Source organism: Ctenopharyngodon idella, chromosome 15 (assembly GCF_019924925.1).
Source record: "Ctenopharyngodon idella isolate HZGC_01 chromosome 15, HZGC01, whole genome shotgun sequence".
NCBI lineage: Eukaryota > Metazoa > Chordata > Actinopteri > Cypriniformes > Xenocyprididae > Ctenopharyngodon > Ctenopharyngodon idella.
The window spans coordinates 21,791,984-21,936,162 of record NC_067234.1 but is presented as its reverse complement, the minus strand read 5'-3'; the positions used below and the strand labels follow the sequence as shown (position 1 = coordinate 21,936,162).

General features: G+C 36.4%; 4 protein-coding genes and 1 long non-coding RNA gene across 6 annotated transcripts; 4 read left to right on the top strand and 1 right to left on the bottom strand.

Moving 5' to 3' along the window:
* The first annotated feature begins 759 nt into the window (after nt 1-759).
* si:ch211-116o3.5 (uncharacterized protein LOC325902 homolog) lies at nt 760-6,597 on the top strand. The gene is made up of 4 exons (XM_051861249.1): nt 760-986; nt 2,679-3,129; nt 4,895-5,161; nt 5,244-6,597. Exons 2-4 carry the CDS (start codon nt 2,718-2,720, stop codon nt 5,708-5,710), a joined length of 1,146 nt encoding a protein of 381 aa, XP_051717209.1. The 5' UTR covers nt 760-986; nt 2,679-2,717; the 3' UTR covers nt 5,711-6,597.
* Nucleotides 6,598-7,865: 1,268 nt separating this feature from the next.
* Nucleotides 7,866-12,747, top strand: trappc6bl (trafficking protein particle complex subunit 6B, like). The gene is made up of 7 exons (XM_051861251.1): nt 7,866-8,031; nt 8,973-9,064; nt 9,438-9,505; nt 9,627-9,744; nt 11,268-11,351; nt 11,469-11,562; nt 11,677-12,747. Exons 1-7 carry the CDS (start codon nt 8,028-8,030, stop codon nt 11,706-11,708), a joined length of 492 nt encoding a protein of 163 aa, XP_051717211.1. The 5' UTR covers nt 7,866-8,027; the 3' UTR covers nt 11,709-12,747.
* A 17,292-nt stretch (nt 12,748-30,039) lies between these two features.
* zgc:114130 (uncharacterized protein LOC570332 homolog) lies at nt 30,040-33,249 on the top strand. The gene is made up of 2 exons (XM_051861248.1): nt 30,040-30,205; nt 31,126-33,249. The coding sequence occupies exons 1-2, from the start codon at nt 30,152-30,154 to the stop codon at nt 32,263-32,265; spliced, it is 1,194 nt and encodes a 397-aa protein (XP_051717208.1). The 5' UTR covers nt 30,040-30,151; the 3' UTR covers nt 32,266-33,249.
* Nucleotides 33,250-45,466: 12,217 nt separating this feature from the next.
* Nucleotides 45,467-136,076, top strand: LOC127494972 (uncharacterized). 2 transcript variants are annotated; one of them, XR_007925022.1, is made up of 4 exons: nt 45,467-45,714; nt 90,320-90,380; nt 100,927-101,045; nt 132,668-136,076. It is a non-coding gene; the product is annotated as an uncharacterized LOC127494972 (long non-coding RNA). The 2 variants fall into 2 exon arrangements; XR_007925023.1 differs by lacking the exon at nt 45,467-45,714 and adding an exon at nt 57,363-57,465 and having other exon boundaries at nt 132,668-135,916.
* Nucleotides 55,127-57,313, bottom strand: zgc:162730 (uncharacterized protein LOC564559 homolog). The gene is made up of 2 exons (XM_051861250.1): nt 57,112-57,313; nt 55,127-57,007 (listed from the first exon to the last, which is right to left on the bottom strand). The coding sequence occupies exons 1-2, from the start codon at nt 57,142-57,144 to the stop codon at nt 56,075-56,077; spliced, it is 966 nt and encodes a 321-aa protein (XP_051717210.1). The 5' UTR covers nt 57,145-57,313; the 3' UTR covers nt 55,127-56,074.
* Nucleotides 136,077-144,179: the final 8,103 nt, after the last annotated feature.

Genomic DNA, 144,179 nt, shown 5'->3' with positions numbered 1-144,179 from the left:
TTCTCCCACTGACTGTCACTGGAGAATGAATGTTTTGCAAATTGTGCCTCTTTTGATTTCTTTTAACATTCAACCTCTATTAAAATGTGAAGACTTTATTTACAATTCTTAAAACACTGTGAGAATATCAACACTACTCCGATACACAAGGTGGCAGTAACGATGTCACAGTGTAACGTTATTCAACCACAAGCGGGAGCAGCAGAAATCGCACTGCAAAGCAAAGCAAAAGCTTACTGTTTCTATTAAAGTACTTGTCGTCCACCAGGGGGCGCTTGACGGCCCAGAAAGCAGAATCGATCATTAAGCCACATCCAAATCTCAGGGTTTGTTTTGTCTTACGGTGGACATTTGTACAACTAAATAAATAATCATGAAATTATATTCAGTCCACAGATTCCTATATGACAGACAAAACAAAAATCCGCCATAATAATATGTGCACGAGTATTTACAAAATTCTCTATTAAATAATCACAAACGACTGTCATTGGTTCATCATAATCAGCGCTGTAAAATGTTACACTTATCACGTGATAATGCCGGTTATATGACCAACGTAAGTAACGTTCTGCACAATAATTAATATTAGAAAAATGTCACATTCACAATTTTTAAATGCCGTTAAATTGAAAATACACAGTGAAGAGCCATAATAATTGTACACATATCGTATCTGATTAATTGGAAAACATCATTCGGACCGCTCATCTCTGCCTATGTCAGATTTCATGTTTCAGGCTAATGGCCGTTCTACCCGCTCGTTCTATTTCTATGAGAAACCAAGCAGGGAAAGGCACAGTATGAAGTAAACAGATGTTCTCAGTGTCTTGATATCATTCAAAATATTTCACAATCAACAACCATCTAAATGTTTTTACGCAGCCTGTCCTTTCGCCAATTTACCGCGTTTTGGCCGATGCGGAGGCGTTTTCGATGAATTCCTGCTGCATTACAGTATGTGCAGGAGGCCTACAACTTAACAGGTCTGTGTAGACTGGGAATGCTTTATGGTGTTGAGGTTTATTATTAATTTCATCTGTTTTAATAATGACTAGACCTAATAATGTATAACGTACAATAATGACTTGCATTGGGGTCCAAATACCTGAGACCACTAGTCAGAATGATTTTTTTGATTAGTGTTATGTTATGATTTTTTTTTTGAGTTGTTAATGTTATGATTGACACAACAATTTTAATTATAAATTTTCAATATTTAAACGAATTTAAAAATGTCTTAAAATCACCATGAAATAAATACTTGTTTGTTTATGGAATATTGCAGAGTTTATTAGAATTGATTTATTTGTGCACATCATATTTTTTCTTTTTTTCATAAAATTCATGTGCCCCCATAATTTTTAATCAAAAACATTAAAGGCATAGTTCACCCCAAAATGAAAATTCTGTCATTTACTCACCCTCATGTCGTTTCAAACCCGTAAGTCTTTCATTCATTTTCGGAACACAAATGAAGATCTTTTTGATCTGTCCCTCCATTGACAGCATACGCAACTACCACTTTCAGGCCCCAGAAAGGTAGTAAAGACATCATTAAGGTAATCCATGTGACAAAAATGACAGAATTGACATTTTTGGGTGAACTATCCCTTTAACTCACAATTCTGATGACGTGTACACCAGCATGAGGGCGGGGCAATAATAATCCCTCCCCTCCAGCAACCTGATTGTAGCAATTTTCAAATGACAACAATCCAATCAATTTTCAATGGATAAAATTAACTCCACTCTACTTTTTTTTTTTTTCTTTTTTGAGAAGTCGTTTCACTCAGATGTATATCACAATAGACAAAAAAGGGGATTGCAAAGCTTTACATGGTCAGTGTCAAAAATTTGACCTAGTAAGGGGCTATTCTTACAGTAAAACACAGTTAAATTAAGAAAAAACGCAAGATTTCTAGACAAGGTTTTTTTTTTTTGAATTGAGCTTAGTGCCACGTTTTCAGAACACCACATCACATGTGAGACGTCGCAAAAGACACAACACGTCGCAAACACAATTTTACACAGAAAAAAGCGCAGTGGAATGCAAAAGCACATTCTGTGTGATCTGCCGCTTATAGTGCAGAATCTAAAATTTTTCTTATTAATTTTACATCACAGTGCTTCTTTGTTTTATATTTAGAAAATTCTTAAAGTTATTTTCAGGCTCAAATTAGATTTTGTATCCTAGATTTTAATTGTGGTCTCAGACCTGACAATATGAAAAAGTACATTAAAGTCAGCATGAAATGGAAGTTGTGATAATCTTTTCTTCCCTGTTGTGATGTATATCCAAGTGAAACGTCTTCTCGAACCAAAAAAAAAAAAAAATGTCGGGCTGGACTTGATTTTGTCCATAGGGAATTGATTGTGGTTTGCTATTGGTGGATCTCATGTGAGTGACAGGTTGTCCCGCCCTTGCGCCAGTATACATGTCATCAGAGAAGAGAAGAGATGTAAGAGGGAGGGGAAGCTATTTTGATTAAAGATTATGAGGGCACATACATTTTTTTTTTAAATAATGATGTGCAAGGATAAATCATTTATAAGAAATACTGCAATATTCCATAAATAACAAGAATTGTCCATTCTTAATTCATGGAGGTGCTTTTTAAATGCATTTTAAATTTAGATCATCTGAACGAGTTTTGTAATCTACCCTCTTTCCGAAGTGGGTTGCATGTTTAGGGGCCTCAAACAGGGAGGAGACCATGAACCTGAACGAGAAGAAGCCCAACAAGTGGTGGACAGAACCGGACACGTTTGCCATGCTGGCCCTCATAGAGCAGATGGGACTGGTCCACGAGCTGGACAAGAAGCGTCAGCGCAACGAATCCCTCTTCCGACGTCTCCGTCTGAGTCTGGCAAAGCGGGGCATCCACTTCACCGTCACCCAGATCCGTAACCGCTGGAAGAGCCTCAAACACAAGTACCGTAAGATCAAACTGGCCAGTTACCGAAGTCCAGCTGCGCGTCTCTCCGCCATCGAGTCTTTCCGCTATTTCCATATGCTGGATCACATGTTGGTGCGCAGACCAAAGACGGGAAGCAGGGAGGACGACCTCACAGATGGTCACTCCCTTCTTGGACGGTCACTCGCAGACCTGGATGACCACACAGACAGTACTGATGCCCATTGCCTTTTTGCATGACTTGCAGTTTATCTGTCTATGTGCAAAGGAAGAATAGTTCATCCAAAAATGAAAATTTGGTCATTTACTCACCCTCATGTCATTCCAGACCTGTGTGTTTTGTGGAACGCTGTATTTAATGTTGCTGCACTTCTCCTTAAAATGGATATGAGGATCTTCTAAAGTCAAACGATTTTGTGTGAGGTGCAAGTTGTTATTCACTGATAATCTTCACCTCCACCACAGCTCTCAAATCCCATTCACATTCACATATATTTAAATATGGTGCGTCAAGACTTGTTGCAGCAGGTTTGACATTAATGGTATCAAATTAGCATATTTCCCAGTTTACTTTCATTGCAAGTAAAAGAGCCTGTATGTGGAACACAAAAAGAGTTTCACAGAACATGGGTCACACAAGTCACATGGGTTTTTGTGTATAAATGACAGAATTTTCATTTTTGGGTAAACTATTACATTAGAAATTGTGAAGACCCTGTTGTATTTTCTTATAAAGACGGTCGTATTTTCATACTTTGTTCATAGTTTTCATGGATGGCAGGTTGGCAACTGTATAATTTGGCCAGCCTTAACATGCATCCCTTGACGCCAAAAAAAGAAAAGAGATATGAGAACAATTTTCTGCTCCCAATTATAAGTTGATGGGCTTAATCAATTTTGGTAATTTTGAACAATTATATGATTAGTTATATTTTGTCGTTTGTACTTCGCTTTTTTCCCCTAATGTCCATGACCTACCAATTGAGAATCACGGTCTTATACAATATATTAAAGGGATAGTTCACCCCAAAAAAAAAAAAAAAAAAAAAATCTGTTATCATTTATTCATCCTTGTGTCATTACAAATCCATATGATTTTCTTTCTTATGTGGAACAAAAGAAGAAATTTTGAGAAATTTCTTTGTGTCCATACATGCTTCAGAATATCTTTTGTGTTCTGAAGATGAAAAAAAGTCATACAGGTTTGGAACAACATGAGGGTGAGTAAATTATGACAGAATTTTAATTTTTGGGTGAACTAACCTTTTAATTTGATCACATTCTTGGTATTATTGCCTTGTTTCAGGGCATTAGTTAGACCGGTGTTTTCCAACCCTGTTTCTGGAGGCACAACAAGGGTACGTTTACATGTCAACGATGTACTAAAAACTGAAAGTTTTTTCGCATACAGATGACAATGTTGTCAAAATGATCCCTGTTCACACGGATCTGCGAAAATGACTAAAAACGCTGTATTATTCATGCCAGGCCAGTAGTTGGTGATGTCACTTTGTAAAGAAACATAACGTGCCTTTTTTCAAAAAAAATTTCAAAATTTTTGAACTAACGTGTTCCTAATCAAACACACCTGATTCAACTCAGCTCATTAGTAGAGACTCGAAAAAAACAGAAATAGATGTGTCAGATAGGGTTAGGGTTAAGAAATCCAAAATATGCACTGTTGGTGTGCCACCAGGAACAGGGTTGGGAAACTTTGAGTTAGATTTTTCTTTTCTACACAGACTTTGATACAGGTTTGATACTCCAACCAAAAATGATCATTTTGGTATTATTTACTTACCTTCATGTTGTTCCAAACCTGTATTCATTTTTGGGTGGAGTATCGCTTTAAATGTCTTCAGGGTCTCTCTAGAGTTGCTTCTTATAATTGTATAATACAAGTCTGCTTATGCAAGACCTTTTTATTGTGATCACTGTACAAGATAAGGATTTTTCCTGTTGATCTCCTCTTCCAGGTCCTTGGCCTGAAGGCGTAATCCCGAAATGTGAGCCTGAGAGCATGTCTTCTACACTTGAACCTGATGTTGACGAGAGTCTGAATCCAGATGACGTGGGCGGTTCTGAGCCTCCAAGCTGGGCTGTAGGACCAGATGAAGTTATGACCCTGGGCTTGTCAGGAGAATACCTCTATGCAGTGAAGACTGAACCACCATCCCTGTGCACTCCCAACAGTACAGAAAGTACAAGAGACGCCGCCGACTGCAGCCACGACGATTTCCCAGGTGACCTGCTGGCTCAATTCTGTGTGGTACAACAAACTAAATGACCTCACGAGTCACAGTTCTTCTTGTTTTATCCTTGCAGGAACTTCAGAGGAGACCAGCAGCCTCATCCTCCAGCAGCTGACCATCCTGAACCACCGGCTTGGAGAACAGCTGGCCGAGCAGAGAGCCTTCCACTGCAGCATGCTGGGAATGATGGATCGCCAGATCCAGGTCCTGGAGCAGCTCTCCAATTTCACCAGGAACCACCAACAGTTTGAATCTCCGAAGACGGACTCTTCAGTTAGTCTGAACGTGCATGAAGCTCAAACACAGACTCTTGAGCCATGTCCCATGTTCCTCATGCCCAAAATGGAACCAACAGCTACTCCTTGGAAGGTCTCTCTCGTGGAAGTACACAAAAGGTCACCTTCTGAATCGGGCAGTGACACTGAGACTTCTCAAACCACGGAGGGATGCAAAGAAAGCACTTCTAGTCCACCTTCTTTAGAGATTTCATCCTCAACCAAGAACGTTGTTATGCAGAATGGATTGTGGAAGCACGATTGAATGAGGTTCATTTATTGGGATGTTATGCATTCAGTAGGAACAACACCACCATAAGTCTTTTGTCCTGTACATGTTTCAGGAGGTTGCTTATCTGATGCAATATCTGAAACATCAACACATGCATTTTTTTTTTTTCAGTTTCATAGGAAAGTATTCAGTGCTCTGATGTTTTAATCAGTAACACTTTGGAGAAATAGAACAATAGCCTTATTGCTATTATTTATTTACTTTGGTTTGTTTGCGAACTAACAGTCGATGTGAATCTTAGATGGTAAGTAACTCAACAGTGATCGTTTCGAAATCGCAGTTCGGACCAAGGTAGCTTTATGTCTGTAATCATCTAACATTATCTGAGGAAAAAAAGGTAAGCTTAAAGATGTGTAAAAGTTTGAATTTCTTCCAATAATGTTTGGGACACACTTTAAGACTGATTTTAACAAAAGAGTGTGCGTTGTCATGAATTTCATCATCTAATGTCAACTCATATGTGGTTTAGTATGAACTTATAAGTCTGTTAATTTCAATAACTGCTTGCCTCTTATTATAAAGTAATATTTCACTGAAATGTGTCATATTTTTCACATGCAAAATAGATCATGTTTGGGTTAGTTGTGACGGCACTGATTCCAGCAATCAGATCTTTCTCATAAGTGTATGTACAGGATACTGAGAAATCATATTTATGTCTAGTGTGTCTAGCTAAAAACATACTACAGTGGAAATAGTAAAAAAAACAAACAAAAAAAAAAAAACATTTAATTGTAATGAAGTAAAGCAACTTAACTTATTTTACGTAGCTTTTCAAATTGACTTAAAAATAAAGACAACAGATATTTTGTCATTAAATTGTAAAGCAACCTAATAATAAATTTGTCATATAAAATGTATTAGTTATATAATTATTTTTCACCATTTTATCTATAAGATCATTGTAAAGTAACCTTTTTAATCAGAATCTGCACAATTTTCTGAGAATTTCACATTCTCTCTCTCTCTCTGTATATATACACAGATCAGGCATAACATTATGACCACTTTCCTAATATTGTGTTGGTCCCCCTTTTGCTGTCAAAACAGCCCTGACCCGTCGAGGCATGGACTCCACTAGACCCCTGAAGGTGTGCTGTGGCCACCAGGGAATACCGTTTCCATGAAAGGGTGTACATGGTCAGCAACAATGCTTAGGTTGTTGGTACGTGTCAAAGTTACATCCACATGGATGGCAGGACCCAAAGTTTCCCAGCAGAACATTGCCCAAAGCATCACACTGCCTCCGCCGGCTTACCTTTTTCCCATAGTGCATCCTGGTGCCATGTGTTCCCCAGGTAAGCGACGCACACACACCAGGCCATCCACGTGATGTAATAGAAAACGTGATTCATCAGACCAGGCCACCTTCTTCCATTGCTCCGTGGTCCAGTTCTGATGCTCACATGCCCACTGTTGGTGCTTTCGGCGGTGGACAGGGGTCAGCATGGGCACCCTGACTGGTCTGCGGCTATGCAGCCCCATATGCAACAAACTGCAATGCACTGTGTATTCTGACACCTTTCTATCAGAACAGCATTAACTTCTTGAGCAATTTGAGCTACAGTAGCTCGTTTGTTGGATCGGACCACACAGGCCAGCCTTCGCTCCCCGCGTGCATCAATGAGCCTTTGTCGCCGGTTCACCACTGTTCCTTCCTTGGCCCACTTTTGATAGATACTGAGCGCTGCAGACCGGGAACACCCCACAAGAGCTGGAGTTTTGGAGATGCTCTGACCCAGTCGTCTAGCCATCACAATTTGGCTCTTGTCAAACTCGCTCAAATCCTTACGCTTGCCCATTTTTCCTGCTTCTAACACATCAACTTTGAGGACAAAATGTTCACTTGCTGCCTAATATAACCCACCCACTAATGACCGTGATGAAGAGATAATCAGTGTTATTCACTTCATCTGTCAGTGCTCATAATGTTATGCCTGATCGGTGTATATATATATATACATGCTATAGTGTACAAAAGTTACTGTTCAGTACGTTTTGTTTTTGAAAGAAGTCTCTTGTGCTCACCAAGGCTGCATATATTTAACGAAAAATACATTGAAACAGTGATATATTATTACAATGAATTGTAATATGAGGGAAGAGAAATTAACTTGTTTGAATGAGCGCAGATAGCAGATCCAGTTGTGGGTATTTTCTCCATAGCAGCAGGTGGCAGTATTGGTTGTGTACGTACCAGCGATGCTACACTGAAGAACTGAAGGCGGAATTTGTGCATCTGGGTGTTTTTCATAAATGTATTTTTATTTCATGACTGAAGATACGTGCAATGAGTAAGTAATTTAAAACGTGTGTTTATGTTAACGTCACATCATATTTACCGTCAACAGACAGAGCACGTTAACAGCTCTATCGCTGGAGGTGCAGTAACATTAGCTGAGCTGTCTGAGCAGCTGCCTTCGCTTATGTACACTTATATGTATGCTTAGGATTTTTAGGTTCACGTATCAAATAAATATATTTAAAAAATCCCAATTGTAAGAAGACTCTTAACAGCAAGCTTGCAGTCATCGGTATTGACACTAATTCACATAAACAACACATACACTGAAGACACAATATACTGCCTCTGTAAAGGTTTAATGTAACATTAAAGGTCTAAAACGTTATTTACAGAAGAAAACTAACATGCAAGGATGCATGGCAGAGTGATTCATTGAGTATATTGTATATTACGGCAGGGTTTTCAATCTTTTAGATTTCGCTCATACTTGTGCGACAGACCCCCATCCTAAAATTAAAATGCAGCTGAATATATATAAAGGTTCAGTTTATATGGTTAAAAATTAATATAATAAAAAATTAAGTATACATGTTACAAATATTTTTCTAGTAGGTTTTTTTTCTACTCACTATAGTACTGTCCTGTTACTGTGTAGATGTATTATTGGTTTATTTAATCTTATTATTATTTATTTAATTTAAAAAAAAATTTACACAGTTTTTTCTCTAAACTTGTCCACAGAATTAAACATCAAAACGTGACGCATTATCCAGCAAGTTGTCAAAAACTCTTTCTCAGATTGTATGCTTCTATGCCAGCTGTTTTTAAAACCCCTCAAGTCCTGTGAAAAATATTCACAGGTGGAAAAAAGTGTGGTAGAGCCACTTCAGTTTGCCTGTGGGCCTTAATGTGTTAAACCTAGAAATGGCCATTTATCCGTAGGAGTGTTTCCAGATGTTTGAGGAACTTTCCATGGATGTTCTCTTTCAGATATGGCAGATGACGCTCTGTTTGAATTCCTCCACATGGAGATTGTTGCTCACGTGTACAAGGAGCAGGCGACCCGGGAGGACATTGATAAGGTACCATCTTACAGTGCAGTCTACAAAATGTCCATACTGCACATTTTTTCCTTTGCTTTAAGTACGATTTGTTATAGACCTTATGTAGGCCCGCCCCTTTTCAGCGCGGCGCTCGTTGTGTTCTGTCTTCCGGTTTGTATTTCCACAGCATGAAGGTAAGATCTTACGAATTTATGAATAAACATTTGTTATGACATCAATGCTTATTATAACTTTCGTTAATTACTCTTCGACAGAGATGCCATAGAAATATACAGATCTACCGCAAAAACAGATGGCCGCGCGCTTGTTTCTCTGGCACATAAGGTCTATAGCATTTTGTATTATTTATATTCTTTTGTATTTGTATCATGCTCTGATTTGCTTTCTTAAGGAGAGAGTGACGTGTGTATCTACTCTAGAGGCAATGGGCTTCAGGGTTGGACAAGGACTGATTGAAAGGTATTCTGATGTACAGAGTCACAACGTTATACACGTTGTTTTTATATGCACTACATTGTATTATTATTATTAGGTTATAAACCTAACGATGGCATGATTTTGCATATGTTTTTTTGAGAAGGTTAACAAAAGACTGCCCCACTTTCAAGGATGACTTGGACATAATGAAGTTCCTCTGTAAAGACTTCTGGAGCACTATCTTCAAAAAACAAATCGACAACTTGAGGACTAACCATCAGGTCTGAAAGTTGTGTTTTTTTTGTTATATTACCTTTCACGTAGTGTGTAATATAGCTGTTTGTGAATGTAAAAGGTCTGCAAAGTTTCAAAGTTCACGCCAAATAAAGTCATTGTCTCCTAAAAGAACTGATGCTGAACTGGTTTGTAACAGATTTGCATAATCCCAGCCTATGGTCTTCATTGGCTGCACATGAACAACGTCTACTTTGATTCGCCCTCAAACAATGTAGTTGTAGCTGAGGCTTGGAAGAGTTTGGTTCATGTTGTCGACACGCCGAGAAGATGCCATTTTCTGCACTGCGAAAGCAAATCTACTTTGCATGCACTTCTAAAGGATGAGGACTCGGGCTCAAAATGATACAGTAAAACCAACAGCATCATTACTGTTCACATCACTATGTATACAAGTGCTGAGGAAGAGCTAAAATGGCAATGAGCGTTTCATTTCTGACACGCACTGTAAGCGGTAGACCAATCAGAACAGACTGGCCAATCTGACCAATCAGAGCAGAGAAAGCTCTCAGAAAGGAGGGGTTTATAGAGACTCAACCCCTTTATCGAACCGTTTCTGACACTGTGAAAATAGAAGTGATGCTGCAATGTATGTTATGAGAAAATTAAAGTGTTTTTTGACCTTGAATGGATGTAAACCTATTTTAGGTTAAAAATTAGAAACCTTTAAATAGCGTAATAGGGGCCCTTTAATATGTGGTAACACATTTAAAGGGATAGTTCAATCAAAAATGAAAATGTGATTTATCTACTTACCCCCAGGGCATCCAAGATGTAGGTGACTTTGTTTCTTCAGTAGAACACAAATGATGTTTTTTGTTGCAGTCTGTCACTCATATAATGCATGTCAATGGGAACTCCATCTATAACAGTCAAAAAAACATGCACAGACAAATCCAAATTAGGCTTGTGACGACACATTGATGTCCTAAGACACGAAACGATCAGTTTGTGCGAGAAACCGAACAGTATTTGTATCATTTTTTACCTCTAATACACCACTATGTCCAGCTGCCTTGAGCATCCGGTGTGTGAGGTCTGAACGTGCTCTGTCAACGGAAGTGATCTCTCGCACTTATTGCAATATAAGCGGGAGAGATCACTTCCATCATCAGAGCGCGTTTTCAGACCTCACACGCCGGCAGTTGGACATAGTGGTGTATTAGAGGTAAAAAATTGTATAAATACTGTTCGGTTTCTCGCACAAACTGATCGTTTCGTGTCTTAGGACATCAATGTGTCGTCACGATACGCAGGGTTTAATTTGGATTTGTCTGTGCATGTTTTTTTGACTTTTACAGATGGAGTTCCCATTGACAAACATTATACGACTGACAGACCGCAACGGTTGGAGTTAAAAATCATCATTTGTGTTCTACTGAAGAAACAAAGTCACTTGAGTTACATCTTGGATGCCCTGGGGGTAAGCAGATAAACATCAAATTTTCATTTTTGGGTGAACTATCCCTTTAAGCATTATTGTAATTCCTTTTCTCTGGCTTTGTTCTAGGGCACATATGTCTTACAGGATAATAAATTTGCACTACTTACTCAACTCTCCAGTGGAAAGCAATACCTTGAGGAGGCCCCAAAAGTGAGAATGATATTTAGGCCCATTCATATGACATCATATTCTGACATTTATTTTATTTTGTCTCTATGAAAAAATACATGAAATGTTAATAGATCTATATATGTGTCCTCTCTGCAGTACTTGGCCTTTTCCTGTGGGCTGATTCGGGGCGCTCTCTCAAACCTGGGCTTGGAGAGTGTAGTGACTGCAGAGGTTTCTTTAATGCCATCATGTAAGTTTATGCTAACCTTATAATCAACCTGATATATTTCTCACTCTGATTTTGACTGATTTGACTGTTATTGAGACTGTAAATGTCTTCACTGCCCTTTTCTGTTCTTTACAGGTAAATTTCAAGTTGTAATTCAGAAACTCTAGGATGGACTAAATGAGCAATGAACAGCAATGTTTCTTCAGTTAACTTTGTCAATGTGAATTAGATGGACCTAGATTCTAAATGTTTACATTTACAACATTATTTTTGATATAATGCTGTTTGCGTTTTCAAGTTATATTTCAGCGAGAGAGTTACCACGCATTTCTATACATATATTTCTCACTTAAATACAAAGGGTTGACCTGTTTGGAAATATTCTGAATGTCATATTTTACCTCAACACTTCTTCTTATTATAAACTAAATTACTGAAACGGATAATCATGGAAACATATTTTCATAAATGTGACATTTTGTAACTTCTGAATTGTTTATTATACATTTTCAAATTTGGGTCACTTAACATATTTTGGCCATTTTACTTTGTTTGGATAAAACATTAAAAAAAAAAAACTTAAAATAATGTTAAAATGTTGAATGTATATTTGTTTTTCTACCATTTTATTGTAAATGTAAGTTATTTCTTCATATTTGGGACATATTTGTTAATGTCTACAATTTTCTCAAACAAATTATCTAAAGCTATTATTTAGTAATGACACATCTGATTAATTGTTTGAAGAAAAACAGCTCTTTTTTGTTTAGAAATATGTTTATAGTTTGGGAATGTTACTGTTACATCTCACTGGTGAAGTTTTTAAGAAAAAAACTAGATTCTTGATTTCACCAGAAGAGGGCAATCTTTGTCAGTTAGATGAATGGCATCTACTGTAGAGTGAAAACTCAAAAATATTTTATCACAAAAGTTTCATTTGAATGATCTAGGTACAAGCTTCTTGCACTTAAGTTAGTCTGAGAACTCTTTACAGCTGGTACTTCAGTTAACTGAAGCTTTGTTTTACTAGTTGGTACAGTTTTTCTGTGTACCATGCTTGTTTATTTACTGCATAATTATGAATTTATAACCATTCAAATAAATTAAGGATTAAAAAAAGTGCTTTTAAGGGTTTGAATGAATGACGGATTTTAATAAACGCTCAAAATGCAATATAACAATAAACATAAGTACATTTCTCTATAATATCTGATATGTATTTTGTTTCTTAGTACTAGCCAGAAGTATAGACATTTATGTTTTTTGTTTGTTTTCAAAAGAGATTGATGCTTCTATCCACCAATGTGGCATTTAAATAAACATAAATGTTTTTTTTTTTTTTTTTTTTTGTCAGCCATTTGTTTACTTTGAAAATACTATCACAGAAACTGTAAGAAATGTACTAGAACATATTAGAAAACATTTCATATGATCTTAGCACAGATTAAATTGATTTTTAAACTGTTTAAATATCCTGAACAATTGTTTTGATATATATTTGAGAGAAAAAGTTTCTACGGATGTAGGAAATCAAATACTAATGATGAATTTGGCATAAAAACAAAGAATCTAGATGACACACTGTTGCAGAATCATCGAAGAAAAACATGCCAGTCACAAGACTTTACGTTAATTATTATGTTGCATAATTATTGCATATGTCAATATCTCAGCAACACAAAACACAACTAATGCTCTTTTTCGGTTTATGAATGCCAGACTGTTATTTTGTAGCTTGTTTGCATTTTTCCCTCTTTCCCTATCAGACCTAGTGTGTAAGGTCATGCGCTCTTCTCTTCTCGATTATATGTCCCAAAAGCCTTCTTCTGCTGTTATAAGAAACAAACAAAAAGTGCCGTGCTTAAATGGAAGGCCCACATAAAGAAGTTTAGGAAGGCTTCCCCAGTGAGAGCCCATTCATGAGCCCTCTTTTGTGGAGCGGTTTTCCTTTGCTGCTGGTGGAGGTAAATAAACGCCCTCAGCCTGAGCGCCAGCTGTCTCACTTCTCCTGCCATGTCATGAAAGGGTTAGTGGAAGGGCTGAGACAAGGGAGTCTGCAGCGGAGTCCAACTAAGGCCAACTTCAAACACAACTTCTGTCCCACAGCACATTCAAGCAAACATCCAAACACATACACATCTTCTCTTTACTTTTACCCCTTACTTTTGGCCCAACAGGCAGTCTGTTGGTCTTTTAGGATGGAGTTACTCTCTGCATCTCTAATTTGTCAGCACGTTTTACTAATTCATTTCCTCCTTTTAATTAAATAGCACGCATAATATGATAATTTGTTCCCTCGTTTTACTAATTTGTGACCACGTTGTAATTCCGTTGTTTACATGACAATGATATACTACAAACAGAAAAGTTTTTCATTTGCTTTTTTTCATGTACAGAAGACAACGTTGTCAAAATGATCCTCGTTCACATAAATCCGCGAAATTGTCTAAAACGCTGTATTATGCTGTCAGGCCAGTAGTTGGCGATGTCACTTTGTAAAGAAACGCTACACGCCTAAAGACTTAACACGTAATACGCATGCGCATGACGTCACTGGCACTTTGAAACCAGTTTTCAAAAGTTTGTATTTTCAGGCCCCCAGAATGCTGTTCTGGGGGCCAAAATGCATAAAGTTTTCGTTTTGTACATGAAAACGGTGTCATGTAAACGGCCCCTAAGTCAAAGCGAAGGAAGGGGGCGTTTATAGGCACGTAGTCTTTCTTTTCAAAGTGACATCGCCAACTACTGGCCTGGCATGCATAATACAGCGTTTTTAGTCGTTTTCGCGGATCTGTGTGAACGGGGATCATTTTGATAATGTTGTCATCTGTAAAAAGAATTTTTTTTTCTCCATTTTTAGTACATCGTTGTTGTGTAAATGTACACTTAGTTTAACGTGGCCATGAATTACTAAAACGAGGGAACGAATTAACAAGCTGTGGGATCACTTTCTTAATATGTGGCCGGTGTTTAACTAAAACAGAGTTAACACATTCTTAATTCATGGTCACAATATGTATTATTTGTCTGTATGTCACATTCGGAACTTCATAAAATATTACCGAATTTGGCTGTGCAAATAATTTAATCTACATTCTTCATTCTTTTTCAGTTGTGGGTGATGGTAAATCTTGATTGTAAGATAAAAAGTAAAAAACTGTCAAAAAATATATGGGTCATATTTCACCCAGGGTTATTATCATTAACATAAACTAAACTATTAAAGGATTAGTTCACTTTAAAATGAAAATTACCCCAAGCTTTATTCACCCTCAAGCCAGGTGTATACACAGCAAAACATCCAGTGTTAAATTAAAATTAAGGTTTTACTGTGTATGACTTTCTTCTTTCTGATGAACACAATCGGAGTTATATTAATAAATATCCTGATGAATCCGAGCTTTATAAGTTGAATACGGAAGGCGTTCTGGCAGAAGCTAGATATTTTACTTCATAACTTGGTAAATATGGATATTTTTTTTAGACAAACGCATCACTTCACTTCAGAAGGCCTTTATTAACCCCCCGGAGCCGTGTGGAGTGCGTTTATGATGGACTTTCTTCAGCTCATACTCATTGGTATCGCTCACTGCCATTATAAAGCTTGGATGCGTCAGGATATTTATTAATATACCTCAGATTGTGTTAATCAGAAAGAAGAAAGTCATATACACCTAGGATGGCTTGAGGGTGAGTAAAGCTTGGGGTGATTTTCATTTGAAAGTGAACTAATCCTTTAAAACCATTCTTGCTGAAATAAAATAAAATATAAATATTAGTAATAAAACCTAAATTTAACAAAAATTAGAAATGTTACCTTTGCAATAAACTGAAATAAGTTTTAGTTGAAGCACTACAATTATTAACTGGAAATAAATAAAAACTACAAGCCAAATCAAGCCAAATAGCAATCTTAAAAAAAATAAAAAAATAAAATAAAATAACAAATGCACTAAAAAATTAAACTAAAATTATCATGAAAACTAAAAATAATAAATAATAAAACTAAAAAAACACTTAATTCACTCCAAAATTAAAGGACAAATGATAAAAATAATAAATGACAAAAATATAAATTAAACTATACAGGAAATTATATTTTGCATAAAGAAAATGTTTGCTTTAAGACCAATAACAAGCTTTTGCATTGTTTTACATTATTATTTTTTTTAATATAATTGCATTTAATTTTAATAAAGAAAATACATTTTAATTTATTTATAAAAAATAATAAAGCACATCCCCCCAAAATTCGTATTACTGTAATGCAGGCCAAAACATTTTTTTTATTTTTATTTTTTTATATATATCTGACTTTGGTCATATAGGGGTGTTTGTATTGTCATTCCCTCATGGAAGGCAGATCCCCCTGTTAGCAATAAACCCATCTGTCAGATGCATGTGATACTGCTTTGAAATGCCTTCTGAAAAAGCTGTTCTGCATTTCTTTGGCTAACTTGCATTAATATCTCACAGAGGAGCATATAAATGATAAACTAGACTGGGACAATACAACCCACCCACTCCTCTCTGCCTCCTGTGTGTGTGTGTGTGTGTGTGTGTGTGTGTGTGTGTGTGTGTGTGTGTGTGTGTGTCCCTCCCTCTGCTCCTCAAGTGCTGCTGGGGGATTAATGGAACTATGGGAACTCGAGCCACTGAGACGAGCTGCAGCTGGTCCGTGAATGCAGCGAGAGGAACACAAAATCCCACCATAACACTCCACTGGTTTAAGTGTACAACTTACTGTGATGCCTTAACAAGCCTGCTCATTAAACCTTATTACCTGTACTGGTGGAATTGTGAAACATAGTAAGATCAGCGGTAGTGTCAATCAGAAAACAGTGGGATCTTTAAGTTGTTGTTTTTTTCAGTGAGGTGATATAGTTTCAGATTTATTCAGTTCAAAAGCCACTAGAGCATCTTTATATAAAGTCATGAAGTCAGGCCATCAGTGCTCTGTTTAACATCTTGATTGACAGGATAACAACCTTTCGCCTTTTGTCTTCTACATAAATTGTCGAGATGTTCAGCAGGACAAATCCCAGACGTGGACCAGGGGTTGAGGGGTGGGTTGGGGGAAAAATGCTTTTAAAAGTGGCAAACAATAACTTTTAATTTGCCACTCTTATTTCAAAAGAGAACTGCTGCCTGCAGTCTCTTTGTAAAAGAGAGAGAAAGTGGGACACAATGCCGGGATGTCTGTGGAGTCTTTCTTTTTACTATGCTGAAAGGATTATGCTTTTAAAAAGAAAGAGAAAAAACTAAAGACCTGTACCTAATCACTTCCCCTGGTAATTCCTCTGCTTGATTAAATGAGGGGGAGTCGAGCGTAGCGTAGAAGGATATCAAGAGGATTTGAGAGTTGCTTTGGGGCCTGAAAAGGCGCTTCTACCTGAGGTCTGTGCGTCTCTCTGAGTTCATTATGTACTTTGAGGTAATGTTTACTGCATTGGTGCAAGATTTAGTAGGATTTATAAATACACTTATTCAGCATGCATGCAATATAATTATTTTGATGCAAATCAGAACAAAATGCAACAGGTTTACAGTCTACTCGATATGTTGTACTGTTTTATATCATGGTGACCACCAATCAACAGTGAAAGCATTGAAAATACATCTTTCTAAACTTGAACAAACTGTACATTTGTTCCTTGTTTAATTATTTTCATCAGATCACATTAAATATGATGTCAATTAAGGTCCATTGGTCCATCCATGCAAATATATCTTAAACTAGTTTTGTTTTTCTTGTTTTAATGATAAATCTAACAAACTTTATTGAGGTTTATACTTAAAACAATAAAAAAAACTAAAAACAATTTAATATAAACTACCGTTGAAAAGTTTGGGGTCAGTAAGATTATTAATATTGTTTATCTGATTATTTATTTATTTTATATTAAATTAATACTTTTCTTACAGCAGGTATATGCATTAAATTGATGACAGAAACATTTATAATGTTACAAAAGATTTATAAATAAATGCTGTTCTATTAAACTTTCTTTTGAACTTTTATTCATCAAATAATCGTGTTTCACATTTTCCATAAAAAAATAAAATGAAGCAGTACAACTGTTTACAACACTGATGATAATAAAATGTTGATTATGAAATGATTATTATAAAATGATAAGCAAATTGGCATATTAGAATGATTTCCGAAGGATCATGTGACACTGAAGACGGGAGTTAATGATGCTGAAAATGCAGCTTTTCATCACAAAAATAAATTACATTTTTAAATATATTCTATTTCTCAAATAGAAAAAAGTTATTTTAAAGTGTAATAATATTTCACAATATTGCTGCTTTAACTGTATTTTTTGATCAAATGAATGTAGCCTTTGTAAACATAAGAGACTTCTTTCAGAAACATTAAAAGAGCTTACCGACCTCAAACTTTTGAACTGTGCACATTTTCAGAAACTCTTTATGTGTTAGGCTACATAAAATTTCTTCTCACTTAAGAAACCTGTTTAATCACATTAAAATTGCTAGATTTCATTTTCCAGTGAATATACCTATACCACATAAATCACCTAACTTTTTATTTTGTTTATCTGTATTTTTACTAATCAGACAGAAGCTCCAAAAATGTGTTATGTCAAAATTTCTGATGTCATTTGCCGTAAATGACCTTTAAAAACACTTTATTTTTGCCTATTTGTCAAAAAAACTTTATTTTTGTGTTGTTGCAAGTTGTTGGTTTATGCAAAAATAGCATTAAATTGTGTTGTTGTTTTTTTTTATATCAAGACAGTCCCATAAACCAATCTATATAAAAAAGTCTTTAATAATGTTCTCAAAACGTTAGCACAAAAACATTACTTATACATCATTCATGGAACGTTTTGTTCTCAAACATTTTAGTTGGACGTTCGTCTAACGTTTTTTAAAGGGGTTATATGTAAGAATTTTCATGTATTAATTTGCTTTTTGTATTGCTAATATGTGAACAGCTTTAACAAAACTTTAAAAACGAGACCCCGACTTCTTAGGTTGTCTATGAAAGCCTGTAGGCTGATTTTTATGTGAAGGACTCGGGCCAGTATGGTGACAAATCAGGTCCTCCGTGAAATCAGGTCTCTGTTAGGACCCCAATCCCATTTCTCTTCGCTGTCATTTTTGTTGCGTGTTTATTTTGTTATTGATGGGTAAGTGCGCAGCACATGTTCATTTTCATCTAAACGTCACTCTCAGCAGCGTGGACGGCATCAGGATATTCACTGCAAAGGTATTTCCAACTTTTTACTTCTAAGCGAAAAACGAAAGAGAAGAGAGCATATCTGGGACTTGAATCACGTTCAGTCTCTTATATGTTATGTGTGCATGAGTGCGAGCACAATTAATAAACAAGTTGCTGGCTGCAGTTCGCTTAATGGACACTGGTGTCACTAATAACAAGAGTTTCTGAAATCCAAATCCATTTGTCCCTCATATCAGAAGTAGTGTGAGCGCTTAGAAAACATCAGAAATAGAACGTGCATCAAGTTACAGTAGGGAATTTGTCACCACATCCAGTGTAGACAGCATCACTGATAATAATGGGTTCTATTTTCTTTTGTCGCATTGCGCCGCTCATGTCTGGTTCACATAAGCAAAACATTTTTTTAAAATATTGAAAATATGTCAAATGCTATTTTGCTATTTTAAAGTACTTTTTATATAAACAACTTACACTTCATTGCATCTGCAAAATGAGAAAATTAGTTAAATGGATATCATTTTGCTTAGACTACATAATTTAATCATGTTCCCTGAATAATTACAAGGTTTAAAGTATTTTCAGTGGTGCACAGTATAGAAAATAGAAGCGCACGACCCTCAGACTAAAGGAAAGCTATTCCTCTTGCTTATCCTTCACTGTTTACCTAATGAAATGCTGTGTCAGTGGAAATCCCTTCATTGGCAGTCACTCAACCTTCTCAGCTGATTCACTCTATGTCACACTGCTGGGGTCCGGTAGGATCCCTCCTTAAGAAAAAAAAAATAAAAGAATGTCTTCTTTGTCCATCTTCACCCCACCTCTTCTGCCCCGTCATCCCATTTGGCTTCTCCATGGTGATTGAACATTTGTGCATTTGTGCAGTGATGGACGGTCTGATAGATGGTCCTTTTGCCTCGCTGGCTCTTACATGAACAGTCCGCATTGCGCTGAACCTTTTGTCCAGGGTCTCGCTGCGTTCCTCCGGTTCTAATTGAATCAACAGGATTGCTGTTATGAAGAGCATCGAGGCAAGGGGGTCTCTCGGAGGGCAAAGGACAGGTCAGGACCTCTGATCCCAGCGTAGAACCTGCTGGGCATGGCCAACTAGTGTCAAATCTTGGGCACTGGGATGAATTAGCACTGTGTTTGTAATGAGTCCCAGCTGGAGCATTGGGAAGGAGACTTCTTATTTTGTCTTTTATAGGAAACCCTTCTTACAAGCTGCACATGACAGCTGTTGTTATGAAGAACTTCACTTTAATCAGACGCTTTAAAGTGCAGAAGAAAGTAATTCGTGACAACAACATGCAAGTCCAGCACTGCAAGTGTGTTGATCCTCTAAGTGGATCATGCTGTATTTCTGAGTAAGAATTTTATGCTCTACTTTTTCTAATGAACAGTCAGTTCGAATTGAGATGGGAGTCTTGAATAAATTGTGGTTTCAGTTCCGATTCCTTGTCATTTTGGTTCCTTAACAGTTCTATTAACTACTCTTTTAGAACTTTTAGAAATAAGAGATGGATGTCTAGAGGGGGAAAAAATACATAAATAGTGCTGTCAAATCGATTAATTGCAATTAATCGCATCTAACATGAAAGTTTGTGTGTGTGATGTATATAGTTGTTAAGACTTAGTTAGATTTGTTACATGAATTCAAACTGAATGAATAAAATAAACTTAAAATCTTTTGAGTTTACTCTAATGATAAAGTAAAGTTGAGTAAAGTTGAGTCTACTCTAATGATTGACTAAACCAACACTAAAATGTGAATTTAACTCAATGTATATGAGTTTACAGTACTCATACTTACTAGTTTTAAAACTTAAACGGTTTATGGCAATCGGTTTCCTCAAATGGTTTGAGTTACTGTAACTTTACAGTGTGGTTTTACAGTGTGTGTGTGTGTGTGTATATATATATATATATATATATTCCATGTAAACAACATGTAGTCTGATTATAGAATGAAAGCCTCTTATTAGCTGGCTCTTTTTAGTGAATCAAAAACATAAATGTAAACAAACCCAGAATTGTTTTATATGTAGTGCTGTCAAATCGATTAATTGCGATTAATTGCATCTAAACATAAAAGTTTGTAAATGATATATTACAAATGTTAATGTTAGATGCGATTAATCGCAATTAATTGATTTGACAGCACTACATATAAAACAATTCTGGGTGTGTTTACATTTATGTTTTTGATTCACTAAAAAGAGCCAGCTAATAAGAGGCTTTCATTCTATAATCAGACTACACTGGTCACACTGTATATTTTTGATTGACTAAAAAGAACGCAATTATAAGAATCATTCTTTTTGAGAAACAGACTACACTGGTCACACTTTAACATGTTCTATTTTAACTCTATACAAAATATATAGTTGTTAACATGATAAAATTAATCAAAATAAAATTTCAGTTTCCAATTTAGCAAAGCCATTTATGAGAAGTAATGGAAATCTCAAGGTTTTAGTTGGAGATGCCTGTAGGATATGAGCTTATTGTCTCCACAAGTATCAACCCTGAAGCTTGTATGTCCTACTTCTATAGGAGGGGCAAAGAAATTTCAGACCTTCGTCCAGAGTGTTGACGCCCTCCCTCAGTCGCCCCTCAGGAGTTGCAAATCAGACTGATATCTTGATTATTTGTCAAGTGCCTTCAAGAAGGAATAAACAACAGGCCTGGAGGACAGGCCTGGATAATGTAGGCCTGGTTTGGATTCAGGGGTCGTTTAAACGCCATCATGCTGGAGCAGTGGGGGTGGGGATGGGTCAGTTTTTTAGAGTTGTTCCAGAAAAAAATGTTCAAAACAAAAATGCTTCTAGAAACAAAAACACATTGGACAATGATAAAGATCACAATGTGACATGATACTAATAATGCTTTAATATTGATTATTTCATTTCTTCAAAGCGAAGGGTAAAAGATTTGCTCTCAGTAAAATTAGTAAAATTATGTGCATAATGAGCATAACATTTTATGTTAAGCAGCAGAGTATAGTTGCCAAAAGTGATGTCTGGCTTAGGAAAATGGACATGTTCACCCTTCATTCAAATTATTAAAAAACTGTTAAAGATTTTGTAAGCATATTGCATAGTTGTGCTTGGAGTCAATTGTTTTATTTGTGATGAAGTAATGAAACATGACAAATTGTGCGGACATAATTTTTGGACAGGCTGTCACAAAGAAATTATGAACACAAAGCAAAAACAAAAGAGAACCAACAAAATATGATTAACTTTTTATATTGTAGTCAATGTATGCTTTTTCCTGTGGCTTTTTGTGGGATTTGAACCAGCATTTCTGGCATTGAAGGAGGCAGGCACGCTAATAGGGACGCTAAAGACGGGGGAGTGAGGTTTACTCGCACAACTCTTATTAGCTTACATGCACCTGACCATAGATGTACATTACACTTCTTTGAAAGAAAAAAACATCTTCAGGATGGTCTTTAGCGGAAAAAGCCTTATTAATGCACAGCACATAGTGAACAAGTTCACCTTTTTTGATGAGTAGTATTGACGCATTCACAACTGTGTCTCTGACTCTCTTGAGGCTTGACCCATGGGAGGCTCAGTAGTTAAAGCCTGTCCTTTCTGAGCAAGAGAGATCTCTTCTGGAAGAGTGCAATGTTCTCTTTGTTCCCCGTGTGGAAAAACACAATGTAGGTGCTCAGGCATGCACTGGGAGGCAGATCTCCAGGGCTGCCCTGAATCTCATTAGTGGACTTTCCAAAGTTTATTATGATTGGACGGCCTTGTGAAAAGAAAGCAAGGGCCCTAAGAGAGCAGGGTAAGCCCGGGGGTGTGTGTATGTATGTGTGTAGGGGGACAGAATTAGTCCCATTCCCATACAGGAAGCAGATGTTTTGCTGTGGCCAAGTAACTCTGGGAAATCCACTGAGACAGGTCTTAAATGTCGTAACTCTTCATTAACTCAATGCACCGTAAATGGGATTCTGTAAACGGGCCAATCTAGTTTCTCTTCTCCGTTCCAAATAAATTCATATAAGTGCACTTTTCCATGGTTTTGAGTAGCCTTTAAAGAGGCGGTCATAAAGGCGACCAGCAGGGGGAGGCTTTGAAAACAAGTCTCCTCATTGCGTAGTGAGATTGGGCCCTCGGCAGGGAGCGAGCAGAGCGCTGGGCACAATACACAGCCTGAAGAGACTTCCTGTGGGGTGAGGGATGAAAAATAAGAAACTAACTTGAGAAATAAAGATAAAAAGCGAGCTTGTCTTAACTGTTTGCCAATGAGGAACTGCTTCTCTGTCTCACATGGGTTTTAGGTCATGGATTAACAACAACAAAAATTTGAGAGCAACAAAGTGGTGACCATTTTTTTTTTAAAATTACAAATTATTATTTAAAAAATCATAACATATACTGTAATACACGCTTATTGTTCTATTGAGAACACTGCTAGATTCAGCATTACACATTTCATGACACTTTCAACCAATGCGAAAATAAGTCTTAATTAATTGATAATTGGCCTCGGTAATTCAAAAATCATAACTTGTGTGAAAAGGCATAAAAGTTGTTGGTGTTTTACATTTACTAGTGTTCATTTCAGCTGGAAACTGCAGTGAATTTCTTACATTTAGACATTTAGCCAATGTTCTTACTCAGAATAATATTCAGTGATGCATATTGTCCTTCCTTCAATAAACATTGCAGGGTTTTTCATTCCTTAAGAATAGTTTTGCTTTGACAACAGTGATTATTCAATGGCTGTATTATGTATGCAACTCCGATCAGATAAATATAGATAAAATGCAGCAACTCATTTATAAGGGTATGACAGTTAAAAGTGGCTGCTATTATTCAACAACATCCTTGCTACCGTGATCACTGCATGTGTATGTTAGGTAAAGGTTTGCCTTTCTCTTAGGTTCGCTTGTTTTCTTTGGCGTAACTGGACACCTTTTCCCTCCAGGACTGTTTTTCAGTAAACTAGCCGCTATCTGCTCCACAGATGCTCTCACCGTGATTATCACACTTTTTCACACAAACACACATGTATTATGTAACTCTTTAACATGGAAGGTATGGATATATTTGATGCTCACACATATGTTTAACACAAGGTTTCTGATACAAAAGTGATTTTATTAACACACACATACACACACACACACATACATACACAACAGACGAGTGTGGATAGTTTACCTTGTAGATTGTCTTAAGTGCAGATTGTTTTGGCTTGTCTGCATCACCTGTTCTGGTTTTGTGTCAGGATGATGGAATGGTTCCACACTAAAAGGATAAACACGTTTAAACCTTCAAGCTGAAGTGTGTCCTTTTATGTGCCTCTAGTGGCACCAAATGGAACTGCAAATTTAATCATGGTTTTCAAACAGGTTTCCTGAACACTGCCCTGCTCCTCTTCATCATTGGTTTTTCAAGTAATAAAATTTTTTTTTTATGGTTTTAGGTTTTAGTTAACAATAATAACCATGTTCAAAACCTGTATTTTCAGTACATAATGACTTAAATTTCAGTCTGTTCCTCACATAAAAATATCATATGGTTTCAAAATACTTGGAATGTAATATTTCAATTGATGTTATAAATCACTCTCCGCTTTCTTTATATGAAAGAGCAACTTGGACATTCTTCAAAATATCTCCTTTTGAGTTCCACAAAAGAAAAAAATATGCAGGTTTCTTACAACATGGGGTGAGTAAATGGTGACAGATTTTCTATTTTCAGGTAAATTATTATTATTATTATTATTTTTTAAATTTGAACTGGTTAAGCTTTTTGCAAAAATACTTACTTTGTATTGTCATTTCAACATACCTAGTATCCATAGCTTATGCTGTATGCATACGCACATTTATTTATTATTTGTCAGTAAAATGCTTATAATATAGTCGACATTGAAGACCTGCTATAAATATGTTTAAGGAGGTCATGTGACATGTCTGGACAGCTAAAAACTAATAAAAATTACAAAAATACACACAAAATTACTAAAACTTCAACTAAAATTAAAATGAAAACATGCAGAAAATAAAATCTGATTCAAAATATTAACTGATACTAAAATAACACTGGTTTCGAATAACACAAAGGTGAGTTTATGACAGAATTTAACTGAACTATTATTAAAAGCTAGCTGAATGTCTTTTTCAAGACATTAGGAGTTGTCACTGGAGCAGTACCCTTAAAGGGACAACATTTTATCTTATACCCCTAAAAGGTGCATATCAGAGTAGTAATTTGAACCCTTAAGGTTCTGCTAAAGGTAAAACTTTTGCACATTTTTTCCTGAGAGAGTAGTTGCATTGGAGTGTGTAGTTTCATCCTCTGGTGCTTTTAAGTGACAGGGACGTCTCAGATGGATGTCTGTCTGCTTTCACTCCAAAACCCCCATGGTGACCTCACACCGAGGGGTAATGCAGAGGGGTGTGTGCTTCAGCACCTGCAAATGAAATTAAAACAGATTAATAGTGCGCAGGACAAACAACACACAAGCCCTCCGCAGGCAACATGCTAATGTGGAGCCTGTGTGGAGGATAATGGGACGTTTTAGACTGAAATGACAGATTTCAGATCTCCTGCTAATGCATGGTCCTTAACATTAATCTAAAGTTATTTATTTTGTATGGGAATGCAATTTTGAGGCATCAGAATGCTTGCAGTGGAGTTTAAACTTGCAAATCATTAGAAGTCATAAAAGACATGGATCATATGTTCAGGCCTTTCATTTTAATCTACACATGAGTGTATAAGACCATTGAACGCTCTTTTGTCACTCATGCCCGTGTGTGTTTCCCATGCGTTCTCACCGCATTTGCATGAGAACAGCCCTGAGAGGCGGGTGTGAAATATTCTTTTCATGCTCTGCTAAAGGATGGAGATCCCTGTCAAGGCGAAGCATTTTGTGGCTTTGGTTTGTTTCGAGACCGCTGGATTCCATGAGCCGAGGTTTTATGTCATGTAATGGTTTCCCATTTGCAAGGTTGGGCCTCTGCAGCTGCAGAGCCCATTACAAGTTGATTGACATCATTCTTGGGACGTTTACAGGTCATTTGCAATGGCATGTGGTGCATGGTAATGGATTGAGGTCATATGAAAGCACACTTGTTGAGATTCTGGACTTTGTTTGGGGAGATTTTGAAATGAAAGGTCATTTTTTTAGTCGCATTGTTTTTCGTGAAGTTATGCATGTCTACATTAAAAAAAAAGAACTTTTAAAAATCTAGTTTAAAACACACATCAAGTTCTTAGAAATGTACTCCTTGTATTCATGTTGGTTTCAAATGATTTCGAATTTATAATATTTTCAAAAAAAGTTTTAGATTAATATCATGTAGTGTAACCATGAAGTAAAAAGTATTAACATATTTTAGTTACACTTTGAATACGTATGTGTAAAAACATTTTTGAAGAGAAATTTATTTATTTATTTATTTTTACAAATATAATGAATTTTAAATTCATAAGTATCAGATTACAATCTGAAATGTACGATCATGAGAGTCTGCATGGGTCTTCCTGTTTTATGTTTTATTTTCCTGTGTGTCAGTTACACTACATGACTTTTTTTGTGGACAAAGGTTTTTTGAATATTAATAATATTAAAAAAGACAGAATATTAAAATAACAAATTTTTTATATAAGAAAATATGCCAAACTACTTAATTTAGGCTATTTTTAAATGGGGCTTCTATTTTTCAGAATAATATCAGGATGCTTGCATTACTTGGAGGTGAATTTATCACCTCCAACAATCCAAGTTTCATTCAGAAATTAAAAACATGTTCATCACAGAAGAGACGTATTCAAGTATACTATATGTTCGTACACTCTAAAAAATGCATTTGACCCAAATTTGGGTCAAATATGGCCAAACCCAACTGTTGGGTTAAACATTTAATTTAAAAATTTAACCCAACAGTTGGGTTTGTCTATTTTTGACCTAAATTTGAGTTAAAACAACCCAGCTTTTTTAGTGTGTGTATGAATTGCATATTAAACGCTGTCTCACGACCAATTCATACATATTGAGGTTGCTAATTCATACGAATTCGTACAGTCTCACTCGTAGGAATTCGTACAATTTGTCTAAACCCCAGTGACGGGTAGGTTTAGGGGCGGGGTTAGGGGTAGGTCATTCGTGCGAATTCATACGAATTTGGCAACTCGTAAAATACGTAAGATTTAGCAAGAATCGTACAAATTCATACAAGTGAGGTTGTACAAATGCGTACGAATTCACCACCTTGTAAAATACGTATGAATTGCCGTGAGATGGGGTTGAGTTTACCCTAACAGTAAACGTTCTCAGAACGTACAACTTATAACGTTTGTATAATCAAGAACGTTTTTAAACATGGAGGTTTCCAACGTTTAGAGAACATTCAGAGATAACTGCTGTGTCCGAAGTCGAATACTTCTCTACTATAAAGTACGCGAAAAACTGTATGTGAACAGAGTAGTATGTCCGATTTCATAGTGTTCCAAAAACAGTAGGCGAATGACTTACTACTTCCGGTGAGATTCTGGAGTGTGCATACGATGGACAGTTTACTATCCCATGAGGCCACGGGAGAGGATTTGTGAATGGAGTTGAAGGGACGCTGGTAGGTCATGTGACAGTAACAACATAACGGATGTAGTACGTCTGAATTCATTCATACTACACGCTTTCGTACTATATAAAACATACTTTTTCAACGGTCGTGAAGTAAATTTAAATTCAAATGTAGTACCTACTCAACAGTACGCGGCTAACGTTTTTCGAAAACATTCTTTGAACATATTTTTGTTAGCTGGTAGTTGTTCACGCACATTCCTGCACACTGTGGCTCTGTGGTTTGTTAAATAATTTCCTGGTCATCTGGGATGAGTGCTGCAAAAGGTGGGGGGTGTCTTTTCGGGTGATGTTCCTTTTTGCCCCCTGACACTGTTGTGATTAAAGATTAGACCGGAGAGGGTCTTGAGCCATCTCTCCCCTTTCCCCTAACAATCACCCCCTCCCTGCCCCCACCTCCCCCTTTTACCAGTCCTCCATTCCCCTGGGGGTGGGGGGAGGCTTTTTAGTCCAAGAACTTTTTACTCATTATGTTCTAAAGTCTTTTGCTCAATCAGTGGAGCAGGAGGGAAACACCCCACACCCACCCAAAAGCCCCCTCTTCCCTAACCACACACCCTGCCCTCACTCCCCTCAACATTGCATCAAACACTGAAGTCCCTTAATGCTTCTTCCAAGTACCCAAAACAAACTGACCAGATGTCTGTTTATCACACTCTAATGACCTAAAGACAACAGGTTTAGTGTTCTAGTCCGCAAGGTATTTAGTTTTCAATCATTTGTGCCTTGCTAATGAACTTCTGAAGTTTGACTTTTCCTATTCTTTACAAGTCTCTCCACAACTCCCACCGAACCATTACATCACTGCCTGTCTAAAGCACTTGTTGTTTTTCCTTATTAGGACGATAATGGGGTCCCCGGTTCCTTGACCTCCTCATTAAAGTATGTTTCTAATCATAAGCTGTAGGAACTTTAACAATAGGTATTAGACAGAGTAACTGTTTTGTTCAGTTGTGAGGTAAAGTTACAACCGCATGGATGGAAATTAGACTTAAGTCAGCTAGCTCACAAGAGCCCTTGTGTCTCAACAAGGCCTTCATAGGATGACATATTGGTTTGTTGGAACCTCCTCCCTGCCCATTTTGGTCTTTTCTGCTTTTCATTAACAAAGGAGGAAATCTTATTAGTACGGCTCTACATGTTGAGAGAGTGAAATTACAGTCACTAACAAGCTAGCTCAAAATCTAGAGAGGGTATTATTCAGAAATCGTTCTAATATGCTGATTTGGTGCTCAAGAAACATTTCTTATTAATATCAATGTTGCCTAATATTTGTGTGGAAACCATGATACACAATTCAAATGAAGTTGGACACTCTTAAAAATAAAAGTTCCAAAGCGATGCCATAGAAGAACCATTTTTGGTTCCCCAAAGAACATTTTAGTGAACTGTTATTAAAAGAACCGTTTTTTCTTAGTATGAAAAATAGTTTAATAAGAACCTTTTTCCACTATAAAGAACCTTTTGTGCAATGGAAAGGATCCATGGATGTTAAAGGTTCTTTCTATGCACTTCTTTTAAATAGAACTGATGGCTATTTTGCGCTGGTAACCATTACTGAAGACCCTTAAATACAGACCTCATAAGCATGTCCTAAAAATAGGCTACTATAAATTGTAGGGTCAAGTCACTATTTGGATATAAAGTATAATTGCAAAACTAAGAACTACAGAGAATCTACCTTAGTTGTTAAAAACTTTCAGGTCTTCATGTAGCACACTGAGCCAGACACGTCTCCTCTCACAGTGGGATCAGCTGATCAGAATGTCTGTGGTCACCAGGAAAAGGGATATAAAATTACTTTAATGTCAACCTCTTCACCAGTGGGTGACACTTTCAACACCTTCTCTAGGTTGTATCAAAGCACCTCAGAGGGTCGTCGTCTCCAGTTCTGACAGCAACAGGGTGGCGTGATCAAACCTTGAGATGTTTTAACGCAGTCAGATGAGTCACAATAGCCTCAAACATTGTTTTCTTAAACTAATTGGGTATAGCTTGTAAAATAGAGTGAGACTCAATGCATAGTTAAAATAAAGTGAATAGTGTATAAACTACCGGGCAAAAGTTTGGAATAATTAAGATTTTGTAATGTTTTGGAATAATAATATATATATACATAATATGTATAAATATAAATATATATATAAACATTGATAATAGTAAGACATGTTCTTTGAGTGCACAATCATCAATTGTTATTTATTCCTGTGATGGTAAAGCTAAATTTCAAATGATCAGTGTCACATGATCCATCAGAAATCATTCTAATATTCAGCTTTACCATCAGAGCAATAAATTGCAATTTAAAATATAGGCCAACTAAAATAGAAAGCATTTAGGCTATTCCACAATATTTCTGCTTACTGTATATAAAGGCAGCCTTTGGGAGCATTAGAGGCTTCCTTCAAAAACATTAATAAAATTTAATTATTCCAAATTTAAATATAATGGTGGCAAATATATTTCATGTTGAGTTTACAAGGAGAGTTTTTGACAATATGCTCCGATGCCATTGGAATTTGATGATAAAGTTCACTATTCCAATTTATAAACTACAGAAAACAAGCATTATATGTTTCTAATATGGTATAAACAAACACAAACAACTCGTCCGCGCGCTTTGTACAGTTCAGTGTGGAGTGGGCGGTGCCAAGAAAACGCGGAGGTGTGGTCGCCGTACAGCAGCCTTAAAAACACGTGCTGAGCTGAACGCGTGAAGTTCATGAAAACTACGAGGGTGTTGTGTGGGATCACGGAGGAATCGCAAATAAAGTCTTCGTCAGGACTATGCCATCCTACGCGCTCAATCAGTTTATTGACCTGGATGATGTCCTGTGCAAGGTATATTTAGCGTTTATGAATTTCTAGTAACGACAGTGTGACTGATCACGTAAGTTAGCTAAATAGGCTTGAATCGTGTTTATAGTGCGGTTTGTTTTCAATGCATTTAAATGCATTTTGCAGGAAACGTATAAAGCCTAATGCAAAAGTTTTCTGCAAGGTTCAAGATAACTGATCGAATCAATTAAATAAGTTGCTAGCAGCTTCTCTATCAGAGATGGAACGTGGGCCACGAGTGAGCGCCTTTTTATTGCAATCAGACATTATAGTCATGTTTTGCTGTTTTTGCATGCATAAAGTTTGAACATGACGACATGAAAGCGAAATGCTCGTGGAACTGTTGAGATTTAGTGTGCAAATATTTAAACTTAGTTTGATTTTTAAACGTAAACAACTTGATTGGCCGGAGTTGGAGAAAAAAAAAAACTTGCCGCTGAAAAGTTTTCACCCCTTGTTTCGCGTTTATCTGAATTTTAATTTAAATGCATGTGTGAATAGAACGTAAACTGCGATTTAAAGTCTGAAAGCATAGCTTTTTCTTGCTGCATTCATTGAAACATTACGAATTGTAGTCTCCGATTCTCATACGAATCGTTCTATTGAGTCGACTCAGTAGAACCTGTTGATTAAAACTGAATATTAGTTGCAACTGGTGCGCATGGAAAACAAACACATTTTATTAAAATTTAAGACAAAAAAAAAGTGCGTACGTATGTTTGTTGAAGTGTTTGAAACCACTACTAGCGTCTACTAATCGTTTTTGAACCGGTTCTTTTGAAGGAACAAAAACGAATCAGACTCCTTATCACTTCCCATGTTTCCATTTAGTTACTGCATGTTCAGTAAAACCATTCATGCTGTTTTAAATGAAAAAAAAACTGCCTCCAAGATCTGTAACCCTCTTGTTGTTCTCCTTGCAGCACCTTTTAAATCTTGATCTTCGAGAGCCGATGAAGCCCTCCACACAGGCAGCTGCTGTTGGATATAGGAAGCCTGACAGTCCCTGCACACTTTCCTCCACTGGTTCAGAACTTTCTATTGACAGCATTGAGAGTGGAACCATGAACACAAGCTACTGGGGCACCCAGAAAGTATCATCTCAGTCGAAGTGGGGCAAGATGCCCTTTTGGTCGGAGCGCTCCGTTAGCATGGTGGAGGGCAACACTGGAAGTCTGGGTTGGTCTTCATCCGAACCCGGCCATTTAAAGCAATCTTCAGTCACGTCAGGTGCCGTTTCCCTCTCCAACTCTACATCTTCGATCTCAGCCACCTCATCACGCTACAAGACGGAGTTGTGCCGCACGTTCGCCGAAAGAGGTGTGTGTAAATATGGCGGCAAGTGTCAGTTCGCACACGGCCCTGAAGAGCTGCGAGACCTCAACCGTCACCCAAAATATAAGACTGAACCCTGCCGCACTTTCCACTCAATTGGCTTCTGCCCCTACGGTATCCGCTGCCATTTTGTTCACAACGCCGAAGACGATCACGCACAATCCCGACCCCAGACCTCCAACCCGGCTGTCCAACGGCCTCCCCTACTCAAGCAGAGCTTCAGCTTTGCTGGGTTTCCCACAACTCCCCAACCTCTAGAAGCCCCTCTAGTGCCTTCCTCATTCCTGCGAGCACCTTCCGCTTCGACTCCGTCAACCGCGTTCTCCGACCTTCTCTCCTTGGCCTTTCCCGACGTAGACCCCAACACACTTCTGGACCAGGCTCGAGAGTTGCACCCTCAGTTTCTTCCCTCTCCTGACTCCGGGTACTCTCACTCGGGACTGACGCCCACATTGTCACCCACCCAGCTCGCTTCCCCCCAGCCTGAAGCCTGCTTGCGACAGAGTCCAGCCGGTGGTGCTTCTCTAGGCCCGCGGAGTCTATCCCACACCTCTCTCTCAGACCACGAGGGTGGCAGCTGCAGTTCATCCAGCAGTATGAGCGGGTCTGAATCCTCCTTCGGACCGGAAGCCAGCGGGCGCAGACTTCCCATCTTCAGCCAGCTTTCAGTTCCGGATGACGCCGTCTACAACGAACACAGCAACTCTAGCACAAGCTTCTTCCTGTAGACTGTCACTCCTGACGGGGACTGAACTGTATACTGTGGTATACCTAATGTATTATATGGCTGATACTTGACATTTTAGTTGAGCTCAGAGTGTTTGCAGGTACTGAATGTTCAAATGATTCTTTAAGTGGGGTTTCATGTGCTTTTAAGTAAAGTGACTCACCATGTTTTATTTTTGATGACTGAAAAGACAAGTGGGGAAAAGATTTAACTCTACAACCTGCAAAGTTCTGGCGTCAAGATGTTTAGGAACATATGAAGCTGTTAACTTTTATGATGCATTTAGCAATCAGCTATTTACGAAATTATTGTACCGAAATAGCCAAAGAGAGGTTATGACCAGGTCTTAAAAAGGTCATTTTCAATATTTGAGAATTTCATTGTAACTAGAGGCCAAACAATTTTTTTTTTTTTTTTTTTTTTTTTTTTTGTTACTCCAGTTTGTGTACTATCGTAGAACCAACTGTTTCTGAAGTTAGAATTGATTTTATTAATTGACGTTAGTCTGCAATATCGTTTTGAGTTCTTCTGGCTCCTATTTTGAGATTGGCATTTGGTTCGTTCCCAGACCTACTTGCCTTTAAGTTTCTGAGGATCCATATTGGGCCTCTGGAAGTGCACAGTTGGAGCTTTACTTGGAATGAGTTGCCTGTGTCATAGTTTTTGGTTGTGTAGCTGTTGATATTGTGAGTTTAGGCAAATCCATTTATTACAGTATGAGCCTTTAGTGGCCTTAATTTTTTTGTTTTGTTATTTTATAACTGGTTCTGATGGGTCCCTTTTTGCATCTGATTGTCTGTAATGCACCTGCTGGCTTTGTGTTACATGATGGAGAGTTTCAAGTAACTTAATTTCCTTTTTTATATTTATTTTATTGTATTTATAGAAAACATGTTTTGATGACGTTTGTATTAAGTTTAATATATTGATTTCTTCTCCCTGCTGCCCCTCTTATTTTGTACTGAAAATAAACCCTGTTGATGAACATCGGCTCTTGAGGTTCTTCCCAAAACAATGGGTCTGATAGACTAGGACAAAATACATGTCTCATTTAGCTTATATTTTTCTTATATATTCTTATATTTTGTGTTCCACAGAAGAAATCTATACAGGTTTTGAATGACATGGGGGGTGTTTTTTTTTTTTTTTTTTTTTTTTTTAAAACTGATTTGTCGGAAATCTTAAATCTCACCCCACCTAATTAAACTTTAATGAGTAAGTTCCCAAAATGACTGACTTTAAACATGTGTTTGGAATAATCATGTAAAACCTAAAGAAAATGAAAATACCAGATTGTTTTGTTGCACAACGTTTAGCATGTGAGGATTTTCTGAAGCAACATGCAATAGTTCCTCCATGGATGTGCGTTATGACTTGATTTGCTAAATAGTGCTTTGACTGCAGGCTAGTATCTCTATCAGTGCTGTGAGTTTGTTCGCTCATTTATTGTGGCTTGTGGTTGGGGGAGGTGTGAGCAGATCACATCTAGTATGGAAATGAGGAGCCCTTTGTTTTTATCTAGTTTACTCACCATTTGCCTATCCATCCATATGTTAAGTGGTTGGTGGTGACAAATATAGAGTTATTTGCCGCAAAACCGTATTTATCAAGTTTTTCTTCTCCGAATAACCTGTGGCTCTACTCTGAAGTTTTTCTTCATTTCTCCCACTTTGTCCATTTAGCTTCAGTGTGAAGGTCCTGTTGGTGTTATGAAGAGTTGAAACTGAATCCCACGAAAGCTTTTGACAGTTAAGTAACAAGAAACTGATTCTGTTCACTATTCACTTGTCAGGGAGGACAATGGTTCGGGGAGGCGTCCTTTGAGAGAGGCGAACCGGGGAAAGGGTTAAAACTGTCTTACTGTTCTCTATTGTGTGTGGGGAAGATTCTCCCACATCGCCTAGTGAGTTTTTACAAAGCCAGGCGCATTCTCACACAGGGCCCGGATCATATGGAATCCCGAGCAGATGGCCACATTCACTGGGACTGTGGGTCAAACATATGCTCTCCAGGCTCTTGTGTAGAATGGAATCCGTGAGCGGAAAGGAGTGCGCTGGGAGCTGGGGGTGGGGAACTCAACCTGGCTACTGTAAGACAATGAGGCAGGGGGAAAAAACATTTTCGTGTTTTTGGAACGAAACATTCTTGTGCAAAGGAATCATTTTGACTGATAAGAGTTTTATGTTCGGATGATGTCTGTGACTTCATGGTTTTAAGTAAAAAGCCTTATTGCATATCTAGTAGTATCTGTTGGATTCAAATAAGCACTTTTTTAAATTTTTCAACTTTTTTTTTTTTTTTTTTTCATTTTGGTTATAGAAGTTGGTTAAATAAGGAGACACAAAACCATTAAACTCTAATAACCACTTAAACCACACTGGGATACATTAAAGCAAGATTCAGCTACATTAAAAGATAGAACCAAAAGGTTGGGGCAAGTTGTCACACGATTTATATGTTGTAGTTTTATAGTTTATCTGCCAAATATGAAGTTCACTGTTCTCTGATGTTGGTTAATGGTCACATGACATGCAGGTAAACAAATATATTTTTAAAATAAATCTTTTTTTAGTAAATTTTTTATTTTGATTGTCTTCATTTTAAAATTGTTTTAATTTTTATGATTTAATTAATAGCTTTTCATTAAACTCACAAACTCCAGTCTGGCAAACCCTGACGTAATGTAATATTTAATATACTTCATGTTGTTGATAGCAAAGAATGGAATATATTCTTTTTCTCTTTGTATTTTTATATTAATATGGTACAAGATTATCCTATTCAAATCAATGTGATAAATGAGTTAGGTCAAAAGTAATCTAAAAAGTAATCAAAAAGTAGTCAGAATACATTACCTAAAGTAATCTAGATTATATTACTAACTAAAATTTTTGTCATATATATATATATATATATATATATATATATATATATTATATATATAATTTACAAATGGATTCTTTGATGAATGGAAAGTTCAATAGAACAACATTTGTTTGAAATAGAAATCTTTTGTAACATTATTAATGCCTTTAATGTCAGTTTTGATCAATTTAATGTGTCCTTGCGGGGAAAAAAAAATCTTACTGACCCCAAACTTTTAAACAGTAGCATATAGATTAGATAAAAAGGATGGAAAACTTAAATAATTCCATTGTACAGCTGTATACAACCAAGTAACCACCAGAGGTCAGTACAGTCATATTAAAGCACCTCATATGTGACAACCAAACACTGTTCATTCTCTGTTGTTAAAGTGCTCACAGTGCTCATCATGCCATAGTAAATAGCGTGTAACAGAGTGTTCTATCATATAAGCTACTGTAGTATTTTATATTTTATCTTCTATGGCTGAAATAGTACTGTTTAACCGTGGTTTTACCAAGTAATATTTTGTTGATCCTGGAACAACATTCCTGTCTGAAAATTTAGTCCTAACCATATCCCTACCCCTAAACCTAACCCTACCTATAACTTATCCCTAAAATCAGAGGGAAATGATAGATGAATAACTGATGTAGAAGCACTTAACCCTGGTTGTAAGCCTAAACTTGACATAAACAGTAAACTTGTCCCTCAAATCTGATTGGTTGATTGTAATTTTGTTCCAGGAACATTCTGTACTTGTTGAAATCACGTTCACGTTCCTCATGACAAACAATAGGCAGGACACCACCAGTCAGCTGAAGTTGCAAACATATTAAATTGAAAAGTCCATATTAAAAGAATTTATATTGTATAAATTTAAATATTGTTCCCTGTCATCAGATAACCCATGAGGTCTTTTAGACGGGGAGTAGGTGTCTTTACATTTTTAAAGAGAGCTGATATCCTTTGGGTATATTTTTACTAGATGTTTTATAATGTTTACAACTTTCCCCAGGAAGATCTGAACTGCAACAGTATAGATTTAGACCTTATGACAGCAACAGACTTAAAAAAAACATCTCAAGTTTTCATTAATGTCACAATTGGTCAGTTTCACTTCCCTTTTCCTTTTTGCTTCATTTCCTACTTAAAGCAGTACCAGTACCTCATAAAAGAGGAAGTGCATGTGCTCTGAGACACACACGCACACACACACACACACACACACACACACACACACACACACACACACACACACACACACAGACAGAGGAGTAGCTGTATTATATTACATGTTTATTGCGGTATATACATGTATAGGACCAAGAAAGTGAGAGAATGTTGTAATCGCATGATTTCCAATTCAGATTTCAGAACAGATCATTCCCGTAACAAAAATTCTTTCCCATAAAACGTTTGGATATTCCATAATTTTTAATTAGGGTGTTGTTTTAAATAACAAGGGGGGGCATACATTCTTCACTTTCTGATGTTTTTGGAAACTCACCAATTATTTCAGCTGCTGTTGTTTGAGAGACAGGGGAAAGACATTTTTCATCATGCTACTTTAAAAGACAGCGATTTAAGAGCGTGCTCGTGGGCTTACAAAACAGTGGTGAATTTAAAGAAAGAAAGAAAAAGAAAAACCTACACCCTCTCAGGGGAACAAAGCAGATTGAGTAACTCTTAGTGAACAGGATGTTTCCAAATGATTGTTTCCAAGGTTCTTTGGAGGTCAGTTTGAACCCTCTCTGGAACTTAGAATGAAGAGAATGCACAAAGATTCCTTTAATCACAGATCACAGTGACAAAAATTCACTGCATCAAAATATTTGGAAAAAAAAAAAAAAAAAAGGCGTGAAGCTCTTAAAAAATCTTTTTCAGCAGATGGTCATTCAAGGAAGTCTTCAGAAAATGCTGTTCAACATGGAGGCATTGTGTTTAATATTCAAGCCTGTGTTGGTGATTGGTGTGATTTTGTTGTTTTCCAATACATTCTTAGTAACTAGTGTAGTTCGAAAGTGGTAGTATTTGTAGTAAAAGCACAGTAACCACAATACTTTTTTACCACAGTAACTTTATTTTTACTGTAATAGGTGTAGTAAAATGACAGTAGCCACAAAACTTACCATGCTTTTACCCCAGTATCGGTAGCTTGACCATGTTATGTGTAGTAAAAGCACATTTATTTTATTTTGTTTTATTTTATTTATTAATTTTCTAGCAACAAATATTCAAGTTAAATACACAATAAATATTTATAAAATAAATAAACAAATAAATAAATACATAAATATATGTATGCACTGAAATTATTAATAAACAATATAAAAAATAAAAATGCTAAAATAATAATAAATAAACAAATAGATAAAATGACTAGTTAAAATTACTACAATTAATTGTTGACGTTGGAGTTATATTATATAAAATATTATATGAGCTGTTGTATTCTATTATCTATTATCTATTCTATTATCTGTATCTATTCAAGCAAAATTTCAGCAAAATTAGCAAACTTTCAGACTGATGTATTGCATTAAATTTCCAGGTAAATACACAATTTCAAAATAATGAATGAATGACAAACAAACAAATAGTTAAACTTACTACATTAATTGTTGACGTTGTATGATTTTAATTGTTGGATACAGTTGAGAAGGTCAAGACCTCTATTGTGACACATGCAGGCCAAAATCATGAAACCACTTACTTTTCATGTAAGGTCAATTTTATGTAACATAAAAGTCTATAATCTAATGTATTTAAATGTTCTCACTACAAAAAAACCCAACAACAACTGTGTGCCAAATTCATGAAAAAGTGCCCCAGATGCCCTAAAAAAAACCAACAACAATAACAAAAAAACCTTTAGATCTTGATGCCTTTTCCTCATGAGAAACAAAGTCTAGTTTTGTAATCTTTGAGGTTTTATGTGTTGTGTGTGAGGTGCAGTGAAGGGAGAGGAAATAAGGCCACAGATGGAGGCAGCAAAAGGGAGGAGAGCAAAGGGAGGCTGCTGCTGTTTTCAGAGCCTCTCTGGGCTGAATGGCACTCTTTGTGATCCTGTCACAGCTCCACATCCCACATGTGTTTCAGAAGCAACAGCCCCCCCACTGCTGACGAAGGCTCTTTAGGAGAGAGAGCGGCCACCAGAGGACAGGTCTCCTAACCCCTGCGTGTGTTTTTAAAGCAACCCAGGCTTCCAATCACATTTCACTGCATGTGTGGATTTGTCCCAGCGCCCTAGGCTTCAGAAACTGACTCAAAGTTTCAAAATTTTGTTCCCAATCCACTGTGTGAAAACATGTTTTCCGAAATGTGTAGGCTACTTGCTGCTTAAACAGAAAACTCCTTCACAGAAAAACTGTTAATGTGTCCATTATGTGCTAAGTTTTATAGTCAGATAGTGTTTTAATATATTGTAACTGTTTGGGTGTTTTTTGGGTGTTATGTCTCACTTTAATATTCCCAATATATACAGTCAAACCAAAATTCATTCAGACACCTTGAACATTTCATTCATTAATACAGTTTATTCACTATAGTTTAAAAAAACGGTAATAAAATATGGCAAGATCTCAGAGTTAAACTGTGTCCGAAAAAATTATGTAAGCAATAAGATACGAGAAGCTGTGCTGTATCGTAAATAAGTCACGGCTGAAAGGCGTTGTTAGGCACGATGCGAAGCAGAGTGACTTATTCATGATACAGCACTAGCCTCGAGTACCTTATTGCTTTTATAAAACGGTTACCACACAATACAAATATTAAAGCCAAAAATATGTATCAATGCAACTTTCATGAATTCAATTTTCACCAAAAGCCTTCCTTCCGCCTGAAAAATAGTCCCTGACCATGAACAGCAACAGAAGTTACATTATTACGGCATTAGATGGCGGCAAAGACTGTCTTTATGAGTGTGTCAGTCAGTAGCGAAGACTTTTACATTGAAAAGACTGAATTGTTGTAAACATGGAACAAGACGCAACTGACAAATGCTTTGACTAGCGCTGTCAGTCACGGGAAAACCCCTTAACTGTTAAAAGGACAAGATAATACATCGGACATTTAAAAAGATTTTTTATTGTGAACATAGAACTGACCTGAAGGAAAATGCTAAATCTGAATGCAGGTAATAATCTCGCTCACTTGATCTCTTTCTCACAATACTCTTCTACATACAATACTCTAATACAGTAAGCTTCAATGAACAATATCAACTGAGAACATACAGTGTATGTTGCTAAGAGAGTTTGCTAAGGATCTTGTGTAGTGATACACAGAACCGTTGGGTGAAGCGGTCATAGCCGTGTTTTATCGTGAATAAAACACAGCTATTGACCAATCAGAATAAAGGACAGGAACTAACAGTTTTATAATTGTAATTATGTCAGATAACACTTAAGCAAAATATGGTCAGGTCAAAGTGTCTGAATAATTTTTCGTCCCAAAATTTTATCAATTTTAATGGTAGTCCACTGTATGAAAAATTTTTGGGATATATTTGGATATATTCCCAATAGACATTACAATAGTACAATAAATATATAACTTTATTTATTTTAAATTTGATGTTTCAAATGACCAATGCAATCAACTGTATATAAATATGTTAAATATAGTCATATAAATAGTATATATATATATATATACAGTGGGTACGGAAAGTATTCAGACCCCCTTAAATTTTTCACTCTTTGTTATATTGCAGCCATTTGCTAAAATCATTTAAGTTCATTTTTTTTCCCCCCTCATTAATGTACACACAGCACCCCATATTGACAGAAAAACACAGAATTGTTGACATTTTTGCAGATTTATTAAAAAAGAAAAACTGAAATATCACATGGTCCTAAGTATTCAGACCCTTTGCTCAGTATTTAGTAGAAGCACCCTTTTGATCTAATACAGCCATGAGTCTTTTTGGGAAAGATGCAACAAGTTTTTCACACCTGGATTTGGGGATCCTCTGCCATTCCTCCTTGCAGATCCTCTCCAGTTTTGTGAGGTTGGATGGTAAACGTTGGTGGACAGCCATTTTTAGGTCTCTCCAGAGATGCTCAATTGGGTTTAAGTCAGGGCTCTGGCTGGGCCATTCAAGAACAGTCACGGAGTTGTTGTGAAGCCACTCCTACGTTATTTTAGCTGTGTGCTTAGGGTCATTGTCTTGTTGGAAGGTAAACCTTCGGCCCAGTCTGAGGTCCTGAGCACTCTGGAGAAGGTTTTCGTCCAGGATATCCCTGTACTTGGCCGCATTCATCTTTCCCTCGATTGCAACCAGTCGTCCTGTCCCTGCAGCTGAAAAACACCCCCACAGCATGATGCTGCCACCACCATGCTTCACTGTTGGGACTGTATTGGACAGGTGATGAGCAGTGCCTGGTTTTCTCCACACATACCGCTTAGAATTAAGGCCAAAAAGTTCTATCTTGGTCTCATCAGACCAGAGAATCTTATTTCTCACCATCTTGGAGTCCTTCAGGTGTTTTTTAGCAAACTCTGTGCGGGGTCGGGCCACTCGGGCCACTCTGCCATAAAGCCCCGACTGGTGGAGGGCTGCAGTGATGGTTGACTTTCTACAACTTTCTCCCATCTCCCGACTGCATCTCTGGAGCTCAGCCACAGTGATCTTTGGGTTCTTCTTTACCTCTCTCACCAAGGCTCTTCTCCCCCGATAGCTCAGTTTGGCCGGACGGCCAGCTCTAGAAGGGGTTCTGGTCATCCCAAACGTCTTCCATTTAAGGATTATGGAGGCCACTGTGCTCTTAGGAACCTTAAGTGCAGCAGAATTTTTTTTGTAACCTTGGCCAGATCTGTGCCTTGCCACAATTCTGTCTCTGAGCTCTTCAGGCAGTTCCTTTGACCTCATGATTCTCATTTGCTCTGACATGCACTGTGAGCTGTAAGGTCTTATATAGACAGGTGTGTGGCTTTCCTAATCAAGTCCAATCAGTATAATCAAACACAGCTGGACTCAAATGAAGGTGTAGAACCATCTCAAGGATGATCAGAAGAAATGGACAGCACCTGAGTTAAATATATGAGTGTCACAGCAAAGGGTCTGAATACTTAGGACCATGTGATATTTCAGTTTTTCTTTTTTAATAAATCTGCAAAAATGTCAACAATTCTGTGTTTTTCTGTCAATATGGGGTGCTGTGTGTACATTAATGAGGAAAAAAAATGAACTTAAATGATTTTAGCAAATGGCTGCAATATAACAAAGAGTGAAAAATTTAAGGGGGTCTGAATACTTTCCGTACCCACTGTATATAAATATATATTTAACATATGAAGTATTTAAATAAAATGTAATTACATTAACAAGTGAAGTAAAATAAATGTCTACTAAAATATATTTGCTTATTCAGCCTTTACCTTTTTAACATGAAATGAACATAACAATGAGAGAAAAAACTCTCACTTAGAATTTGCGCAAGCCTTCCTCAAACATTACACGCAATCAGGGTCATGAGAGCTTCGCTTGAGAAGTCAAAAAATAAACCCTGAAAGAACTGGCCTGGTTCTTCTGAGAAATTGTGCAAGCCAATGGTGCAAGAGCTAGCATGCCTAGCAATGAGCGCTGTGTTTTGACTAGGGGGCTGTCTGTGTAAACAAAGTGAGAGTAAACAGAGTAAAGGAAGTGTAGTGTGACCTCACACCTGATGTGAACGCAGACGTACATACTGACATCAACCGAAGACACATTGTGGCAAGGGAAAGCACTCTTGGAGACCAATTCACATGCACCGATACCACAATGCTGATCTTACTATGACTTTTTTCTCATGGGAACCTAAAGGTGTAACCTAATTTGGCAGATAATGCCAGTCTTGTCTAGGCCAGTTTTGATGATATGAGTTTGCCAATAACCTTTGCTGATTCAGCAAAGGATCTAAAATTCCCTAGATATGTATGATCTCAGGTTTATATACACTCCTGTCGACAGGCAAACTTCCTGTGTGAGTGAGTGAGTGACTGGCGAATGCTCAAGAGAGTCTATGCAACACTATGACAAAATATGTCTGAAAGTTTCCTTTGAGACCCTGTTATTGGTCTCTAAAGATTTTCCTTAGACGTTTCCTCTCTGATTGCAAAATACTGTTGTAGATGCTAGAATGGAATAGCTTTGCACTTCTGAGGTGGAAAAAGGTAAGCAGAGTCACGCAGCTGTTGCAGAAGTGGTTACGGTCGCTCCACCACTGAGCAGCAGAATGGAACCATGTCAGGTGGTTTAAATCAGAGGTGCTTTTGTTTGAAAAGTGCTGAAGGCTTGACTGAATGAATGTTTCAGAAGTGTTTAAGAAATGGCCTTTTACCCCTATATTTCCAGTAGACTAACTTTTTTCTTTCTTTCTTTCAAGTTCTTAATTTAGAGTCAGTTCTTCAAACAGACACTTTTGCTCTCCTTTTCCCTTTTATTATTGTCATTATTAATGGTGTTTTCTAAGGCAAGCATCATTATTCCTGTTGCCTATACTTAAGGCTAGGGGTTTTCAAAATTTCCCCTTTTTTTTTTTTTTGACCTGGTGGATAATAAGACATGAGTGGGTTTGTCTTACTTGGGCAAGTTAGTCTACGCAGAACACCTCCAACTGCATAGCAATGCACTAACAACCATTCTGAACATCCTAGCAACCGCATAGCAACACACTAATAAACACTTAGAACCTCTTAGCAACTGCATAGCAACGCACTCTATTGTGTAACCATCTAGCAGCTACCCAGAACACCCTAGCAACTACATAGCAACCCCTTAGCAGCTGTATAGTAGTGTGCCAACAGCCACTCAGAACGCCTTAGCAACACACCAACAACTTTTTTTTACTTCTGCCAGTAAGTAACCATCTAGCAGCTACCAAGAATACCCTAGCAACCGCATAACAACACCTAAAACCACTTAGAACCCCTTAGCGACTACATAGCAGCACACTAACAACCACTCAGATCACCTTAGCAACACACAAACAACTCTTTTTACTTTGGCCAGAAAATAACCAGAACACCCTAGCAACGCACTAATAAACACTTAGAACCCCTTAGCAACTGCATAGCAGCACACTAAAAGCTCCCTAAATATCCCAGCAACTGCATAGCAATGCAATAATAGCCACTCAGATTGCCTTAGCAACCACATAGCAACATACTAAAAAAACACACATTAGCAACCGCATAGCAATGCACTAACATCCACTCTGAAAATCATAGCAACTACATAGCAACACACTCTCTTGAGTAACAATCTAGCAATTACCCAGAACACCCTAGCAAATGCATAGCAACACATTAAAAAACACTTACAACGCCTTAGCAGCCGCATAGCAGTGTACCAACAGCCACTCAGATCGCCTTAGCAACACACCAACAACTTTTTAACTTCTGCCAGTAAGTAACCATCTAGCAGCTACCCAGAACAACCTAGCAACTGCATAAAAACACCTAAAACCACTTAGAACCCCATAGCGACTACATAGCAGCGCACTAAGAACCACTCAGATTGCCTTAGCAACACATAGCAACACACAAACAACTCTTCTTACTTTGGCCGGAAAATAACCTTCTAGCAGCTACCCAGAACACCCTAGCAACCACATAGCAACACACTAAAAACCACTTAGAACCACTTACCAACTGCATAGCAATGCAATAACAGCCACTCAGACTGCCTTAGCAACTACATAGCAACATACTAAAAAAAACACTTACAACCCCTTAGCAGCTGCATAGCAGTGTACCAACAGCCACTCAGATCGCCTTAGCAACACACTAACAACTTTTTTACTTCTGCTAGTAAGTAACCATCTAGCAGCTACCCAGAATACCCTAGCAACTGCATAACAACACCTAAAGCCACTTAGAACCCATTAGCAACTGCATAGCAGCGCACTAACAACCACTCAGATTGCCTTAGCAACACATAGCAACACACAAACAACTCTTCTTACTTCAGTCAGAAAATAACCATCTAGCAGCTACACAGAACACCCTAGAAAACGCATAGCAACACACTAAAAACCAATTATAACCCTTTAGCAACTGCATAGCAGCGCACTAACAACCACTCATTTCGCCTTAGCAACACACAAACAACTCTTCTTACTTTGGCCAGAAAATAACCATCTAGCAGCTAGCAACCGCATAGCAACACACTAAAAAACCACTTAGAACCCCTCAGCAACTGCATAGCAGCACACTAACAACCACCCTGATCGCCTTAGCAACACATAGCAACACGCTAAAAAACACTTGACTATAAAATAAACTACCCTGAGAAATATTCAATAAAGTATAAGAAGCGTGACAACTTCAACCGTTCTTATGTTGTTGGGTGTTTGCTAATGCTTAGCTCTGCTGTTGACAGAGCAGATAGTGAATAATTTGCACTGGTTTAAACATGCCTTTTAAAATGCTGAAATAATGAAGACTCTCTGAGCACTTAGTTTGCCATGTAGATCCCTTAGAGAAAGCAGTCAATGTCTTTTTCCTGGAAGAGGGCTGCTTTAGAGAGCAAAATCTAAAAGCAGAAAAATTTCCCATTGAAACAGTCTGTTCTACAGCTAATAATACTTAATCTCATCATTCCTTTTCTATCATCTGATGGCAGGTAATTTCCACGACGGATCATTTTCAGAGCAGTGGGAAGGAATTTGCCCTTGCCTGCAAAAACCGCCTCTGTGTGCAACGAGGAGAGCATTTGCGGAAAGTGCCCCTTTCAACTCCACTCATATTCATACTTCCCTCTCAAAATTCACACACCTGTTCAAATACCCAGCCTCAGTGGCCATAAAGAGGAATTGTTCACCACCATACACTTGCAATGTCATGTGCAGTATTTCAGAATACCCTAGAGGGAACTTATTTTAGACTCAACATAAACAAGATTGTAATTACTTGTTTGAAGTCTGACCATCTGGCCATATGCTGAGGCTGGTTTCATGTCTCAAGTTGAAAAGCTGTTTCACATGCCTCGAAAAAATCATGCCTCAGCAAAACAATCTGGAGCGCATGAATGGGTTTCTGGCTATATATATGAGAAAATATAACTAAAATTATACCCGTTTACTTAATTAATTAGTTATGGAAAAAAATAATGCGTTAAAATTGTGAACGCATTTAATGCACCCGCCCCGCTTAAGTTCATACATTTTCTTACATCCACCAGCTGGAATGCTCTTGATTTCCACCAGAGGGCACTCATTCTGTCTTGGTTATCTCACCATGGACCACTTTTCCCACAACCCATTGCCCGGACTCATTATTATGCCTGATTACATCCAGCTGTGCCTCATCATTTTGTTAACCCTGCCTATTTAAACAGAGGCTGTGTCCAAAATCGCCCCCTATACCCTTAAATAGGGCAATATTTGAGGGACAGCCATTTGTAGTGGTGTCCGAAACCATAGTGGACGTTATTGAGTGCACTCATTCAATCAACTGATGTACGCTCAATGGCTAGAGAATACCCATAATACACAGTGAGAGTCGCACGTCGAATGAATTCCCACGTCTGACCAGAAGATGGCGCCTGCAGTTTTTCCAAACGGCTGATCCAATGTGGCTACAGCGTATTATTATACAGGTATTAATTCCTTGTTAATTGATTATTATTATTATTATTATTATTTTAATTACCGTTCATACATGCTAGTTTCCATGGCAGATTTCAAGATAAATCTTTTCATCTTACCACTGGAGCTGCCAGTTTGCTAAGTTTCAAATGATTATTAAACAGCAAGCACTAACTATGCAAAAGTGGCAGCCCTTCCGGCGCACTCAGTGTCCAAATTCACTCCTTCAAGTGGACTATATTAGTGGAGTAATGTAGGGGATAGTGAATGAGGGTATAGGGGGCAATTTCGAACACAGCACGTATTTTCATTCACCCATTGCGAAGTCTTGTTTAGTGTCACACTGCATTTCTGAGCGTTATCCTGATTCCCTTGACTTGGTTTTGATCTTCTGCTTGTCTCGGATATCCCTTTTTGCATGTGTCTTGGACCTTGTTTTATGTTTGGACTGTTTGCCTGTGGTTTTGACCTTATGCCTGTTTTATGGATTACGATTATTGATTTCCCTCAATAAAGCTGCAATATCACACGAGTGCCGAATAGCACGAGTGCAAATGTGATACTGATTTTTAAATAAGTTAATATTGTGTTATATTTTACACACAATATTGTCTGTTTTTGCCTAATTTTGACAACGAAAACATTACCTATAAAGCCAGCACAGAACGATTGTGTGTCTCAGAGCAGCACAGCGGTGTTTCCTTTCTTAATGTATCCGCGTCTTGAGCGAATCAGTCGGGTGAACCAATGATTCAATGGCTCATTCATAAAGAGAGCCATTTACTTCATTCCTGAATGAATCAGCCATTTGAACGAATCAAATGAATGAATGAATGAATGAATGACTCAATGATTTACTCATTTAGACATTTACCGCCACCTACTGGCAGTATTAGGTTCTTATTTAGAGTATCATTTCATTTAAAAAAAATCATATTTCCATATTAATAAAAGGTATAGTTCACCCCAAAATGAAAATTCTGTCATGATGTTGAATCAAATAAAATATTTACTTTTCTAAAGCTACTTTTTGTAATGTCCATTTGATGCTTTTCTTATTTAACACAATAATGAGTTTACATTATCTTATGGGGTAATTTCTTGATGTGCGATTAACTTGTGATTAGTTAGATTATTTTTGTAAAATTATTAAAAATTTTAATTGCTTGACAGCCCTAACATAAGATTAAGATAAAGATTTTTAAATATATTTACAAAAATGTGTATATTTTTGTTTTTTTTACTCATTATTTACTCATATTGTTATATATAAAATATGCGGGTGTAAGGACAATAATTAAATGGCGTGACTAGATTAACTAATTGACTCATAACTCACACACTAGAAGAATCATACTTGAGTATTGTAACGTATATAATGTTCTATTTATTAAGCTAATTACCAGTTGATTCATCACTTTTTAATCATTACTGAGATATATAGTCATGTTTTGTAGCCAGTTCGAGACGTGACAATTTGGTGCCAATACACTTTTGTTTAATCATTCACAGTTTTTGCTTTATATTGATTTCTTGCACACTGATTCAATCCTAATATGGGAATAAAACAGTCTGCAAGCAACAGTCTAGTGTTATCTTTCACGAGGGAACCTGAAACAGGAAGAAACAGAACTTCTGCACATTTGAGACAGAGAACAATGTTTTATTTTATATTTAGACCTACTCATGCTGTTTTGTCCTTTTGTACAAAGAACATGACGTACACGTCCACAAGTGTGTCAAAAAGGCGAACTGTCAGGTGAACTTATGCAAAGAAGATAATTTTTCAATGTCTTTTTACTACTATCTTTCTCAGTTGGACTTTGTTCTCTTTTTCATTTACGCACATAAACTTTTCTTTGCTACAAGTGTAGTGTGTTTTTTCCTGATCTACTCATAACAAGCATTATTTTACAAGAAGTACTTTCAAAGTTGTGTGAATTTGTTCACAAGATGTACAACATGTTTAACTTTATTATCTATAAAGATTCTTGTATACACTGGCCCACCAAAAAGTATTTTAAAACTTAAGACACAGTTTAAATGAACTGCTTACATTAGACAACAAAACACCAAAACCAATTGGCATCTGCAGACAAATGATGTTACTGTTAACTAACTAGTCGAAAGATTATTTTAGTGCATGAAGTCATTTCCTCAGGTTCACATAGATGTCTGAGCAGGGTAACCACAGATTAAGTTTAACATATTACGTTTGACAATTGGAAAGTGTCCAAACATGTCTTGTCATTTTGAATAGTTCTGTTGTTTTATAATTGAAAACTTAACAAACTGAAATACTTTTCTTTAAAAATGTGCTTCTATTTCAGTATAAATGTTGTATTTTTGTTAAAACAAATCATATTTTACATATCTTACAAACATATTGATGATGACATTGGTGGCTAACCATTTTAATCAAAGGAAACCATCACATTAGGGTGTTACTTTTGGTAGAAATTATGATTTGATAATTTGATGTAAGTGAAGACACAAATAACCAGATTGATGATTTTATAAAGAGATTATATTTTTGTTCAATATTTTGCATACTGTATATAAATAAAGTATATATATATATATATATATATATATGTAAGCAATAAGGTACGAGAGGCTGTCCGCTTCGCGTCGTGCCTAACAACGCCCTTCAGCCGTGACTTATTCATGATATAGCACTAGCCTCGAGTACCTTATTGCTTTTATAAAATGGTTACCACACAATACAAATATTAAAGGCAAAAATATGTATCAATGCAACTTTCATGAAGTAAACTTTCACTAAAGCCTTCCTTCCGCCAGAAAAAATTGTCCCTGACCGTGAACAGCAACAGAAGTTACATTATTACGCCATTAGATAGCGGCAAAGACTGTCTTTATGAGTGTGTCAGTCAGTAGCGAAGACTTTTACATTGAAAAGACTGAATTGTTGTGAACACGGATCAAGAAAGAACTGACAAATGCTTTGACTAGCGCTGTCAGTCACGGGAAAACCCCTTAACTGTTAAAAGGACAGGATAATACATCGGACATTTAAACAGATGTTTTATTATGAACATAGGACTGACCTGAAGAAAAATGCTAAATCTGAATGCAGGTAATAAACTCGCTCAATTGATCTTTTTCTCACAATACACTTCTACATAATACATTAAGCTTCAATGAACAATATCAATTGAGAACATACAATATATATATATATATATATATATATATATATATATAGTATATAGTAATTATACACTATATATGTATATATTGTATAATATATAGTAATTATAAAATGTATTGTTTTATATAGAGATTGCCTTTTGTACATATTATTTATTATTTTGGTATACAAAAGTGTTTTATACATAGATAATATACGTAATTAACATTAATAACAACAATAAAAAAGACACAATTATTATCACCATCACTATTGATTATAATAAAATAGACAAATATACTGAACAAATGTATCTAGACACCACTATAATTTATAAATAATTTCTGTGGTCCAAATATATTTTTGCAAAAGAGAGAAATAAAAGAAAAGAAAAGAAAAAAAAAAAAAGAAAAAATGGTGGTCAACACTCCATCTTCCGTTAACTGATAAAAAAAACAACAAAAAAACAGATTTACAAATTAAATAACCTGTTAAAACAAGGTCAAGGTTTTCTGAACTTTGTGGTTCAATAATAATTTGTAACATTGCTCTCATATCGTATCAGTTTAGATAAGTATTATGACATATTTAAGTATAGGTCCAAATATTTTTTTGCAAAAAAAAGAAAAACGAACAGGAAGCAGAAGCGAAGACGCTCCATACGGCCTTGATTTCAGGCCGAAAGCAGAGCAAAGGAAAAGGGGGAAATAGTTGCCGACTGACGTCAACACTGAGCGGTGGAAGTGCCTTCCTTTTATAGACATGCTCTCTTTGGTACATTCCTTACTCCAGCAGTGCTCGTCCCAGCAGCCCTAGGGAGGAGAGGTCCTGCTTGGTTGTGACGCAAAAGCACAGACAGTGAAGGGAGAGATGAGGGAAAAACCCACTCCTAATATTAACTTTTACTTTTACCTTCTGGCCATGTCAAGGCGTGGTATTATTACGAGAAGGCTTACAGATATTTTCGCATATAAGGGTCACAACTGTGAGTATGGTAAAATACAAACGGGATACTCTGAATGCCATATAATATCCCATTTGAAACAACTCAAGTGCTTAATTCAGTTTTCCTAAAATAGGTGTGTTTTACAGGAAGTTTTCATAGGATTGTAACGTTCGAAATGGAAACACTCCCTCCAGTCAGCAGCGAGAATACTTTACCACAGATGCAAGACATTTGGCAGCGACCGACTGTGATTTAAGCAATCTTTCACTCGGCTCTCATATTTTCGGCCACATGTGTTCCTTCCACACTCATTGCTTGGGATCTGACCTCGTATTGTTCTTGGCAGGCAAATCCTTGACAGGCTTAGACAGCAACTAGTACAGGCAGAATAAAAGCCAGATGCGTTTCCATGACGCTGTGCACGTCTGCACCGAGCCGAGTTGTGCAATTCCCTTTATGCTACTTGAAGCAGAAAAGCAATTTCCACAATCTTAACCTTGCCCCAGCTGAGACTTTACAGCACACCTTGAAAAGCTGAAATCACGTGGATAATGTGAAACCCCTATTAGGACTTATTGCAAACAGAATATCACATACAACCTGATTGATCTTAAAGGAATATTTCGACAGTATAGCCACAGGACACAAGCTATATGTGTGTTAACTATTGCTGTCAAATCGATTAATCGCGATTAATTGCATCTAACATAAAAGTCTATAAATCTAATATATGTGTGTGTGTGTGTGTGTGTATACACATACTGTATACACACACACACACACACATACACACACACACACACACATACTTACAAACATTTATGTTAGATGCGATTAATCACAATTAATTGTTTTGACAGAACTAGTTTTGAAGGATTAGTTCACTTTCAAATGAAAATTACCCCAAGCTTTACTCACCCTCAAGCCATCCTAGGTGTATATGACTTTCTTCTTTCTGATGAACTGGCGGAAGCTAGATATTTTACTTCAGAACTTGTTAAATATGAATATTTTTTTTTACACAAACGCATGGCTTCGCTTCAGAAGGACTTTATTAACCCCCCCGGAGCCGTGTGAAATACGTTTATGATGGATGGAAGCACTTTCTTCAGCTCATACTCGTTGTTATCACTCACTGCCATTATAAAGCTTAGATGCGTCAGGATATTTATTAATATATCTCAGATTGTGTTCATCAGAAAGAAGAAAGTCATATACACCTAGGATGGCTTGAGGGTGAGTACAGCTCAGGGTAATTTTCATTTGAAAGTGAACTAACCCTTTAACATGATTTTAGCGTGAAAAAAATCACTTACTAACCTTTTCTGTGAAGTTATAATACAATTGTACAACTTCATAACATGACAATGCAACACTGTAAACCCTAAAACAACCATAAAAATAAGGAGAACAACTTTACAGCTCCAATAATACACAAATTGTAAAATTATAAGCTTTAAACTTTTCAAAAATGGGCTCCATTTACTTCCTTTTTATATGTGCCTCATGCCTTTTTTGTGGTAATCAATATTATGCTACAAATGCTGTTGACTGAGCTTCATTTTTATGTTGAACCCAGACTTTAAGGCCACTGTTGTTCTCGATCTCTTGCATTTGGCCATTTTCATGGTAATTTGATAAGGTTAGCTTATAAAATCTAACCGATGGAACATTAACAGAATTCTGTGTTCACTTTTCTTTGACGTTTCTATTCATTATTTATTCATTGAACACAAACGTATTGCAACAAGCAGGTTAAACATTAGAGATCTACGATCCAGGCGGTTACTAACACAGTGCATTGTAGTGTGTCTTGAAACAGGTGAAAGGTTAGAGTACTTTATAAAACACTATGGTCTGTTAAACATTGATAGAATGTGGTGGACGGGTAACTTACCAGAAACAAATTCAATCATGGGTTTTGTTTTGAACAATGGCTTATGCATTTATAGTCCAAGAGTTAAACAGTAAAAGTTATGTTATGAGTTCAGAAATTATGAATTTCACGTCACATCAGTCACCTTTTAGACCAAAAGTAAGAGGAAACTAACAAAACATTATGACTTTAGGTTTGTTTAATTAACCCCATGGTAACTGTTTGTTGCTCTCTACTTCCTTCTTTTGTTGTTTCTGACCATGAGACTTCCTCATTTCTTTTCTGTCTTTTGCTGTTTAATTAAATGTCAATTTCATTGTTTTATATTCTCAGTATGGATCTTATTTGGTTTCTTTTCATCTAAATGTTACCAAATATTCAGGATTCAGGGAGCCCATGTGTAATAATCTCCAAATCAACCATTGAAAACACAGGTTGGTTAACCATTAATCTGAATTTTGGGGGGTTTACGTGTCCCACTCAAGTGGTTTGTTCAAAGAAAACACCTAAGAAGATGGATATGAACTGTATCATTTCAAACGTATAAAAGTGTGATAATAACACCAGATATACAGCCTATATAATTGTTAGTGTAAGTGACAAAGGGCGTTTGAGAAGCTATTTAATGCGTGGCCTTTTGTAACTATCTACTTCCTCATCGAAACCGCTGACTCTATTTGGAGAACTGTGTTTTCTTTATATTCTTTAACAGTGACAAGTCTAGAGGAGCTGAAAAAGCTAGACAATATATTCATCTTATAATCAACGGTAAGCATTTAGATCTGTGCTTTTACCTTTGAGAAGTTAGTCACAGATGACTAAAAACGATTACAAAGCAAACCTGTTGATCAAATGTGACTTTTTATGAAACACCCTTTTTAAAATTAGCAGGGTGTACATTCTGAGCTGGTTAAATAAGCTTCTTTTCTACCCAGGGAGAGCTGTCAAAGTACAGAAGCATTAGTAAACAGTGAGGTAATCACAAGCTTCTCACTGTTATTGCAATTTTCAGGCCTGGCTTTACTGTGCGGTACAACAGCTGCCACTGTTTGCTGTGTCAAGCGCACCAATAGCGTCCTAAAGCGCATTGAAAAGAAGAGAGAAGGAGAAGACAGGCCATTTGTGTGTTCGTCTGGTTATTTGCTTTTACTGGACTGGCACTGTTGTTATGGTTACACATCCTGTGTGTGTTCTGGCTTAGAAGACGAGAGTAGCGTAATAGACTATAAAGTTCATTTAACTCTTAAATGTGACAATGGCTTTTACACCACAAATATTAACCATTTAGTAACTTACCCACCGATCTAGAGACTTGGGTGGAATGACAGAGAACTTTTTTTTTTGTCAATTTGATCAGATTTTCCTGTGGCATTTGGCCAGGCCCACACTTCCTCATTTAGGGCCAAAGTGTGACATGTGATATCTTAAAGTGCCATCTTCCCACACATGACACCGTTATGTTTATTTTGAGTTATAGTAGTCTTTATATATATATTTAACCTTATCAGAAGATAGATATGTTGAGAAGTGTGAGGAGGAGAAGATCTCATTCTGGTTTTAGCTCAGATGGATCACACTCTTTCACTATATGTGTGTTTGGTACATATGAAAAATGTCCTGTAACAATATAAATTAGCCTGTATAGAGAATAAAATAGCCTGTATACTATGTGTTGAAATGAAATGAGTTTTATAGGGACAGTTTTTTTTTTTTTTTCATTGTTTGCATATTTATTTATTTTTAAATGGCCTAAACTTAACTTCCACTAAAACAGGAAGACAGGGCAAGACATATTGAACAGCTCCTCCCCTTTTTTAAAATAGCCAATGGCGTTTTGTTTATATAACAGCTCAGCCAGAGCCGTTGAGCTTGGTAAAGCCTCAGTTTCCTCCTAATCTCTAACCGTTTCTCCTCCTAATCTCCTCCATATTGCTTTAAAATAGCATTTTGTGCAGAATTCATATGGGTCCGATATGTTTTGTGGTCTGTGCCGACTCGCGCATGTGATCCGCTCTGTGCTCTCGTGTCTCTGGACCGGAGTAGACTGTGTGCGCACTGCGACTGTTTGCGTGACACTAGCGTGAAACCAGACTTCAGTCACCCCAATGGAAAGCATTTGTACACTGTCTGAATTTTTCCCTATCCCCTATATAGTGCACTATGTGCCATTCACCATGTAGAAAGTAAATGTGTGAACAAGTGACCAATTTTAGCAGGGTTGCCAAGTTTTCACAACAAAACCTGCCCAATTACTACTCAAAACTAGCCCCAAAACAAGCGCGTTTCACGGGCGGCTTTTGGATTTTACCCATCAAAACCGTTGATCCATATTGGCGGAAGTGAGAGACTGTAAGTTTTGAATGCTTATATCTTCTAAATTTGAATTTCGTCATTGTTTTGGAGAATGCTAGCTTATAGATAACAGTAATGCTAACCTATTCATACTAAAAGCCAAAAAAAACCTTTAATGCATTTCTTAAGCTAAATTTCAATCTTAAGTTTGATAATATGACAGACATGTAACAAAATTACATATGTGTCATAGATTGATGATATGGGCCTGGTTTTACACACCAAAAAACAAACAAACAAACAAACAAAATCTGTCATCATTTACTCTCCCTCAATATGAACCCCATTGACTTGCATTATATGAACAAGTCCATTTGATACATCGATACATCTTCTTGTATCTTCTACATAAAAAAGTCATAGTTTATAATTGGGGAAAGGTGGGTGGGTTGTTGTATGATGTTATACTTTGCAAACCTGCTCCGAAATAATATGTACTAAAAACACTATGCAAATGATTTTAAGTCATTTTGATTCTGGTTTCACAATAAACTGATGTTTGCATATTGGGATGTCTTGTAGTATGTTTACATGGGTTTATGAACATGATAGTGAGGCTGTGGTTAGTTAAACAAACATCAAGCGTCAAGGCAAGGGGAAAGGTTGAGTAACATGAGGTTAAGTAGCACAAATGTAGCAAACAGTTCAAAAGTATGGGTTCCTAATTCTTTAGTAACGTTCAACGTATGAAGGAGCAATGCGTAGGCTTATGTAATGCATGACAATGTCATAGGCCTGTGATAAGATCTGCACTCCATTAAACTGGCCAACTCACAGATCTAGAAGCTGACGGCCTCATTTGCGACACAGGACAGATTTTTATCTCTAAAGACAGCTATCAATTGCTTCAGACATTGTTCTGTGATATGCATAGTTGTCTGGGAGATGCAGGTCAGAAGTGTGTTGTTGTGTGAAATACCTCTGTTTATGCCAAATATGATCTTAATCCTGCTTCTAGTATTTACAAAACAGCATTTTTCTTAGGAAAATGATGAACTGATTTTGAAATGTAAGCAGTTGTGAGGGACACTTTGCAGGGATTCTTGTGATTTTGTGGTATGGTGCAACTGACATGGAGTTCAATACAATACAATACAATTGTTTTTCACAATTTGCATTTATTACATTATTTTGGTCAATTGAAATTGTTTCCATCGTTTTGTGTCAATGCTTCTTAAATTTCTTTCGAAGGCCATGACACATTGATAAATAAGTAAAAAATACATTGCTATAACTTCAATAAATACTTAATAAATATATTAGTTAGGTCTATACAATTACAAAAACATCGCAAATGAAGCAAACTACTCTACAGAAATACTGTAATGTTACAGTCCCTGATAAAAGACAAGTTTCCTTGAGTAAGGACCCAACCAGGGTTGTCAAACATTAACTTGACAGCTCTTGTCCAATATAAATATATTGTTTTTTTTTTTTGTTTTTTTAGGTTTGTTTCTTAGTCTTCTTGTACAAAACAGGTACCTAACATCATAATGCTTTGGTTAAAATGCTACATGGAAACATTCTCCCAGTATAGATTTGTAAAGTGCATTCTTTGTGAGTGAATGTATGGTCATTTTTTTTCTCAAGTTTGTCACATTGTTGGTTGATATACAGGGTGCAAATTACTTGGGGGATCAGACCCCTCTCAAAAACTTACGAAATTCTTTTAAAAAGCCAATCCCCCTAATTCACACACTGGATATATGATATATACACATACATAATTATATATATTTGACACAAGCTCTGCTTATGCCACTAGCATAGGTTATGATATTTTAAGGCACTTGTCTGCAATGCTTACTGCTAAACAACGTTGAAAAGCAAGAAAAGCAAAAGCAAATGGAAGACAATATCACAGACAATAATAATACACCATTATAAAAACAATGCCTGGGCTACTTAGGCTTTGGAGGGCAGCTTGGTATCAAAATAATCTCCTTTAGCAAGTGTATTATAATAATAATAAATTAACAGTATTAAGACTCGTTGCACATTATTTTTGACTGATTGAATGATTGGGAAGGAATCGCGGTAAAGTCCTTAGTCAGACACAGACATCCGCGCGAAAACAGAGAGGCGCTTCCCGCTCGAGGCGTCGAAGGTGGGAGACTCGGAGCCGCTCGAGCTACCGGTGCTGCTGTAACTTTCGCGGTCTGACAGCGAGTCTTCTGAGGAAAAGCGCTGCAGGTTGGCTTTGTTTCGGTCTTCCTTCATGTATAGCTCGTTGCTGGAACCCTGGAAGTTATTTCCGTGTCCGCAGACACATCGTGAGCGAGTCTCTGGTGTGAAGGGCGCGTTGTTGTGGATATCTCCACTACTGTGACGGCTGAAGGGGAACATGTCGCGGGAAGAGTCGCTGAAGACGGGGGACAAGATATCGGCTGGAGGAGGCGAGACCGAGGGCGCGCGGGTGAAGCTCAGGGGCTCGTATAAAGTCGGGGGAGAGTTGCTGCGAGTGAAACCGGCGAAGCTGACGCTTTGGCGCAGTTGACGCGGGTTCTGGTCAAGCCCGAGCAAAGAGCTTTTCTCCTCGTGGATGAAGTGACAGCGGCTTCCGTATGGACAGTATCCAAACTGGTAGAAAGTGCGACAGGCTTGAGTTTTGTATTTGGGGTGGCGGTAAAGACCTCGCAGCTCGCTCTCGCCGTGGGCGAACTGACATTTGGTGCCGTATTTGCAGCTGCCGTGCTCCTGAAAGCTTCTGCACAGCTCGGTCTTGTACCGGTTCGAAGGCAGTGTTGCCAGGGGAGGAAATCCGGGCGGTGGGGGGACGTCGTGGGGCTTCATTCTGTTAAAGGTGTCGGTCAGGCTCATGGATCGGTCTGCTTTGAACTGTGGTTTACTGGGCGATCTGTCGTTCCAGGCGTCCGCCGGCCAGACGTCGTCGTTGAGCCGCTCGGAACTGATGCTCTTCGATGCGAACGAGCGAGATAGCTGTGGAAACGACTCATCTAAACCCAGGTTGATGAGATTCTGTAAAATAAAGACAACATGAATTAGGAGGATAAAACACACTTGGCAGTTCTGCCACTGTCCCCAAAGATAAACAAAACACACGTAAACTCAATTTAACTTACCCGTATGAGACTTTCGCCAAGCGTATCGGACATAGTTAAGTGTTGTTGTAAAGGAATGATGCTGTCAGAAGTTGCTGTCAGAGGGCTGGTAGCGTTGTGCTGTTTTCAAGGCCTTTTATACCAAGAAATAGTGGGCGGGGCTATATATTCCCGTACGTCGCTCTCACCGATTGCCGGCGTTGCCTCGTAAAGCACAGCTTGAGTATTTTTAGCCACTGGCAAAAAAAAAAATGTTTCAGTTTCACCGACAGGCAAAACAAGAGAGTAGTGTGATTAATTTACAGTAACCTGTCGCGATAACTGCCCCGACAGACAGTTTCCCATGGCCTATAGAACACCGCTTGGTTGAGAACGGTACTGTTTATGTTTTTTCAGCATGTTTTTCTTGTCACTGTGAGAGAAAATCAAATTTATATAGGCCCTAAGTTTGAAATAATCAAGAGCACTTTACATTTAAATAATATTAAGTTCATTTCCATGGCTTTTTGGAATACTTGATTCGTAAAATGACAACATTCAGTGACCAAATGTTTCTGAAAAATGGCAACATTGTAACTCACTTCTCTATCTATCTATCTATCTATCTATCTATCTATCTATCTATCTATCTGTATGTCTATCTATCTATCTATCTATCTATCTATCTGTCTGTCTGTCTGTCTGTCTGTCTATTTATCTATCTATCTATCTATCTATCTATCTATCTATCTATCTATCTATCTGTCTGTCTGTCTGTCTGTCTGTCTGTTAAGTAGCTGCATAATAAGCTGGAAAAAATCATATCACAAAATAAGCCCTTTTTTTAAAAGATCACCCTAGCTGACTGTATTTTACGCCATATAGTTTCAAGATTTTATGAATTTAATTTTATACAGTTTGGTCTGTTTAATCAACAACAAAAGTGTCTATCACAGCAGTGTGTGACAGTCCATCCTGGTTTCATTTTTGTGGTATCAATCTGACTCATGTTATGAAAGCTTCACTTCGGCCACTTGTGGCCATTATGAGAACTGAAAAATATATCATCTGTATTGAAAAGGGGGGAAAAAAACATTAGGGGTAGGCTAAATTAGATTAAATATGGGAGGGTGGGACTAGACATCACATGTTTTACTGTAGTGAATGTTTTTTTTTTTTTTTTTTTTTTTAATAAAAAATAAATAGAATTTATTTATTTTATTTATTTTATCTATTTCTGTATATGCACAAATCTTGTCTATAAAAAATGATATTAAGCAGTTCCACCACTATTGGCCAGAAAACAAAAGATACTGTTCATTGAACTTTTGTGACAACATGCCCCCAAAGCAAAGAATGTTGTTACAATATATGGGGTAAGTTGTCACAATGGGAAGTTTCCATTAATCAGCATATACACAAAATGTAAAATATTACATACAAAGATATCGACACATTGTTTTGGAAAATTTTACTGTGACACTGTGAAATTTACACTATTCATGAATAGAATTATAGATTTTTTTGTTTAACCTTATGTATGCTAGTGTTTTTCACTTTTTTTTTAAACAAACATTTATTATAAAAAATATACTGGATTTTTTGTTATATATATATATATATATATATATATATATTGTACACTCTACAGTATAATAAATAAATAAAATTAATTAAATGTTAATAAATAAATTTTAGATGACTAAATGAATAGCATAATAGCATAATTCCAGAGAAGCACAAATGTGAGTCACTTCTCACTTGTGCACATTAATTGCTGATTCCTCTGGAAATTTTAGCAAATGTTGCCTTCAGTCATGTTGTCTGATTTTCTTTTGTTGCATGGGCAACTACATCTGTAGTTGCTGCACTGACTAAAACAGGCAAGCCATCTCATGTTCACTTAAAAATAGCTGCCTCTCTCCATGACTTTGTCCAATTTGGCTGGGCATGGATGTTAAAAATGGTGCATGAGACATGGAAATTCTCACTTGTGTCATCAGACACATTTCTTTAGGGATCTTGGCTCTCTGTTTTCCTCATTGGCAGCATTCCCACAAGTATGGAAACTCTCCCTCATCAACCATCAGCGGTTTGCTTTGCTTGCTCATGCTCACATGCTTGCCACGGCATGTATTCAAACAAACATATAGACGATTGCACAGATGGTTTGAGCTTTTCTTTCTTGTGAGCAATGGTATGTCACCTTTACCAATGTGAGGGGATTTCCTAAATAGAGCTATTACACATTTCTTTAATTCGTCCTAAATTAGCACCACATCCAATTCGGATCATTATTTTCAAAACTAACTAGTGTGTGTGTGGTTATATATATAAAGCCATTATATATATTTAGCAATATACATTGCTAAATTTTTTGGTATGTAATGTCAGAAATGTAAGTTATATTGGCTAAAGCAAAATGAGACATACTGCCTTGTCAGAACATGACCTCACATAAGGGGTTAAGTCTTACTAATGTTTAAATCAGAACATTAGTAATACATAAATGTTTGGTGCTTCTGTCTAGATTCATTTGCACTTCTACAGTGGCATCTTTAGTTTTCTTTCCGTATATTATGACTCAGCAGGGCCAGGGCAGTGTCTTTGGGTCAAAGCTCATATTTAGATTGCTTCTATGGGAAAGTACCTTACGTTCTTGTTCTGCAATCAGAACAAATGATTAGTCAAATCTGGGTCAACTGAGCAAATTTATTAGCGTTATTCCCTCTATTAACAGATTATTCCTTGTCTGGTATTTATTTAGTTTTAGTTAGTTTTATGAGTTGAACTGATCTCTTATTCCACTTTTACTTTCATATGGGAAAATGCTGACTGTATTATTCAAGGGGGAAGTTTATATTTAGAATACATGGCATAATTAATCATGTCCCCTCATGTACACCTGGTGTATTTCCTTTTTTGATTAACCCTTGCATTACACCACCAGGACAAATTTTGTCATAAAGCACATAAGAAAAATACATTAATGCACACAAATAGTATATTTGTATTATTTTATTAATTACATGGCTCATGGGATACTTGATTCAGATCAGACAGTTGCAGAATTCAGCAGTCAAATATTTCTTCAATTTCTTCATTCCTTTCTCATTTCACTCTACTCTTTATTCTCACATGATAAAGATATTTAATTATGTATAATATAATATAATATAGTGCTGTCAAATCAATTAATCGTAATTAATCGCTTCTAACATAAAAGTTTGTGTTTACATAATTTATGTGTGTGGGTCATTGACGAATAAGGTTTTTAAAAGTGTAAAAAAAACATAATGGAGATATCATTAATTTTGAAGTTTTATTAAGTGTTAACAATGAAATTTTGTGGTTTTTATAATTATTAACACTGCTTTTGTCATTTTTTTACAAGATGGACAAAATTTTTCACCAAAAGTCATTCGGTTTAACCAAAAAAGACATTCGGTTTAACCAAAATTTCGGTTTTACCAAACGACACTCAATATTTTCAAACAATACTAACAGGCTGATATCTAGCTAGCTATAGTAAAAGGACAATCAAACAAGTTTTTAAAATATTACAACATTTTCCATGTTTTATAGTGGTTGTACCGAATGACCTGATGTTTCGTGACATGTGTATGAGCAAGAAAAAACATGAATTTTTCAAATAATTCAGAGAGTTGAGTTAGTTACTTTGCTTCACGACCATGTGGTCTTTTGCAGGTGTCTAAATGATGTCACATCCTGTCACATGATATTGACCAAAATGGTCCCTTTATATTGGTTACTCCAAATGACATCAATGAAATTCATTTTTCATTATTATCATTACTATATTATATTATATTATATTATATTATGTTTCATTTGTGAAAATTACTGGCCGACTGAACATTATCCATTATGCTTTTTTCCTGCCTGTGATATATGTGACAGCTATGCCCCATAAGGAAATGTAGTAAAGCTTTCTGTCAGTTTTCAAACCACTATAATATGTCAGTAGAAACATAGCAAGTTAAAGGATAACTTAGCTACTGTAAAGTTCATGTGTTTGCACTTCTCTCCTCTGCTCTGTTTTCACTTAAGGTCTTTAGATTTTACACATCCCTCTGAAACACATTTCCACAGTGTGAAATATTCACTGAGGAACAAACTCAGCCTTATCCACCAAATACCACCCTTCTCTCTGTGCAATAACTCTGTTTATGCAGTCCATGTGTTTACACACACAAACACACTCCCAGAGCAATCATAGTCGGCTAGTACAGTTGCACTACTATGAGTCTTCTGATTGAAATCTCTCACCTCTTTCAAACGTCTTTCAGATCCTCTACATGAACAACTAAGTCCACCATCTGCCATTTGAGCAACTTTATTACAGTCCAAACCAAAACAAATGAACCAGTGATTTCCTGCTGTTCTGGATATGTTTTGCAGAGCCCTGTTTGGCACTGTACACACTTATATTTTACAGCGTTCACGTTCCCACAATAGTAGGTTATGAAGAAATTCTGATGAAAATATGCATGTAGAAACCCGTTCAGGATCATATGATGATGACTATTCACCACTAAAAAAAGGATGTAATGAACTGAAATACATTACTCACTCCTGTAAAAAAAGAAGTGTTTAATGTGCAATTTTAGTATGCTTCAAATCTTAAATGCATATTTTTCAAAATCTGTACTTGCAGAGAATATAATGTTAATAAAATAAAAGACCACTTAAGTATACTTAAAGATAGTAAACTTTCATGACTACTACACACTTAAGTACACTTTAAATAAGTGCACTTTGGAATCATGCCAAATTAAAAGTTTTACTTTAAAGTACACTTTAAATCATTGTTTTAATGTTATCGTGCTTTAAAGAAGTGCACTTATTTTGATGTGTCAGCCAATAAACTAAAGCACATGCAAAGTATTTGATTATAATTTTAACTGTAGTATACAGTTCAATATTACATTTAATATATTTTAAATGTTCTAAATTGCAAATATTAATACAAATTTAAATACATGATATACAAGTTTCAATAGAAATGCCATTGAAGTTTACCATAAATATTTGTCAGTGCATTCGGCAGTACACTTATTTCAGTAGTCATATTTCAAAGACAACAGAAGTAATGATCAAATTACATATAAATTTGTACATAAATCCTACTTAAGTGAGCCAAAAAAGCACTCTAAAGTAAAGCTAATTGCATTTAATTTAAACTATAAAACATTTTAACTTAATTGCAATTTACATGCAATTAAGTGTCCAAAATATTAAATTCAGTTTGCGCTTACATATATTATTATATTATTTCCATAATAAATACTCTCTTTTTTAAAAGTTTTCTAAAGTGTAGCATAAAAAAATCTGTGGATTTCATAGTTCAGTTGGCCTTATCTCAATGAAACCCTTGGTTAATATAAGTCATTTTATTATGAATCACTACTAAATTCACAGTAGCTCATTATAAAGTTGTTGTGGCCATATTGCATCTCTTCTGTGGGAATATTTGGGCCCAGAGCTCACAGACGAGCGCGGTATGGTCCTCAAGACTGGGTGCAGAATCTCTCATTCTAGAGTGAGGTCCTACATTTAACCAGCAGTAGTGCTCCATCTGTCAGCCCTCTCTTTTACTTCTTTTGCTCTCAAAGTTGGAAGTCGTACAACCACAAACATTTTATTGAGGTTTATTGCATAAAACCCACACAGAACAGTTCTTAATGGAAGAAAAGGGTTGTTTGTAATGCTCACGCTAGGAAGGTGCTTTATTTCTTGGTGTATAATTATTGGTCTTTTTGAAGCATTAGTGTGCGAATACACACACTTTGTAAGCATGTGTCCCTCAGAGTGATTTTTGCAGCAATCCCCATTGAATAATGAGGATTGAAGTCCCATTGAAGTCCCAAATCGTAGTATTTTGAAATGAGTATTTCAAAGATACCCGGATGGTCTACTTTTTCTTGTTCCGGAATCCGAAGTGCGGATCCGTGCATACTTTAATGGCTAATAGTGCCCACAACCCGTTGGACAAAGATTCGATTAGAACTATAAACACGAATAAAACGTGTTAAAACTACAAACATGATGGATGTACAAGACCGATGGTTAACTAGAGAGGTTTAGATAAAGGGGTTTGAGTGATTAATAATCAGTATGTAACCTGACAAAAATATATTTATTCAGTGTTATCCACATTATATTTGCAACAGCACTGTGAACTTGATGAGTAAACGGTGACAGGATGCACGTAACTAAGCGACAGAGCTGTCCGTTAAAGACAGTTATGACAAAGCAGTATGTCCCAAAGGTTGTCTAATATTCTGCTACACACTCAAAAGTATGTACTTTTCTTCACAAAAACAGGCATAGCATAAGTAGGCGAACTGGGATGCAGCAACATTTATATGAGGGATCCAACTCACAATAGAAACAAAGCTAATGGCCTCAGAAGACTTCCTGTTTTGAACATGAAGAAATGGGCGTAAGAAGCGGATGTATACAGAAGTCTAGCCTATTCTGAAATCACAAAATTTTCCTCAGTCTGGCTCTAGGAATTTAGAGCAGAAGAAAAACCCAAATGTTGTAAAACTTGCAGAGAGATTCCAGTGATAATGTCAAAACATCCATAAATCCATAAATTAAGTCAAACCTACTCCTATCCCTCAGGGGTCACAGGGTAAAGATTATTGATGGTCAGATTGGAAAGAAAAAAAAAAAAGAATTAGCAAACTACTCTATGGTTTACAATATTCATATTTGAAGAGATGATAAAACCAACAGAAAGTACCCTGAAAGTAAAAAAGAGATGGATAATGAAGATAAGGATTGGGATAAGGGAGGAAAACAGTAGGCGTGAGAGTCTCGTGTGCGTCACTCATGGCCTCTTGCTCTTAGGGATGTGCGAGTGTTATCTCTGCACCATCCTGCCTGTCAACATTCCCCACTCTCTGATAACACAGCGACCCTTCCAGCCAACTCCTTTAAAGGAAAAGTATGCACCTAATGAAGGAAACATACCTAACTATTATGTGCCCAGATGTTAAACGTGCTTGAACATGATTCCATGCAGTTTTCACTCAGTTTCTGGTGAAATCTACAGTTTAAAAGTTTAAATGTGAGCATAATTTTATACTGATTATAACTTGCATTATTAGCCTCAATAGTGTACTGTAAGGGCATTTGTTTGTACTCAAATCATGTACTCGTGCAGTTCTTTGTTTTGGCATTTGTCTTAATGATTAAGCGTAGAGCCAAAGGATTTATTTTATTACTGGGCATTTTTGAGCACACAATAGCAGTAAGTTAGAGAATTAGGACATGAAAAATCACTCCAACTGGCAGCTGCTTGCTTTTCAGAGTGTAATCATACTTATGCCACGACATTTCTTGAGCTTTGGTTGTTTTCTGAAAATGTTTGTCAACCAGTGTATCCAACCGTACTTTCTTTGTTTGCGTTTCATGTTGAGCAATCTTAGCAGTAAAAGCAATTTTACATAAGCTTGCAGAAATCTATCACAGAGAAGTGACAATTTGATGAGCTGAATAAGCCTTCTTACGAAAGACCTGGAGGCTCATTTCCCGAAAGTTTTGTCATCTTCCTCTTTCACAGATAGGACGTAAACGAGTCTAGTCTGCGGTTTTCCCTAATTTTCTCTCTGTGCTTAGCAACCTAATACATTTGATATCTATGACCCCAAAAAAGTGATTATATGCAAAAAACACAAACTCAATGAACACTTCAATCAATCAATCAATCAATCGATCGATCAATCAGTCAATCAATAATAAAGGTAATTGTGATTTTTTTTTTTTTATATATCTTACAATTGCTACTTATTGCTGACTTATCTCAAAATTGCTACTTTATTGCTTGTAATTGCAGCTTTATTTTTAGTAATGTGACTTTATCTCACAATGTAACTACATTGTCATAACGGACTAATTCTTGCAAATGTGACTATATTTCACAATTATATTTCACAATATATTTCTTTATATTTCACAATTGCAACTTTATTCCTTAAAAAATGGGTAATTATGACTTTATATGTCACAATAATGTTAATTACAAAAAATGTAATTTAAACTGTACCTGTTTTTTGTTTTTACTCTGAAGCGAGAAACAGGTTTCCATACAAAACTTATATAAAGTCAAAACATTCAGTTCATTCAACTCATGTTGTTAAAGTCTACCTAGAAACTTGCAGACTTTCAAAACCATTTAGACTTTCAGTGAAACTTTGCTCTGTGTGCTCAGGAACACACGATAGCTTATCGCGTTCACAGCGTAATCACGCATGTGACTGTTTGCCTGTGACGGCGGAGAGCAAATAGATCTCTCTGAGAGAAAGCACACCGGCCTACCCCTGTGCAAACGCTAAGCTAAGCGTCAGATTTAGCGTTGGAGTTGCGTGCCGTGCTAAGCCCAAGAGTGCTGCTGTGCAGTCCATCGGATCACACTTCAAACGGCCTGTGTGGTTTGAGTTTTCACCAGAACATCCCTGGCTCCATGAATGAGGCCTTTCTCAAGGTCGGACTTGACTTGTCGGCTCGAGCAGGACGCAGGTGGTGTGTGAACTGTGTGCTTATACCTGAGGAAATCCTCCATAAACCTGCCTTCATCTGACTCTGCTTTAAAAGCCACCAGTATTACCACACCATCTCAGTGACAGAGTTTCGTGAGAGTGAAGGCCCTCAGGTCAACACATAAGTGTGGGTTTCTTTTTTGCTGGACTCTCGGTAACTTGTCAGGCCTGAAATGAATCACTCCCGAGTGGATAAGTGTGTGTGGGGATATGTTTAAATGGCTCCATATGGAAATGCCCTTTTTCATCTGTGATTTACGCACGTCTGAGTCATTCCCTATGAACAAAACTAAGGAATTGCTTTCTTTAGATTTCAAAGGGTCCTTTGAGTGTCAAGGTTTGATCTGAATTTGTTTAAAACACGACAATGGTTTTCACCCTGCTTAAAAAACAAAACAAAAACAAAAACAAAAACAGATGGCTTAAAAATGGTTTAAACCAGTCTAGACCGGTTTGCTGATCTCAGCCTGTTTAATCACTGGTCTCCCAAGCTGGTTATAGCTGGTTTAAGCTAAGCTAACCAGCTGAAAAGTGTCTAAAACCACTCTAAACCACCCAACAGACCAGTTTAAACCAGCCAGCTAACATCTTAAACTAGTTCAGGTTGGTTTAAGATGTTTTATTTTAGCAGGGCAAAATGTTAGTAGGGTACATCAACAATCAAAGACTTTTCAGATTCTTTATTTCATATCTTATTATTATTTTATATATTGCATGTTTTTATGATATATTATAATTTAGTATTTATATTATTTTACTTGGAAGAACCTACCGACCGTTGTTTCTCAATACATAGCTCGTAATGTTCTTCATATATGACTGAGTGTGATTTATGTTTTCTGTGGGAAGTCCCATAATGTTTTTTGTTGGGCAAAATCTCCTTTACGATCAGTGGAGGGCTTGCATGACAGTTTTGACAGTAATCTCAAAGCACAATGATTCATGCCTGTCCAGTTCTTTTTAAACATTTTTTTTTTTTTTTTTTTTTTTTAAGAGCTTTGAACATATGAAAACAAAATTTCTCAGTTAATATTTCATAAAAAAAAAAAAAAAAAAGATTTACTCATTTTAATTTCTAGCTTTTACTTCACACCCTTCCACAGCATTCCAGTTTAGCACTTTGGGTGTGCCTCTCATTGCGTAAGAGTGTTGTTATTTCAAATGTACTAATGTATAACCATGACATATAACAGGTGCAACGAGTTTCTGTGCCAGGCAAGGAAGTCAGCACTTCAGGAAACGTCCCACTTTCATTTAGTTTCCATTATCACTGTGTTATGCAGTGTCACATGTGTGATTCAAAGGCACTATGTTGGATATTCTTTTGAAAGTTTCCACTTTGGCCAAATGACTTGAATGAAGAAACTAATGAATAAAATGTGTGGTCTAACCTTAGTGCTCTAAATCCATCTTTCCATGAGCTCAGCACCCTTATTTACCATCTCATAATGATGCGGGAGTTAGTTAAAGGGTTAGTTCACCCGAAAATGAAAATAATGTCATTTATTACTCACCCTCATGTCGTTCCACACCCGTAACACCTTCGTTCATCTTCGGAACACAAATTAAGATATTTTTGTTGAAATCCGATGGCTCAGTGCATAGCCAGCAATGACATTTCCTCTCTCAAGATCCATTAATGTACTAAAAACATATAAACCAGTTCATGTGAGTACAGCGGTTCAATATTAATATTATAAATTTATATTATAGCGTTATGAATTTTTTGTGTCAAATCATGATTCGGATCGTGTGTCAAACCGCCAAACTGCTGAAATCACGTGACTTTGGCGCTCCGAACCGCTGATTCGACACAAAAGATTCATAACGCTCCGAAGCTTCATGAAGCAGTGTTTTGAAATCGGCCATCACTATATAAGTCGTTATTTTGTTTTTTTGGCGCACCAAAAATATTCTCGTAATAATATAATTTTTGCACCAATAGTGTCAACAAATCACTAATAATGTGTGTTTAGGAAACTTAATGGGCGAACAAAAAGTGCATTGTGATATTCACAATTCTGCTCAATCATCAGCAATCATCATGAATAAATCATGAATATTCAATGTATCGCTCAGCCCCTACAGTAAGTACACATTTGTTTTGACCAATAGAAAATAAATGACATGTCACCGGCAGCCTGTAGGCCTGTGGTGATATTTTGACGGCAGCTAGGCAGGTGGGGTCAGTCGCCTGTGCCCTCTGGCTGGGGCTGATCGTGTTGACTCATGTGCAGATGAGTCAGAGTCCTGGTTAGCACACTGACTCATCCTGCAGCTAAAGGAATGTGTTTAACAGACCGCAGCTGCTCAATCCACATCAGCACACAGCTTCGGGAGAATCCCACTCTAACCTGAACTATAGGAGATTCCCAAGGGCTGCCTATAATCCTGTTTAATGTTTCTGTAAAATGGATGTTATCGCTTATTCATTACCTTCAATCATGTATTTAATTATAGCTCTGATGTTTGGATGGTGGGCAAGTCACTGGAAACCTCTTTGCTCTTTCTATGGCTTTAAAGTTAAAGAAGAACTGTGTACTTCCCACACTTTTACTTCCCGACAAGTGGTTTTTAGTACTAGTAAAACAAAATTAAGAGAAAATTATGCAAATTTGGTGTGTAACCAATGCTATCTGTGCATTTTATCATTCTCATGCTGCACATAATGAGCATGATGGGAAATGTAGTCTTCCTCAATAACAGAAAATGTTACATAAAATGCATTCAAGCTACACTGTACAGTCAATATTTGTGAATGTTATTACTAACAATTCCCATTAGCTTTAGATCAAGTTCAGATAAAGTATTTAAGTTCAAAAAAAGACTTGGCTGGTCATGTGATCCAAGAAGGAACACCACAAGGAGGCCAGCCACCTTATGTAGAATAAATCAGCATTATAGGCCACACACTGACGTTCTCACCTCCATTGAATATTTATTATTCTTGTCTAAAGTATTATTCATTTTTTTTAGTTGTGAGTAGAAACAAACAAACAAACAAACAAACAAAAAACTTTTAACCATTAATCTTAGGAAATACTGTAAGGTCTATGGCTTTGTGCCTAAAGTTTTCCATATATATTCATAGCAGATTAGGCAAAATCATTTGAAAATAAGTGTAGATACCAGAGTCTCTCAGACCAAAGTCATTGTGAAAGTCCAGTTGTGGCGTCTGGAATTCAGCTGAGCTTTTTTTCATGTGTTTCTCATTTCTTTCACAGTCTATCATCTGGAATCTCTTTTCATTTGTCAGTGAAATATAGCTGGGCGGTGTTGGTCACAGCCTGTTAGTGTGCATGAGGATGAGATGGAGGAGGATATGGACAAATGGATTGCATTTACAATGCGAGCGACTGCCCAAAGCATTGTACACACTGCTTAGCATGAGTAATGGGTATTTTCGTGGAACTATGTAAATCTTGAGTCCTCTGCCTCTGGGGCGGACAGATTGTGTTCTGTAGAAAGATTAGAAATGGGGCGGCTTTGCTTTTTTAAATTTTTTTTTTATTTTTTTTTTTTATGATTTTGTACATTGTAAACCCAAGTAAGTTGGCAAAACTCAAAAACATTGAGGCAATCAGTTGTCTCAATTTTTAAGTTGAGAAATTCAAAGTTTAAGTAAACAGAACTGCAGACTTTTATTTTGTACTCATACATTTTAATTGTTCTTAACTTGAAATGTTTGAATACACTAATTCATACATTTAACTTAAAATTATCATATAACCTCAATGTAAACATTTTTATTAGTGTAAACTTTTATTAATGTAACAAGTTAATTCAGAAAATGCTAACATGCTAATTTGCTAACATGTTAACAATAGCATGGTATAGCATTTGCTAAATGAGTACAGCAATAAAAAACATGACTTGCTCTCAAACCCAAGCCGTATGCACCAATTGTCGCCATGATGGTAACTCTCCAAAACCTACATTAACAGAAACTCTTCTAAATTAGCATAACAAAACATTAATCACTACTAAATCTCCCACTTAACATTAATCTTGCACAATATTATTATATATAACACTTAATTTTAGCATTTACTCTTCCTTTCGAGTGCCATGGGCAAAGCATGTTGGGAAATAGAAACCCCAGCCCAGTATCAGTTAAAATTAAGTTCGTCTAAATTAAAAGAAATAAGTTCATAAAACTCAAAACAATGAAACAGTTCAGTTTAAGTAAAATATATCAGTTCTGTGAACTTGAAAGAAAAAGAAAGTGCTAAATACTCATTTAAGTTTGTCCTACTCAAACTAATTAATTATTTTGAGTGTTAGTGACGGTGCAATGGGTATAATTAAGAAAAAATAATAAAAAAAATAAATAAAAAAAAGAGTGTTTTCAACAGCTCTTTCCAAACAATAATTGATCTTCTGGATAGCTGAAGCTGAATTCCTCTATATTTCACCAGGGAGCTCAGGTGGAACACCTATGATTCATTATTGGTTTTATGCAAGCATTTGGTTTAGCTGGTTTTTACAGCTGCATTTTCCCTCTGGTCTCCATCTAGTATTTGTGTCTGAATTCAGAGGCCTTTTTTGTAGTGCATAAAAAAATAAAATGTCATAAAATTTGTAAATGGTGGCACACCAGCTGATTTTCCATGTGTAAGCACAGGATTGTGCAACAGGATGTAGAATTTCAGTGCATGGGAACGTGTTGTTCTAGAGGCCCACAGTGTCCCAAGAATTTCCCAAGAAATTCTCCAGTCAAACTTGATTTCTGTGCATTTCCATGGAAAATTGTTTGTAGGGACCAAATCAAATTGATGGCTAGAGCAAACTGCTGATTGAAGGAGAAATTCCAAGGAAGTAAAAAATAGTAGAGAGGTGGAGAATATACCAGGAAGAACGTAGTTAAACACGCCCGGAGCTGTAGATTCCAGACCACAAGTTGCATTTTGGTACCTTTAGATGATATCTGTGTTTTTCAAAGCCAGTTTCCTAATGCAAGTATTTGTAGTAGAGCACTCTTGAACCTGACTAGTTTTATCATAGTTTGTCTCTGATTGTTTTGCCAAGTTTGTGCAAAAGGCAAACTTTTATAAGCAAACATCTCACTCAGGGTCTAAAAAAACTTGTGTACAATGTTGTAAACAACCCAGCAGTGAATCACTGTGTACTATTGTGTAATGTTTGAGTGTACAAGCACATTATCTTATGATCTGACTCATTCTCCATGAACAGGTTCTCCTCCGTGTCATGACAGCAACATAACACAGCTTCATCTGTAATCAGAGTAAATAAATCATTAATGAAATGAAATGAATTTTTTTTTAAATTATTATTATTATTATTATTATTATTATTTTAACTGACTCTCTGCTGTTTTTCAAAGTCTTTATTTTTGCATGGAACTGCATGGAAACTAACCAGGTCAACTTGACCCCTAACACCATCATAGGCACACAATTTGTATAGACTTTCCAAAACAGCCAATAATTCACCAAACCACCAAAACATTATGTGTATCTCCATGTGTATCTTCACTGCAACGTTTACCCTGCATAGTTTTGTTTTTTTGAGGATGAGGGCATGTCACGCAGTCTTGCTGGCATCTGTCCAATTTGACTTTAGTTTCTCCCAAGTGACACTTCTAAGTTTGGTTTGATGTCAGCGACAAAAGTTCACCCAAAATGAAAATTCTGTCATTAATTACTCACCTTCATGTCGTTCCGAACCCATAAGACATTCGTTTATCTTCAGAACAAAATTGAAGATCTTTTTAGTGAAATCTGAGATCTTTCTGTATCTCCATTGACAGCCTACGCAACTACCATTTTCAAGCCCCAGAAAAGACATAATTAAAGTAATCCATGTGACTCCAGTGGTTTAACCTCAATTTTATGAAGTGACACGAGTGGTTTGTTTGCGCAAAAAAAAAAAAAAAAAATTAAAATATTAATCGTTTAACGTTTAAATATCAATGTCTGTTCTTGCGTCAACACAACACACATGCGTTGTCGGTGCTCTCATTAACGCGTGCTGGATATTAATATTTTGTAAATGAAGTGGTAAATTATGTTTTTTTTTTTTTTTTTTTTTGGCAAACAAAGCACTCGTGTCACTTCATAAAATTTATTTTAAACCACTGGAGTCACATGGAGTACTTTAATGATGTCTTTACTTTCTGGGCCTTGAAAGTGGTAGTTGCATAGGCTGTCAATGGAGGGATAGAAAGATCTCATTTGTGTTCCGAAGATGAACAAAAGTCTTCCGGGGTTGGAAGGACATGAGGGTGAGTAATTAATGACAGAATTTTAAATTTTGGGTTGAACTAACCCTTTAAGCAGACAGTCAACAAATGAGAGTAGGGCTGCAACTAACGATTATTTTGATAATCGATTAATCTGTCGATTCATTTTCACATCTGAAAATATAAAAATCGAACAAATTATATATATATATATATATATATATATATATATATATATGTATGTATATGTTTTTTTTTTTTAAATTAAACATTTATTTTAATTATTTAAACAAATGTTATTCCACATCCTGCCCAATGCTTTTACATTCTAAACCTAAAAACAACTGATTGCTTGCTATTTTAAAGCAGAAATTAAAATGACTAAATAAAAAAATAATTAACAAAAACACAAAATGTTAACTTGTACGAGGTATGACCATCATAATAAAGTGCTAGCAGATATTAACAATGATTTGCAGCAGATAGGCAACAATGATTATATGGTTTTGTTTTGGAATCCTTTATTTTGTTTGCTTTGTTTTCTATTTTGGTTTGGTTTTGTTTATATGTTATGTTTCACTACGATCACAACCGATTGTTCAGCGTCGTCATGGAGGCAGAGTACTGACTATATCCTGTTTCTCAGCATTCCTCCACAGATTAGCAGTGTTCCAGTTTAGTGCTCTATGCTCTTCTGTCACGCAGACAAAAGAAAAATGGTGGCGAAACAAACCACGAGTTGATTACTGTACCTTTTTAGCATTCAGAGGAATGTTTTCAAACATTTCGCAGAGTCAGTATCGGCTGAGACAGCAAAAAGTTAATGAAAACAAGATAACAGTGTGATTTAATAGAACATCATAATTTAATTAAAAGTTCAAAGTCCCAGACTATATAAATCAAAACATAAAACGAACATCAGGAGGACAGTAAACAGGTAGATGTTTTTGAAATGTTCTTGGCTATGAGTTGTAAAGTCTATATCAGTCAGCATACACCAAATGTGCCAAACCACAATGACACACAGTCACATGAGGCGAATGAGGAAGCACAGGCCGCAGTTAGTCACACTTCATCCGTACTGCACTTAATGCCACACAGACGTCTTTAAAGCTTCTCATCCACAGCATGCAGCAGATTTGAGACACTTTGTGTGATATTCTTTATTATTTTTCTTGCTCATTTATTAGTGGTCTTTATTAAACTCATCAACAATATAGTGCAAAAGCTTTTCATTTTATGACAATATGCAGCTTGTGTGGTCAATCAAATATTTGAGGAAATGTTTTTGTCAGTAATGTGACTGTGCACATGATGACTGGGATCTTCAGCCAATGTTGGACTTTTTTATTTATTTATTTTGCTTTATAAAGCTGCTGTGGTCAAAGGTACTACGAATATTTGCAAAGTCATACTTTTTAAGGCAATATAAATGTGACATGATATACCCAATACTACATTATATTTCAGAAAGTTTCAATTATATTTTGATACCCCATCAACTTGACAAAAACACCTCAAAAAGAATTAAAAAAAAAAAAAAAAAAAAATGTTACCCCCAAATTAAAATATTTAGCCGCCTTTCAAAGAATTAATATTTTTCTGTGAAACACTAAAGTTGAAAAATCTTGCATCTTTGGGCATAGTGATCACATCTGTCAAGCTTCAAAATGATAGATAGATAGATAGATAGATAGAGGGTTAAATGTCACGGCAAAACTGACAAACTGCTATTATATAACCGTGTCCTCATTTTAAACCAATGTTGCCCATTGTTGCATATTATTTGTATGTTTTCCATAGCAACACTATTCACTTAAATACTGACATGTATGTTTGTTTTTCCTCCATGTCCAAAGCCTATTATCACATTCATTTGTCCTGATTACTCATTGCATTGAAACAACGTGCAATATTTTACTTTAATAACTTCTGCTCTTTGTCACTGCTGTCTTATGACCCTTTTTTTTTTTTTTTTTTTATCTGCAGATTAATCTGTCTTTTGACGCAACAATTAATAGCGGGAAACGGGAGTGTTATTGTAATGCAGTTAAAGTTTACTGTCATGTCTGATTCACTAGATTGTTGAACTGCAGCTATGACGCCAGAGACACATGTCAGAAGGTGGTAAAATGGCCAGTTGTAAGTTTAAGGTTTTAAAACAGGAAGTGACAAGTAATTTTAGGCCTTACAAAACAATTCTTAAAAGAACTTTCTCCTGAATCAGCTTCAGAACAGCTGATGTTGGTACAGCTCTACCACTTTAAATTCACGTCAGCAGGAAAGCTAATTTTAAAATGTAAGGATATGAGGAACTCTATTACTCAACCATGACTAATATTTAATTACAATTTCAAACAAACAACAACATCAAAGATCTTGAATTTAGGCACGTAGCCTCTTTCATGGAAAAAATGTGAATACCCACAGTAGACTGAAAGGGAGAGTTTGATATAAAACTAGTGATTTTTTGACGCTTTGATGGAAATTTTACTGTACCTCCCACATTAGGATGGAAACAATGGTGCTATTATGTTACTCATAATATCTTTTTCTTGGCGAGAATACAAATACATGCATCGACATGTATTTTAGGATATGACGCAATTTTAATATATGAAGTCTAGTCTAAAACCTGGTATAATAAACCTGGCACTTACTCTTAAAAGGTAAAAGGTTAGAACCTTAAAGGGTTCCGTCAAGCACTTCATATATAGAATTATTTTGAGGTTCCCATTATGGGATCACTTTATGGATTTAGTTTTAATTAGTTCATTTTGTTTTAATTCACATCTTTTTAAAATAAGTTAATTTTAAGACTTATACAGCTTTTAAACACTTTATCAGTAGAAAACAATTGAAATAACCCATTAAACATTAAATTATGCAATCATTTAAGACATTTTTTCTTATAAAGAAGCTTTTTTGCTATAAAGGGTTCTTTAAAACTAAGTCAAGAACCCTAGGGTTTTATATAGAACCTCACTTAACCTTTTTTTCCCCAAGAGTGCAGCAAAATAAGCATTTTAAGTCACTGATGATCTTTGTACTACATAAAAAATATCAAAAATACTGTCATGCTTTTCTTAAAATAGCTCAATAAAAACAGGAAGTGTATTTGCGTAGAGCTTGTTACCTCATAGAAAAAACTACCCCTCTCTACATTTTATTGTGAGTGCAAAATTAAAATTAGATTTGTACAAAGGATAGAAAGAGGAAAGACAAAGTCAAAGATCAACCGAAAGTATATCATAATATATGATCTTCTGAAGGTGGACTTTATACTAGGCCATGAAGTTGACTCACTTTAACTTATCAAGGTCTCACTGTCTAAAAGGCAATTCTGCCATTTATTTACTCTCATGCAGAGGTGTAAAGAGTATCTTTAAACCACACTTGAGTAAAAGTAAGATAACTTACAGCGAAAATGACTCCATTACAAGTTACACGTCACCAATTCCAATATGACTTGAGTAAAAGTCTTAAGGTGATGATACACAGTCGATGCTTGGGCAGTTTCCCACTGAGAATGGGCAACAAATTTATATCTGGATACTTTAGATTGACATTTGTTTCCCATTCTCAATGGGAAAGTGCCCAAGCATCATCGCTCGGCGACACTGCCTGACAACATTGCTCAAAAAGTTGCCCCGTGTATCATCACCTTTAAAGTATCTGATTTTAACACTACTTAAGTATTTTACTCATGCTGAATGTAGGCTCAAATATGCACTAGTCCCCAACACCAAAGAGACATGCCAGTGAAAAAACAAGAAACGGTTGATTTGTGAGGAAAGCAATCACGTTTATTTTCTAAAGTCAAAATAAAACTGAACATCTCACAATTGCAATAAATCGTTGACACAACAGTCTCAGTTAAGCTCAAGTGCTCAAAAAGGGCATATGTAAAGCAATATCCTTCAAAAAGTTATCTTCAATATGACGGATAAATAAAATAATGTTAAGTAAAATTAACTAGTCAAAGCCTACTTCGGCTTCGGCTTCATCAGCGGCTGCAGTCATGTCCTCAACTCCTGCGATTCAGCAACTACCTGCACATTCACGTAATGGCTTGTTTCCACCGAGCGGTATGGTTCAGTACCTAGCACAATAGTACCAATAGTACCGGCACCATAAGGGTGGAGCTACACTCACTGCAGAACGTTGACTGGTTGACAAAGAATCGTCACTTGCGCGTGCTACAAGGTGAATGACGGCTGTCTTTTCTTTTGCAGCCTTCAGCCTTTGCTCAAACAAAGCTGCTGTATGTCCTCCATTGTTGTTTACTGTCACTTTCTTCTTCACGTGAGAATGACGTTGATCGCTACTTTCCGGCATAAACTATGTCTATCAAACCACACCACTCGGTGGAAACGAGCGATAAAGTAGCCTTGTTGACAAGTTTGGTGAGTAAGGGCAAAACGCACAAGATATTGTACCTTCAATGCCCTGTAGATGGCGATATCACTTCTTCTGTAGCAGAAATAAACTTCTGCAGAAAAAGTTAGGTGCCACGCAAAATGTAATGAATAATTTCATCACAAATGTAATGGAGTACATATACTTATTTAAAAAGTCTTTGATACTTAGTAAAACTACAAAATAGCCAAAAAGATACTTAAAGCTGCAGTGCGTAAGTTTTGCCTCTTTGTCGCCATCTCTATTTGAAACCTGCAATTGCAGTTATTTGCGGAATTATCATTTTCACGTGGGTTGTGCATCGGCATTGCTCAACACGGATGAATCACGGATGTTTGCTGTCAGTCACCACATTGGTGTGGATACTGTACTTCTGAATCAGATTGTAGTCTTGGAAGTACGACCAAAATAATAATTTTCAACGGAAAATGACATCCGAAGGAGTAAGTAACTAATCTGCCACTTTCTGACCAACTGAGAAAAAAGCATAAATAGCGCTGCCAATGGTGATTAAATATAATGATCGCTTAGCTCGAATCACGCCAAACCGTGCAAATTATTATTATTGTTCTCAAATTGTTAATGTTAACAACATCAGCATTGCGTGACTATGTGTATTTAGTGTGTATTAGCATTACCTGTAGATTTCAATTTCTGTAGCCACTCTGCAGTCCGAAGTCTTTTGCTTTTGACTACTGAAGATTGTCATCTGGATTACAATCCGCCTTCAAAACGATAAGTTTAATTATTCCAGCTGCTGAGAGAAAACGCTATAATGATCCGCTACCAGCAGCATCCTCACATATAGCCTACTAGCTGGGACTCCTTCTTTCCGTTTACAAATGTGACGTAATGACGTGAAGACGAACAGCTACATGCTTGAATTTCCCGCGGAAACCCACCAGTACCGATTTTATTATAAAACATTACTACAAGCTTACTGTTGTGAATTGGGCTAAGGTAAGGAGATAGTTTTGAACACTGGCTGGTTATGTACTTGCTCAAAAATTGATTTTGGATAATTTTTTACCCAAAAAAGTTACAGACAGCAGCTTTAAGTACAGTAACTAATTACATTTACTCAAATACTTTACACCACTGTTCTCATGTTGTCACAAATAGCATACAATGAAAGTCAAAACAATTCAAAACACAATTGGACCCCATTGACTTTCTTTGTTTGGACAAAAAGTTGAGTCATACATGTTTGGAATGAAATGAGGGTGAGTAAATGATGTCAATGTATTCATATTTAAGTGAACTGTTCCTTTTAAATTTTCTGTTTATTGCATTTCTATTAGGCCCACTCAGTTTACTTGCTTTAATGTCAGTGTTTGGCCTTTCTGATCTAGGTCAGTTTTCAGTGGTATCTTTTCATCTCCTGCCTATATTGTTTCGTCATGCTATCAGAATGTACTTGTGAATCAAACGTTGCGGTAATATAAACATTTGATTAAAAACACATTATAAACACCTGCGCAATCTTAGCATGGCTGGCCAGAGTGTTTCTTTCTGTGGAAACCAGTGTCTAATTCATAGCTGTGTTATGCTGAGCTCTTGACCCACCCACGTCATGGTCTCTCCACACACAGTGGTGTGAAGATCATGCTGCACACAAAGCGCTGACCACAGCATCCTGCGCCCATTGTTGTGTGCTGGCTGCAGAGTGTGTGAGCGGCGCGGAGGAGGGACTGCAGCGTCTCAAGATCTGAAAATAACTCACAGTGGGTGCACTGGTTTTTCCTTGACCAAACATTCAGTGACCTTCCAGATGACATAGGAAGGTTTATATTGCAGATTTAAGTTACTGAATATCTCACCGACCTGTCTTTAAAAAAAAGTAGGCCTTAAAGGGATCAGCAGTACACATGTCAGTAGCACATATGGTGTAGAATGGGGTATGAATGCAGGTTAGGTGTTTGTTTAAATTAAATTTTAGTGTGTTACTCATTCTACAGTGTTTGTGCTACAAAACCACAGAGAAAACCCTACCAACCACTTAATAACATGCTAAAAACACACTGCATAGCAGCATCCTGTCAAATCGATCAATCGCGATTAATCGCATCTAACATAAAAGTTTGTTTACATAATAATATATATATATACATACACACACACAGACATATACACCGATCAGGCATAACATTATGACCAGCTTCCTAATATTGTGTTGGTCCCCCTTTTGCTGCAGTCCAGTCATCCGGCCATCCATGTGATTCATCAGACCAGGCCACCTTCTTCTATTGCTCCGTGGTCCAGTTCTGATGCTCACGTGCCCACTGTTGGCACTTTCGGCGGTGGACAGGGGTCAGCATGGGCACCTTGACTGGTCTGTGGCTATGCAGCCCCATACGCAACAAACTGCGATGCACTGTGTATTCTGACACCTTTCTATCAGAACCAGCATTAACTTCTTGAGCAGTCTGAGCTACAGTAGCTTGTCTGTTGGATCAGACCACACGGGCCAGCCCTCGCTCCCCACGTGCATCAATGAGCCTTGGCCGCCCGTGATGGTTCACCACTGTTCCTTCCTTAGACCACTTTTGATAGATACTATATATATATATATATATATATATATATATATATATAAGTAAATTAAATAATATATATACACACAAACATATATTATGTAAACACAAACTTTTACGTTGAATGGCATTAATAAACTTGACAGCACTTCCAACAACACATTATTATCAACTTTGACAGTCCTTATATGTGAATGTGAAAGAAGTGTGGTTGTATGTTAAATGAAAGTGTAACACAATGGAAAACATTCTATGGTCAGGTACTGGAATTTAAACTGAGAATTTACTCAACCCACAATATTATGAAATGATCATGATTAAACAGAACTGAAATGATCTTTCACTAAAATAAACTCTCTTTTCTTTCACACTCTCACCAGTTAATTTATTTTGTCTGCTAGCAGTATCCAACAGTGAATCATAAGAGAATCCTTGTCATTTTTTCTCTGCAAGTCGTGATCATTTCCATCACAGTATAATTTCCATCACAGGTCAAATTATGTATTGTGTTTAATAACATTCTGTGATTGAAATGACAGAGGTGGAAATGACATCTGGATAACACTAAAAAATGGATTATGCCTTTCACTCACTAAAGCTAATTTCATAGCTAATATTTTATTTATTTTAAATACATACAATGATTATGCATAAATGTTTTTGTAGCATGAATTATAACTAAATTACTCTTCCCAGTAAGGAAGTATGTGTTATTCCAATGTACCTCTGTTCCACCAAAAAAGGGAATGTGAGACTTTCTCTGGAAAGGACTGCACAGGAACTATCGTGACAGTTTCCTTCTTCTCTTGTCCAAGTTAAAATATGAATAACACTGTCTGATTTTGTTCTGATATTTACTGCAATAGTTTAAAGGTTAATTCAGTAAACATTCCCTCATTAAAAAATGAACTTTTGAAAACAATATGTTCACTCACAAAGACTACACAAAGAGTTATGTCAGTAGCATAATAAGTAAAAACTATTTTATTTTGCATGGGGCATAACTAGCTGAATATTACTGACTTTATCTCAGTGGTTCCCAACTGAGGGGTGCTGTAAGTCTAAGCGATAGTGTACAGTCAGAAGATTATGCAAAAGAAGGGTGATTTAAGACCCCACTGTGTAATTATCCCACATATTATGCAGCTATACTTGCCACATAAGTAAATAATTAAATAAATATTAATTTTACATATTTTATTACCTCAAAATGACTCGCAGTGCCAGCTTGAGTGGCCTGGTTTTAGTTGTAGTGGTTGTTGTCATGTAATAACAGACCACTAGATGGCGCAATTGAAGATTGAGAATTGAGTATTGCAGGGAGTTGTGTAAAAATCTAAATGAATGATGCATGGTTCCGCACTAAGCATGGACAAATTTGTGAAAGGACTGTCAGTGCCAGATAAACGTAAAGCAGATGATGAATCTACAAATTCACAAATACCAAAACAACATGTCTAGAACCCATTATAATCAGTGATGCTGTCTACTGGATGTGGCGCAACAAGACAAATCACCGACAGTAAACTGATGCCCTGTTCGATTTATGACGAACTGCAGCACTCTGACACAAAGTACGTGGATTTGCAATGTTTGCTTTGTCACTTCCAGTAGACAGCCTCAAGCTGTTAGGCGAGGTGCGGCCATAGCGTCCGGTGGAAAGACAAGAAAAAATGACGAGGCATATCTCGCCCCCGTATTCACCAGTACAATGGTGGGTAATGAAGAGAGACCACAGTGTGTTGCATGCCTCAAAATATTAGCTTCTGTCAATATGAAGCAGAACAAGTTAAGACTCCACCTAGGCCCTGTTTACATCTGGTATTAAGATGTGTTTTTTTTGTCGATCTGATCACAAGTAGACGAGGAAGACACATACCCGTTTACACCTGGTGTTTTAATCTGTCTCTTTTGTTCACTTTCAACCACTTCTGTCCTGATTTGTTCGAGGGGAGGGTCTATGGGCAGGTAAATGTATGGGTTTTTTCAGATCTTGCGATCTAATGGACAAAATAAGCTCGTACAATTTAGATATGAATGCGCACAGAGATGAGCGCACCTAAAAAAAAAAAACATACGGAGAGCAGCAGCTTTCGTTTCTGCTCTGATAGCTACAAGACCACGCTGAACGCTGTGAGTGTGTGTTAGAAATCAGGAATGGTGAGAGAACATTGTGCTTGGTACATTTTTCGTCTTCAAACCAAACTTGGGTCTTCAGCTGACAAAGTTTAAGTCCCATCTGGCTAGTGCGCTTCCCATGATGTTTACGCATTAGGTCAGTAGGCGAAGGTCTTTTGCGGCTGTTCGAGCGCATTCGACCACGAGTGTTTACACTACGAAAACAATCCGGTCAAGCGCGTTTTCGACTTCCTCTCCAATTGGTCAAAAGCTCAAAATGTTTTACACTCCGTTTACACCTGTATTTAGATTCGTCCTCTTGTGATCCAATTGACCAAAACGCATTTTAATACCTAGTTGTAAACAGGGCCTTAGAGACTAAACATCACAAACACAAAGAGAACGTATAAAATACCCCCCCTATAATCAGACACTTTCTTTCACAGAATAAATTATACATGGCTAATTGCTAATACTACTGCTCCACTGTTAGTTCGATAACTGAAAACCTTCACTGTTGCGTTATGCTGTCTCCACACCACTAGGTGGCAATATAAGACGTGTCATTTCAGTTTGCGCAAAAACATTACTGGGTGCAACTCCAGGATGCAGCACCGATGTTAAATCGTCCATTCTACTACAAGACAGTAGATCATCAAACCATTTTAACCAGCTGAGCGGGTGGAAGTCATTTTTGAGGTGGAGGGGTAATGGAGAGCAATGAGTTGAAGGAGAGATCAGTTATTCTGGGCCCATTTCTCTTCCTGCCCCGTTGTTTGATGAGAGTGGCTTTACCTCAGACCTCAGCAATGTCTCTGTACAATTGGGTTGTTTAAACAGGCACATTCATAAGCCTGCCAGCACAAGACACACATTTCAAACAAACAAGTCAATGACAGCATGTTTAAACTGCCGTTCCATTTGCAATTTCTTCCAAGCCAATGGCCTTCTTCTTCTTTTACATTGCCATTAACACTGAGATTAGACCTTGAAACACATGAGTGGTTTATTAAAATACAGGTTTCGATACACAGATCTCGAGTGTTTTTACAAGAAATGAATGTGAAACGAGTTTATTCACCGGAGTGTGGGTTTTATTTGTTTAATATAAAGCTCTCATTTAGAGAAAAGACCTTTTGTGCCAGTTTTCCTTGTGTTCCTTCACTGGCGGGGGATTGTGTGGTTGGAAACTGCAGCTTTGGTCTACGGCCCACATTCCCACATGTGCAGGAATCCCACTATTCCGCCAGCCACGTAAATACGGATGGCATAAAGATGATGGTGTGGGATAGATTCAGATTGTGGACAGGAAATCAGGGGATTGGGTTTCTGAATCTTTCTTGGCTTTTGGTAAAATGGTCTCAAGGGTGCAATCTGTCTGTATTGGAAAACCTAGTCTTGGAAAGATATTGTATATACAAAGTCTTAATACGTAAATACTTCAAGATACATAGAGTGTAGAGTGGCCAGAATTTAGACGCTTTTGGGCATTCAAATCACACTTACAATTGTCTGAATTTCACTATATTAGATGCAGAATATTAAAAAAATAAAACAGAAAATAATTATGATTTTTTATCTCAAAATTCAGACTTTTTCCCCCCACAATTGCGAGATTATATCTCACAATAAATTATAAACTCATACTTGTGAGTTTACATTTCGAGAATGTTGGTAACCAGACAGTTGAAGGTTTCCATCGACCGTAGTATTTTTTTTCCCCCCTACTATGGAAGTCAATGGCTACCGTAAACTGTCTGCTTTCCGACATTCTTCAAAATATCTTCTTTTGTGTTCAACAGAAGAAAGAAACTCATACAGGTTTGGAACAACTTGAGGGTGAGTAAATGATGACAAAATTTCATTTTTGGGTGAACTATCCCTTAAAGACCATTTTTGTGATTTTTCTATTGTCTCATGAAAAATGTATTTAAAAAGCTGGTTTTATATTTTGTTGTTTAATGCAATTACATTATATATTTGTAAAAAAAAAAATATATTTAAATACTTTTTTTTCCTTTTTTTTTTTTTTTTGCGGTCAAATATTAGAAAACACTAAAAATGAGACATTAGAGAAATTCGTTGATGTCATTGTCTAGGTCTTTGAACGTGTGGTTAGATGCATTCACATTGAGTGTATTTGAGAATGTTACCACAGCTCTGCTCAGTGTGCAATGATGTTGATGCGCAAAAAGACCTCAAATGTCAAGAGAGTTGTTAAACAGCATGGTTGAGTCATTTCTGTATTCACTATCGTGCAGACAGATAGAGGGGGGCATTGTGTGCCTGCCCCCATGGAAGGGACTTTGAGCTCAGCGGATGTCGGCAACACATCTGAATCACACTGTCCCCCATTCAGTTGAACCAAAGCGTGTTCAAAGATCTTCGATACATTTAGATGGAAAGAACAGTGTACAGTATAGGCCAAATTGCCATTTGAACCAGTGCAAGAATTCATAAACGTCATCGATGTTATTTTCAATTTCCAGTTTACGTATTAGCACTGACATTTTTTTACACAGAAATTTCACACTGGGAAATATAAATCTAGCAGAAAGTGTTGGACATATTTTAAACACTTAAAACTTATGGTATTACATTTAATTAGAGGACTACAAGTATATCATGTAAACTGTAAAAGCTTTGTTAAACTGCATCCGTCCTTCCTGATGTTTGCTTTCTTGTTATCCTAAAGGAACAATTCTGACATCGGTTATTCACCCTAGTGTCATTCCAAACCCATTTAACTTTTTTTTTTTTTTTCAAGTTTTAAAGTGAAAAATATGCATTAGTATTAATCACATAACTGTTCATTAACTGGGTCACTGAGTCACTTGAGAACCAGATCAGTTTGATTTGTGAACTGGAAAAAACAATTCAATTAGAAGATTCAAATCAAAAGAGCATTTCATTTATGAACTCTTGTTTTATTATTTCGTGAATTATGTTTTAAAGGGATAGTTCACCCAAAAATGAAAATTCTATCATCATTTACTCATCCTCAAGTTGTTCCAAACCTGTATGAGTTTCTTTCTTCTGCTGAACACAGAAGAACATATTTTGAATAATGTTGGTGACCAAACAGTCAATGGGCCCCATTGACTTCCATAGTGTGGAGGAAAAAAAAGTCAACGTGGCCCATCAACTATTTGGTCAACCTTAAAAAAATCAGAAATTTACCTCATGTGTAACAAAAAAGTGAGTAAATGATGCCAGAATTTTCATTTCATTTTAGTCTGGGAGAACTATTCCTTTAAGACATCATCACTTTTAAATATGATGTCTACTTTGACTTTTCATAGTAGAGACCTTTCGAGAAAGTTACGCTCTGTCCACCACATGAAGATGTTTTATTATACCTCTCTGTTGACCTTAATGTCATGTACAGTATGAATTACATGACCTAGATCACATCTTCCAGCGGCTGTGAGCAGGGCTTCTTTGTTCCATGTGGGGGCTTGTTTTTAAATCTAAAAATAACCATAGGGGTGAGTGGTTTCCATCCCCATGTCTCACTGTCTTTGAGTTTAAGATGAAGTGTTGATGGAAAATGAAAGAAAAAGATTAAAGAAAGAGAAAAATCCCCAAAATTTTATATCATATCTGCTTAAAAGATATGACGATTCTCGTATTATTTATCAAGCTTTGTCTACATTTTTACATTAAATAATCCCTCAAAACATACCAATATTGCAATGATTTCAGGTATTACTCAAAGGTAATGTTTTTAGACTGTCTGAATCATTGCCGCTGTATGAGTATATTTCTCATAGTGAGAGATGTCAGAGTGAAAGTACAGTCAAATTAGCATATACTCAATGAATATTGAGCTCAACTGACACTTTTTTATTTAAGAACACAATCCTAATGAGTAAATTAATGTGACTAAGTTTTAAAACAAGTTCCAAAAATCCACACTTATTAAAACAATCATTTCATTTTTTTTTTTTTTAAATGATTGTTTATTCATTTATTTCTTTATTTATAATGCACTTTACAACTACTTTATAGCTAAAGTGCTGTACAATAATGTGAAAATTCAAAGGACAAAAAACAAACAAACACCATGATATTTTTTAATGTTTAAAAAAAAAAAAAAGATGAATTACATTAGGCTTTTTTAAAAACTTTTTTAATATAAAAATATAATCACAAAAGAAAATTGTAACACTTTATAATAAGGCCTTACAGTATTAGTTTAACATTAGTTAATGCATTAACATTAACTAACTATTGTGAGATATAAAGTCAGAATTGTGAGATATAAACTGGCAATTCTGAGAAAAAAATGTCAGTCTTTTTTTCCTCAGAATTGGACTTTATAACTTGCCATTGCGAGTTTATATCTCACAATTCTGAGAAAAAGATGCACATTTATATCTGCAATTCTCTAACTTTATTTCTCAAAATTGTGAGTTTATATCTTGCAATTCTGACTTCTTTTCTCAGAATTGCAAGACATAAACTTGGAATTGTGAGAAAAAAGTCAGAATTGTGAGATAAAAGTTGCAATTACCTTTTTTATTTATTATTTAGTGGCAGAAACAATATTCCATACATGTCAGCTGAGGTCCATTAAATAATATTTACAGTTACAATTCTTTTTTTTTTTTTTTTAATAAATGTTGAAATTAACTATGCCTTAGTATTTTTTTATTGTTAATTCATGTTATCTAATGTAGTTAATGAAACCTTATTGTAAAATTTCCTTTCTATCAATCTTTTTTTATATCATTTTATTCTTTTTCTCACAGGCCAATAACAATGTAAAGATAATAAAAAGTTTTACGGATTAGCAGGAACTAATAAACTCCATGTGATTTTACAGCATGATGTTTAATTCTTCAGTATTGTCCTCAGGTTTAGGCTTGTATTTTTGCCTGAGGTTCGTTTTAAAACTGTCAAACACGGCAAGATGTATTGGCTGTTTGCGTACATATCCGTGGTTAAATAACCAACTGAAAACATACTTGTTATATGAGCACATTTTATTATGCTTATCGACACTGCCAAGAAATGTTATTTAATCATATGTCAGTATTTATTTGTGACGGTATAACAGATTTAGCATTAGGTCCAAAGAGAAAGACTAAACAGTCCATATTTTGTGTAAAGCTCTGAAGACCAGCTGAAGACTAACGGTGCATTCCAGTGAAAATAGTCAAACCAGAACCAGCCCGCTTCATTCCTGCATTACATTTCATTGCTTTTTCGCTGTGCCTATGACAGGCCTCCCAAGAGTGAAAACCATCCAAAGGTTGTTTGGATATTTAATTTAAGGCAGGGACTTTGCAGGAAAGCAGGCTGTAAAATCCCTCTCCAAGTTGTATTGTTCAAACTCAAACATATTTTAAATTCCCCTAAGTGGACGAGGCTCCTAACAAAAATAAATCAGTACGGCGCATGAGTGAACGCTTTATTTTAGTGCTCTTTTAACTTCCCTCTTTAGCGAGGTGTGTGGTGTTGACGTTGGATCAGGTTTTGTCATTACAGGTGCTGCAGGTTGTACGTTGTATCTGGCTGTCAAGTGGTAAAAGCGTAACATTTTTCAAACCCTGCCACCCCCCAAGGTTTACCGAGGCCATCCAGAGCGCAGGGCGTTGTTGCCGGAGACTTCCTTAACATGCACATTCCAGACAGTGGCCCTCTTCGCTGTCTTACAGCCATTTCATATTGTTTTCTCTAAAAATATTCAAGCTGCCATTTGTACAACTTAAGTCAAGAAGGTGTATGTATATCAGGGGTGTCCTGCAGATTTTAGCTCCAAACCGAATCAAACACACCTGAACCAGCTAATCATGGTGTTTAGGGCTGCTTGATAATTACAGACAGGTGTGTTGGAGCAGGGTTGGAACTGGACAGTAGCCCTCCAGGACCAAGGTTGGATACCCCTGATGTATATCATTCAAAAGTTTGGGATCAGTAGGCTGAAAGTGATTTTTTTTTTTTTTTTTTTAAAGAGAGAGAGAGAAATTAATACTCATATTTAACAAGGACACATTAAATTGATGAAAAGTGAAATACATTTATTATAATGTTACAAATGATTTCTATTTCAAATTTCTGGTCATCAAAGTATCCAGAAAAAAAAAATGCATCACGGTTTCCTCAAAAATATTAAGCAGTTTTCAACATTGATATTAATAAAAATGTTTATTGAGCAGCAAATTAGCATATTAGAATGATTTTTGAAGGATCATGGGTAACACTTTACAATAAGGTTCATTAGTTAAACATTAGTTAATATATTAACTAACATGAACTAACCATGAGCAATACATTTGTTACTGTGTTTACTAATCTTCGTTAACGTTAGTTAATGAAAATACAGTTGTTCATTGTTTGTTCATGTTAGTTCAAAGTGCATTAACTAATGTTAACAAGATTTTAATAATGTATTAGTAAATGTTGAAATTAACATGAACAAAGATTAATAAATGCTGTATAAGTGCAGTTCATTATTAGTCAATGTAACTAATGCAGTTAACTAGTGTTAACTAATGATCCTTACTGTAAAGTGTTACTGGATCATGTGACACTGAAGACTGAAGTAATGATGCTGAAAATTCAGTTTTGCCGTCAGAAAAAATTACATTCTAAAATTTGATGTTATTTTGAATTTTAATAATATTTCACAATTTGGTTACACTTTACAATAAGGTTCCATTTGTTAACATTCATTAGTTAACATGAACTAACAAAGAAAAATACTTCTAGAGCATTTATTAATCTTTGTTAATGTTAATTTTAACATTTAATAATACATTATTGAAGACAAAGGTTTTATCTGTTAATACTGTTTAACAAACCCGAGCTGAACTCACAATGAACAGTTGTAGTTTATTAACTACGGTTAACAAAGATTAATAAATACGGTAACACTTTACAATAAGGTTCATTAGTTAAACATTAGTTAACGTATTATGAACTAACCATGATCAATACATTTGTTACTGTATTTACTAATCTTCATTAATGTTAGTTAATGAAAATACAGTTGTTCATTGTTTGTTCATGTTAGCTCACAGTGCATTAACTAATGTTAACAAGATTTTAATAATGTATTAGTAAATGTTAAATTAACATTAACAAAGATTAATAAATGCTGTATAAGTGCGGTTCATTATTAGTTTGTGTTAACTAATGTAGTTAACTAATGTTAACTAATGAACCTTATTGTAAAGTGTTACCATAAATACTGTAACAAATGCTCATTGTTAGTTAATGCATTAACTAATGTTAACTAATGGGACCTTATTGTAAAGTGTTTAATAAAAGCAGCCTTGGTGAGCATAAGAAACTTTTTCAAAAATTGACCCCAAACTTTTGGACCAGCAACACTTAATCAAGATATGACGCATGACAAACATTACATCAAAGCATGGATTGTTTTGAAAAATTGACGCAAATTGTTTTCATATGTGTTAAAGTTGACATTTACATTGACATAAAGTGGAAGGATTCACTGATGTATTCGCGCAGAGGCGTAAAAACCGTTACAGGAAGTTAAAAATGATGCTCAAAACCATCAAAGAGTGGCTTTCACAGGAACACAAGTGTAATCAATAGATTTTTTTGTTTGTTTCTTAGGTCTTATAACTGAATGTCTCATATCAGAATGCACATGTTTAGTGTTTAGAGGGCAGAAAAAAACCCTCACAGTCAATCATGCACACTACGGTCTCCATTCAAGCTTACGGGGACACAGGTGTGCGGCTGGTGGCGAAGAGGAAACCACAAGCTCTGCAGATGCAGAACAGTTACACAAATGAAAGGCATTGTTTTAAATGCTACTGTAGTGGCAAAAGTTGAATAAAATGCCTGCTTTAGAGTTTGATGAGGTATAAAAACCTGTTGTTGTGACAGTTTTTTGGGCCTTGGGAATTAAGCATACAGCCTGGCAGCTGTAGTACGTCACTGATGGCACATTTTGCGGTTAAATGTCACCTCGTGCTGTTTTTGTAATTTCAAGAGTAGATGTGAAAACTGAAGCTAAACATACAGTACTTGCAGGAAATGACTCAATTACTAGTATTTGCATATAGTTTTCCCCTCGCAATACTGTTTATGGAGTTTAGTTGAAGGGGTCCCACACAGACTGTGTTTAATGACATCAAAATGAGGGAGATTTTTGTTGTGTGTGTGTATTTGTGTGTGTGTGTGTGTGTGTGTGTGTATTATATATATATATATATATATATATGTTCATGTTAGTTCACAGTGTAGGCTATTAACTAATGTTAACAGATACAACTTTTGATCTTAAAATGTAGGATTAGTAAATGTTGATATTAACATTAAGGGCCCTATTTTAACGATTTAAGCGCTTGGTCTAAAGCACACGGTGCAAGTGCACTTAGGGCGTGTCCAAATCCACTTTTGCTAGTTTACCGACGGAAAAAAGGCGCATGGTCCAAAAGGGTTATACCTAGTCTCTTAATGAGTCATGGGTGCGTTTTTTATTTTTAATATTTCGCGTGTTTGTGTGCTGCTGCGCATCCCTGCGTGTGTAATAAGCAGAGTGTACGCGTGTTGTGCCCCTGCTTATAAGCAAAAAAAATAAAATAAAAATAAAATAAATAAATATTGCGGCATTGACTTTAGACCAGGTTTTAGTTGGTTAATGGCGAGGTCATTTTCAGTTGCCTCAAAATAGCAACACGCCAACAATGCGTCTGAACACACCTCGTTTTCAGACCAGCATGCCCATGGGCGCACAAATTTAAACAACGTGGCGCAGGATGTGAAAATGATAACTGCGTCGAGCTGAAACTAGCAAACAACTTGCGCCGGGTGTGTGACAGGGCCCTAAAAGTGCAGTATGTACTATTGACAGCTAGTGGTTGAAATGGGTACTGCACTCCAAATTCAAAACATTGGAGAGAGTTGTTTGCCATGCCCCCTCCTCATGAGACTTGAAGCTCATGTGGATTGCCAGATTGAGGACACGCAACAGGAACAAGCGCAAGTGACCCTTTGCAAAGACCCGCCCCCTTAGTTACTGTTGCTTTTTTCCGACACGCCATGGCGCTCTCACACCACACATAATGTTCTCACAGAGTGAAAAATACATCGCAGTGCAAAGAGGACACTGACAACGTGCCAACAGACAAGACAGAGCAGGTTACTTTTGGTATGAAATAAAGAAATTAAAAAAAAATGTTTAGAAATTGTGGCTCTTTAATGTGCTGTGACAGATAGCTGTTGCTAAGTGAACCGATCACCTCTTCCTAGCTGTAGCATGAAATAATCATGAATGAACATCAGAAGGCATGTTATTTCAGCCATGGAAAGACATCAATACACATTGTACAAGTTCAAGTCCTCCAACTTTAATCTACTAACTCTCCTGTCTTGTTTGTTTGTCTGACAAAATGGTGGATTCGGCATTATGATTGGTCAAATAGCCTGTCACTCAAACTCCTGGCGAAGGGTGAACTGAGAATGGAAGGCGCCGAGACTGACAATGTAAGTAGATGAGTTGATTTATCTGTGTTTTAATATACCTCTGGTCATAGAGTTTTTTAAATGGATGCCGAGGCATTTCAAATAACTGGCTGTAGACTTTTCTATCTATGTATCCTTCTATCCATCAATCTGCACACACACACATATACATACATACATACACACACACACGCACACACACACGCACGCACGCACACGCACACACACACACACATATATTTACACTATATTGCCAAAAGTTTTGGGACGCCTGCCTTTACATGCACATGAACTTTAATGACATCTGATTCTTAATCCGTAGGGTTTAATATGGAGTTGGCCCACCCTTTGCAGCTATAACAGCCTCAACTCTTCTGGGAAGGCTTTCCACAAGGTTTAGGAGTGTGTTTATTGGAAATTTGAAAAAAAAAAAATTGGAAGCGCATTTGTGAGGTCAGGCAGTGATGTTGGCAAGAAGGCCTGGCTCGCAGTCTCCGCTCTAATTCATCCCGAAGGTGTTCTATCGGGTTGAGGTCAGGACTCTGTGCAGGCCAGTCAAGTTCCTCCACACCAAACTCGCTCATCCATGTCTTTATGGACCTTGCTTTGTGGACTGGTGCGCAGTCATGTTGGAACAGGAAGGGGCCATCCCCAAACTGTTCCCACAAAGTTAGGAGCATGAAATTGTCCAAAATGTCTTGGTATGCTAAAGCATTAAAAGTTCCTTTCACTGAAACCCATTCCATGAAGCTCTCTATGCACTTTTCTTGACCTAATCTGAAGGCCACACAAAGTTTGGAGGTCTGTAGCTGTTGACTCTGCAGAAAGTTGGCAACTTCTGCGCACTGTGTGCCTCAGCATGCGCTGATGCCGCTCTGTGATTTTACGTCACCTATCACTTCGTGGCTGAGTTGCTGTTGTTCCCAATTGCTTCCACTTTGTTATGATACCACTAACAGTTGACTGTAGAATATTTAGTAGTGAGGAAATTTCACAAATGGACTTATTGCACAGGTGGCAACCTATCACGGTACCACGCTTGAATTCACTGAGCTCCTGAGAGCGACCCATTCTTTCACAAATGTTTGTAGAAGCAGTCTGCATGCCTAGGTGCTTGATTTTATACACCTGTGGCCATGGAAGTGATTGGAACACTTGAATTCAGTGATTTGGAGGGGTGTCCCAATACTTTTGGCAATATAGTGTGTGTGTATACATATATATATATATATATATATAGAAGCCATATAATAAGTAGGATCTTTTACAGTTAAATGGATAATATCTGCATTAATGTTGATTAATTTTGCAACCGTTTATTTATTTTGCAATATGTTTCTTTCATATTGTTCTTTATAAATGGGAAAGAAAAAATATGCACAGCCCTTTTTCCATTGGGAAACTGCTGAAAGTCTTGGAGGTCAGAGAAACTGAGTGCCCAGCCCAAGCGGTTATAGAAAAGCATCAGATTTACATTTAATCTGACAGCAGCACAACAATGTTGTTTGTTAGTAAAACCCTGCATGGTTTACTATCACACCTATAGCTTCCAGCACTGACATTACAGTAAGGAACGAGGAAAAACAGATGACAAATGACAGCAAAGTATGTAAATTCAAACATGAAACTTTTGACCTCTACACTCATATTCTGACAGCAGCAGCTGAGATCCTGTCACATATCAAACTGTCACGATATGCGTTCCTGGTTTTTTTAACCACACACGTAGGGAATATCTGCATATTTGACAGGTTTGAGTCATACAGGCATCATTTAACTCTTTGAGCACTTCCTGGCAGTTGGGTTAGGGGTAAGCCCTGATAGAACAAGGGGATGAATCAGAAAACTAGTCACATAAGAGGTTGTTTTCATGAGGTTGACCTGCTAAATGTACAGAGTGTCTTTTCACACCCTAAAGAGCACAAATGAAGAAACGTGCATTTCGCGTAAGATGCAAATCTGCTTTCCTATTAATGATTGTGAATGCAAAGGATGGTTGATCTATAGTTTGTCAGGGATGATTCATTTGTTCTGATATATATCTGTGTAAAACCTGTATGACTGAGATCAGGAGTGGTGTACAAGCAGCAGGGGTTAAATTTACATCCACAGGAAACACAGGAAACTTGATGTGAAAATCGAGAAGTGGAACTACAGCTACAGGGCCATCTAGTGGGGTCCAACGGTCCTCAAGTAAAAATGATTTTTTTTTCTTCTTATAGATATAGTTAAATTACTTACAAATAGCACTACTGTTCAAATGTTTGAGGTCAGTATGTTTTTTTGTTTTTGTTTTTTTTTTAAGAAATTATTACTTTTATTCAGCAAGGATGCATTAAATTGATCCAGCATGACACTATAAAGACATTTATAATATTATAATACATACAATTCATTCAAATGCATAAGCATATTAAGAAGCATGACTGTGTTCAACATTGATAATAATAAGCATATATTAAATATTAGAATGATTTCTGAAGGACCATGTGACACTGAAGACTGGAGTAATGATGCTGAAAATTCAGCTTTGCATCAAAGGAATAAATTACATTTTAAAATATATTCAAATATACAACAGTTATTTTACATTGTAATAATAATTTGACAATATTTTTCTTGTATTTTTGGATACAAGAAAAAAAAAAACTTCCACACGCATAACTTTTGCTACGGTTACGCCTGTCGTTTACACTACTCTTTTCGACCCTCGATAACGGACACTTTTAAAAACGCTGCAGAGCCCATTTAGTTTGAAAACGCCAGGGGTTTGTTTTTCAGTGTAAACAGAGCAAAACGGAGACTTTTTAAAATGGCTGCCCATGTTCGCTCTGCGTATCCTTGACGACCGTGTAAACAATAACATGGAGACTGATCTTTGCTGGCTTTGTTGTCAATTTTAGCAGCCACTGTGCAGTTAAACTCTAGCTGCGTCTGAAATCGAATACTTCTCTACTATATAGTACGCGAAAAACAGTATGCGAACAGAGTACTATGTCCGAATTTACAGTATTCGAAAAACAGTAGATGAAAAGTAACCCGGATTACTTACTACTTCCGCATACGATGGACACTTTACTATCCCATGAGGCCACAGGAGGGGATTTGTGAATGGAGTTGGTAGGTCATGTGACAGTAACAACATGGCGGATGTAGTACGTCCGAATTCATTCATACTACACGCATTCGTACTATAATTCGTACTATATTCGTACTATTCGTAAATTTAAATGTAGTACCTACTCAACAGTACGCGATTGCGGACACTGCATTTTTTTTTAATACTGCATACCTACATTCGCAAGAGGCAACTGTTTACACTTGTACGCGTATGCCCAGTGTGCATGAACGGTCATGTGACATGCGTTTTCGGCCATGTAGTGTAGACAGAGATCATTTCTGAAACGCTGTGGAAACGCCAGCATAGACGAGGATCGTTTTCATTTTAAAACGTCATTTTAAAACAACGCACTAGTGTAAAGGGGGCCTGAGTGAAGATTTGAACTGAAAAATTTACACATTTTAGAATGTTGCAGTATTTAGTTTGTACAAGAAATAGTGCAGAATCTGAAATCTTTTTATCATTTTACATCATAATTTTAATTTTGCTTAAATTTTTTAAAATGCAATTTTATTTCCAGTTCCAAAAAAAAAAAAAAAAAAAAAAAAATCTGATTTTTAATGTGTATATAATGTCTATATAAGAGTATATAGTGACTGATTTCTTGAGAACGCTTAATTTCAGCAAGTACTACACAGAACACATACTTGCTTAATCTAAAAGTCTATTGTGCCACAAAACTGATCAAATAACCATAATGAAAAAAAGACACACAGCTGTTACTTTCTGCAATATTCAAAGCCTTTAGATAATTATCATGTAAGGATTTTAAGACTCATTTTTAGGAAGAAAAAAAAAATGAAGAAAACTGTGCGAGAATCCATAAAAAAAAAAAAAAAAAAAAAAAAGTCAGAAATGAAAATCCACAAAAAGTTCTCAGACATCTCTCAGCAACATTTACGGGCAGTAATGCGCAATATGGGTTACAACTGCACATAAATTCCTCTGACAAAGCGAGTATCTGTGGCTCCCTTTAAGCAAAATGCTGGGAAACTCAGATTTGTCTGTTACTCAACACTCTTACATGTACCAGTAGAAGTCTTTGGGTTTCTTAGCAACCTTACATTTCTCATATCCCACCCACAACAATGAGAAATGGGAGGCACTGTGACACTGATATGTGGGATTGTCTGACTTCCCTATCTAGCTTTAACATCTCAGCAATTCCGTAATTGTTTCCCATCATAAAATTATATATATATATATATATATATATATATATATATATAAAATTGTTTAACACACTTACACTTAAAAGATTATACATCAAGCTACCTTCGTGTTTGGACCAGTACACTAAGTGTCAAGTACATTGAACCCTAAACAGCACGTTTTGTACTGGCAATGAAGTGTTTTCTCTGGTTTTGCCATGTGAAAATCTTCTGTCTACCCAGAACTTCTGCTAACTCAGTCTCTGACATCATCAGTGACACAAGCCATTGCAGCATTCATGATGTCAGTTATTTGCAGTATTTGCAGTTGAGTGTATAGACCTACATGTCGCAAGATGCTGCAGACTGTCATTTACCATACATTCGAACCCACATTTACCAAACGTCCATGCCCACAGTGGTTTACACGGCCTCTGAGATACTTCTGTTTCTCTGTCTACAAGACCGTGAATTCGAACCATATTTTAACATTTTGATGTATGTGCGAAACTGTAACTACTCTAAGCCACTGATAAGTTTAATATATATATATATATATATATATATATATATATATAAGGTGTTATTGTGTGAAGTGTGGGAATATGTGATTCATTCTGTTCGGTTTAGTTCTCGCTCACAGTCATCAGGGCGGGAAGTCAAACCATAAGTCACTTCTAGTGAATGCTTCCAATGTAAACAGCAATAGCCCTGTTGGAAAAATATCAGCTGACAAATAAGATTAGATGATATTCTGCGTCTGTGTCTTGTGGTTTCAATGTTGTGTATGTGAGCGCTCTCGCATGCACGTACGGTCGCCCGTGATGGTGTGAAACTGTGCTGAAAAGATCTTCCAGGAAATAAGAGCACATACATCACGTTTCACTGTGACTCATTTGTCCACTAATTTTCAGTATCGAGACTATACTGAACGAGACCTAAAGACTCGTTTTTCAAATGTTTAATGAAGCTGATATCATCCAAATGCAGTTTATCTTCAGATACAGCTTAATTTTTGTTAAATTTAGTACATTTACTGCATAAACAGTTCTCGGATAAAAGGCTTTTGTGAATTAGCATTTAGGCTAGTGCATGACTAGCTATTCATTTTACCCCACAACTTCACTATTGTAGCCATTCAAGGTCTTTTAGGCCATTCAAATCCTACTTTGCTTTGAGATGAAGGGAACAAGGCAGTGTCAACAGAGACAAGTAGGCCTACTGTGGTCTTCATAAATGGCATATATGATACAGTATATGGCTTCAGAGTGGCTTTATTTGTTGCTGTCTAAAGGGAGACTGTGATACCAGGGGGAAACAGTAGAGGGCACTGATGCTCTTTCTCTTCTTCCACTAGGATAAAGAAAACTGCTCTTGGGAATTCCGTTGCAGATGTATGGCACACTCGACTTATACCTACTGTAGGCACACATGCATCCACAAAATTAGATCATTTGCTATTCATAAAATTCTATTCTTTCACCATCGCAGTGACTGTTTGTTTATTAGTATTTTTGCTAATTTGACTGTTTCCAGGTAAAAAAAAAATGTGTAGTAATATCAGCTCTGTTTAGCACATTTTAGTATAGAATTCCATGTATTTCCTCTCAAATTTTACACATAAAATGTTAAAAAAAAAAGAAAAAAGAAAAAAATGAAGAAGCAAATGTCAAGATTCCATTTGGGCCTAGTTTTACCTAATAAATGATTACTTAAAGCTGCAGTCTGTACATTTTTTTTAGTTAAAAATTATCCAAAATCAATTGTTGAGCAAGTACATAACCAGCCAGTGTTCAAAACTATCTCCTTACCTTAGCTCGATTCACAACAGTAAGCTTGTAATAATGTTTTCTAATAAGAGCGGTACTGGTGGGTTTCCGTAGGAAATTCAAACATGCAGCCGTTCGTCTTTGTGTCATTACATCACGTCTGTTTACATAAAGAAGGTGTCCCAGCTAGTAGGCTATATGGCATGTGAGGATTTAAAATTAAACTTATCATTTTGATGGCGGATTGTAATCCAGAAAGGTCCAAATGACAATCGTCAGTGACAGCCGGAGATTCACCCGTAGTCAAAAGCAAAAGACTTCAGACTGAGGAGTGGCTACAGAAATTTAAATCTACAGGTAACGCTAATACACACTAAATACACATAGTCTCACAATGCTGATGTTGTTAAAATTAACAATCTGAGAACAAAGTATAACAATTGCACGGTTTGACGTGATCTGAGCTAAGCGATTGTTAGATTTAAGCTTTTTTTCTCAGTTGGTCTGAAAATAAGTGGCAGATATGTTACTTACTTGTTCAGATGACATTTTCCGGTGAAAATTCTTATTTTGGTCATATTTTCAAGACGTAGTATCTGTGATTCCGAAGTACAGTATCCACAACATTTTGCAAACATTAGATTCATCCGCGCTGAGGAGCTGTGCTGACGCACAAGCCACGTAAAGATGATAATTCCACAAATAATTGCAAATGCAGGTTTCAAACAGAGATGGCGACAAAGAGGCAAAACTTATGGACTGCAGCTTTAAATGTTATTAAAATAAAAAAATTAAATAAATAAGTTTAAGTTGAGAGAGTACAATAACTAAAACTAAACCTGAAAGAAAAATCAATTAAAGCAAAATAGAAATATTTAATATAAACAAAAATCAAATAAAAATGAAAAATATGACTAAAACACAATAAGGTCTCATTTGTTAACATGAACTAACAATGAGCAACATATTTTTCTTTACATTTATTAACCTTTGATAATGAGAGTTAATAAAAATGTTTTATGTGTAGAAACTTTTGATCTTAAAAAAACTGTATTCGTAAACGTTGAAATAAGTACATTGTGCACTAAGTTACACTATGTAACTTTTTACTAAAATTACTTTATTTGCTCTGTAGAACACAAGAGGAGATGTTAGGAAAATCTAGTCTAGTTGAACTACAAAAGATCGACCTATTATACCTCATAATGCCTTTAAAATATAATTAATATCATTTATTTATGACATATAAGTCTTGTTCAGAGGCCACAATAGTCAGACAGCTCTCAATCATTTATCTAATTGGGATATGAACTGCTTGAACACTTGTGGATATACAGGGATGGATGATTCAGTTGTGAGGAACATTCTGAGCACATTGGATTTGAGTTCAGTCCAACTTGAAGTTCCCCAGACTGCTCATCCTGCTGAGAGGCTCGGCTCGCCTGTATTTTACCTTTTGTTCTATCAGTCTGTTTCGTGTGGGGTCTGGGCATACATTCAGAAAGCGTAATGTGTCTTCTGTGAACTCAGCAGCACCATCTCCATTTTAATGAAAAGGTGAATAAGGATATATATTTTATCGCTTCTATCTCCTGCTTCAGTGACAACAGCCAAGTAATGTTTTATATTTGTTAAGGAAAGAAAGAGGTGTCTGATATTGTTCCTCAGTGGAGAACCATTAGATATTTTTAAAAATGTTGCAATTGCTTAATTGTTTATAATAATTAAAGCTGATACAAAAAACACAAAATTAGCCAAAAGCCTATAGAGCTCTAATGAGTGTTTATAATGCAAAGTGTTTAATTATGTTTCAAGAGCAGGTGTTCAAATCAAGGATAAAAATATATTCAGCAAACAAACCAAACTATTTCCAGCCATCAAAATGAACTAAACCTGAGCTTTTATTTAGCAAGGCATGTTTTACACGAGCAGCAGCACCTCAGAACGCTAAAGCTCTGAGAATCGTGCCATTCATTTGTATATTGTAGCTGTCTGACTGTATTGTGGCCTTATATCTCATAAATAAATGCTATTAATTATATTTTAATGGCATTATGAGATATAATAGGTCGATCTTTTGTAGTTCAACTAGACTTGACTAGTTTTGGTGTATTTGCCTAACATCTCCTAACATGTAGCCTGCTATTGCAACTCAATCTAATGGCAATTCATAAATATTTTGTCAAATTGGTGTCTATTCCTGTGAATTTGTACGATCTCATTTATACGTTTGCATGCGATCTGCGTATGCCCCACTGATGGTAGGGTTTAGGGGTGGACCTTCATGCTTTCTTTTTTTCTAAAAATCCTTTTTCATTCAGATCACATTGTATGACAATTGTATACAAATAAGCCACCAATTCGGCAAAATGTTAAATAGTAACAAATTGTCATGAGATTAATTCATATGAATTCGTACAATGTCATTCATACGTTTTCGTATGATCTGCTTACAGCCCACTGGCAGTAAGGTTCTACAAAATAATACATTTTTGTACAAATCACATCATATGAGTTCATTCGAATTAGCCACCAATTCGGCAAAACATAAAATAGTTACAAATTTCAATGCGATTATTTTGTACTCTCACTCGTACAGTACGTTTGCATAAGATCTGCTTAGACCCACTGATGGCTGGGTTTAGGGGAGAACCTTCATGCTTACTTAGTCAAATCTTACAATTTCATTCCACCTCATAATATATTTCCATTTTCTCATGAGATTGGGTTGTGTATTGATGTTTTAACCCATTTTTGTGAATCTGAATTGCCAACAATAAAGGCTAATTCTTTTAGCACTGCAAATGGATGTATCCAAATTGAAAATATATTTGAAGGTTCCTCAGAATCTTTTGGAGAACCTCTAGGCATCTTAATAAAAGGCCGGTTCTCTGAGGAACTTACAAGAAAAAACCCTAATGTTCTGCAAGAACTCTAAAGACTAGCTCAGAAAAGGATTTGAGGCATCTGAAAAATATATTGAAGTTCCTTGAGTTCACAATGCAATATCTGAGGCACCTATATAGAGGTTCTCCAGAAGGTTACAGTAAGGTGGTAGTATGAGGAAGGTAAAATGCCTCAAATATGGCTTTTTTTTTTTTTTTTAAAGAATGAATCTGGGTGCTGAGGAAATGTTGAGGATCTAACAAAGTTCAAGGCTCAGGGAAGAACACTCCCAAAAAAAGAGGTTTTTGTAGTGATGCCATTGATGAAACATTTATGGTTCCCCAAAGAACCTCTCAGTGAACAGTTCTAAAAAGAACCATTTTTTCTTAGTGTGAAAAACATTTTAATAATCTAAAGAACCCTTTTCCACTTTAAAGAACCTTTTGTGCAATGGAACGTTTCCAAGAATGTTAAAGGTTCTTCATGGAACCATTGATGCCAACTTATCTTAAGGAGGCAGGGACCGTCAAACATTGAACGTAAAGTTTTAATGGCAAAATTAAAATAATAAATAAAAAAAACCAAAAAAACAACTAAATTAAATTAAGCAGCCATCAGCATAAACGTAAACAAAACAACAATTTAAATGTTCCAGGCCTGTGTTACGTATAAGGCTTGTTCGAGATGAACTACACTAGCCTGCCACCAGCTGGAGAGATCTGTCAGTTGCAGGTGTGGGAGGAGTACAGAGATGGCCGTCAGGGTCGGATACTTTTCGTAGTGTGCTGAACCAACGTCATTCATGGCAGACCATGTGATTTTTGCATTGATTGTATTTACTAGATATATATTTACTAGATATAGCGTAATCTTAATTTTTGTTAATGTTTTGTGTGTTTTGTTTGAATTTCAGATATTCAATATTAAGATTGGTTAAATACAGGAACTTGTCTAAGAAAAAACACGCAACACACGTCGTCCTTGTCATCACAGAATCTGACTAGGGCTATATATATATTTTTGCTCTTGCAGTACTTTGATGGCACATGTGATCATAAGGCGGCTGCAGCGCTATTCAAAGTCGGACACATTTTCTAACCAGAATGCATTGCTTTTATCAGGCGGCAGCCAATCTTCGAACAAGCCTATAGTTTTGGTTTAGTTTCATGTTTCTTATTTCCTGGTTTGCCATGTGCTCCCCTTTATCATGTGATTCCCTTGTCCTCAGGCTTGTTTGAGATGCATCGCCGCTGCCCAGACTGATCGGCGTATACATCAAAGTACCGCATACTGCATCTCGAACAAGCCTCTCATGTGATCATGTCATGTGCTTCTCTAGTCTCATGTGTTATGTTGTTATTGGTTAATTGTCTTAATCATGTTCACAGGTGTGTCTTGTTTAGTCATTAGTCTCTGTGTATTTAAGCCCTCATGTTTGCCATGCGTCTTTGTCAAGTATTTTCTGTGTAACCACTGTTTGGTATGTGCTATGTTCCTGTTTCAAGTCTTTTGTTTGGATTCATGTTGGGAATTAATAAAAGTGCATTTGGGTTCTTCAAGCTTGCCATTAGTGGACTCCACTTTACAGCCTGGTCCTCTCTCATCTTTAACTACCGTCACTCCTCCTCTTATCCTTCCAGAGCTCCTCTGTGGGACTCGAGACTGGTGCGTGGCGCAGGTGTTCCTCATTAACATTCGCTTCAGCGGCCTCGCTCTGCTCCCACGGCTCTCGGCCCCACCCTGCTTCACACCACAGAGGGTAATTTCTTTCAACATTAATCTTACAGTACAATGCAAATAAGCAGTCAGGTACTTTGGGGGGAAAAAAGGGATAAATGCTGAATAAATTTATTCAGTTAGATATTCTATGCTTTTTTTTTTCTTTTTTTCTTTCTTCCCAACATGAGTGATGTTAAAACCTTTCAGAGGCATCCCTCATATAGCTTCAAACCTCTTGCCCTAATAGCACTCTTGCCTGTGGTTGTAATCCATGCTTTCACCGATGCATTGAAAACTTTATGAGGAGGTTTGAGTGTGAGCTCAAAGCTTGACCTGCATTTTACCACAGACTCCTCTGCCTGTCTCTTACTACTTCTGTCTTGCTGAAAACTCATTTAACCAGCACACAATAAATAATCTCTTAAAGGAACAGGCACCCACAAAGTCTTCCATCATTTACACCCTCATGCCACTCAAAATCCATATATTGTTATTTTGTTCCATGGAACAATCTGTAGGTTGAATCGTTATAAAAAAGCTCGCATATTTTAGAACTTGAGAGTAAGTAGTTTGTTTTCATTTCTCATTTTTGAGTGAACTATTTCTTTAACGTTAAAATGAAAGATGTTTGCAGCTATCTCATGAAAATCAAGTGTAGATTAAGATCATTTTACAAAGTGCATGCTGTGAACCACAAAAGTACACCGCTACGTATGATGTGTTTGCTCACTATAAGAGATGCATATATCTCAGCGAGCCTGTGCTTGCATATTCAGAGCTCAATAACTAAAGGTTGCAATATCACTTCCTGGTATTAAAAGTAAATAACAGCAGAAGGAAGTCTTAACAGGATGACCTACTTCTGTACACCTTTTTTTTTTTTCCCCCTTTTTCTTTTTTTTTCTCCCCCCCACAGGAAATACTAGTAAATGTTTTTTTCTCAGTCCACCTTGGGGCAATGATTTGATTAGACCAACTTCGAATGTTTGTGGGTTACAAAGCAAACACACACATAGGCTAAGTCAAGCCTGAACAGAAATAAACCTTCCGCTGGACAAATCCCATTTACTCCAGCTTGAACAGGTGAAGTAGGGGTAATTCTCTCAAAATCTCCTCTCTTGACAAAATTACTTTTTCTTTTCTCTCAATATCCAATGAGTCCATCGTGCGCCATCTTAAGATAATATTTAGTATTCAGTACTCGCAGATGTCCTGCTTCTCTTGACAGACCTGATCTCTGATGAAATCTTGGACCTCTCATTTCTTAATATGAACCAGAAACCATGAAATGAAGTGGTATATTGAAGTACTGTACTGATGGTGTACTTTTTATTAGAGAAATATAGTCTGTATCAGTATCTTTACTCATTTATTTACTGTTATTTTTGAAACTTGAGCTCATGATGAGTCACAAACTAAGCTGGATGTCTCTGTAAGATAAACAGCAGCCACATATTTTTTCAAAAAACATCTGTAAAAATGATCACAGCCTTAGTGTGCTAACAATTAAAAAAAGATAGTATGAAGTACAGCTTTATACTGCCATCTGTTGGCCAACACTATGATTACAAAAGGATTTGCATTGTGTTGAGAGCAAATCAGCTGTCTATTTAAAAAAAAAAAGAAGAAAAAAAAAGAAGTGATAATTAGTGAAAAAGGCAAAAGAAGAGTTCCAAACATAGTTTGCAAAAATATTAAAATATTTTGCTGGATTTTTGATCAAATAAATGCATCTTCTGTGAAAATCTCCTAGGGTCAGAATCTTACTGACCCCAATCTTTTGAATGGCAGTGTATATATAATCTATGAATAATATTATTATATATTAGTAGATATTACTGAAGTGAACCTTATTGTAAAGCGATACTACTTAACAGTCCATGTTCACATTAGACAGACAGACAATTCACAAGTTTACTGCCAAATGCTGAATAATTACAGCCTGAAAATGACCACAGAATCACAACCTGTGACCCAGGGCCCTATTATACACCAAGCACTTTTTTTTTTTTCATTGTTAAACTAGCAAAAGTGGATTCGAACATGCCCTAAGTGAACCTGCGGCATAAGCTTCAGACCATGTGCTTAGATCGTTAAAATAGGGCCCAGACTTAACCAACAGAAGCTAACCAACATACAAAGATGCTTAACCCAACAGAAAGATGCTAAAGGAGAGCAGAAACTGGACTCCTGCTCAATCAATAAAGGTTGCCTGATCACTATTTCACTCTTTCCTACATGTTTGCGGTCAGAGAAACCCCAAGGATGCCCTTAACCCACTATCTGGTGAACGTGGTGAGGGATCCATGCAGAATGGATTTTTATGTAGGAATCATCATTCTGATAAATGTGGTTGAATGGTTTCCTAATGCCAAGAAATAATGGTTCATTGGATGGGACCAGCTGAACCCAGTCCTGCACTTTCCTTTGATGTTTCCATATTCCAGAATGAAGGGTTATGATTTTATTCCTGTTATGATGATTATTTTCATGATGGCAAGAAAATGAACAGGAAAGAGCCTAACAGGAAGACAATAAAGATCTAAAATTAGCCATTGCTCAGTTATAGATTGACATAAGACTCATTTTGATATTTTTAAGCATTTTTAATTTTTTATAATATCATATGGATTTTTAAACCAACTACAATGTCAAAACATCACAGAATTCATTAAATTCATTGCTAAAACAGACAGATTTTTTTTTTATGTTGTTATTTTACCACCAAAATTGTGTTACTTCCTGGGGGAAAACCGAGAGCTTTTTATTTTTTAGGATGGACAGTAAAATATATTCTTAAATGTATTCTAAATATTTTAATTTTAGATATAACACAATATTCCCACAAAATGCCTTGTTTGAAACATTTTGATTTGAGAAAGGGAAAAATTATTATTAAAATTTTTATATATATATATATCAGTCAAACCAAAAATTATTCAGACACTAGATATAATTAGATATTTTTACTAGTGGGTGCAGGACACTATAGTTCATTTATGTAAGTGAGGATAGCAAAATAAAGTAAACTATGACATATTATACCCAAAAATATTTCATACAGTAAATAAAAACTTGGGACCAAAAAATATTCAGACACTTTGACCTGACCATGTTTTTCTTAAGTGTTATCTGACAAAATTAAGATTTTTTTTTTTTTTCTGACACAGTTTAACTCTGAGATCTTGTCATATTTTATTACCTTTTTTTTTTAAAGGGGACATCGGATGGCCATTTTCCACAAGTTAGTATGATTCTTTAGGGTCTTCATGAAAAGTCTGTAACATACTTTGATTAAAATTTCTGAATGGTTGTGTAAAAAACACCCTTTTTACCTTGTCAAAAACAGCTCTGTTCACAGCGAGCCGTTTCGGTTCATGTCCCTTTAAATGATAATGAGCTATTGTTCACTCCACCCCTATCTTCCGTGGGCGGGCTGTAAACACTAGTTGGCAGGTATTGCATTGAACTCACCATTCTTATTGATGAGGTTATAAATGCTCAAAAACGATTAAAATGCATTTGAAAAATTACTTGTTAGTCATTAACTAACACTTTTATAAACCTTATTGTAGTGTTACCATGCTATCTTTATATAAAATGTACACAGTTTGTAATAAGACAATCACCTTAATGCATTGTTCATTATAAACATGCAGTTATGAATTACAGTGAGAAGGTTCTAAATAGAAATGACGACATATATGTTTGTTCGACTGTATTATTTTGATAATGAACAATTTGCGATATCACGTTTGCAGTGCTTTGTTGTGTGTGCGTGGGGCGCCGGCGCGATCAAACAGCAGTCTTTGCAGGGGACTTGCCTCATCGTCATGGCAACGGTTCGTAGCCAGGTCAGATTACGTCAGAGCTAGTTGTTTGTTGAAAATCATACCACACTGCTCAGACATTCCCCGACCCAACAAACGCCGGCGTCGAAATGATGGCGGACTCTCTATTTACAGCTCACTCTGGGTGGGTCTATGCTAAAACGGCAGTGTCAACAGTCGTGGGAGGGGCCTGTGCAAATTTACGTCACTTTGCCAAGAATCTGTGAACGGCTTGATCTGACAAAGTGCTTTATGATTTGGGGGGATTAAAAAAAAAAAGCACTGGGTGGATTTTTATCATTATAGGGTGGTTGTGTAGACACACTGCTAACACACATTTATGTCCAAACACCATGTGAAAGTGAATTTTGCATCCGATGTCCCCTTTAAACTACAGTGAATAAAGTGTAATAATGAAATGTTCCAGGTGTCTGAATAAATTTTGGTTTGACTGTGTATATATATACACTATATTGCCAAAAGTATTGGGACACCCCTCCAAATCATTGAATTCAGGTGTTCCAATCACTTCCATGGCCAAAGGTGTATAAAATCAAGTACCTAGGCATGCAGACTGCTTCTACAAACATTTGTGAAAGAATGGGTCGCTCTCAGGAGCTCAGTGAATTCAAGCGTGGTACCGTGATAGGTTGCCACCTGTGCAATAAGTCCATTCGTGAAATTTCCTCACTACTAAATATTCCACGGTCAACTGTTAGTGGTATCATAACAAAGTGGAAGCAATTGGGAACAACAGCAACTCAGCCACGAAGTGATAGGTGACGTAAAATCGCAGAGCGGGGTCAGCGCATGCTGAGGCACACAGTGCGCATGAAGTCACCAACTTTCTACAGAGTCAATAGCTACAGACCTCCAAACTTCATGTGGCCTTCAGATTAGCTCAAGAACAATGCGTAGAGAGCTTCATGGAATGGGTTTCAGTGAAAGGAACTCTTAATGCTTCAGCATACCAAGACATTTTGGACAATTTCATGCTCCCAACTTTGTGGGAACAGTTTGGGGATGGCCCCTTCCTGTTCCAACATGACTGCGCACCAGTGCACAAAGCAAGGTCCATAAGATCGAGTTTGGTGTGGAGGAACTTGACTGGCCTGCACAGAGTCCTGACCTCAACCCGATAGAACACCTTTAGGATGAATTAGAGCGGAGACTGTGAGCCAGGCCTTCTCGCCAACATCAGTGCCTGACCTCACAAATGCGCTTCTAGAAGAATGGTCAAAAATTCCCATAAACACACTCCTAAACCTTGTGGAAAGCCTTCCCAGAAGAGTTGAGGCTGTTATAGCTGCAAAGGGTGGGTCGACTCCATATTAAACCCTACGGATTAACAATATATATATATATACAAAACTTAAAATGTTTGCATAATTATGACACTGTGAACTAATTATTACAAAACCAGTATCACTAAATGTATCCATCACTGAACTTTAAAGGGACTGTCTAGAGCACAGACTGAAAAGTCTGACCTTTGCATACTTCATCTCTCAGAGCTCTTAAATAATTAAAGTTATTCTTAAAGAATGGTGCAATATCCCACTGTACACCAAATTCAGATCATGTATATCAGACGAACATGACGAACTAAAGCAGTTCTGAAGGCAGATGCCTCTACCCCTCATTACACCATTATTAATTTAATGTCAGGTCTTTTCATTATTCTCACTCCTTGCAGTTTTCCACACAAGCAGTGCATCAATCAAACTCCCAAGTTATATACAATCATTTAGTCTCTATTCATGCGTTTCAGACTTTTCTACAAATAATAATTCCTTTATCACCCTTAATGAGCAAAAACTGCATTGGCATAGCATGTGTCAAGTGTGTATACGTGCACGCGCCTAGTGGGTGACTTTTGGCAATGGCTTTTTCCATCTGCGAAGGGCTAGTATGTAGGGAGGAGGCTCACTGCAGAGGCTCTTCTCTGGCAAACATGTTTCTGGGTCTCCCCCTTGAACAGATGGACTTCCTAGGAAATTTAGATGCCTTCAACCACCATCCATCTCTATAACAACCATGCGAACCAATCAAAAGTGCTAATTTACACCCACCATAACACTTGAAAAGCCAAGCAACCATTTCAGAATCAAATTTGTACCATTATTATGTGGGTCTGGGAGGTGAGTAAGAGTAATGTCAGAGTGTTCTCGCGGTGTGGTCATAAAGCAAATAACTATTTGGAAAAAGGGCCTTACTGCATCAGTCTGAGACAAATAACACTTGTGCAGAAGGAAGAAATAATATGAAAGATACAAAAGACATATTGCACACAAATCACTGGACAGCAGCCAGCTCAATTAAGATGGCTGTGAAAAGCCTTGTTTTTGTTGCTCATAATGGGGTATCAGGATGTAACACGTTTGTACAGAATATATATCTATGGCTAGCTATAATTATACTGGAAAATGCCTACTGACTTCTCACAATAAACTGCTGTGCATTGCCTATAACTGGTCAAAAGGTCTAGTTTCTACCATGAGCTTATTAATTTTAATAGTTTTAGTAATTTTCTAATAATTTAATAATTTTAATAGTAATTAGTATGCAGTGGTTATCACTGCCTATGTATTGCAAACTATATATATATATATATATATATATATATATTTATCAGAATGGTCAATTTTTTTTTAAGAAATTAATACTTTTATTCATCAAGGATGCATTAAATTGATCAAAAGTGACAGTTTATAATAATAAGCCGTTTTCAACATTGATAATAATAAGAAATGTTTCTTGAACAGTAAATCAGAATATTAAAATTAATTCTGAAGGATCATGTGACACTGAAGACTGGAGTAATGATGCTGAAAATTCAGCTTTGCATCACAGGAATAAATTACATTTTAAAATATATCAAAATAAAAATCTGTTCTTTTAAATTATAGCAACACTTCACAATTTTACGGTTATTATTGTATTTTAAGAGATCAAGAGAATTTCAAAAACATAAACGAATGGTAGTATACAACAATTATTTTTTAAGGTACACTATGACCCTCTAGCGGTTAAAAACAAAACTGCATGCGTTGTGCGGAAGAACTTTGAGTGTTTCGTTGTGCTTTGGCTCTGTGTGACTGTACGGATGAATAGTTATCCTACTGCTCATAAAACTTTAAACTTTCATTACTAGGCTTAAGAGATGTAACCAGTTTAGATGTAAATAAGGAACTCAAGTTGAAGATGTTACTGTACCTTTACCCATTAATAGACACAGCACTTCCTTGAAAATAAATTCCAGCACAGCGCTACAACAACCATGAAATGAACCTTCACAATAGATAATGCTTTACAATGAACTCTGTCTATTAGAGAGATACATTTTATCTGTTCAATAAAATACCTTACCCACCCGTTGAGTAATAAAAACGCCATCTTCGCGTCGCTTTTGCAACATTTCAAATCAGTTCTCGCCATCTCCGAAAGCCAAGCCAGTGTTGATTCGCGGTCTCTTTTTCCACCAGACGCCGTTTTTAAACGGGTGATTCCCTGGAGATTCGAAATTTAGCGGCTCTATAACCTTCTCGCTCGTTGTGACAAATAACCTGACACTCCCACACAACACTCCACCATAAGCTCGTCAAAATAGCTGGAGCAACTTTTCTCTATTTATGGATATGAAGAACAGAAAGGCAAGTGACGTATGTATGCAATTTCCCGCGAAAACCATCCCGTCAGATCTAAAATATAAACATTTATAATATTTATATATTTATAATATTATAATATTTATAATTTCCTTGTCTTTGCTTCTCCTGCTGGTGATTTTTGATGTTGTTTAAACATTTCCCCCAACTATTTTAGCTTTCATAAGAATAGAAAAGCTAAAAATAGTAAAAACTATACATTTTTTATTAAAATTTTTGTTTTGCGTTTATATGTGACACATTTATTTTTGAAATAGATAAAATGAAAAGAAATGGAAGTACCACAGATTCATCACACATCAGATTTCCTATTCACTTTGTTTTTGTTAACCATATATAAATAAATAAATTTTATATATATATATATATATATATATATATATATGATATAGGGAGACCAAACCTAAACTTATCCCTTTAACAGGGAAAAAAATCATATGGTGAAATATGCTGTATAAATGTGAGTCCAAACACTCCAAGCGCAATTCTAGTCAGTGACGTGTTGCTCTGAAAGCCTTGAAAGGGAATTCTAAACAAACAATATTCACTTCTGTTTGAATTCAACCCTTGGTTTGCTCCATGTCTGATAATACATGTAGACGTTTAAAAATATTAATGTATGTTAAACATAAAACTTTGATTTAATCTTAACGATTAGGGAGCTAGTTGGAGATGCCACCAGAAAGAAACTCTATGAAAAAAGTCTCCTTTTACATACAAAATATAACACAGCTTTGAAACAATATGAGGGCGAGTAAATGCTGACAGAATTTTCATTTTAGGTGAACTATCCTTATGATTAGAAGTCTTTTAAAATAAATAAGTGGATTGGTGGTTTAATCAAACCTCAATAACTTTAGACCAGATGATGGAGAATGATGGTCATAATGTTCTCCATTATATGAGGGTCAATATGGTGAAATAAACCAAACTACTCTAGTAAAAACACTAGGCGTCTGGGGGACCTGCAGCATCCCGAAGGAGCTTTGAGCTCATTTCTACACTGGACTAATAATAAACCACTGGCATGATTAGTCACTCGCTCCTCCGTCTTCCATGTTTATTAATCTGCACCATCCCAAAGGTCACACACAGGACATAACACAATCACTGGGGAGTCAAGCAATAGATGTTAACGAGCCTTTTAATATCAAGAAACTCCGCAGATGCCTCTGAATTGAAGAGTATGGTCTCATCTGTCTCATAAAGAAAGATACTGGGAAAAAAATACAGCCGTGATATTAGACTGGGAGTGTAATCAGCATGGCCGGCAGTGGCTTAATCTTGTGTGACTTGCACAAAATGAGGTTTTGGAGTGGCCACAAGGAGATGTGCTGCTTGCTTGGGTTTTATTACTCTGTATTGAATCAGACCAACATGAAATACTGTTTCAAAGATGATTAGAGCGTAACCTCAGAAAAACTGATGCATTTCTTAATGAAATCAACATGAGAAGCACCCAAAAGGCATTCAAAACTACCCTCAACTTCACGCCAAAGCTCACAGCAGATCTTAGTCATGGTAAACGCCGTTTTTTATTGCATGTGAATCAAGATGAGGCTGTGAGGGACAGAAATAAAGCCTGTTACAATTTGGTGTTGTTAAGCAGATAAAACATTACATCAATACATCATTTGGGAAAATTAGACATAATATAAAATCCTGAAATCTCCAAAAATGAAAAATCCGTCATTAATTACTCACCCTCACGTCGTTCCAAATAAAAGCCTAAATTCAATCTGTTTATCATATAAAGCAATTGTGTCTCTTTGAACTAAAATTTGAACTAAACCACTCAATTCATATGGATAAGTTTTACGATCTCTTTATGAACTATTTGAAGCATCAAAGTGTCAGTTGCATAGCTGTCTATGACGGGACAGAAAGCTCTCAGACTTCATTAAAAAGATCTTCATTTGTGTTCCAAAGATGAACGAAAGACTTACAGGTCTGGAACAACATGAGGGTGAGTAAATGATGACAGAATTTTCATTTTTGGGTGAACTATCCCTTTAAGATTGCAACCCGTTGAATGAACTTCAATCCCCGACTCATTTACAGTACATTCACGCCAAATGAAACATGACGCCATTGTGATGCAACTGTTCTAAAAATTGCACTCTTCTAGTCCAGGGTAGCAGTTGTAGCCTCTCATGAGCGCTTCCATGGCATTCTAATGACTATAGCACTGCCTTAAGGCCTGCCGTTGCATTATCTCTTCAAAACAAGCCAAAGACAGACCCAAAATTTGTCACTCCGCCAACCCAAGAAAAGCCCACTGGAGCAATACACGAGGCATAATCTGAATTCAAAGAAGCTTGTGTTAAAGCTGTCATCCAGGTCAAACTTACAACACAAACTCACTAAAACTACTGTCTGGTTTATTTCAAATGTATTTGGATGCAATAAATGCAGCACGTATGAGCTGACAGGGGATATTTTTGTTTAAATATGATGGAAGAACCAGGTAATGTATTAAAATCCATCCATTTGTGAATAGTAATTGCACGATTCTAATTTGACCTCAAGGCTAATTTGTGTGCTGCTCTGAATAGTTGAGATGTCCATTAGCTTCCATCCGTGACCTCTCTTAGCGGTTTGAGTGGGGCTTTGCTGAGACTGAATTAAAAATTCAGTCTGGGCTTTTCTTTATGTTTGCATATTATGGCAGCCTGCCTTGTCCTGCATTTAGACCTTTTAGTGCTTTGAGGAACAAGAAAAGTGAAGCATCACCGTTGCATTACAGACAGGAGTTCAGTAAGGCCATCTGCTTCCCTGTTCATTGTGAAATCTATCATCATGTATCGTATACCCTTCACTATGACTGATAGGTATGCCATAAGCTGTTCTGTAAAACATTCTGCTCCGAAGGACGTTTTAACAGCACTTTTTACATTTACATTTATATTCATCTTCCAGGCAGATGCTTTCTTACTGTAGTGACATGCAAGAAAGTGCTTGTGGCAATTATTCTAGCCGGCAGCATGAGGTACAAATCAAGTACAAAAGACAAAGCCAAAAAGTGCCAAAAAGAACAATGCTTAGAAATCACACAAAGAATTCATGGCTTGGAGGAAACAAGGGCCTGGAATGATGCTTGCTTTCTAAACCAGGTGAGCAAAGACGAATTGCATGGTGATGCTCCAGAGCAGTGTCTTGGAAAATCTGGTGAGAAACATAATAATAAATGCATCTCTACCACAGTGAAGCATGGGGGTAGATGTGTCATTGTGTGGGGAGCCTTTTAGCTGCTGTTATTGGTGAGCTACTTCCCTGAGAAAAGTCACTTAATGCTTTGGAGTACAGGAGAATATTGCACAATGGCTTGCTTCTCACAAATGAAAAGTTATGTAAAGAGGAATGATCAGATGTTATTTAAAAAAATAAAAATAAAAAAACAATGCTCAAACTGCAAAGACAATCAAGAAGTGGTTTGATACCAAGTCCATCAGGCACATGTTTTGGCCTGGTCAAAGTTCATAAGTTCATAAGTTTCATATAGTGAATATTTGGTCTCACATTAAACTCAAACAAACTGGGAGACATTGTCCCAAACCCCTCTAAAACCTGGAAACAATACCAGCCTAACCAGATAAAAAGGTCTGATCAGCTAACCAACAAGTACCCCAAACCCCTCTAAAACAGCAAACTCTACCAGCCTAACCAGCTTAAAAAAAAAGTCTGATCAGCTAACAAGTGTCCCAAACCCCTCTAAAACCAGCAAACACTACTAGTCTAACCAGCTAAAAAGGTCTGATTAGCTAACTAACAAGTACCCCAAACCCCTCTAAACCAGCAAACTCTACCAGCCTAACCAGCTAAAAAGGTCTGATCAGCTAACATGTATCCCAAACCCCTCTAAAACAGCAAAATCTACCAGCCGAACCAGCTAAAAAGATCTGTTTAGCTAACATGTGCCCCAAACCCCTCTAAAACAGCAAACTCTACCAGCCTAACCAGCTTAAAAAAAAAGTCTGATCAGCTAACAAGTGTCCCAAACCCCTCTAAAACCAGCAAACACTACTAGTCTAACCAGCTAAAAAGGTCTGATTAGCTAACTAACAAGTATCCCAAACCCCTCTAAACCAGCAAACTCTACCAGCCTAACCAGCTAAAAAGGTCTGATCAGCTAACATGTATCCCAAACCCCTCTAAACCAGCAAACTCTACCAGCCTAACCAGCTAAAAAGGTCTGATCAGCTAACATGTATCCCAAACCCCTCTAAACCAGCAAACTCTACCAGCCTAACCAGCTAAAAAGATCTGTTTAGCTAACATGTGCCCCAAACCCCTCTAAAACAGCAAACTCTACCAGCCCAACCAGCTAAAAAGGTCTGATCAGCTAACATGTATCCCAAACCCCTATAAACCAGCAGCAAACCAGACCAGTCTAACCAGCAGACAAATCCCAAAAACAACAAACAAGACCAGTATGAACAGCTCTACAAATCGCCAAAAACCCCTCTAAAACCAGCAAACCTGACCAGCTGACAAGCTGGTGCAAACCATGACTAGAAATAGTTGCTTAGTTACCATAACACCAGCCTACTATGAAGCAAAACCCTTCTGACAAATAACCAAACATAGGTAAGCTTCAGAAAGACCAGTTTAACATATTACTGTAGCTTCCACTGTGACTGAGTAACTGTTGAAAGGTGTTTCTGTTGTATCATGTATGAGATGAAATACTCACAGCCTGCATTTGTATCTCCAAACAAGCTCTGAGGAGATTCCTCTTCCCACTGCAGCACTTTGTTTGTAATGTTTTTGTAGTTGTGAGTCCCTAGAAGTTCTCATCATCATCATTTGTTTCATCCCTAAGTTGTAAACAGCCTCGCTGCAGATGAATCTTTAATGACCCGCATCATTCAGACATTGGATCGATTTTGGGTGCAAACTGTCTTGGAAAATGTCTCAGCACCATAGAGCTGGACTAAATTTGTATCCTCACTTTAATATATATGTATATTGTATATATATACATATTATATATATATATATATATATATGTGTGTGTGTGTGTGTGTGTATATATATATATATATATATAGCTTACATAAATATACTATTTGTAAATAATTATTCAGTATTTTTTTAAATAATAAATTTATATGGTGCTGTTGCTTCATATTGCTGATATGTATAACATTATATAAATTCATATTATATTATATATTTATTTATTTGTTAAAGAAACTTTTTATAATACATTTTTATAATATATGTAATTTTAATTTATACATTACATAAACATTATAATTTATATAAAATTAATATTTCATGTATTACATTATTAAAAAATAAAATATAGCTTTTTTAATTAAAACATCACAGGCTTTTGCTTAATATAGCTGATGTATATACATATATAACTTTATCTATTACACATTTATATTATAAATTAATATATATTTGTTAAAAAACACTGTCACATTTTATAGTATTTTATAATATATGTGTGTATTTTATAATTTATATATTATATAAATATGATCAAATATAAAATTAATATTTTATATATTACATTAAAAATAAAATATAGCTTTTTAATAAAAAAAAATCACATTTTATAGTATTTTATAATATATACATTTTATAATTTATATAAAATTAATACTTTATGTATTACATTATTACAAATAAATTATTGCTTTTTTAAATAAAAAAAATCTGTTGCTTAATATTGCTGATATATATAATATACAATATTATATGTAATAATAAAACATTACATAAATTATAATTTATATAGGCCCTATTATATAAATATGATCATTTATATAAAGTTAAAACCATATATATATTTTAAATATAAAATATAAAATAAAGCTTTTTAAAAAAAAAAAATCTCTGAGGCTGTTGCTTGATATTGTTATCCTATTACAGCAAACAGGAAATGAGGTGGGGAGACTCCTTGAAACATCCCCACAGCCTCATGCATCTAATCACAGCCAATCTCTGAAGTGCGTAATTCCAAGATGACAGGAAAATGATTTTGCCCGTCGGTGATTGTGTCATTCAACCGAGTCCCTTCTGCACGGGAGTGACGCAGGACAAGGTCACCTCATTAGCATGGCGTGAATAAAAGCTAGTGGCTGCTGTGGCTTCAGGAGTTTTCCGAGCTCGGCGGCTGGCATTCTCTGACATTTTTGTGGCAGGTGAGCGCAACAAAAGGCTCTTTAAAACTGATATGATAAGATAGCCGGGTCTGCTGACATGACAACAGATTTCTGTGGGGGATAGCGCTGTCTCCATTGTTGCTTCTGTCCGCACTTTGTCCTGGAGAAAGGAATGAAAAATGAAAAACAGACTTTAAACGATTAGTTCACTTCTGAATGAAAATTTCCTGATAATTTACTCACCCCCATGTCATCCAAGATGTCTTTTTTTCTTCAGTCGAAAAGAAATTAAGGTTTTTGATGAAAACATTCCAGGATTATTCTCCTTATAGTGGACTTCAATGGCCTCCAAACGGTTGAAGTTCAAAATTACAGTTTCAGTGCAGCTTCAAAGGGCTTTAAACGATACCAGACGAGGAATAAGGGTCTTATCTAGCGAAACAATCGGTCATTTTCTAAAAAAAATTCAAATGTATATGCTTTATAAACACAAATGATCGCCTTGCGAGTGCTTCCGTCTTCCGTATTCTCCAAAAAGCTTACGCTGTATGTCCTACGCCTTTCCTATTCTACTTATGGAAAAAACGGAACTGGTGCCGTGTTCGTTCCGTAAGTTGAATAGGGAAAATGCTTAAAATGGCTTGGGCATTTTAAGTGATACTGAACGTTTATATTATGGTCTCATCCGTTTTTCTGCATATATGTGCTTTATTAGTAAACAGAATTTGGTCTCTTTAATATCAGTCTGCATTAAGCGTTTTCTTTACATGAGAGGACATGTAAATGTGTTGCGTTTATATTTTGGGCTCATATGCCTATCTCCACACAGTATGCTTTAATAGATATGTACAGAATTTTGTCTTTGTCTTGGTGCATTAAGCCACATGAAGCATTTTTCTTGTTAAGCATTTTAATGTCCCCGTTCAAGTTCTGCTAATTCACGAGCGGAGTGAGAGTCAGACTCGCAAAAGGTAATGTTAATTATTAAACCAAACAAAATCAAAACTTTCAAAAACACTTAGCAATGTGATTATTTTATTGAGTGATAAGCAGTGGGTTTAATCAATGCCGTTATTAATAGATTTGCCATCCGGCGTCTTCTCGTCATCTCCTCGACCTGCTTCCCTTGGTGTTTTTACACATAGAAAAGGCGAAAAAACTTTTTAATTTGTCCAGTTTTCTCTCAGAACGATGATCTGAGTTACCATCGCCATTATCAGCAGATTCGTATTCTCTGTAAGGAGAATAATCCTGGAATGTTTTCATCAAAAACCTTAATTTCTTTTCGACTGAAGAAAGAAAGACATGAACATCTTGGATGACATGGGGGTGAGTAAATTATCAGGAACATTTTATTTCAAAGTGGACTAATCCTTTAAGATTCCCGCTGCATATTACATGGCTGTGGGATTTCACGCAGGCTTTTTTCTTAAAAGGCCAGAACACACCAAGCCGACGCCGACGAACTAGTGGTGACGAAAGCAGACTGCGGGGTTGGCTCACGTCGGCAACGTCTGTGTCCAAAGTTGCCCTGATACACCAAACCGACGCTCGACACCCGACAGCCAAGTAGCACGTCCGTTCTGCGCCTGCGCAAGATGAAATGCCTTTCCGTACCAGCAGGTGGCAGTAGCTGAACAGCCAATCAGAATGATCAGATGGACCGACGAGCGCCGACGCCAATTCAACATTTCGAATCGGCCGGAAAAAAGCCGACGGTGCGGAACACACTGAGAAAACTTAGTCGGCCGACGAACAAAAACTGCCCGATGGCCGACCGTCGGCTTGGTGTGTTCCTGCCTTAAGAATGCGGTAGCACCATCTGGCATGCAGCATGCAGGTTTTCGAATTGTGACATCTTTAGGGATTAAAACAGCAAAGGGCCCTGTGAAACTCATTGATCAAATAAATTCTTAATTTTTTGTTTAAAAATTGTGTAATGGATTAAATTATGATTCTTTTTTAATTATTATTTTGAAACACTTTAATTGGAAAACATGAAGATACGTGGATACTGTATACTAGGGCTGCACGATTAATCATAATCGAATCGAAATCGCGATTTGTCTTAGTGCGATTATGACATCGCAAAGGCTGCGATTTTTAATTATATAAATATGTACACAGCGTGTTAGTGAAGAGCTGCTCTGTGATCAGTAGTAAATGACGCTCCATCTGAGAGCACTGCATTAGAAAAAGCAACACACGTCAAATATACAAACTTTCCAAACATAAGAAGCCTTTATGAACTTCTTTTCTAACAAAAGACAACATTTAATGTGTTTTTACTCCAAACTCATTTCAAAACGTCAGTTGAGTGTTTGAAATAGCATTTTGATTAGCATTTGATTATAAATATACTTTTTTTTTTTATTACGGAACGACCCGAGAAGGCTTGAAGAAAACATATAAACCATGTATTGTTGTAGTCGTCTGTTTTTTTTTTATTAACGTTTAATCAATCAAAGCGCTTCTACCTTATTTTTATTCAGTCACAGCGATAGCATAATGCCCATTGGGGATTTCGTGGAAGCGTTTGTTATATTGCGTGTATTTGGAGTATCTGCTCAAGGGCGCCCTCCGGCGTCCAGTATGAAACAGACATGTTTGGCGAGTAAAGCTCACTCAATCCTATTCAGGGTAAAAATAGGAAAAATAATTCCTCTCTCTAAAGAACTTTGAGGGGAACATATAATCAATATGTTTTTCTTCAGCGTACATAAGTGTACAGGGTTTTTTTTTTTTCCACAGTGGATGCATAAGAGGTACGTAGTTCAAATTAAATACATGGACTCCATTTTTGATTTTGCATACCTCCTGACAAAAATAAAGAAATAATATAATATTTGATAATAAATCCTTAGACCTTTCTAATGATTTATAGACATACTGCTTTCATGTTAACAGGTAACCCCACATTTTGTCATACAAGTTTTAAATATTATTTTCTAATTATTATAGTTATATTTATAATTAAATACTAATGCTAAATACTTTAATAATTAAAGTTATTACAACAGTAATATTTCTTATTTGGTTTAATATTTTTATTTAGCAATAACGATAATAATAATAATAAAAATAATTAGTCAAAATAATATAGCACAAAATTTCGGGCCAAATTGTGCAGCCCTACAAACAAACAAAACAAGCCTGGTATTGTTTATATATATATATATATTTTTTTTTTTTCATTTGTTTTATAAAATCACATTTTAAATCGCAATTTTAACCAGAAAAATCGCAATTAGATTTTTTTCTCCAAATCGTGCAGCCCTACTGTATACTGAACAATCCTTTATTCTCAAAGTCTTTCAAGTAATGAGTAGTGTCATTAGCTTTAACCTCACGTTCCATATGAATGAAAGGCCTATATGAAATGCTGTTTATTTTCAGTAGTTGTTATATTGATTACTTCTAAATGTTGTGTTAAATTTTTAATAGACATTCTATTTACAACTAATGTGCTTTTGCTCCGGCCTATTTTAGCTTGCTTATTCATTGGACAATTTCTTTCTTTTGTTGTATGAATAAAATGAGGTAATGTGCCCAATTGCATATCACTTTCTCAGTAGCTGGAGTTTAATTAACACTAACAGTAATGAATACAGTTAATACAACTATAGACATGCAATAAAGTGCAAGTGATGACTAAAGTTAGGCAGTAATTTATCATAGTCAAAAGATATTAAAGAAAAAATCATTTACTCAGCCTCATGTCATTTTAAAGCTGTATGACTTTCTTTTTTCTGTGGATCACAAAGAAGATAATTTAACGAATATTCGGATGGGTGAACTGAGTTCAATGGCATTACATCGTGACTAACCCAAAATATGATCATTCTGTCATCATTTACTCACCCTCATGTCGTTCCAAATCTGAAAGACTTACTTTCTACTGTGGAACATGAAAGAAGTTATTTTGAAGAATTCTGGTAACCAAACAGTTTTGGTGACTATTGAGTGCTGCAGGGATTTGTAGTCCAAAAACCTGGAAACAAGTTAGCATTTTAGTACTTCTGGTTCAATTACTCCTAAAGGGATAGGCTTTGAGGGATAGTCCTCATCCTTTTGAGTGGATGCAAAGTGGATTTGCTTTCGCAGTGCAGAAAACTGCGCCTTCTTGACATGTCGACAACACGAACCAAACTCTTCCAGGCCTCAGCTACAACTACAGTGTTTGAGGGCGGGTCATGGGCAGCCGTTCACGAGATGTTTTGAGCGGGCAGCCAATGAAGACCATAGGCTAGCATGATGCAAATCTGTTACAAACCTACACAGGCTCATGGAGGAAGTAAGACTGGGATTAGTCTGACAACTCATTTCAGGCAGTTTAGAATCGGTTCTTTCTTTGAAAGACTATAGCCCCATTTTTCATGCACTTTGATCTTTGAAACTTTGCAGACATTTTACCTTCACAAACAGCTATATTACACACTACATGAAAGGTAATATATCCAAAAAAGCATAATAGGGGCATTTTAAATAAAGACGGATTGTTGGTGTCACGATCACCAGCTGGAGTGCATTTGATAGCCACCAGAGGGCACTCAACCCCAGACTATTGCCACACTATCAAGGACTGCATTACCCATAACCCACTGCCCGGTCTAATCAGCCATGGTTGTTCACAGCTGTTTCTGATTTTATCATTAAACCTGCCTATAAAAGCCAGCTATCTATAAGTCAATTTTGCTAGGTGTTGCATGTCTGTAATTGTGGCATTTCTGAGCCCTCTGCTACCTGATTCTCTCATATCTTGGTTTTTGTTAGTGATGGGAGAAACAAAGCTTTTCAAAGCTTTGAATCAATTGAACCAATTGCTTTGCAAAATGATTCACTTTTCGAAACACCACACACTGGTGACCCCTGCTGGTCAGAACTGTGTAAATGCAACAAAAACTCAGGCCAAACATGCATAAATGCAAATATTTTATAGAATATATAATCTATCAGATGCAATTAACTAATCATCTAATATTATTAAATATTAAGTGTCGGTATAATATGTATTCTTTTATCTATTTTCAGGGTTTGGTTTTTTTGTTCTATGGATGGGTCTGCTAAACAGAGACTATTAACTACTATTATTCCTTTTAATTATACAAATTCAGCGATCTCAGTCAATCCGCATGATTCATGGGTTCACAGAGATCACCCCCCAGTGTTGAACCATTGAAATTTCAAAATGTTTTAAAACAGTTATGTTGTAACAAAGCCTCATTTACTGAAATCACGTGACAGTTTGAAACATGCTCTGAACCTCTGATTTGAAATAAAAAGATTTGTAAATATTTCGAAGCTTCATGAAGCAGTGTTTTAAAAACGGCCATCACTATTTTTTGTATCTTCGTTTGCTTCTGCCCTGTTCCTGTTTGATCTGATGTGCTTATGTTTTGACCTTTTGCCTGACTTCTGGACTACGATTGTGGATTACCCTCTTAATAAATATACTACGTTTGATCCTCAACTTTCTAGTCTCGGAGCAGTTTTGTTACAGTTGGAAGGTGGTGACGTTGAAGATGTGACTGTGGTGTAGTTTGTTCATAGTCTACGTTTAGCTTTTTAATTCTGACGTTTGTATTTTGGCTTCAGAATTCATAAACATTGTGAAGATTATCATGATGAACAAAGCATGCAAGAATCATGAACTTTTGTTGGTTACAGAGCTTATTTTCTGCAATAGTCCAAAAGCCAGTGGAAAAATTCTACTGGGGTTGGCCTACAAATATAGATAATTGGTGACTTCCATTGTATTTACAAAGAAAGCATCTTCATTTATGTTCTACAGACAAAAGAAAGTTATACACGTTTGGAATGACATAAGGGTGAGATGACACAATTTCCATTTTTGGGTGAACTATTTCTTTAGTGACCAAGAGTGTGAGGTGCTTTACTGCTGCCATTTCTGATCTGTCACAAAGCAGCTCTGAATCCATTTTCTCCCTTGTTCTGATCTTAGAAAAGCACAGAGAAACATAATAAAATCATGCAGGACCGACTGAGACTAAATATATCCTCAGATGTTAGAACTCATCTTGTGGACACTTCGTTTCGCACAGTAATTTCTTTGACATCTTTACAACCTACAAACCATTGGTGTGATTAATTTCACATTGCACAGAAACTGGGATTCACTTACAAATCAGAGAGCGAGAATGTCACGGTCTGTTCTTCCTCCACTGGCCAGACTTAAAATGCAGGTCATACTTTTTCAAAAGAATCAATTTCCAATGCCTATGTTCTAAATTGAAGATGAGTGGACAAAGGTGATTTTCTTGACATGGGAAAGAGAAAACCGAGTGTTGCCACTGCAGCTGCAGAGAGCGAGAGAGGCACCGCCAGTAACTCATCTATAACTGCTCAATGTCAACCATGAAATTGAATAAAAAGTCATATAATTTATAAATGAACCCCTTATTTCTGCTTAGTGAGCCAACTGCAATCGTCACAGGCAGAATGAATAACACAGGTCCATTCTACAGATGAGTTCCGGCTCGAGTCTTTCAGGTTATTGAACATTAAAGATTCTTTTGTTGATTTCTTCTGTCAGTTTGCAATCTTAAAGGAATTTTTTACTCAAAAAATGAAAATTCAATGTTATTTGCTCAGCGTTTAGACCTGGCAGGGACACCATATTTGATTTGAGACTGGTAGTGGAGGTGAAGATGACTTTAAGGCCTGGTTATTTGCCTTCCGATGATGAAGATATAACAAAAATACAGTGAAAACAGTAATATTGTGAAATACTGTTACAATTTAAAAGAACTGTTTTCTGTTCATTTATTTTAAAGGGGTCGTGACTTAAGAAAAGTGCAGATACCTTACAGCGAAAATGACTCCATTACAAGTTACCAATTCCAATATGACCTAAGACTACGTTCACATTGCAGGTAAATGTGGCATAAATTTGATTTTTATTTTTTGCCCACATGTGACTCATATATGTTTTCCTAATGACAGTGTGAACAGTAGGCTACAAACCACATGGAATCTGATCTTTTCAATTTTGATTTGTGCCACTTCCATATGTGGTAGCCTACTAAATCCGATACAGCAGGTCAGATGTTTTATAATGCGACCGAAGATTTTACATACCCAACATTATCAAGTGTGTCAGAACTCGTAAGTATTACAGAGACAGCTCTATAATACAAGCAAAACATGAGGGATCATAAAAGATTCAAAACTCTGCTCTCTTTTGTCACATAATTGTCTTATTTTTCATATTGCTGCGCATAATTTCGCTGGTTTCCACAGCAGATCAGATCACACTATAAATAAACACCTAATGGCTTACTTTAATGCCCTCCGTGTTTACTTCCGTATGACGGCGCGCTGTATGTGTTGCCAAGTCCACGATTTACCCGCAGAATTGGGTTAATTTTTCACTGTTGCCATGGGTTGTTTTGCAACTCCGTGGGTTGAAGCGTTATTTAATCCCCGGAACGCGATTTTTACCTGGTTACTCCACATGATTGGGCTAGTTTTGGACTAGTTTTGAGAAGAAATTGAGTGGATTTTGTATTGTTCTTTTGCGCATGCAGGTCTTCAGAACCATGATCTGTTCATACTGGAAATCTGACATTGGCCACAATTAAAACAACAATGTGAACAGCTATACAAAAAACAAAAAAACAAAAAAAAAAAATCAGATCTGAGCAAAAATCAGAATTGAGCATTAAGGCTTGCAGTGTGAACGTAGCCTAAAAGTCTTTTAACAGTAGGCTACTACAAAAGATGAACTAATCCTCAACACCTAAGACCTAACACCTTTATTTTCAAAAATAAAAATAAAATGGAACAAAAATTTTTTTAAACATTTCCTGATAATTTACTCACCCCCATGTCATCCAAGATGTCCATGTCCTTCTTTCTTCAGTCGAAAAGAAATTAAGGTTTTTGGTGAAAACATTCCAGGATTTTTCTCTTTATAGTGGACTTCAATGTTCTCCAAACTGTTGAAGGTCAAAATTACAGTTTCAGTGCATTTTCAAAGGGCTTTAAACGATACCAGATGAGGAATAAGGGTCTTATCTAGCGAAACGATCGGTCATTTTCTTAAAAAAAATCAAAATGTATATGCTTTATAGGCACAAATGATCGCATCACAAGTGCTTCCACCCCAGAACGCGATTCCGTATTCTTAAAAAGCTTACGCTGAATGTCCTACGCATTCCTTATTCAACTTACGGAACGAACGCGGCACTAGTTCCGTTTTTCCCGTAAGTTGAATAGGGAAGGCGTAGGACCGATCGTTTCGCTAGATAAGACCCTTATTCCTTGTCTGGTATCGTTTAAAGCCCTTTTAAGCTGCACTGAAACTGTAATTTTGACCTTCAACCGTTTGGAGACCATTGAAGTCCACTATAAGGAGAATAATCCTGGAATGTTTTCATTAAAAATCTTAATTTCTTTTCGACTGAAGAAAGAAGGACATGGACATCTTGGATGACATGGGGGTGAGTAAATTATCAGGAAATTTTTATTTGAAAGTGAACTATTTCTTAAGTTAAGTGCACAAGATATAGTACCTTCAATGTCCTGTAGATGGCAATATCACTTCTTCTGAAGCAGAAATAAAATGCTGCAAAAAAAAGTTAGGTGCTATGCAAATTATAAGGAGTAATTACTCATCACAAATGTATTGGAGTAAAGAGTACACATACTTATTAAAAAATGTAGTCAAGTAGAGAGTAAAACGCGTACTGTATTGTACTGTTTTTGCAGTAGGCTAATTAGCTTATCTACAAGGTGGCAACCGTGCCCTGGGGGCGTCGATTCACAAGGTCAAAGAAAAACAACATAAATAGAACAGACCAGAAAGCATGCAAGCTACAGGGACAATGGAGGCCTACATAGATGAGAGACTGTGCGAAGAGGTTAGAAAGTACCTTCATTTATACAATTCTAGCATGAAAGAATACAAAGATGTTTACGTGTTGTAACTCGTGGAAAGAGTTACAACACGAGCGTAACTGAGCGTACCTTGCGTACAAAACTGCGTACAAAACTGAGCGTACGTTGAAAGCCTGTGTACGTGTACGAGTCAAATGAAGTATATTTTGCAAGGTTGTGCTTTCTACTGTGCGCGTATAGCGTACACGTAAAAAAACGTGTACTCAAGGCTTTAGTGTTCTTTTTGGCTACTTTGTAGCCCCTTTAAAAACAGATCAGGGTCAGAATGAGGGTTGAAAATAATCGTGTTTCTAATATGTTATTAATTTGATTTATTTTAATTGATCTCATTTGGCCTTGATTTACAGTATACAGGAAGAGTTTGCCACAAAATACACCCAATGCTCCATTAGCTACGGCTTCATAAAGATAAAACAAACCTGTGTTTACTTCTTTTCATAAGCATAAGTTGATTTAAAAAAAAAACAACTCCATTTATAGAGAGCTAGGAATGCAATCACTTGCATATAAACACAAACAAAAGATCTATTTGTGTTTGTTTTGTTTATGCAAGAAGCAAAACCCTCCCCTCAAAAGCTTAAAATGTGTTCTCCACGTGTCAGAGTCAGATCATCCAGCGTGGTTTGATCTTCCAAAAAATGCCAAAGCAATCCTGGAGTGCGAAGCGAGGTCATCATAACACATGAAAGGAAAGACAGAACAGTATGTTACAGCAGATGTTGTTTCTGCATTCATTGTCTTTCTCCTTTTACTTACCCAAAAAATATGATTCTGAACTTGGCCTCAAGGATGTCTTTTTATGAAAAGTACTTTGATACAGATTTTGAAAAGAATGTGTTTTCTCTGTAGCACTGTGTGGGAGTGCAGCCGTGATGAGATGTTTTGATGTGGTAGGGAAGGGTACAGTGTCATCTGCCTTTTGGGCTCTCACTGTATGCCTTTATGCGTTGTTCATTCTCAGCCTTGTACAAATATATTTGTATACATTATGTAATATTGCAGAGAGATTTTCTTTCCCTTTAAGGCATGACTGAATCTATTGTATTTTAGAGCATAAGAGCACTTAAAACAGCATTATCAGGTGCAAAAGAAATGGTTTTGGCGGTGTGTGCGTGGGTTGTGCATTGTTAAACTGTAAACATTTGGGATGTTCTGAACCCAGACAAAAGAAATAAGCAAAATACCAAAGAATAGCTCAATACTAAAGACTCTGGCTGCTGTCTCATCCCCAAATGACTCCTTAAACTAACCCTGTTAGGCTGAAAATACACATTAAATTTTCATTGATGGCTCAAACAGGACCAGTTACTGTAAAAGCATTCAAATTTTTGTAATATTACATTTATGTTGTGTATGTACACTGTCTTTTAAAAGTTCGGGGTTAGTAAGATTTTGTTTAATAGAAAGTAATAATTTCATTCAGCAAGGATGAATTAAATTGATCAAAAGTGACAGTAAAGACTTTTACTTAAAAAGACTCAAATAAATGGTGTTCTTTTGAACTTTCTATCCATCAAATAAGTGTTTCTTGAGCAGTAAATCAGTATATTGAAATGATTTTTGAAGGATCATGAGACACTGAAAACTGGAGTAATGATGCTGAAAATTCAGCTTTACCGTCATAGAAATAAATTACATTTTAAATAGGACATGACATGACTGAATAAAAAAAAAAAAATGTAATTGCGACTTTTTCACAATTCTGACTTTTTGAAGTTATAAAGTCAGAATTGTGAGATATAAACTGAGAGATATAAATTGTGAGATATCTTTTTTTTCCCCAGAATTGGACTTTATAACTCAGAATTGCGAGTTTATATCTCACAATTCTGAGAAAATAAGTCAGAATTGTGAGACATAAACTCACAATTGCAAGGAAAAAAGTCAGAATTGTGAGATAAAAAGTCGCAATTAACTTTTAAATTGTTTTATTCCTTAACAAACTGTCAGTTTGTTGAATGCCACAACTACTTTAAGATGGCAAAACTGTACATTTCAGTGTCCATTTTGCATATTCGCTTATTATAAAATCTAACCTCAAATGCTACTGTTACCATAATTAATAAATAAATGAATAAATAAAATTGCATGTGCTACCACAACACATATCTTAGAGAAACCATCTAAGAAGATAAACATTAATAATTATATAAGATAATAATAAATGCTTTAGTATTTTTCATTGTTAGTTCATCTTAACTAATGTTAACAATGTAAACAAATTAAAAATAAACTAAACTAAAAAGAATCATCCTAACCAGCTTGGTCAGGCTGTGATACCAGCTATGCATCTGCTTAAAGCTATTTCTTAGCAGAAAAATGATAAAATAGGCTTAATTTTTGAGATAGCAAGAATAACACTAAACGCAAGTTAAATGACCAATTATACTGAACTTTAAGTAAGATTAGATCACAATGATCCTCGGCTATGCAAACAGTGCTTAATCTCAGTTAATACTTCCCGGTGGGGACAATTTACAACTCTCAAATAAGACGCACTGCGCTACTCATACAATGTTCTCCAGTTCGAGAACTGTTGTCTTGGAATGAGATTTTCATGCCATTATATCATGGAAACTCTAAACTGCTATTATGCCTAAATCCAGATTATGGACGGGGACAATGGAGCCACTGCCACTGGGTCTCTGACTGTCAGGGGCCTCCAGATGAGGACCAGACACCTGGAAACAAGCCAGTGCAGATGTAGAATGCATCCAGATACACTGCTCAGTGTTATTTTAGTATTATATATATTAATATTTAGAATTAGCTTTTATTTTTATAGCTTTAGTTGTCTTTTATTTTGAAGTTTTCCCATTGTCATTTTCCTGGTTTGTCATGTAATTTCCCTGACCCCATCATGTCATGTGCTTCCCCTGTTCATTGCTGAGTCCCAATTCAGAGGCTGCAACCTTCGAAGGGCGCATACGAAGGCTGATTGCGACACCTAGGGTGCGATGAAGGCTGTCCCAATTCGAAGGCTATTTCAAATGCGTCCTTCGTTTCCTGTGAAATGAAGGATGCCTACCCCAGAATTCATTGCATTCTGAGATGCACCACGCATTATGTAATCACGTTGGAAAGGTCACATGACGTAGGCGGAAGTACCAAGCAAGTGTTTACAAAGCGAATGTGCAAAGTCTAAGGGGCCGTTCGCATATTGCGTCTAAAACTGCGTGGAAAGCACGGCTGCACTGCTTTCTCATTCTTTCCAAAGCACTTGCGCTCCTGTGGCGTCTGTTGTTGCTATGAACTGCGTTCTCTACGAGGAGTAGGAAGTTTCAGCAAAGGATAAATTGATTTCTAGCCCTTGCATTAGCTTTACTACTAGATATATTTATGGAGATGAGATATAAAAACCACGCTGTAGAGCTATGATCAGCTGTTCGATTTCGATGTTTGTTACGGAAAAGCCAAAGCTGATCGGTTGGTTCTTGTCACATGACCTGCGGTGCGCTTGTGGCATTCTGAAAAGTTGAGAATTTTTCATCTTGATGCACCGCATGCGCGTCGTGACCGCGTCGCTTTCATTATGAGAGCGCCTGCTGCGCGGCTACATTTGAAATAACTGACTTGCATGCGGAAAAGACGCGAGATGTGAACGGCCCCTTAGTCAAACGGCCTTTACAAAAAAAGGTAAAACAATGATGTCGGAAGATTTTGAAGTTGGAGGAGAAAATGAGATGGACCCTACTGTGGTACTTCCGCCTACATCACGGGTGACCTTTCCAACATGATTACGTAATGCGTGGTGCATCGCAGAGCTAGTGCAAGATGAGCATTTGTGGTTAAAATGTATATAATTTTTAATTTTTTTTAGAAAATGACCGATCGTTTCGCTAGATAAGACCCTTATTCCTCGTCTGGGATCGTGTAGAGCCCTTTGAAGCTGCACTGAAACTGCAATTTGGACCCATTGGTCCCCGTTGAAGTCCACTATATGAAAAAAAATCCTGGAATGTTTTCGTCAAAAACTATAATTTCTTTTCGACTGACATAAACATCTTGGATGACATGAGGGCGAGTAAATTATCAGGAAATTTTAATTCTGAACTGAACTAATTCTTTAATATCTGCTAACAATTTATTATGATGCTCCTCCAACAGACATTCTACTGACTATAAGTAACTTTGCAACTACATGTCACTTATTCTACTAACCTGAGCCCTAACACAGTCTACTAACAGTTTACTACGGTCTACTAATACTCTAATAAGAGTTGACATGTAGTTACTTATAGTTAGTAGAATGTCTAAAGTGGACCATCAAAATAAAGTGTAACCTTACATTGTATTTATTTTTCCAATGTAATTTCTCATTTGTACATCTTGCAATCTTGTACATCTTGATTAAGCTGCACATTTTAATGTTTAAAACTCTTTCAGCATATTCTTTGAACTTAACCAAAGTGAAGTGTGTAAGATTTTCCATGTAAAAGTCAGCCTTGCGGTCTTGTTCTCCACATTTGAGAATGATTCACTCATCGTAGGCAGAGCAGAAATATGGACAGTGGGGGATAAGTGGGATACTGCACAAGAAGCTTGTAATCATAGAAAAGGTAGCTGTCACCGAATCGTTGAAAGCCATAATAACTATCATCTTGAATATGTCATCTGCTTTGTGAGAGACTCTATGGCATTGCAAATGGTGATGTACTATCAGGCCAGGTGTTCCCACAGCTGCTCCACTGGAAACCACACAAACTTCTGGAAAGTGCGCCTATATTTTAATCACAAAAGGGCTCTTTTTGGTTACTTATGTTGATTCAAGAACATTGCTCAAATCGTCCTGAGTTAAGATCCTCCCAGCAGCTTTAAAGGACTCTAATGTGCGGTTATACTCAGCGTGACGGGATTCTGCCAAAAGGATCCCCTCCAAAAGTGGATTTATTCTGAATTAACCTCTGTTGAGGCAACCTTTATATGGAGAGCAGCTATGGTATTGTTTAGTAAAGCATCGCTTGGCAAAAGCAAGCAGAATTTCTGAACACATCAGATTCGTAGTTAATCTGATGTAATGCGGTTAAGTCAGGAACAGGAGTGAATCGAACTCAGGATTTGTGTGGGGGCGATCTGAAGCTGTTCTCACAATGATACACAATGTAAGTGTGAATTTGACAGCTTTTGTTTTGTCATGCTAATCTCACATTCAGGTGGTTCAATACAAACACGGGAGTTATTTTTAAGAAAACAAATCCGCAATGAAGTCAAACCGGCTTTGCAATCGTTGATTCATTCTGTGATTTTACCATCTATCTCATTACATTGATGTTCAGAATGTTCTGGTTTCAATACAAGTTAAGCCCCATCAACAGAATTTTATGGCATAATGTCAATTGCCACAGAAAAGTTAATTACAACCACCACTAGGGGGCCAATTGCAAAAGTTGCATCCAGAAACCGTTATCACCAAAAAGGTGGCTTTAAAATAGAATTAAACACATAGATTAATGGGATAGTTCACCCAAAAATGAAAATTATCCCTTGATTTACACACCCTCAAGCCATTCTAGGTGTATATGACTATCTTCTTTCAGACGAACACAGAGATATTTAAAAATATCCTTAGTCCTCCAAGGTTTATAAAGGTTGTAAATGGGGGGCTGCGTTTTGAAGACAAAAATAATGCATCCATCCATTAAAAAAAAAAAAAAAAAGTAATCCATACGACTCCAAGGGGTTAATAAAGGTCTTCTGAAGTGAAGCGATGCGTTTTTGTAAGAAAAATACCCATAATTAAAACTTTATAAATTCAAATAACTAGCTTCCGCTGGACGACTGTACGCAGAATGTGCAAGTCGATTTGCGGTGGAAGAGTATCTTTTGACCTGACGTACAACATAATGACGAACGCGGAGGCGCAGAGGATAGAGCAAAACAAATCACCGGTCATGGATTAATGTCTAAAATGATCATTTTTAAAAAAAAATGTCAGAGGATTTTGATATAAGAGAAGAGGAGCTTAAATTTGTTGCACAGCCCTATTTGTTTGAACCGCGAGAGGCGTCTAAGTTTACAATACTCCTACATCCTGTGTCATATATCACGTCAGAGGATTACACATTTGGGGCAAGTCAACTTGTGCATCCTGCGTACGGTCGTCCGCCGAAAGCTAGTTATTTGAATTTATAAAGTTGTAAATATGGATATTTTTTTTTACAAAAACGCATTGCTTCGCTTCAGAAGGCCTTTATTAACCCCCTGGAGTTGCATGGATTACTTTTTTTTTTTTTTTTATGGATGGATGCATTATTTTTGTCTTCAAAACACTATTCACTGCAATTATAAACATTGGAGGACTAAAGATATTTTTAAATATATCTCAGATTGTGTTCGTCTGAAAGAAGATAGTCATATACACCTAGGATGGCTTGAGGGTGAGTAAATCATGGGATAATTTTCATTTTTGGGTGAACTATCCCTTTAAGGGTTTCAAAGCAGAAATGTAAAGTTTGTATTTTTGGTAAAGCGGTCAAATGCATCAAGTCACATAGTGGCCTCATAGGGGGACCTTTCTGAAACTAAAAATGAAAAAACATACAGTCTGGTGAGTCGTGGACTTTACAAGGGGAAGACTATGGCTGCATCTGAATTCCCTACTATATAACAGTATGTGAAAAGAGTATGTCCGAATTCATAGTATTCATTAAAAAAGCACCCGGATGAATTACTTCTTCTGGCAAGATTCTGAAGAGCACATCTGATGTACACTTTACTATCCCATGAGGCCACGGGAGAGGAGTTGTGAATGGCAGTGAAGTGACGCAACTGACACTGACAACGACAACAAGACGAATGTTCATCCGGATTACATTCATACTATGTACAACATACTTTTGTAATGGTTGTGAAGTATTTACTTATTCAAAAGACGTATTTAGTATGCAATTTCGGACGCTGCCCACAAGTCTACATCAAGATGGCCATTTAGGAGTTACAAGCTTTTGTTTTTTTTAATAAAACCAAAGGACAAGTCGAAAATACTTCCCGTGGTAATTGACAATGTGCCACATATGTTGTCAATAGAGCTCAACTTGTATTGAACCTGGAACATTCATTTAAGTCTAACTGGGGAATCAATGACTGTAGCCATTTTTAAACTGGTCCTATGACAATATCCGACATCTAATATGTTCAGCTGAAGAACATGATTCATAAGAGTATCAAACGTTAGCTTCCACATGGAAAAACTTTCTAAAAGCATCTTCAAACATGCAAAACTATATCATGTTCACTGAAACTCTGCAGTAGTACATCATAACTATATAAACAACTTTCTCTTTTTCTCTCTCTCTTTTTTTCAAAATTATATTTTCATTCTATGTCTTCACGCCTCCATTCCCACCCCTGTCAGTTTGGGCAGGGAGGTAAGACAGTGGAACTGAAACGAGAGCAAGGTTGCTGAACTTCTCAGCTATAACTGCTCTTCAATTTCTGACAATTAAATTTTGCTTCAAGACTACAAGGCTATTTTATTTTTGTATTTTTGTATTTTTTTGGACAAAGACAGTTGCTTAAAAGAAATGTCTGCTTGTATTATAATCTATATACAGCAAGATCTGCATTCTTAGAAAAACATTAAAGTGAGTTCAAGGGTTACAGTTGTCTTAAGGCTACAAAAGTCTCTCCCTGTGGCATGAAAAGAAAAGGGACAGTTTAATTATCCATTAGACTTATTAAATTGAATAATTTTAATGTAATTACACAAAGTGGATGAGAAAAAGTAATTGTTTCTTTCAGGGCCTGTCTTTCTTTGCTCTGGTGAGACTTGAGTAACACTTCATTTTGATGGTCCGTTTTGAACATTCTGTTGACTATAAGTAACTTTGCAACTACGTCACCTTATTCTAACCTTACCAGTCTACTAATACTCTAAGACTTAGTAGACCTATAGGCTCAACGTTACTCATAGTCAGCAGAATGTGTTAAAGGGACCATCAAAATAAAGTGAAACCGAGACTTGATGTTTTCAAAAAAATTTGTGCAATAATAAAAATAAAATATAGTATGCACACTATTCTCAGTACATGACTGCAGCATGCAATACGCATACTTACTCATGAACTTGCATGCTTGTGTGTTTGTTTGTTGGTTGCACTTTACTGTCGCCCAGGGTTAAGATCAGGGTTGTTGTGCATTAGGCAAGTTGTTAATGGAGACATTCTGTCGAGCGCTGCTCAATACAAGGACAGTTTAGTGCCATGTGCCGCGTGGGGGGTGGGGTGGCAGACTGACAGTCTGACAAACAGTGGAGACAGATTCAGGGCAGGTCTTAACAGATGAGAACACACACATTCTCATACAACTTACATGCTCGAGAAGTCTGAAAATGTACAAGGAGTAATAGAAAAAATGGATAATGTCATTCAAAGGATATTCATGTGCTTTGGAAAAAAAATATTGCATTTGATTTAATTGATCATAATGATTATAAATTATTAGCATGGTTATTTATATTTCTGCATTGCTAAGGGTGTATATAAAATACCATTCACAATCCATTTGGGGTTTGTAAGATATTTGAAAGATGTCTCATGTTCATCAGTGATACAATTATTTGATAAAAAAAAGTTAAAACGGTAACGTTGTGAAATATTCTTACACGCATTAGAAGTAGGTAACGTGCACTACGTAATCAGATTACTTTTTCAAGTAACTAGTAAAGTATCACATTACTTTTTAAATTTACAGCAAAATATCTGAGTTACTTTTTCCATTTATTGACTGACGCCTCTTCTGTCATGTTGAGAGAAATCGGAAACAGATGAAAAGGTTTGTTTGAGCTGCGCCCTCTACTGGACAGGCATGAATTTGCATTTCTTTCAGCCTGAGGCTTATTCATTTCACTTTTGGTGTGAAAAAGCCTTTACATTTGCCAAAAATAGAATCCAATCAATCAATCAATCAATCAATCAATCAACTATGCAGGACTAATGAGTAGTACTACATTAACACTTCAGCTACTACTATTAACTAATATAGAAACAAGCTTAACTAATCAGTAAGTAATATCTAATTTAGGAGACAGTTCCTTATTAGGTAATCAATAATTACATGGACCATCAGATAAGGTTTTTACGATCAGAAAGAATTTTACTAGCTGGGACTCCTTCTTTCTGTTTACAGACATGACGTAATGACGCAAAGACGAACGACGGTATGTTTAAATTTCAAATTAGAATACATTATTACAAGTTTATCGTTGTGAATTGGGCTATGGTAAGGAGATAGTTTTGAACACTGGCTGGTTATGTATTTGCTCAAAAATTTATTTTGGATTATTTTTAACCAAAAAAAAGTTACGGACTTCAGCTTTAATGAGATTAGCCTCATTAATAACTATTAACTAACTGACAAATTATAAAGAAGTGTCTTATAAAGTGTGTCTGAGACGTAATCAGTCATCATTTTTACTCTGAATATAGTCATAAAATGCATCAGTAATTACTCAAGTGTTACCCAGTGACTCTGCAGGAACTACTAGTGATCTGGACCATTATTTTAAAGTGAAAACACTTACTTCACAAGTACACAAGTACTTCCTGCAGAGTCACTACACTTGAGTAATTAGTGATGCATTTTATGACCATGTTGAGAGTAAAAAAAGACAATTTCTCACATCTCAGACATGTTGTGATTAGAAATTATTTAGAAATTCTTTATTCATAGTTACCTATTAGTTCTTAATGATGCCAATCTAATTCAGTAATTGATTACCTAATAAGAAAATATCTTAGTCCTAAATTTGATATTACTTACTGATTAGTTAAGCTTGTTTCTATATTAGTTAAAAGGTTAGTTCACCCAAAAATGAAAATTCTGTCATTTATTACTCGCCCTCATGCCGTTCCACACCCATAAGATCTTCGTTAATCTTCGGAACACAAATTAAGATATTTTTGTTGAAATCCGATGGCTCAGTGAGGCCTCCATAGCCAGCAATGACATTTCTTCTCTCAAAATCCATTAATGTACTAAAAACATATTTAAATCAGTTCATGTGAGTACAGTGGTTCAATATTAATATTATAAAGCGACGAGAATATTTTTGGTGCGCCAAAAAACAAAATAACGACTTATATAGTGATGGACGATTTCAAAACACTGCTTTATGAAACTTCGGAGCGTTATGAATCAGCGTGTCGAATCCGCAGTTCAGAGCGCCAAAGTCACGTGATTTCAGCAGTTTGGCGGTTTGACACGCGATCCGAATCATGATTCGACACACTGATTCATAATGCTCCGAAGCATATCTGCTTACATTTCTCTCTGAGCATCTGTAATCAACATGCCTGAGATTACAGACTTGCTCTATTCCTTTATTATATCAATGAAAAGCATGTCACAGCTTTGAGTGTTTGTCTCTTCTACTTATTAGCCATCTCTCTTACCTTGTTTGCTTTTCTCTCTGTGCACATCTGTTTTAAATAACCTGGTGCCCAAGGTCCAGAAAGACATTTTTAAGTCTTAAAAAGACAGATGCCTCTTCCTTCTTTTGTGAGATCATGCGATGCTGCTCCATTGCTGCTCCAAATAAACTGTAAAAGAAAAGAAACGGCAACATTTTCATCAGTAATTCAGTTGACGAGATCAACACCAAGCACAGGTGGAGCTAAATCAGATGCCCTGAAGTCATTTTCAGTTTTCGACTTGACACACTTCGAGACAACAGGTGCAGTAGGCCATAGATGAAGACAACGGCTGTCACTTTAAACATGCGCTGACAGCATCACGTTAAATCACACATGATGTTGAAACACTTTGAGCTCACGCAACTGTCAATTTAGGTATGTTTGTCATATTGACGAAAGGAATGGTACGCCGAGAGTGGCGTGTGCTTGCTAACATCGTTGTTAGTGTTGCTGATGATATTCAGGCAAAGCTTTCTTCTCTCTGCTTGACTGGCAAGACATGAGGTTTGAACAATGAGGAGGATGTACAATGAGAAAAAGAGAAAAGTGTCTTATCAAAACTCCAGGCTGGCGAAAACTGCTTACTCTGACTTCTGGTAAAATTATGCCATTATTGATGCTTTAATCTTTGCACCTCTTTTAATGGAATTTTAAATGCAAATCCTGTCATTATTTACTCATCCATTTGCTGTTATTTGTTCTGTGAAACATGAAACATGAAAGTGTTTTTATTTATATATTTTTAATAATCTACACCTACCTGTGGCAGATAAACATTAATAGCATGTATTATAAAGAAAAAAAATAACTTTTTTGTTCTTTTCTATTTCAGTATATTTTAAAATGTCATTTACTCCTATGATGCAAAGCTGAATTTTCAGCATCATTACTCCAGTTTTCAGTGGCACATGATCCATCAGAAATCATTCTAATATGCTGATTCAAGAAACGACTCTGTCACAGCTTTCATTGGCCAAGGACCACCCAAGAGGAAGTCTGACTGACATGTAAATCAACAAATCACAGTTTGTTTTGTTCAGTGTCATGTTCAGGGGCATGAAAATGTAAAGTAAAAAAAAGTACTTGAAAATCAGACAAAAAGACAAAGGTAGAAGACTGTGTACTTAACGGCTTAGTGATAGAAAGAACTATTACTAAAATTATGGAGAAATATAAAGTTACTCATTTAAAAATATTGATTATATATGTATGTATGTGTGTGTGTGTGTGTGTGTGTGTGTATATATATATATATATATATATAGTTTATTGCAAAATATGCATATATATTCAAATAGTATTTTGAAAGCATAGGGACACTCGATTATGTCATTTGCTGTGTTTCATGGGAATGGGAGGAGCTAACGGGATCTTTTTGCTTGTTTCGACTTTCTGATTGGTGGAATTTTCTACAGCATCGTGGGTAATGTAGTTTTCACCATACATTCTGCTGTTGAACACTATTATTTTAAATTTGAAATAATGTGGGCTAACGGATTCAACAGAAGCAAATTGTCAGGTTTATGTTCAGTTTTGTATTTATAAGTTGACCCAGTTTCCTAGTGTGTTTCAGTTTTTTCCCTTTGATTGATGAATTCCGTTCACCTGTTGCCCATTAATTATCTCATTAGTTCATCCGTGTATTTATACTCCCTGTTTGGTACTGGTTCTGTCTGGTGTCATCTATGTGAAGTGTATGCGTTTGCCTGCTCTCCTTGTGTTTCTCTTACGTGGATATATTAAAAGACTGTATTATAATCTCATTTGTCAAGAGCTCTTTATATCAACCACACCTGACACAAGTACTATTGATTAACAACCTCATACCTCACTGCAAGTATAAACCTTTTTAAAAAATTTGAAAAGAAAATTGTTAAAAACCAGTTTCCCTCTGGAGAAACTCAATGGAGTTTTACTTCTGGAACCCGCCTGTTGCACTCTATTATCAATGTTGAAAACAGTTGTGCTGCTTTATATTTTTGTGAAAAACCATGATACATTTTTTTTCCCCCTCAGGATTCTTTAATGAATAGAGATTTTAAAAGAAAAGCATATATTTGAAATGTATATCAGAAATGTCTATTGACACTTTTGATCAATTTAATACATCCTTACTCAATAAAAGTATTAAATTCTCTTAAAAAAAACATGACCCCAAAGTTTTGACTGGTGTATAAAATAAATTATAAAATGGTTAGTTCCTGTCCTTGATTCTGATTTCACAATAAAACACAGCTATGACCGCTTCACCCAACGGTTCTGTGTATCACTACACAACACCCTTAGCAACCACTCTTAGCAATGTAAACTGTATGTTCTCAATTGATATTGTTCATTGAAGCTTACTGTATTATGTAGAAGAGTATTGTGAGAAAGAGAATGAGTGAGTGAGTTTATTACCTGCATTCAGATTTAGTGTTTTCCTTGAGGTCAGTCCTATGTTCATAATAAAAAATCTGTTTAAATATCTGCTGCATTATCTTGTCCTTTTAACAGTTAAGGGGTTTTATCGTGACTGACAGCGCTAGTCAAAGCGTTTGTCAGTTGCGTCTTGTTCCGTGTTCACAACAATTCAGTCTTTTCAATATAAAAGTCTTTGCTACTGACTGACACACTCATAAAGACAGTCTTTGCCGTCATCTAATGGCGTAATAATGTAACTTCTGTTGCTGTTCACGGTCAGGGACTATTTTTTCCGGCGGAAGGAAGGCTTTAGTGAAAGTTTACTTCATGAAAGTTGCATTGATACATCTTTTTGGCTTTAATATTTGTATTGTGTGGAAACTGTAACTGCTTTGCATCATGCCTAACAATGCCCTTCAGCCGTGACTTATTCATGATACAGCACAGCCTCTCGTACCTTATTGCTTACATAAAAATAAAATATATATTGGCCAAAAATGATTTAACCTTTTTTTTACTGCAAAAAGACACTTCATGTTAGGGTTGAAGAAGAAGAACCCTGAACCAGCACATATTGAAATTGTCTGGAAATTCACTCTGGTCTGTTTAGAAGATAGTCTATTTACATATTTTCTCTAATGATAAAATGTCAAAGTGACAGTAAAAATGTCAGGGCTTCCAGCCCTAGTGGTCCATTTCTCACCCATTTCGATATGTCAGCAACATTAATGAAACAAATGACCAAAAACGTTTTCCATCTATCATTTCTCAGTTACTCGATGCTGCTCAGCTTATTAGATTGCTCATGGCAGAAATGGACCAAGGAAAGTGGAGAGAACAGATTAAATGAAAAAAGAAAAAGAAAACAGATTTTTTGAGAAAATAAACTATATCAGTTGATTTAAAATAGGAATTTTCCTTTATCATGCCTGTAAAGAGCATGCAATGAGCTTTGGACTAAAATTAAACTACAAACATCCTTAACATGAGAATAATATCATAAAAAATGTCCAAAGAATTACAGTATGAGGTGCATACTTCTTGAAAGCATAAATTGCATTGCAAAACAGCTTTGAAATATTTAGGAGGGAGATGTATATTTATAGCGATAGAAATCGATAGCCCTTGTGGCTGTGTGATCCATTTGTTTCAGATCTGCCCTGAGGACACCTCTGATACAATCAGCCTGAGAAATATGAGGCTCTTTCTGGTCGTTTTCACTGCGTCTGATGAACAGCGCACTGCTTGTTTACAGATTCAGCAGATGTGGTTCCTGTGTTGCAATGCAGTCAGATGGGAACGATAATTTACCCTGGAATGTGTGTGCGAGGGAATATGTGTATCCGTTTGTAGATTGTAGCGAGTCTAACCTGTACCCTTGAAAGAGATTAATGGAGAAAGAAAAAGAAAGAAAGACAAAAATCTTTTACTTGAAATGCATAACTGACCCATTTCCATGGAAACACAAGGGTGTTTAGAAACAAAGCAAATGCAAACGTTCTCAAATTAACATCCAAGTGCAATGTCTAAGGAATTTGCATTTTATATAGATTAAGTCCAAGAGATATTTGGAAAATATCTGTATAAATCAATTCTGTCCCTGCAGGTTGTTTATGAAATGATGTTATTAATGTGATGGATAGACACTTCCTCTATATGCAACAGTCCAACAAACATAATAAAGTATGCTTCAATTAAGCTATTATTTTTCATCTAGTTGATGAATTATACAAATTGTTCAGAGATGTAAATTAGAAAAGATCAAAATATAAAGTAGGTGTGTGCAGCATGGTCATTATCTGTAACTTTATCTATTTTTTATTGCATTTATATTTTATTTTCATTTCAATTTAATATCATATTTTAATAAACATACACAATTATAAAGTTATTTTTAAAAAAGGTTATTAAAAAAGTGTCATTTGCATAGCTTTCTATGGAAGGACAAAAAGCTCTCAGATCTCATCAAAAAAATCTTCATTTGTGTTCTGAAGATGAACAAAAGTCCTATGGGTTTAGAACAACATGAGGGTGAATAATGAATGACAGAAATTTCATTTTTGGGTGAATTATCCCTTTAATGAACTGTGAAATTCAAAGTTCTGTCATGAAACTCTAGATGGCGCTGATAGGTCCTAAACTCAATCTGCTCGCAATCACATCATTCTCTATAGGGCACAGCTGATTGGTTCCTGCTGTATCAGTAGCCAATGAGCTTGCTGCTCAACCTTCAAATACTTGGTCAGTATTTTCTGTAGCAGTTGCAGCACGCTTTCAGAAACCCTCCACCTTCCCCAGCTCCACCTGTATAGATCTGCTCTGGGTAATTCATGTATGCTCACAGCAGTGTTTGTGTGCCAAGACCAAACATATCAACATTGTCATATCATTACCATATCATTATCCTCCTGTCATATCCAGGATTATTATCGTTAGCTAAAACTAAACCCATAAAAACATTTTCAAGTAATGTATGCTATAGTTGCCAAGGAAACATTTCTCATTTTTGTTTAAAGTACTAGAATAAAGTACTAAAAAGTGCTAAATAATAAAACTAAATAAATTACAACTGTATGTTAATAAAAATGTAACAAAAATGGTCATTATTTTAGCAATTCCTTTTGGTGTGTTAGTTGAATGATCATGCATTTTTACAGCTCCAAGCACAAGCCAAAGTTCAGCATTTGTAATTAGTATTGAGTCCTACTGCAGTGAATTTGACAGGTTTGATTATATATTGCAGTCAAACAGCAGGAGCCTGAGGCTGTCCTATTTGATCTCGACTAGACAGTGGTAAAACTCCAGGGCTTTACTGTGATAAGGTTATAATCCCACCTTGTTGGCAAGCATTGTCCTTCCAACTGTATGTAAAACAGCCATTCTTGTTTAACTTTTTAGCTGTTTTTGTAGCTGTTTTTTCTAGTTTGGAGAAAGCTGCAGTGTAAACTGCTACTCTAAAAATTCTCACAATCATGAATTCAGTACAGTTATCAAACCATATTTCTGTCTATAAAGCTCTTTCTTCATATTCACAATGCATTTCTTATGACAGAGTGTTCATAGCCTTTGGGGTTTTCTGAGTTTCCAGATGAGAACAAATGTCACAATGGAAGACTTGGATACGGACACCCGCAGCACTCCGATAAGAAACCTAAATCCTTTTTTTGCCTCGCTTGGGATCTTCAGTTCCTCGCTCACATCCTCTGAGCCACATCATTGAGAGTTAACCACAGTCTTTAACACACTGCAGGGTTTAATTAACGGTCTGTACAAGCAATACTAAAATGACTTCCCTTTTCTCTATGGATTTAATAACAAAAAGAGAAGCAGGCTCTGTATGTAAATTCAGTATGGATTAAAGGTAAGATGGGTGAGTATGGCCCCTTTAAGAACAATGTGCATTTACTTTTAAACTGTAACATTGAAATAAGTTTAGCATGTACAGGATGCTAAACTTATATCTAAACAAATCTCAAATTATAGTCTCAAGTCATCAACATGCTGGTTGCACTCATTGTGTTTAAACCTTGTAATATACAACATCATCATTTGCAGCCATGTTGTTTCAGACTAACTGCACAATTGCGAGTTTCCATGTTTAGTCTGCCAACGAAAATAATCTCGAACAAAATCAAAGTTGATCTAACAGTGCAAAACAGCATGGTTTTGTTCTTAAATCAATCAGCATTTTTGAACTAATCGGTTAAATGAATAACTCAACGACTCATTCATATTTGTATCGCTCCTGAATAAATCAGCGCTGTTGAACAAAACGATTAATTGAATGATTCAATGACTACAACCGAAAGCTTAAAAATGCTGTCTTCGGAGGATTATCGTTTTTAGGAAGGCATCAAGGCACATCCGAATCCAATGTCTCCTGAGATACCGTCATCTGATCAAGTTTTGAAGGCAGCAATGATGTATCCAAGATGCCCTGTTGAAATATGTGAAATGTATGGTTTATTTAAAATGAAAAGGTAAAGCGTAAATTAAAATTGTTGTGAAAAATGTGAAGGGGGAGGGGAATTTATACTAGGTCTGTTTTTTTTCAATAACCTGTATATCATGTATATCCTCACACATAGCTCATCTGGAAGCTTAATCACACCTCGTTCCTTACGCTCCAATTAGAGAATTAAGATGTCCTTCAAGATGGCTAACTTTGATCATTTTCCAGCTGGGTCACGAGCTGGAGGACAGAGGAGTGAGGAAACGAGGAAGCATCCATTTTAGTATTGAGAAGCACAAAGTTTATTGTTTTGTTCCTGAATGAAACAGCATTTTTGAATAAGCTGAAAGAACGATTCAAATGAAATGATTCATAAAAACAGTCATCTGTCGCCATCTATTGATGTCAGCAAAAAATCCACACCACTGATGCACAAACTTGGTAGTCTATCTGGAATGCACAAGCACAGATGAGCAGAGCGATAGCCTACAAAGTTGGATTGAAAAGTCCTAGCGCCCCAGCAATCCAGCTTTGCAAAACATTCTAGAAACCACATGTCACTCAAGTGCATTCAAAATTCTGTTAAATTTAATAACGAATCTTATGATAATGCCATTGATAACGCCAGAGGGCATGATAAAAATAAAGCATGAACATGAGCCATCGTGATAAACAGCCTTGGACAGCAACAGTGTTCAACTATAACGTCCAGCCCATGGGAAACATTTAAAATGGTTTGAACATGTGCATTACTAGATTGTAAATTCTCACTGATTTGACTTAATAAAATTTCAATGGCCCATGCTATAAATAAATTTACCCCAAATGTCACTTCTGCCAAACACACTCCAAATAAAAGTATACTGGCTGTAAAAAATGCAAACTAATTGGGAGTTTGATTTGATTTTCTTACCCAATAATCTTCAACCTCTCTTTGAAAGCTTTTAGAAAGCAAAAAGCAACATTTGTGTGAAAGTTAAACTGATTAATGCAGTCAAGTTTGCATGTACACATATAATAAAGATTGTCTGTGAAAATTTTGACTCCAAAGATGGATGCCCCTTGAAAATCTAGGACATTTGGCACATGAACAGTGATGTGGAAAGCAAACCCCACAGTTAGGGCTTGTATCAAAGTCTCTTTGAACATCACTGATGTGACGCGCAACATGATACCATTTTAAATATAAACTAGCTAAATATCTGTCTTCATGATTTATGCTTTTTAAACTTTCTTTAAAGCTGAAAATACAGTCAAGAGCATAATCAACACTCAAGAGCTTTTAGAATGCAGTGAAAAATGATAAAACTTCATTTTCCCATAATGTATGATAGAGACTAATATGAACAACATGATTTTAGCATATTCATGAGCAAATGTCTAACAATTACTTTAGCATTTTATGTTATGACACATCAACTATAAGCAAGTCTATACATATTTTTCCACATTCATATTATATAACAGCCATCTGAAGTTACCAGACCATGAAATAATCCACCATTGATTTATACTCGTCTTTCTGGTGCTTCCTGCTTTTTCAGGCAAAGCATGCTATAACCTTGAAGATGAAAATAGCTGATAGTATGCAGAGTATAATTTGTCTTAGGTGCATGTGTGAGAATTATTTAACAGAAATATAGTGAGGGGCATGATTTCTGTTCCAGAGAAATTTAATGAGATCAAGACCACACCAAAGCCAGAAAGAAGCCAATTCATCATCACAGAAAACTCCCTCACATTGTGTTCTGATGTTCTCGAAGTAATCAATGACATTAAGAACCACTGAGCGCCAGTTTTTACCTCAGTGTGTTCTTATAATGCAGCAAACTAATAATCACAGCCTTGCTGATTCAGACCAACACAATTGCGAGTGTGCAAAAGGTTAACATTGAGTAACTATTCATTTTTGACATGATTACTTTATTCTCGCTTTGCCAGTAAAAATATTTCCGAACTAGGTCAAAGCAAAATCAACTGTTTTCGAGAAACACACAGAAGTGCTGTTTTGTTCCTGAATGAATCAGTGTTTTTGAATGAATTGGTTGAGTGAATGATTCAATGACTAAATCATAAAGCCAGTCACCTGTTTCTTTCCTGAATGAATCAGCGTTTTTGAATGAGTTGCATGAGTGAATGATTCAATGACTCACTCATAAAGCCAGTCACCTGTTTCATTCCTGAATGAATCAGCGTTTTTGAATGAGTTGGTTGAGTGAATGATTCAGTGACTCACTCATAAAGTCAGTCACCTGTTTCGTTCCTGAATGAATGAGTTTTTTGAAAGAATCAGTTTAATGAATGATTAAATGACTCAAAAGAAAATAGGCTTGTTCGAGATGCAAAATCCTTGTCACTTGTTGTAATCTACTGTCAATGAAAAATCCTATTCTTTACTATTCTTTAATTCTATCTGTGTTCTACAGGAGTTTAGAAAGTACAAGGAATTCAATAAATGTGGAAGATTATTTTTTTTTGTGGAAGGCTACATTTTTTCATTGTTTATCACCTGTGTTTGTGACTTTGAAGAATTGGTGCAACTGGTCGTCCTCAGGGAATGATAAAAGTACACTAAATGTTAATCTCCTTTTCTTCACAGACCTGTCTCCCTTTACAATCCCATGGCTATTTCTGAACCCCATCTGAGTTGTGTTGCAGAATTAAAACCATTTCTATAAGATATAATTATACATAATTCAAAATAAGTCAGAAAGCATTCAAATACAGGGTAATTAAAACAGCATCAATTATCTGGTTATTATAAAGTGCTGTAATCACATGGCTCCCATTGTTTTTGTCCAGATCTATTAATTTATTCAAAAATACATAAATATGCAATTCATACATAAAATTGCTTGAATGCATATGAAATTGCTTTTACTACCTATTATTATTATTATTATTATTATTATTATGGTGGTAAAACTGATATTAAAATGAAGAAAACTCACTAACTTTATGGTTACACCACATGATGTTTGTAGTTGCAGTTTTTAAAAACCTTAATAAAGCAACAATGAGTACATTAAAACCATTTTTTTTTTCCATGGACAAGCAGTACATTAGTACATTAATGGTCATTGACTTCATTACCTCGAATCAAACTACCAGAAAGAAAATGCAGCCCTTGGGTGAGATATTCTGGATGTGCTCTCTAATAAACAACACCACAACCTGCTGCCGCTGCCCGCATGACGTTTGAAGTTCAGCATTTGACATTTTGCTTCAGTCTTTCTAAAATGGTGGATGGTCAAAGAAGCGAGTCTTCAAATCCAGTGGCTGTGGATACAGTGCTGACATACTTGGTAATAACTCAGTGTTGACAAAGTTCAAAAGCAGAAATCCATGTGTTCTCAAGGCTCTAAACTCCGTCTTTTTATCCGTCTTCACTTTTATCTGCCTATCCATCTTTTATCTTACTTTTCAAAGATTATTGTGAAGTTATATGGCTACAAAAGTTGATTTCGCAAGTTGCTTCCACCATAACCACCACCCTGAAACATGACTTAAGGGGCCACGCAGCTATAGAAAATCCATTTATGGCCCACTGAGTTGAATATGGACATTTTATCACACATTTTACGTGTGGAAGGCGGTTTATAAAAACACCTGGTGAGGTATCTAGTGTAAATCATCTTCAGAGCCTGCAGCCCATGAAAGAACATTTAGAAGCCATTAGATTTCCCAGTTTTCCTGTCATGTTCCTGTGGCAGGGTGTTCACCAGAGGCATGTTTTCTAAACTCACGGTGCACAGACATTTCAAACCATTGGAGCCTGTCAGACATTCAGACAGACTTACTCAAAAATTACTTCAGCAGCCATATCCACCAACTAAAAGAGTGGGAAAAAAAGAATATGGGACATTTCCAG

What these genes read in the sequence shown, in the direction of transcription:
- si:ch211-116o3.5 (XM_051861249.1), top strand. Translation starts at nt 2,718, where the DNA reads ATGAACCTGAACGAGAAGAAGCCCAACAAGTGGTGGACAGAACCGGAC. An exon ending in CCTGGATGACCACACAGACA is followed by an intron (nt 3,130 to 4,894) that starts GTACTGATGCCC and finishes CTCCTCTTCCAG; the next exon opens with GTCCTTGGCCTGAAGGCGTA. An exon ending in CAGCCACGACGATTTCCCAG is followed by an intron (nt 5,162 to 5,243) that starts GTGACCTGCTGG and finishes TTATCCTTGCAG; the next exon opens with GAACTTCAGAGGAGACCAGC.
- trappc6bl (XM_051861251.1), top strand. An exon ending in CCCGGGAGGACATTGATAAG is followed by an intron (nt 9,065 to 9,437) that starts GTACCATCTTAC and finishes TGCTTTCTTAAG; the next exon opens with GAGAGAGTGACGTGTGTATC. An exon ending in ACTTGAGGACTAACCATCAG is followed by an intron (nt 9,745 to 11,267) that starts GTCTGAAAGTTG and finishes GCTTTGTTCTAG; the next exon opens with GGCACATATGTCTTACAGGA.
- zgc:114130 (XM_051861248.1), top strand. Translation starts at nt 30,152, where the DNA reads ATGCCATCCTACGCGCTCAATCAGTTTATTGACCTGGATGATGTCCTG. An exon ending in TGGATGATGTCCTGTGCAAG is followed by an intron (nt 30,206 to 31,125) that starts GTATATTTAGCG and finishes TTCTCCTTGCAG; the next exon opens with CACCTTTTAAATCTTGATCT.
- zgc:162730 (XM_051861250.1), bottom strand. Translation starts at nt 57,144, where the DNA reads ATGTCCGATACGCTTGGCGAAAGTCTCATACGG. An exon ending in TTGGCGAAAGTCTCATACGG is followed by an intron (nt 57,008 to 57,111) that starts GTAAGTTAAATT and finishes TTTATTTTACAG; the next exon opens with AATCTCATCAACCTGGGTTT.